We start from the raw sequence: 144,179 nt of genomic DNA, 5'->3' as shown, positions 1-144,179 counted from the left end.
TGAGCTGGGCTTATAATGATCTACAGATGTATACAATGAAGTTCCCGACGTTCGGCAGCAGGAAACATGGCGCGCCATTGATGTGCAGAGTGGACAATTGCAAACATGTTTTACAACGGCATGAAACCGATTTTTGGCCTTCCTGCAATATTGTCCGCTCATGCCCGCCATGACTCCCACCACCAACGGGACAATTTTGGCCATAGTGTTTTAATACAATCTCAATTTGTGTCACAGCCTTGAAATCAAACTTTAAGAATTCAATATGATCACTATTTCTCTGTTTATTTATAGGGGCATTTCTGAATGTCATTCCTCCAAAAGCAAGTTCCATATTTTTCTGGATATTGTCATACAGAGCTGGTTTACAGACCCAGACAGTGTGAGAGAGCTGAATTAGAGCAGCATTATCATCTGCAGATTGTGTCATTAGCCTGGGTTGCTTCAGAGATTTTGTGAGCGTGCGTCTGTTAATTCATCTTCCTTGCACTATCACACATGATAACTCCTCCTAACCAGTTCTCCTGATAATGTTATCAGTCCACAATGTTTACTGCTCATTATTACTTCACTAGGAAGCTTCCTAGCATACTTAGTCCATGGTAAAGTATAATTTGGAAATTCTGCTTATCTCATTGCCCCATTGGCAAATGACAAGTATTCAGTGTACAGAAACAGTATCCACTGCTGTGTGGACCTTTGTTTTAAAAAAACCTCCTAATTTATATTAAATCTATAAGGTTCAAATATAGTTATGTTGTAGAACTAGATGTGCTTGTGATAGCTCAAATCATGGTTTCTCTTATTTCTTATTCCATTTCTCCCCTTCCTCCAAGAGGCCATTTTCACATGAATCTAGATAGTAAGATTTGTCAGGCCATTTGGCAAGGGAGGTGTGAAACATCACAGCGAAGACAATCTTGTCCTCATCTGCTGTTCACATTTGCACACTGTGCATTAGGAGTAATTGGAAAGCAAACGTCAATGGGAATGAGGGACACAAAGACAAGTTGTAGTGACTCATGCCTCCCCAGCTGGGATCCGTTATCTCAGCACGGACCAGGAATTAAATCTGGTTTGTCACAGCAAGCAGTGCATTTAGATTAGATTAGAGTAGAATCACAGAATTTTGTAGTCTCTGAAACAGCTGTTTACTTGGTCTTATTTATGTTCCCTTGCCATATACCCTTTAATTTTTTTATTTTCACATATTTATACGCTTACCTTTTCAAAGCAATTATAGATTTGGTTTTACCACTTTTCACTCCTTTAGTGATGATTTAAGTTTATTTTCACCTACTTACCAATTCATCTTTGTTCTAATGAAAAGAGCTCCGGTTTTTCTCAAGTACAAAAGTAAAATGCTGCACATCTGAAATCAGAACACGATATGCTAGAAATCCTCAGCAGGCCAGGCAGTATCTGTGGCGAGAATCACTGCTTCAGATCAATGATCATTCACCAAAACTGCCACCAACAAACACATCTTCACCTCCTGTTTCCGAATTCCGAGGGAATCATTCACTCCACGACCTTGGTTCACTCCTTAATCACCCCATCATCCTATGCACTTCCCATGTCACCTAGATAGGATAGACAGGAAAGACTTGTTTCCCCTAGCTGAGGGGTAAATTACCAGGAGGCATAGGTTTAAGGTGATTGGTAGAAGGATTAGAGGGGACATGAGGAAAAACTTTTTCACCCAGAGAGTGTTGGGCATCTGGAATTCACTGCCTAATTTGATGGTTGAGGCAGCAGCCCTCAACTCATTTAAAAGGCACCTGGATCTGAATCTGAAATGCTGTAACCTGCAAGGCTACGGACCAGGTGCTGGAAAGTGGGATTAAAATGAGCGGCTAGCTTCTTTTTTCTCTTTTTGTCTGGCACAGGCACGATTGGTTGAATGGCCTCTTTCTGCATGGTAACTTTTCTATGGTTCTATGGCACAGAAGGAGGCCATTCAACCCACTTGTCGTCAGCCAAAAAAGAGCTAACCAGTCTCTGAAATGTGATTAACGTTTCTGCCCCTACCATCAGTTTGGACAGCGAGTTCCAGACTCCCACTACCTTCTGGGTGAAGAAATTAATCTTCAACTTCCGGTTAAGGTTTCTAAAAGTTGCTTTAAATCTACATTTGTATAGTGGGCTTCCCCTTGGTGCAGGGTGCCATCGACTGAGTGCACATGGTTTTGAGGATGTTGCACCTCAATGGCAAGATGTACCACAACTACAAAGGGTACCACTCACCAACTGTGCAGCTGGTGTGTGACCACCCTAGTACATCTTGTTGGTGAACGTCCACTATCCTGCCAGCAGACATAATGCATTCTGCATCAGTGTGCTTTACCAACAATCTTTCAGCCACCACCACAAACCATGCTGGGCAACAGGGGTTATCCACTCTACATCCGGCAAATAACTCCCCTCTGCAACCAAGCACAAATGCCCAGCATTTATATAATGAGAGTCATGCTGCCATGAGAAACATCAGTGAGCAATTGATTGAGGTGTTGAAAAAACTGTTCCACTAACTCAGCTGTTCTGGAGGAGCCCTCCAGTACTCACTGGACTGGGTGACCCAAATTGTGGTGGTCTGCTGCATCCTCCAAAACCTGACGATCATAATGAACAGCACAGATAGTTGGTGAGCACCTGAGGAAGAGCAGCAATTGAGGATGCAGTTGGAACAGCAGTATTCCTGTCCTTGAGCATGTTGTGTGACTCCAGTTCCTGTGAATACAACCCCAGATCCTCATGGAACAACAGTCCCCCACCTTACTATCTTGAACACTGTTATGGCCCATCTTGGCCACAATTTGAAATAAACAAAACCACAAAACAACCATTCCATATTAAATTTAATCAATCATACAGCCACTATTCTATAAAATGTTCAACTTATTGCCTTTGTGCATTCCCTAGATGCCTATACCTAATCGAATGCCCCTATGCTGTGGTTGCAGCATGACTGGTGGAAGGCTTTTGACTTTCAGTGGAGGAGATTTTTGATGGTCTTATGGGATGCACCTGAGCAGCTCAGGGCTGAGAACACCTGGCTTTAGATTGCACCACCTCAATATGGGCAGCAGCAGTCTGGGCTGGTTGGTTGTCAAGTAACAGCAATGACACAGGCAGGGTGGTAGTGGAGGGAGCACAGATGCTGTCATCCTGACAGAGGACAGCATTATCGTGCTCCATGAAGCCACTGCCAGTTCTTTGGGGTGGTGGCTCAGCAATCCTGTTGAAGAACCACTTGCTGGATTGCGAGATCCTGAAAGCTCCTTCGCATACTGATATCCGTCGCCATGTTGGCAACATTCTGAGCCTGCGTGGCAGCAAGCTGGGCTTCCATGGCAATAACCTGAAATTTCATGATCTCAGTCGGAGTTTCCACTGACACACTGACATGTTGGGTGGCTATTCCTTGTGCAGCATTGGAAGTTGAGCCATCAGGCGCTTCATTACGATTGGATCCATTGCATTGGAATTTGCCATCATTATCATGCTGAAAAGGATGGGCTCCAAGCTCTGTGCAAAAAGCCTGTGCCAAGTCGGTACCAGACCTCTCTATATGTCCCATGATAGCGACAACAGGTTCTCTGGCAGACCTTCCAATGCACAAAGCGTTTTGATGTGTATCCCCATCCCTCAGACTTTTCTTATATGTCCCTCCATCGAAGTCTTTATTTGAGCCATCTGTAGCAGAACTCATTTGCAACCTTGTCCTCAGGGCAGCTGGCATCTTTCTCTTGGTTTGGCTGTGGCCCACTCATGCCCAGTGACTCACCACGTGCAGATTTTGACTTTGCTACCCACTAAAGTTTGCACAGTGCCAGTATCTGAGCTGCTGGCTAGAAGTGCGAAATCGACTGACAGTGTTTCATCATCTGTGTCATGTTCCTCAAGGATTTGGGCTACCTGTTCCACTGCCTGGCCAGGTGGCAGTTCTTGTAGATCTGAAAAGAGAAAGGCAGAAAGATAGGATGGGTGAGGGATTTGCAGGGTAGGTGGGGGGTGGTGATGGTGTGTTGTGGGGGGGCTGTTGGTGGGGAATGCAAGAAGTATTTTGTGATACCATCTGTAGCTTGTAAATCAGAAGAGATTGTGGGCTGAGCAAGGAGTGGGATATGAGAAAGTGAATTGGGTAGAAATATGCCGTCATCCTCAAACAATGTATGTAAGCTGTGGGATGTGAATATGTGGCTTTCAGCAGTGCTCAGTTTATGAGGGTAAGGGGAGGCTATGAATGTGAGGTGTGTGGCACGGTTGATGGAGATTGTTGGTAGGTGAATGAAGTGGTGATAGAATCATAGAAAGTTACAGCACAGAAAGAGGCCATTCAGCTCATTGTGTCTTTGCTGGGTCTCTGAAGGAGCAATTTACCTCGTGCCACTTTCCCCCTTCTCCCTGTGGCCCTGCACATTCTTCCTTTTCAGATAATAATCCAATTCCCCTTTGAAAGACTTGATTGAACCTGCCTCCACCCATACTCTCAGGCAAAGCATTCCAGATCCTAATTACTTGCTGTGAAAAAAGTTTGTCCTCATGTCACCATTGCTTCTTTTGTCAATTACCTTAAATTTGTGCCCTCTGATTCTTGATCCATCCACCAATGGAAATAGTTTTGTCCTATCTACACTGCCCAGGCCCCTCATGATTTTCTCCTCTCAACCTTCTCTTCTCCAAGGCAAAAAGTCCCAACTTCTCCAATCTATCTACGTAACTGAAGTTTTTCATTTCTGGAATCATTCTCATGAATCTTTTCTGCATCTGCCTTAACATCATTCCTAAAGTGTGGTGCCCAGAACTGGATGCAACATTCCAGGTGAGGCTGAACCAGTGTTCTCTACAAGTTTAGGATAGCTTGCTTGCTTTTGTACTCTATGCCCTTATTGGTAAAGCCAAGGATTCTGTATGCTTTATTAACCATTCTCTCAACCTATCTTGCCACCTTCAATAATTCATGTACATATACATCCTGGTCCCTCTAATCCTGTACCCACTTTAGAATTGTTCCCTTTAATTTGTATTGTCTCTCCATGTTCTTCCTACCAAAATGAATCACTTCACACTTCTCTGCATTAAATTTCATCTGCTACTTGTCTGCCATTCCACCAACCTATGTTCTTTTGAAGTCCTACACTATCTTCCTCACAGTTTACAATAAATTTTCAAGTTTTGTATCATCTGCAAATTTTGAAATTGTGCCCTGTAGACCAAGGTCTAGGTCATTAATATATTGTGGTGAATGGAGCAGTGTGTGACACCGTAGTGCTCCATTTGGTGGATATTGGCATGCAAAGGTTCTTTCACTGAATTTAACCAATTGAGTGAGATCATTAAATGTCTTGTGGCCAGGTTGTTGGGGCTATACACTGCTTGCATTGACTGCAAAGACTATCTACTCCCACTACTTTCCTACGATCTTGCTTAAGGGCCCCCTGGCCCTATGATGGGACAGAACCTCTCTGCTCATGCCCACCTCCTCCCTAAGACCACCAGCATTGCATCTGAGAATCTCCCTGGCCTTCTGCATCATTTCTCAAGGTCCTCCCTGGTCTCCAATTCCTCCTTCATAACATCCATCCCCATTACAATCAGAATGCACCTTGCCTTTAAGAAGTGCAGTTTGACTTTAAGGGCAGGATTTTCGGGTTGTTGGGCGGGTGCGGCAGGTGGGCCAATTAACGGCCAGCCAGCGTGAAAGGTGTGCTGAGAGGTTCAGTGCTGCCGGGGTGGGGGCAGGAGGAGTGTGAGCACAAAAGTCTGCGCATGTGCGGGGGAGAGCGCACTGAGAACTCCCTGAAGGCAGGGAGCTGTGGAAGTCTCTTGCTTGTATGAGTAACTTCACTCAGGGCTGGGGAAAAAAATCAAATTTTAAAGCTGCTAACATAATGAATAAGTCTGCAAACAAAAATAGTCATTCAGAGACATAGAAATTAATCCCATCAACAATTTCAATACTACTGAATTTTATACATGTCTTTTTCATGCTCGAAATCTGCCTGCTGATGTGACTGGCAAAACAAGATTGCAGCTTAAACAATTTTCCCCTCTACAAAGTCAAGTGATTTCATTGGTTCCCATTCCCCTTTTGTTGGTATTTGCTGACCATCAATTACCACTTGGTAGTTTTATCTCTGCTTGATAGCGATATAGCTCTAGGTGATAGTTTGGCTCACAATGATTCTGAATTTAAGCAATGATTGCAAAATGTACTCAAAAAATGTTCTTTCACTAAGAAAGTGGCATTCAAATTTCAATCTTGATCCTAATTCTATTCTCATAATGTCTTCTGGATCACTGATCCAAAGCTGTGATGGCTGATCACTGCCATTTTTATTCTTATAATGTTCTATTCAAAAGAGTGGTAAGAATAAGGAACAGGCTAGCACAAGGAATAGTTGATGCAAATAGCATAAATGCAATTAAGCAGAAACTAGATAAGCACACAAGGAAAAAGAAATAGAAGGTTATGCTAATAGGGGTAGATGAAGTAGGCTGGGAGGAGGTTTGCATGGAGCTTAAATGATGGCACAGCACTGTTGGGCTGAATGGCCTGTTTCTGTCCTGTTCATTAATGTAACATTGTCAACTTCCTTGAGGAACAAAATTATATGATTGTCTGTATCTAGCTTTGTTGTGCAAGCCTGTGACTGTGTACAAATCTGCCACACAGCCCTGTTTCATGCCACAAATTTAAAGATAATAACTGTTGACAATACTAGCCTTCTCCCACCCAACCAAATTCTGAGTGATTTCTCCACAAAGTTTGAATTAAATGCAGGGTTGAAAAGGTTAACTAGATTCCGTAGTAGTTGATAGTTTGTTACAAGGGTGGCTTTGAATATACAATGAGAAATATGTTGCCTTTTGTTATCATTATGCCAAGTTTCAAGAGTACTCCCTAACAGTAGTCATTATTTATCAGTTTGTGAACATTCCAGTGCATTATGAATGATTCCAGTATTCCTAGAGCCCTTTAACTAAGTACATATTTTCAGAATCATAAATCACATCCATGCCTGCTTCAAAGGTTAGAAATATTTTTTAACTACTTCCTGTTTTTCCCCTTATCCTTTCCAAGCTCTTTTCAGTCATTTACTTTTCTATGTGCTGTTCAGCAGCAATTTCCAATTTTCCAAAGCATTTCTAGCCTGTGGCTTAACCTTGAATTTCTTGGAACTGTCTCTGCAACATCCTATTTTTTACCCTGTATGGCCTCCTCTGCTCCATCTGTGAGCATTTACAGTCCCTTCTCACCTGCAGCCTCCTGTTATGCTCCAGCTCTGCTGTTGCAACTAAAAAAACTAGCCTTACCCTTCTCCCCTCACCAATGATACATCTAGGATATCTTTCACAAAAGCAATCAAGATCACATTTTGCATTTTGAGCAAATAATGGATCAAACTGGCAGTAAATAGTTGATCACCAGCAGGTTCTAACCAGGTTACCCTCAGAAATGGAATGCTTCCTACACTCCACTAGTGTACATGTTTTCTCTTTCAAATTCTGCTGGCAGAATTCCCTCTGTTATCCATGTATGTGTTCATAACCAGAACTGGAATGCACCACTGCATTAGAAATTACTAGTGCCGTAAAATAGATCAAAGGCCCATTGGAATTAATTTCCTTCAGTTATTTGCAATTGTTGATGACAACACATTGATCCTCTGTAAAAGACCACAGACCTGACATTTATATTAAAAAATTCAATATACGCAGAGCTACTGAGATGTTTCAGGTGATAACCAGGCAAATGACCCTCTCAATTATTTTCATATTCTGCACATTTCCACAAACAAGGCATTACCTGGCTTTTGAGTTGTAATCATAAAATTTTACAGCACAGAATTCCCACCAGGATCCTAAGTATATGTTCAGAGTTGAGCACGTATATTTTCAATGATGATCACGGTATTGCAGGTTTAAAAAGAAATATGATACAGAAAACCTTTAATTTTATAACACTGTATCAGGGATTATTCTGAAAATGCTTTATTTCTGGTACAATCCATTATTCATTTACTGCTACCATTTTGAATAATGGGGTCACTGTTTAGTCCTCAGTACATTACATTTGGTGGAAGGAGATGACAAGTAGACAATTTCAGTTACAAAGGGCTTACTAATAAGCTGAAGACCAAAATCCACAAAATCAGTATTTTGATGCACAATTAAAAAATAAGAATATTACCTGGCTTAAAACATAATTTCTGTATTTAGTGCTTTTAGGGCAGGCATGCTGAGACCATATGTTGGAAAATCAAATTTTTGCTCCCGATAATTTTCCATCTGGGTGGACCTCATGGGGGGATGAATGCATAAAGTTCCATGCCGGGAGCATTAATGAAAATTTACTACATAGTCTGAGCCATTGGGTGATGCAAGGGATTAGGATGTTGTATTTTTAGCACTACAATACGGTTTCAATCCAGTCCAGAATAATGGAATGAAAGTCTTCTTTTTCTGCCAGTTCTAAGGATCCCACATAATTTGCCTCAGTTCTGAGCCTTCATCAATAAAGTGCAGAGTACAAACTCCTTATAATGCAACACAATTGCTACTTAAATTGGGAGTCTCGGTCAGAGGCCAAAAAAATGCCAAACACAAAGAAGGTCATACTGGTGTATTTGTGAAAGTTCTTCTGAAATTGATATTAAGACTTTTTCAAATTCATTCTTGAAACATGAGCATCACTGACAAGGCCAGCATTTATTGCACTTGAGAAGGTGGTGGAGGTGAGCAGCTGCAGTCCATATGGTGTAGAAACACCCACAATGCTTTCTGTTGCAGTTTGGTACAACTGAGGGACTTGCTACACCATTTCAGGGGGTGGTTAACAGTCAACCACATTGATATAGATCTGGGGTAATGTGAGCACCAGACCAGGTGAGAATGACAGATTCCTTCCACTAAAGGGTATTAATGAACCAGATGGGTTTTTATAACAATCCAATAGTTCCATGATCATTATAAATGAGACTATCATTTTACTTCAGCTTTATCAATTGAATTTAAATTCTCTATGTTGGGATTTGAACTTTTGTCTCCAGAGTATTAGTCCAAGTCTCTAGACTACTAGTCCAGTAATATTACCACTACTCTACTGTCCCCAATATACATATTGTTTGGAAAGAGCAGGGAGGGTCTTACCTGACTTGTACATGATGTAGGACCAACCTAGGACTGTGTGCAGCCGATAAAATGTCGAAATCCTAACATTGAAATAACCTGTGAAAACACAAATTACAACCATTTGTGACAGTTCTCTGCCTGGTACTTTAACAAAGGCATTATGCTAGGAAGTCTTTTCCACCTGTTTTCAGGTGCAGAATGGAGGTACGCACCAGAAGCCTGAAGATGGGCTGAGATTTGGCATCGACATCAGTAGCATATTTCCAGAAACCTACAGAAATCCAATTGAGCATCCAGAGGCAGTTTGCTGATTTGAGAAGAACCAATTTGAGCTGTTTGCCTCACCAGCAGCAGCCCTGAATTAAGTCTTGGGAGGGTCTCGAAGAGAATAAAAGGGGATTGGGGGTTTAGTGTGGAGCGGCCGCAGTTTGTACCAGAGCTGTGGAACTAGGAGGATCGCTTCTACTCTACCTGGCTCTACTTGAAAGTAAGTTTAAAAGAAAATGAGCATTGTTGATTAAGCTGCTGAAGAACCCATGCATGGCTATGGGAAAGAGTATGTGAGTAGGGCTAATTGGCAAGTCACAGGCATGGTGTGCCGAACAACCTCCTTCTGTGCTATAAGATTCTATGAAAAACTGAGTGGAGTGTGCACAGCACATGCTTCTCTCTTTTCTAATCATTTTCTGGGAGAGGTCCTGATTCAAACTTTTGTCCTTCAATAATATTTGAAAGATGTCTAAAACCTGTTTTAGATGGCCACCAGAGCTGTCTGAATATTGCTTGACCTAAAATGGTATTGCATATAGTTGGAACAGAGGATACCAAAAATCACGCACAAAACAGACACAGTGTGATCAAATTTCTGTCCCATAACACCTAACCCAATTTGGTAGTAATAAAGTAGTGGTGAGGTGTTCAATCACTTAATCATAGGGAAGGTATCCCTTGCAAAAATGGGGCATGAAGCAGAATCCATGAGCAAATAACAGTGGCACAGATCCAATGTTTGATTGCTGGCAAATTGGAGGTGCCGCTCTAATGAGGTGAATGCGAGGAAGGTTGCACCATCCAATACTCCAGGGCAGTTAACTGCCTAAAAGATGAACCCTGCCTGTCAGTGTCAATATACAGTACTGTATATAGATACATGATACATATAATCATAGGATGCACTGAACTCTTGGGAATCTTGCCTCAATTAGAAAAAACCTTCTCTGTCCTCTTCAGTTAGCATCACCTTCCCAGAGAATGATAACCATTCAAAAGCACAGCTGTTTCAACTAGATGTATTTGTGGCAGCTGACTGATCTGGCATGTCGCCTGTCATCTGATGCTGAAAGATGGCATAGCCATTTGGCAGCTTTCATTGTGGGCCAAAGGCATCAAAGGCAAGTGTCCTCTCATATGTTCAGGAAGCGCCAACTGAGTCAATAATTGTGACTCTTGGGGTAAAGGCAGATATGCACATAGCTTGTGCAGTAAAATTGCAGCTGCATTCCCTGTCCTTTCAATGGCTGCTGTTACTTCTGAAAATCTACAAGGGACATTAGAACCCAAAAGATATTCTTATTTAGTCCACTTTGATTGCAGCAAATTAAACTGCAGCCTCTGCAGGAAAAGTGGAGATCCTCAGCCACCTCTAACTCTCTGACTTTTGTGCTCTGTGAATCACCCAAGCTATATCTGCATTACACTATCAAATTCCTCATTGGGTGACAGTTTCCTAGCTGGTGTGCGGGAATAAGAAAGTAAGTGTTGTCATTGGTCACAATGAAGGGGTTATGAAGAATATCGGGCCTGATGTGGTTCCTGGAACTCTGAGTGATCTTTTCTTAGTGTCCTATTCCTCCTCCTCATCATCATCAACGTCATTGTCTTCATCACAGTCAGTAAGGAAACAATTTCTGGGCTCTTCTCCCCCTTCTTCCTTATCATTATCAATTATTTTCTCTTCATTATCTCCGTGTCTTACCCTACCACCTCCTCTGTTACTGTGGCTGGATCTCCAAGAAAGGGGGCCAATAATGCTCTTTGGATTTAATATACTTAGCAGGAGATGGAGGCTTCTAGTTCTGTGTTGCTTTACAGGAGTGTAGTGACGACTGTGCAGATCTGCACCTACCAACTTGCTGCCTGCACTGTTCTGTTGATCTTATCGTCTTCCATGAGTAGAGCAGAACGTCTCCCAGCCATTGAAAGGTCTGTTCCTTGTAATGGATCAGTGCCCTGATGTTACAGTTCTAATGAACTCTGGTTAGCCCAGCTGTGGAATACAGTGTTCATTTCTGGGCAATACACCTCAGAAGGATATATTGACCTTGGATGAGAGCAGTGCAGATCCACAAAATGATACTGGGACTAAAATGATTAAATTATGAGGACACATTGTACAGACTAGGCTTGCATTTCATTGAATGTCAAAGATGAAGGGTGATCTACTTGAGGTGTTTAAGATGATTCAAGCAATTGATAAAGAAGATAGAAACTATTTTTTCTGGTGGGAGAGTCAAAAACAAGGCAGCATAACATTAAAATTAGAGCTAGGCTGTACAAGGGTGATGTCAGGAAGCACTTGTTCGCACAACAGGTAGTGAAAGTCTATAACTCTCTTCCCCAAAAAGCTATTAAGGCTCGATCAATTGGAAATTTCAAACTGAGATTGATATAGTTTTGTTAGGCTTTACAGTCACTCTGCCTACTGCATGCAGGTGTAATGAAAGAAAGACAAAGCCTACATTTATGCAGCACCTTTCATGATGTCCCAAATTGCTTTACAGCCAATTAAGTACTTTTGAGTTGTAATCACTGGTATAATGTAAGCAATTTTATCAATGGTGGAGCAGGCTTGAGGGGCCAAATGGCCTATTGCTGCTCATAATACGTATGTTCATATGTCATTCTGGGATGGGTGAGATGAACTGGGTTAGATGGCTTTGTCATCCATACTAATCTTGCGAATACAGGGTAGAATCATGGCTGGAATTCTGTTTATTTTGTTGCTAATGAAAGTTTACTGTGAGCATGATTTGTGTGGTGAAATTGCCAGGTCAGAAGTGGGTAATGCCTCACAGTGAATCAGAAACCTGTTTTATACTGCACATGATTCCCAAGAGTCTTTTCCATTCCAATCCTGTCTTTTTGTCTACTTACCTATTATCCCACTCTACCTTGGTGCTTTTTATTGGTTTTCTGAGGGATTGAAATATTGTAATAAAGCTGTGTTGCAAAGTAGATATAGAAAATATATTGTAGTGAGAAGCAGCAATCAGCAGAGCCTTAAGACTTGCTGATCAAAAAAACACAGATACAATTGTGAACCATTCAGTCTTTGTCCTCTGGCCCCTTAAATGTTGTGTTGCAGAGGCACCTGAGGGCTCCAATGCTTCTCACTGACAGTGAAGGCCTATGTTGTTCATATTGTTGCTCAGGAGACATTTGATCTCTCTATCCTGTGAAATTACTGATAAAATAGAATCCAATTACACCCCTTGTATAAAATAATTATATTGAATAATATCATGCACCCAGGAAGGAGAAAGTCTTCTGCTTCTACAGAATGGAAAAGATCTTGTGCAGTTTATCTGGGTTGCAAGTATTGAATCTTTCCCCCAAATATGAATTTACTGCCACTGTGTCCATATGGTTAAATGTGCAGAACATGTTAATAAGGGTTGAGGCAGTCACCAAAATCATTGTCATCGTCTGCACAATGTTATAAATAACTAATGAGATATTTTCCTGTCAAGTTAACAATATTGCATGATGCTGTTAAAGTAAAATTTGTACTCTCTGGTTTGTTTAATATATGGTGGGGTCACATATAGGGCACACACAAACTAACACTGCATTATATCATTGCTGCTCTGAGTATTAATGTCCCATGCTACATATATATTGGATGATATTTGTAACCAGATGCCAATAGTGGGCCTCATCATTTTACTAGGACTTTTCTGTGATTGTTTGATGAATTGATTGGTGAATCTTGAAAGGGGAAAAACTATCATGCATGATTAAGGGGGAGGTTTAAAGTGGGGTTAGGGGGATGGAGGAATAAGGTGCCCGGAAACAGGAGAAGCACCGAGGCATGATTTCTCTCCCTGGCCCTGTGCTCGCTTACCTGCATGGGTTCCTGGTCAAGCAATGCCTTAACTTTAAAATTTTCATCCATGTTGTCAAATCCCTAGATGGCCTTGTACCTCCCTATATCTGTAATCTCATCCAGCTCTATAACCCTTCCAGATATCTGCGCTCCTCTAATAATGGATCCAAGCTTTATGCAAAGCCCTGCATGAATTTGGTACTTGACTCCTCTATGCTTCTTGACAATGAAAGGCTTTCTACCAGACCCGTAAAAGCACCAAGCATCATTGTGCATTTCCATTAGTCTTTTCACATACACTATACCACTGAAGTTCTCATCTGAGCCCCCTGCAGAATTTGTGTTACCTTATCCTCTGGTGACCTGGCATTTATGCTACCCTTTTCCTCTGTTCTGACTTCAGCCCACTCGTGCTCAACTACTCTCCACTCGGAGATCCTGTCTCTATGTTACCCTCTAATGTTTGCGCAGTACCAGTATCTGAGCTGGTGGCTGTGAATGCGAATTTGAGCGATGGTGTTCCTTCATCATCACTTTCCTGCTCCTTTTGGACTTCATGCTCTTGCACCAGTGCTTGACCAGGTGATAGTGCCTTGGTATCTGAAAGGAGACGGTTGCAAGGGTAAGGTCGCAGTGAAGAAAAGGGGAAAAGCAGGAAGTGTGTGGTTACACCATCTGCAGCTATATAAGAGGATACTGCTGGATGACGGGAAAGTGGAATGTGAGAACATGGATTAGGTAGGATCATACCATAAACTTCATGGTTTCAGTTCTGTTGCTGGCCAAGACATCAGTTGCGTCTGCTCCAATGATGGCCAGCGCTGTTTCCTCCGTGGTGGGGAGTGGGCATGCAACCTTGCCTGACCCCTGCTAGTTAGATGCTGTCACCTGCAGTTATGTGCCACTTTGTCCTGCAAGACAGAAAGAAGTGGGTCAGTGAATGTGGTGCAATTTGTTTGGGTTATGTGTCATTGTGGAATAGTTGGCAGTGTGTGCAATTTGGATGTTGGTGTGAGGCTTGCAGCAAGGTTGAGGGTGTGAGGGTGTGTGAGGTATGGTTCGGTATGAGTTGTGCTTGGTAGAGAATGTTGGTAGTTGAGTGAAGTGGGGTGGTGAATGGGGAAGTGTGTGGGGCTAGTAGCTTTTTTTAAGGGTATGGCATTTGAAGGTGCAGTCACTGACTTGAATCACTTGAGTGACTTTATTAAACTTCTTCCTGCGCTGCTTCCTGATCCTCAGGACTAGACTGGTTGCACTGATGGCGATGGCGATCTACTCCTACTACCTTCTCCAGTCTGTTTGGAGGTCCTCATGGCTCCCTATGGGTGGAGGACCTCTCTTATCCTGTCCACCTCCTGCACCAAGGTCTCCAGTGTTGCTTCAGAGAATCTTGGAGCACTCTCTCTCTGTTGTACCGTTTGCACTGTCATCCTGTTCAGACACTCTTCCGCAGACACTTCCAGCACCTGCTGCAATAAGTATGTACCTCCTATTTAAGAGGTACAGGCTGCCTATAAGTAGTGCAGGCTAGCTTTAAGTGGGGTCAGCCTTGCATATTCTTGGGCCTCGAGGCATAGAGCCACTCAGCAACTTGTCTACTGCTAGACTGCAAGTTACTATCATAGTGAGCTGGGAGCACTAAGTTTACGTGCTGTCTGTATCACAACGAATGGGCATAGCTTATTCACTCAACACAATTTTTCCTCCATTGAATCATAGAATCTTACAACACAGGAGGCCATTCAGCCCGTGGTACCTGTGCAAACTCTTTGAAAAAGCTATCCAATTGGTGAACTCCATCAACCAAAATGTTTAATACATGTGGCTGCTCTCCAAGCTAGATGAAATCTTCAGCCGTTCAAAGTTCTGGTAAAATTCTGCACCAAGTTTCCTTGCCCCAGAGTACAGTTTTCCCATGCTACAGTGTGGTTGAGCTCAACCAAAGCCAATGGGTATGCAAATGAGTTGACCTCAAGTTACAGCTGCTTCAGTGTTGGAGAGGAGATTGAAGAGGAGAGGAGATTGGATTTTCAAAGCCAGGATGTTTTAGCATTTGCCACTGGTTTCACTTCTTGTTCATTTACTCGGATTGGCCCGCTGGATGGTGGGTGGGGCGGAGGGAAGAGGGTAGTAACAAATTTCAGGAGGTTATAGACAGACTGGTGAAATGGGCAGAAACATGGCAGATGAAAATTAGCAACAGAAATATGAAATGATACATTTTGGAAAGAAGAATGAGGAGAGGAAACATAAGCAAAATGGTACAATAAGAACATGAGAAATAAGAGCAGGAGTAGGTTATTCAGCTCTTCGAGCCCACTCTGCCATTCAATGAGATCATGGCTGATCTCCTACTTCAACACCATTTTCCAGCGCTATCCCAATAACATTAACTACAATAATTTTAAATATGATGCAGGGACAGAGAGACCTGGAGGTTTGCCTGCATAAATCTTTGAAGGTGGCAGTACCAAGTTGGTAAACTGTTTCAAGAAACAGACAAGGTCCTTGGCCTTACTAATGGAGACATTAGATACAGAATCAAGGAGGTTATGCTAAACCTTTATAAAACGGGCCTCAGCTGGAATTTTGGGCTGGATTTTAGCAGGCCCCTGGAGACAATCTGGGAGGTGGGAAGCCTCTCAAAATAGTGTCAGGAAGGGAGCACAGTGTCTTCCTGACACCACAGGAGGGAACGGAGGGAATGACAGTGGCCCAGCCAATTAAACAAACTAACTGGCCAATTAATGGCCACTTCCTGCTGCTGGCATCGGGATGAGCCCCAGTTGCATGGCGACACTGCCATGTAAATCACAGCGGCCTCCCAGCAGGCCCCAGGAGACAGGGGACCTTCTTTAGTCGCCGCTCCATGGCCCACAGAGGGGACTCCCTGGTGGCTTTGGCCGCCACCATGGCTCCGGCTAGCCCCTCCAACCACCAGGGCCAGCCTGTCTAGCCCCAACACAGTAAATAAAAACAAGTTACTTGTCCTTTGAGGATTAGACCACCCTCCAGAAAATTCATCTTAGGTAGCTAGGCCATTGCATCTGTCTGGATGATTACAGAATCCCCAAGCAGATCTTCCATTGGAAACTGTCTCAGGCAAACAACATCAAAGTGGTCAGTACAAATGAAATGATATAAGGAAACTCTAAAAAAGAGCCTTACAAATTTTGCATTGTATAGCACCTCTCCTAGGAAAACACTGCACCCAACTGGTCCACAAGAAGGCAAGCACGAAAATTTGTTTCAGTATGTTTCGAGGACAATCTATGCCAAACTTGCAACATGCTACATGCCCAGAGGAAGGCCAGAGGTGGTGCAGCCGCTGAAGTTCCCCCAAGCGCCAACAATGACAACTGTCAGTTCTGTGGATGTCCATGCCAATCTTGCATCAGAATCTTCAGTCATAAGCAGACCCACAAAAGTGAGTGAAATCATTTAAAGCTTGGACATACTTGAACAATGAACAGCTACCATAACAACCTCTGATATAAACAATGGACCAGGCAAGAACACAATATTTGAAATTCAATTCAGTTAAAATTCAACTGGCATGGCAAGGTGCCAATCAGCTGTCACACAACTTGGTTCAAATATATATCTAGGTAGCTGATTTAATTCAAAAATGAGCTGCTGTATAACTAAGACATTGGTTGACAAAACATAAACTACTGAGTGAGCTAACATAGATCATTCACCTCTGGGCTCATGAAATGTGAAATCCTTCATCTCCAGCATTTTGTATCAGAGAAATACAAAAGTTTGTTGTTTTCTCTTACACAGTTACACACATCATTCTACTTTTTAATAAATTGTTGGGTGAATGAATACTTTGCATCTGTCTTTACCTATGAAGCTCAGCCACTAGAAGGGTTTAAAATTGATAAGGAGGAGATATTGGATAAGCTGTCGGTGCTTAATGTTCATAAGACACTGGGACCAGATGAGATGCATCCAAGAATATTGAAGGAATTAGAGTAGAAATTGCTGAGGCACTGGCAATAATCTTTCAATGTTCCCTGGATTCGGGGGAGGTGCTGGAGGACTGGAGAATTGCAAACATTATGCCCTTGTTCAAAAAAGGTTATGAAGATCTGCCCTGCAATTACAGACTAGCCAGTTTAACAACTGAGCAGGGAGGCTATGATGAACTTATATAAGACACTAGTTAGACCTCAGCTGGAGTATTGTGTACAGTTCTGAGCGCCACACAATAGGAAGGATGTGAACGCATGGGAGAGAGTGCAGAAGAGGTTTACGGGAATGGTTCCAGGGATGAGACACTTCAGTTATGAGGAAAGATTGGAGAAGTTGGGATCGTTTTCCTTGGAGAGGAAAAGGCTGAGAGGAGGCTTGATGGAAGTTTTCAAAATCATGAGGTAGTCTGGACAGAGTAGATAGGGAGAAACTGTTCCCACTCGTAAACAGATCGAGAACCAGAGGGCACAGTTTTAAAGTGTTTTGCAAAAGAAGCAAGGAGAGAAAAAACTTTTTCACACAGAAAGCATTTAGGGTTTGGAATGCACTGACTGGAACTGTACTGGAGGCAGGTTCAATTGAAGCATTCAGGAGGACATTGGATGATTATCTAAATAGAAACAATGTGCAGGGTTATGGGGAATAGGCAGGAGATTGGCACTAAATTAAAATGCTCAGATAGCCGTTGCAGACACGATGGGCCGAATGGCCTCCTTCTACACCATAACAATTCTGTGATTCTGTGATCCGTGCACCTTGAAATATTTCTTATGTTTGTACACCAGTCCTTATTAACCCAGTACTATTTAAATAGAAGGTTAAATGACTGAAGTAATAACAAAAAGCTGGGATATCTAGATTTTGGAAGGTGCAACATTGTTTAATGCTTTGGATAAATCCACTTGTATTAATACATGTTATTGTGTCTTGGTGCCACATGAAAGAGAAAAATGAGAAATCTAATATCTAGGAAACAATTAAGAAATCAGGTCATGTGGTGCAATTAAAAGCACTGCTGGGAAGGTGATTTGATAACACAGAGCACTGCTGGGACAAACAGATTCAAGCTCCTACATTTTTGGGTTGTTGATCTCGTTTAAGTTGCTGTAAGGGAAGGAGAGAGAAAGTTGGAGGGAGCTAAGCAGAGGCCAGATATCTTCCCACATGAGGCAGCCATGAATCAGATAAATAAGATATCCTAATAAAAATAACTTATTAGGAATAACATTGCCAATGCACCCTGCATATCAAGAGTTTATTAGTTTTTGAATTGCAAGTGCAATAATGTTAAACACAAATCTTATTAACTGCAATAACTTGTAAAACGTTTTTGATTTTATTTCCATGGGAAATGAGAAACTATCAGTACGCCTGAATGGTTTATTTTTGGGATCTCATCCATCATTAAACTTCAGGTTTAGTATATAGTAATTAATATTACTAACAGTCAGGTTTTCAGCTGCTCTTTGGCACCATACTTGTCCTGAGAGTTTCATGAAGTCCAAAGTGTGTGCATCTTAGTGTCAGAAAGGTTCATTGTTGGAGGGTGTCATTATAGTTTCAGCCCAAACAGCAACAAGGTTTACCGACCAAACATAAAATGCAGCATTTAAATTTTCTGTGAATCAAGGAAGCTTGTCAATGTAAAAAACTCTCCAAAGTAAGACTTATTGGCTCATAATTTCCTATCTCCGGAGGGTAGTACCTGGGAGCTACCCTAGAAGGTACGATGGGGGACACCCTCCAGAAGTCCCCAGGCAAGGGCTGCACGAGAATTGCCTGGGAAGTTTAAACTTCCAATGGACAATTACCCCGCACTGGGAACAATCCGATACTCCAATTTAACTCAGAGATTTCAGGTTGTTCCAACTGGTGTAGCAGAATAGTTACCCAGGAAAAGTTAGAAGAACTAAACTTCTAACCCCTTTTAGCCTCACTTCTAACTCCTGGGTAACTATGATACTGACCCCCCCAGAACCCCCACAGGACCCCTGACTGTACCCCCTCAGCCCCCAAACAGCCCCCCTTGCCCCCTTCCGACTACCCTCCCGATGCCCAACTACCCCCACCCCCAACAAACCCTGACCTCCAACTACCTCACCAACTACCCACCCCACCCCCCCGACTACCATCGCAACCACCTGACTACCTTCCTGAATCCCCTATGACCCTCTCTCCACCCTGACTACCCTCCTGACCTCTTGACTACACCCCCCCAATACCCCCTGACTGGTCACCTGAACCCCTCACTGACAACCCAGCTCCTCCCACTGACCTCCCAACCACTCTGGCCCATCCTACAACCACCCCCCCCTCCCCCCCCCCACCCAATTACTCATACCTGCCACTGACTGCTTGACCTCCCACACAGACCATCTGACATCCCACTGACCAACAGACCCACTCCACTGACCACCTGACTCCTCCCCAGCTGAGAGCCCGACCCCCTCAACCCACCACTCCACCACCAATCCTACCCACTTACCTTCTCTTTGAGCAGGCAGCTGTCACCTCTCAAGCTGAAAGAACAACACTCAAAGTCACAGATTTAACTGCAAGAACAACATCAATTAATCTGTCATGCTGGCTGCTCGCTAACATGTGCTATCTGAACTTCAGCACCGTTCCCCTCAGGTCAGGTGACCCCATATATATTACAGCGTGTACCATACAGTATATTATCCCAGTACAGCATAGTATCTAATACTCAAGTTTACACATGCACAATCCACTATCATCATGACAGTAGCCAATGATTTATTTAGCGAATGCTAATCCCCAAAGCCAAGCAATAGCTTCCTCATTTTCTGAGTTTAAGGTGATTAGTCTATCACTTAGTCTGTGGAGGGGACATGCCTCAGTTATGCGCAGCATGGTTTGTGCTTTTCCACAAGCGCGTGAGGGATTTGTACTGAGGTCACAACCGTGGAGGTTGGCTGCACATGAGCCCTGGCCTGTTCTGAACCTATTTAGTAAGGAGCATTCTCACCGTAGCAGTTCAAAGCCTGCCATTTGACAGGTAGGATTTGTCACAAGGAACTTGTTAGTGACCTTTCATGTTTCCCATTCCTTGATCTAGAGGATGTCTGCTGATAGATCTTGCTCAGGAACGGTGCTCCATATGGGGCACTGATATGGAAGGTGGGCAGTGAGTGGGTTGAACAGGTCATCATGGAGTGCTAAGTGAGGTGCAGCATGGATGATTCAACCAGCTTGTGGGTTTTCATCAGTCGGTGGATGTGTGACGGAGTGATGTTTCAAGGACAAGAAGCCAGGGGAGGGTAGTTGAGCGGTGAGTCAACGATTGGACCAGAGCCACTGGTGGATGAGAGGTTGGAGGATGACCCTGGGGTGGTGAAATTCCAAGGGTGCATATCTATAATTCCTACAAAAATTGCTGAAGGGTTTGGGGTGGGAGGTAGATAGGGTGTTGGAAACTGGGAAGGCTGTCAGAAAAGTAGCACTGATGGCTTTTCACTTTGGAGGCTTGCAGAATTCGGAGAGGAAGAGGTGTCTCTATATTGAAGGCACTCAGGTTCAGACACTGGCAATCTTCTCCCAATGGTGCTAGTGTGTGCTTTGAGGAAGCATGTCTCTCTGGACTCACCTCAAATGATGTTGGCCGGAATTTTCCGGCCCCTTTGGCGTCGGGTGTCATGGCGGGTGGGAATATGGCGACAAGGCCAAAAATCTGTTTAACGCCAGCATGAAAGCACAGCGGGATCATTCGGTGGTGTCCGCCATGGCAGAATGTGAATCCCACTGGAGGCTGGCGTGAACCTGATTTTCATCCCTGACCAGAGTCGTCCCTCCACGCCAGATTTTCTGTTACACTGGTGGGAAAACACGTCGGCCCAGAACATGTCTAGGCAAGTATGACGTGCAGAAATTGGAACTTACCATAAGGGCCTTGCTCAGATCGCAGACATCCAAGGAGAAAAAGATGCTGGAACCCTAGGGCTACCGGACCCTGGAGGAACACATGCATTGCATGCTGGGTAGATTCTCATGGATAGGGATCTGCTGTGAAGCAGCTCATGGAAGGTGGGAGTTCTCTGTTGATGTCTCAGGTCTGCTTCAGAACATCATGCTCTTGGCCATGGCCTGCTGCAGAAGATTGGCGAGACAGGGAGAGGAACATCTGGCTTTGAGTGGGAGAGGAAGGTGTACCGGGGTGGGTGGGAGAGGAAGGTCTGCATGTGACTGGGAGAGGAAGGTATACCGGGAGGGTGAGGTTGGGCTGGAGGGGGCTGAACGAAGGCGTTAAGGGGCAGTGAGGTTGGATGGGGGTGAGCGAAGGTGTTGGGGGGATGAGGTTGGGAGGGGGGAGGGGGAATACGGGGGGAGGAATGTGCAACGGGGGGAGAATGCAGCAAGTGGGGAGATAGGTGTAAGGGGGGAAGGAAGGTGTAAGGGAGGGAGCTCGAAGGGGGAGAGGAGTTTCGAATGGGGAAGGAGTTTGGAGCGAGGAAGGTCCCCGGGGGGGTGGAAGGTGTCCAGGGGGAAGAGGGAATAAGGGTGAAGCAGGGTGGAAGGGTGGAAGAGGGAGTAAGGGATGGGATGTCCAGATGAACATGCAAAGGAGGGGTCCGTGAAGTCAGTGCCTGCCTCCCGGGGAGCAAACTGAGAGTGGGGCATGGTAGGAGGGAATGGTGAGTATGAGAGGGGGCAGAGGGAGGGTGTGGGAGGGTGAGGGTGCATTGGCAATGATAAAGGGGACGGCAAGGGCAGTTGGTGGGGACTTGAAGACACGGATACACGGATCCTGGGGGGTGAGAAGGAAGAGGTCAAGGGAGGTCAATGTGGAGGGGGGTGGGGTTCTCAGGAAGGTAGGAAAAGTGTATATTCACTTGGACATCCTGGAAAGAAAAGGGTTCTGGTTGGTAGGTGATTGTGGGGAGGTGGAAGGTGATGCCAGGGGGTCGACAATGATGGAGGAAAGAACATGGGTGACTGGGGGAGGGGAAAGGATGGAGAAGCTGATCAAAAACTTAACAACTACAATGGCTTTCAAAATCAAAAGTGAGCAGAGCCTCGTGTTGGACAGGTGCTGCATGGGAGTGTGATCAGTGGGTGGGCGGAGATGCAGGTCAGCTCAGATGGACAACTGAAAGAGAACCCCAGCAGGCAGCATTGAAAAAGATTATACAGTAAGATGAATGTGATGTGATGATCCATGGGAGAATGCTTGCATGAAGCTCGAAAAGGCCCTGCCACACACACGTCTCCCTCTAGAATCACTCGTAGTCTGGCTGCATGCAGCTGAACTACGAGTGAAGCTTGTCAATGAAGCTGATAGACCACATTACACAATATTCAGTGAAAAAGATATTTTCAGATTATGAAGTGTCAAAACGTGTTCACCCATACAACCACTTGTGACCAGAATTTCTTAACTTTTCTAGGCCTACCACTTCTTCTAGGTGCTGCAAAGATACAGCAGGGGTAGAGACAGTCTGTGCAATGGTTCACCCTGTTGCCTCTGATGACTTCGGCGTGCGTCCTCTCGAGAGCCAAGGCCTTCTTGGCCCCAGCTTGCTTTGGCTGTCCTCCTGTGGGTCAGCTGCTCCCTCTGAGGTGACAGAGGTCGAGGTTAAGGGAGTCATAGACAAAGGGAACTCGGAGGGAGTGGACAGCCTCTGAGATTCTTGGAAGGATGATCCAGGGGTGTCCAGCTGCCATTCCTCCTACCTTCGGGTGCCTGAGGACCCTGGCCTGACTCCTTGAGGGGAAGAGGCACCTGGATGGACATCAAGGTGCCCTTTTTCCCTCTTGTATTGCCACTGTAGGAACTCACCCATGGCTACAGCAATGGAGTGTAGGTCTGCGCACATCTCCATGTTCTGCTAGACTGGGGTCTCCATAGTGTTTAACAAAAACAGAATTACCTGGAAAAACTCAGCAGGTCTGGCAGCATCGGTGGAGAAGAAAAGAGTTGACGTTTTGAGTCCTCATGACCCTTCAATAAAAACAAAAAACTACTGCGGATGCTGGAAATCCAAAACAAAAACAGAATAACCTGGAAAAACTCAGCAGGTCTGGCTGCATCGGTGGAGAAGTTTTTTGTTTTTATCTTCATAGTGTTTGCCAACCTTCCCATGGAGACCTCCATGCACGCACATGTGGGCACCACTTTAAGGTCACAGGCATTGGGTGTCCACCTACGCAATTTGACGATATCTCACCAGCCAGCATGTCAGAGATTGATGTTACTGTCTCCCTGGACAGACAGCGTCTTCTCAGGCACTGGAGCTCTGATATTTGTAGGTTAGTCAGCCTGGGCTGGGATACTCCATTGGCAATATAATGCCTTATTCTCCGTCTGTCTGTCTGCTGCTGTTGCCCCACATCCACAGACCCTTGCTCAGCAGCAGGTTGCTCAGCTTCCTGTACCACGGGGTGCACCTGTCCCTGGCCAGTTATTCTCTTCCTTCTTCTCCTCTCCTCCTCACTGGAGGAGGAACCGCCAACAGAATATATGATTCCCATTGGGGACGCTGATGTCCAGTCGTAATGTTATTGTGTTCAATGTTTGCAGCACTTCTTGTTCATCCCCCTCCCCGAGGAAATGCCCTATTGCAGTTTGAAATGTAATCAAATAGAAAATGAACACCAATAGCAAAGTCTCCCAGCCCTGTTCAATAAAGTCAGCCACAGTTCCGTTTATAGCCCTTATACCACCTTTGCAACACTTCCTGATAAAAAACATAACTTCCACTGACCAGGTTTCCCATGCACAACGTATTATGGCATGGGCAATGTATTCTTCAGGTCAATTGCCTTGTTAACAGCTTAAAAGCTTGTTAATTAGTTTTTTAAAAATGGTGGCTGGCTACCAATTTTGGTGCCTGCCCAACTGCCTTAATATGGAGATTGGCATGATGATGTTGGGTTCACGACCCTGCGTCATCGCGTCAGATTTTATCTTGCATGGGGACAGCAGCTGTCCCGATTTCTGCATGGAAAAACCAGCCCTTAGTTTATTCCTGGATAGCAAGTTAGCGGATTGGGACAGATAAAATTTAACGTGGAGAAATGTGGGGTGATAAATACATTTTGGCGAGAGAATGAAAGGAGATACACTAATTGGTAATTTTCTGAAAAAAAAGAGAGGCAGAGAGATTTAGGGGTTCAGGTATGCAATCATTAGAACTGTCAATAAACCTGTAAGAACACGTGATCATCAGCATGGATTTATAAAAGGGAAATCATGCTTGACAAATCTACTGGAATTTTTCGAGGATGTAACTAGTACAGTTGATGAGGGGGAGCAAGTCGATATGGTTTATTTGGGCTTTCAGAAGGCTTTTGACAAAGTCCCACATAAGAGATTGGCGTGTAAAATTAAGGTGCATGGGATTGGGGGTAGTGTATTGAGATGGATAGAAAATTGGTTGGCAGACAGGAAACAAAGAGTCGGAATAAACGGGTCTTTTTCCGAATGGTAGGCAGTGTCTTGTGGGGTACCACAGGGGTCGGTGCTGGGACCCCAGCTATTCACAATATATATTAATGATTTAGATGATGGTCTAAATGTAATATCTCCAAATTTGCAGATGACACAAAGCTAGGTGGGAGGGTGAGCTGTGAGGAGGATGCAGAGATGTTTCAGTATGATTTAGACAAGCTGAGTGAGTGGGCAAATGCATGGCAGATGCAGTATAATGTGGATAAATGTGAGGTTATCCATTTTGGTAGCAAAAACAGGAAGGCAGATTATTATCTGAATGGCCATAAATTGAGAGAGGGGAATGTGCAACGAGACCTGGGTGTTCTCGTACAACAGTCGCTGAAGGTAAGCATGTAGGTGCAACAGGTGGTAAAGAAGGCAAATGGTATGTTGGCCTTCATAGCCAGAGGATTTGGATGTCTTGCTGCAATTGTACAGGGCCTTGGTGAGACCACACCTGGAATATTGTGTGCAGTTTTGGCCTCCTTATCTGAGGAAGGATGTACTTGCTATAGAGGGAGTGCAGCGAAGGTTTACCAGACTCATTCCTGGGATGGCGGGACTGACATGTGAGGAGAGATTGAGTCGATTAGGATTATATTCACTGGAGTTCAGAAGAATGAGGGGGGATCTCATAGAAACCTATAAATTTTAACAGGGCTAGACAGGGTAGATGCTGGAAGGATGTTCCTGATGAAAGCAAAAAACTGCAGATGCTGGAAATCCAAAACAAAAACAAAAATACCTGGAAAAACTCAGCAGGTCTGACAGCATCTGCGAAGAGGAATACAGTTAACGTTTTGAGTCCAAATGACTTCATCAGAACTAAGAAAAATAGAAAAGAGATGAAATATAAGCTGGTTTAAGGTGGTGAGGTGGGACAAGTAGAGCTGGATAGAGAGCCAGTGATAGGTGGAGATTGCCAAAAGATGTCATAGACAAAAGGACAAAGAGGTATTGACGGTGGTGACATTAGCTAAGATATATGCTAATGGTGATATTAAGGGTAGAAAGCAGGACGAGCAAGGTACAGATAGCCCTAGTGGGGGTGGGGTGGGGGTAAGGGATTGAAATAGGCTAAAAGGTAGAGATAAAACAATGGATGGAAATACATTTAAAAATAATGGAAATATGTGGGAAAAGAAAAATATATATAAATTATTGGAAAAAGGGGGATCGGAAAGGGGGTGGGGATGGAGGAGAGAGTTCATGATCTAAAGTTGTTGAACTCAATATTCAGTCTGGAAGGCTGTAAAGTGCCTAGTCGGAAGATGAGGTGCTGTTCCTCCAGTTTGCGTTGAGCTTCACTGGAACATTGCAGCAGGCCAAGGACGGACATGTGGGCATGAGAGCAGATGAGACTGGACCCGGAAACATTTATTAATTTTGCTTCCAATTTCCACCCCTCCATCATTTTCACATGGTTCATCTCTGACACTTCCCTTCCCTTCCTTGACCTCTCTGTCTCAATTTCTGGTGATAAAGTGTCCACCAATATTCATTACAAGCCTACCGACTCCCACAGCTACCTCGACTACAGCTCCTCACACCCCGCTTCCTGTAAGGACTCCATCCCATTCTCTCAGTTCCTTCGCCTCCGTCACATCTGTTCTGATCATGCCACTTTCAAAAACAGTTCCTCTGACATGTCTTCCTTCAGCCTTAACCGAGGTTTTCCACCCACGGTGGTCGACAGGGCCCTCAACTGTGTCCGGCCCATCTCCCGCGCATCCACCTTCACACCTTCCTCTCCCTCCCAGAACCATGATAGGGTCCTCCTTGTCCTCACTCATCACCCCACCAGCCTCCGCATTCAAACGATCATCCTCCGCCATTTCCACCAACTCCAGCATGATGCCACCACCAAACACATCTTCCCTTCACCCCCCCCGGCGGCAATCCGCAGGGATCGTTCCCTCCGGGACACCTTGGTGCACTCCTCCATCACCCCCTACACCTCAACCCCCTCCCACGGCACCTTCCCATGCAACCGCAGAAGGTGCAACACCTGCCCCTTTACTTTCCCCCTCCTCACCGTCCAAGGGCCTAAACACTCCTTTCAAATGAAGCAGCATATCACTTGCACTTCCCTCAATTTAGTCAACTGCATTCGCTGCTCCCAATGCAGTTTCCTCTACATTGGAGAGACCAAACGCAGACTGGGTGACCGCATAGTGGAACACCTTCGGTCTGTCCACAAGCATGACCCAGACCTCCCTGTCGCTTGCCATTTCAACACACCACCCTGCTCTCATGCCCACATGTCCATCCTTGGCCTGCTGCAATGTTCCAGTGAAGCTCAACGCAAACTGGAGGAACAGCACCTCATCTTCTGACTAGGCACTTTATAGCCTTCCGGACTGAATATTGAGTTCAACAACTTTAGATCATGAACTCTCTCCTCCATCCCACCCCCCTTCCGATCCCCTTTTTTCCAATAATTTATATATATTTTTCTTTTCCCACATATTTCCATTATTTTTAAATGTATTTCCATCCATTGTTTTATCTCTACCTTTTAGCCTATTTCAATCCCTTACCCCCACCCCACCCCCACTAGGGCTATCTGTATCTTGCTCATCCTGCTGTCTACCCTTAATGTCACCATTAGCACATATCTTAGCTAATGTCACTACCGTCAACACCTCATTGTCCTTTTGTCTATGACATCTTTTGGCAATCTCCACCTATCACTGGCCCTCTATCCAGCTCTACCTGTCCCGTGTCCCACCTTCCCCCCTCCCGCCCCACTTAAACCAGCTTATATTTCACCTCTTTTCTATTTTTCCTTAGTTCTGATGAAGAATAATTCGGACTCAAAACGTTAACTGTATTCCTCTCCGCAGATGCTGTCGGGCCTGCTGAATTTTTCCAAGGTATTCCCGATGGTGGGGGAGTCCAGAACTGGGGTCACTGTCTGAGGATATGGGGTAGACCATTTAGGACCGAGATGAGGAGAAATTTCTTCACGCAGAGAGTGGTGAGCCCACAGAAGGTGGTTGAGGCCAAAACATTGTATGTTTTCAAGAAGGAGTTGGATATTGTTCTTGGGGCGAAAGGGATCAAAGGATATGGGGAGAAAGTGGGAGCAGACTATTTAGTTGGATGATCAGCCATGATCATAATGAATGGTGGAGCAGGCTCGAAGGGCTGAATGGCCTACTCTTGCTCCTATTTTCTCTCTCTCTCTCTCTGTATCATAGGTTTTAAGAATAAGGACAAAGAATACAAACCTATACAAATACTTGAAACAACTTTAGTTAGAATATTGTTTCTACTTGTGGGCACCTTACGTTAGTAAGGCTGCTAAGGGCATAGGGTTCAGAAGGCATTCACTCATGTTGATAACAGGATTGATAGATATAAGCTTTGAGAAGCATTAGGGGAACTGAAGTGTTGTTTGCAAGAATGCAGGGGATTAAGTGGAAACTTCACAGAGATATTCAAGTCACCAGGGTTTTGGTAAAGAAAACTATTTCCACTGGCTAGTGAGCCAGGAACTCAAGGACATAAATTGGACGTCATCACCATGAGAACAGGCAGTAAAGTTAGAATTTTTTTAAACAGAAGTTTGTGAGAACATGGCATGTCTATGACAAAAAGTGATGGAAACAAAACCTTTGATAAAATTTAAAAGGAAATTGGGTATTTGGAAAAGAAACAAATGGAAAGGATGTGAAGGAAGGATAGAGAAATGGGATCAAATGAAAAGGCCTTTCAAATTACCTGCACAAATATTTTGGGCAGAATGTTTCTTTTCTATGCTGTATTATTTAGAAATTCTGATGGTTTGGCAGGATATAAATCTAACAAATCTAGTGGGGGTAAATGAGGGCACAATTTAGACATTAGAAAAGATACTTTGGTTTTATACCACCTTTAGGTTCTGCGATAAATTATGCTGGAAGTGACGGAGGATGTAAGATACATCCACTTTTGCTCTGGTACAACCATGAAACACATGACCTTATAAATGCTAAACTCCAAGATTTACACTCTCGGATCTATTGATTTAGCTTATGCCACTATAAGACTAACAGCAGCTGAGGAAGGCTGGGCATTTCATATTGTTAAGTAGAGACGCATCTGCTTACTTTGGTTTGGTATTTTGTCAAAAAATGTTTTATTCATCATTTTGGAAGCTCCTAGCACCATCTGGAAGTTTCCCATGAGACTGTTTGTTTCTTATGTGAGGAATTTTCCTAAAATGAAGCACATAGCTTCAATGTATTTTTCCCTTTGGGGAGTCCCATTTTTATGGTGTATTCGTTGAAAAAGGAGAAAGAACAGCAAGCAATTCATGAAGCTAGATTTATAAGGCAGCATCGGAGAAGATCATTCCCTCTAATAGATCACCAGATACCAGATTATATAGCTCCCAAAGATCAATACTCAAAGATCCATATGCAAAATGGATCAAAATCCTGGAATTTCCTCCCTAAGAGCAGTGTGGGTGTACCTACACCACATGGACTGGAGCGACTTAAGAAGGCATCTCACCACCACCTTCTCAAGGGTAGTTAGGGGTGGGCAATAAATGTTGGACCAGCCAACAATGCCCACATCCCATGAATGAATAATAAAAAAAATTGGATACTCTTCATTCATTTTTGTGTTTTTTTCCGTTGCGATATACTAAAGCTTTGAAATGGTTCATTTATTTACAGAATTCCTGTTTAGTTGCAGGTATTTTGTTGAATATTACTGTTAGGCAAGTGGCTTGTATTGACAAAACTCATGGCTGCAAACCACAAAAATTTGAATTACAAAATCTACAATTTCCCACTAATTAGCCATGAGCAAAGTAACACCAACCCACACAATTCCTGATAACAAGGTGAGAAATGCATTAAATTCCAGGTCAGACACAGTCAACATGGTTATATGAAAAGAGGATTTTGTTTGACAAATTTATTCAGTGTTTTTTAGGATGTAGCTAGTAAGGCTGCTAAAGGGGAACCAGTAGATGTAGTATACCTGGATTTGCAAAAGGTATTCAATAAGGTGCCACACAAAAGGTTAATAGGTAAGATAAGGGCATGGATAGAGGAATAGTTAATGGAAGGGCAAAGAGTAGGCATAAATGGGGCATTCTCAAGTTTCTATGACTGGTGGAGTGCTGCAAGGATCAATGCTGAGGTCCCGGGTACTTACAATCTATATCAATGATTTGGATGAAGAGATAGAGAGTAATGTATCTAAATTTTCTGAGATACAAAGCTGGATGAGAATGCAGCTGTGAGGATGACACAGAGGCTGCAAAGAGTTAATAGGCATGTTAAGTGAGTGAGCAGGGAGATGGCAGATGGAGTATAATGTGGGGAAGTGTGAGGTTATTACTTTGACCGCAAGAAAAGGTAAGCAGAATATTTTTTAAAAGGTGTGAAACATGTAAACATTGATGCTCAAAGAGACAAAAACAGAAAATGCTGGAAAAACTCAGCAGGTCTAACAGCATCAGTGGAAAGAAAGACAGAATTAACGTTTCGAGTCCATATCAGACTCGAAACGTTAACTCTGTCTTTCTCTCCACAGATGCTGCTAGACCTGCTGAGTTTTTCCAGCATTTTCTGTTTTTGTTTCAGATTTCCAGCATCCGCAGTATTTTGCTTTTATTTTGATGTTTAAAGAGACTTGGGTGTGCTCGTACAAGGAACACACAAAGTTAGCATGCAGGTACAGAAAACAATTAGGAAGGCAAATGGCATGTTGGCCTTTATTGCAAGAGGATTGGATTACAAGAATAAATAAATTTTACAACACTTGTACAGGGCTTTGGCGAGGCCACACCTGGAGTACTGTATGCAGGTTTGGTTTCCATATTTAAGGAAGGATATACTTGCATTCAAGGCAGTACAGTGAAGATTCATTAGATTGGTCCCTGGAATGAGAGGGTTGCCCAATGATGTGAGGCTGAGTAAATTGGACCTATATTCTCTGGAGTTTAGAAGAATGAGAGGTAATCTCATTGAAACATACAAGATTCTGAAGAGGCTTGACACTAAGGTTGTTTTCGCTGGCTGGGGAATCTAGAACACGGGAGTCTCAGGATAAGGGGTCAATCATTTAGGACTGAGATGGGGAGAAATTTCTCTATACAAAGGGTTGTTAACCTTTGGAATTCTCTATCCTAGAGGGTTGCGGATGCTCCATCATTGAATATATTTAAGGCTGGGATAGACAGATTTTTGGTCTCTTAAGGAATCAAGGGATATGGAGAGCAGGTAGGAGAGTGGAGTTGAAGCCCAAGGTGATCGTATTGAATGGCAGAACAGGCTCAGTGGTCTACTCCTGTTCCAACCTTGTGATTTTATGCCCTTAGCAGGTTAAATAGAAGGTCTGCCAACTCCTACGGTTTTAGTGTATTCTGCTTTTTTTAAGAATAGGCTACTTCTCATGAATGGTGGTCTTGGTGTTCAAACATGAAATTAATCTCTCAGATTTATTATTTGAACATTCAGAGCTCCATATATTCTGTTCAGACCCAAGAGAAGGCACAATCTTTCCTTCATGTACTGATTTAGGTATTTGTTTTTATCCTTTCTTTGATTCTGCAGTAGACGTTTATGTCTGGAATACTATGCTGACTATTTATAGCGCTGCTGCTTAAAACCTATCACTGCCTCCATTTTTAAAAGCCTGAGGTCATTTTGTATTGGTTTGCATCTTGAGGGCATTTAATTATCAGTCAAAACATGTTATTGGAGACTTTTAGAGATCAGTGATGAGGACACATATCTGGAATATTATGTACAATTTTGGGCATCCTACATTAGGCAGGACAGATTCATGGATGCGTGACAAGGATGATTCTTGCATTTAAAGCAACAATCAAATCAGCCATGATCTTATTGAATGGTGGAGCAGGCTCGAGGGGCCAAATGGCCTATTCCTGCACCTAGTTCTTATGTTCTTATATTTAGGGCTTTAAATCAATTTGAGATCTTCCTAACATTGAGCCAGAGATTAAAGTAAATGGTTTCCATATAATGTAGTGAAAATTTGGAAAAGACTCCGTGGAAGGACAATTAAATCTCTGCAGATTAATTTAATCAAAAAAGTCTTGGTGAAATTAGTTTGAAATTAGGATTGGAGCTTTTTAAAGATATTGAGGTAAAAATTTATCTGCCCCATTTTTGGGTGTGGGTGTTGAAATTCCATTGGAGGTGGGCAGTATGCAAATTTGGTGCTCCCACCTCAATAACATGATTGTAGTCTGAGGCTGAGTGGGTTCCTTGTTACTGGACTCCGCTGCACCACTGCCTTTGTACTCAACAGGCAGCTGAGCATATATGTACTGAGAACATATGCGTAGGCAGTACTCTGTTCTTAAAGGCAGTCAGTCCCTTTTAAAGGAAAGCTGCACTGAATAATATTATTGTAATTTAAAAATAGAAAATGGAACACCAAAGCAGAGAGATGGTTCCAGGGTTACAGATGCATAATTGAGGGAATTCTGGTGGAGATGGGGTGGGCAGATGGAGATATATGGTTCCATAGTGGGCCAAGAAGCCCTCAAGGACAGTCCTGAGAAGGGAGCGTGAACAGCTGGCTAGGGAAGTCAACTTGCAGAGTCTGGGCCCAAGAACCTGACAGAGTTGGCCACAAGAAGATTAATGGGCTCATGTGGGTGATCAAGGTCAGTGGGTACATTTGCACATGTCATCTCCTACACACCAACCCCTCAGGCTACTCAATGCACCACACCCTCACCATTCATCCAGCAGCACTCCTTGGTGCTCAGGACTCCTGCCTAACATGCAGATCTAACATACCAATGCTGTTATCCTCAGACCCACCTCTCACTGCCCCCACAAATCTCTAGTTATTCAGTGTGGCACTCACACTATCCAAACACAATGCTATACAGTGAGTAAAATTCCTACCTCTTTCTTGCAGGTCAAGTTAGCACACAGTAGGAGGGAACGAGTGGGGGTCAAGAATGCTTGCATCTTCTGAGCCCTACAGAGGAGATGGCTCACAACATCATGCAGCCAGCTTCAACAGAGCCTGTGGAATCTGGTGTGATGAGAACATTGCAAATGATGGCATGTTCCTGTGTTATCTCTCTTCTCAACTCCAAATACGCCCTCATCCTGCCACTTGACATGATGGGCAAGCTGCTGATGATGTGATCACAGACACCTTGCTGGCTATCCCACCAGCTGCCTTTCCATCACACCAATATTTCTCTTCTGATTTCCTCCTTTCAGATGTCCTAGAACTACTGCCTGCCCAGCCACAGTAGCCCAAGGAGAAAAAGAGAGCACAGCACTGTTGAAGAGACCTTGTCACTTGGCCTGACACTCTCAGTCACCAGCTCAAATATTGGCACTGCACGTGCCTTGCAGGCTAGTATAGAGTTGGGATCAGCATGCGGTGGCTCATTCAGGCACAAGTGGGCTCGAACCAGGTCAAGTGTAAAGGATGGTTCATTTAGGAGGGTGAGGTCGCTGTTGAGTTCTGCTGCAGAGGACTATAGGGGCCTCAATGGAGCAGTATACAGGAGAGCACTGATAGGCATGCCCACCTGAGACAATGGGTGCATTAGCTGGCCTGCGGATAACATCCTGTCACTGTCGAGGAGAATGGAGGACCTGGCTCTAAGTTGGCAGAGCGCATAGCACTGAATTTGTCCTCTCCACAATGTCTTTCTCCATCTCCCTGCTGTTCTGCCGACACAGAGGTATTGCTACTGCTGCCCCCCCCATACCCATTGAAGCCTTTGTATGGAGAGGTCACCTATTCCTCTGCCATCTCTGTGAGGATGCAGCAGCATTCTCTGGCAATCCCAGATGATGACCACAACACCTCCAAAAACTTGCCAAAGCACTTCCTGAAATTCTTAAAAATAACCTCAGTTGCAATTTGGGCGCCTGTCCCTTTAAGTAATGCAACTGCAGGACCTATCTTGCAGCTAAGTGTATCTTATTTGTAGTGTGATATGCAAATTTGTTGCCTGGACCTACATTGTCCAATTAGGTTTTCTGGTTTCACATCACAAGACTTCACAGACTTCTAGTGAACAGTGTGGAAGTCCACATAGGCACCATTCTCCAGTGGGTCCCAGCAAAATGGTGTTCCCTAGTGGACAGTCATATCCATAAACAGAGAAACAATTGTCCAAAGTAAGCAGGACTATAGTAAAACTGTTATGGGACAAAATAATTTGTGATGTGCAAATAGCCAAGGTTGAGTAATGGAGAATGCAATAAAAGGAATTTCACTTGATTGCCTTTTTGGGGTAAAGCCATAGTGTGCTTCAACAAGTGTTCTCTTGGAAGTGCGAAAGGTCCATAATTTATGGGTACTGTAAGGACCACTGATAATGTGAGTTTATCTTCTGTACCTGTTGAATAATTGTGAACATTGTTTGGTTATATGTGATTAGGAATTTGAAACAATTGGTAAACTATTAAAGATAATCCAAGTAAATGTCACTGGCAATCTCTTGTGTATGCATGGAGAGTCATGCTGGCCTGTGCCCAATGGTTAAGTGGTAACTCAGTCAAGAGTATTATTGCTTTTATATTTCACTTGAGTGAATTATCACTCATGTGGGCTATGAAAATACCATACACTCCCAGAGAATAAATATCATTTAATTTAAGAGCTTGAAGATTTCCATCTTCTGTTTCTATGGTATTCAGAGTTATAGATACTGAGTTACATTTTCGCAGAATGTTCATTGTGTTTGCTTGATAGCCTGTGCTCTGCATACCTGGCAACTCCATTCTTCTCAGTGCTGTTTTAACTGCTCCTCGGCGCACACCACAACCCTCTCATGCCCCCACACAAGCCCCTTGCCCTGCCACTTTTACCAAAGACCTACATGTAGCAATAGCATTGTTTGATTAAGTATTGGGAAACCTGAGTATAATTGGCTTGTATCTTTTTCAAAGCAAAAACATAGTGATAATAAGTGGAAAGAGGACACATTCTCTGAAAGACCAGATTCCATTAGATTTTCCTCAGCTTTAATGGTATTTTCTTGTATTTCATGCAGGTCATTTAATTAAGTACAACATTTGTTCTATAAAACCTTTCAGAATGTTATGCTCCTGTTTGCAGAGAAACTACATTAGTAAAGCTGCTGACATGTTACTCTGGCTTTTAAAAATAGCACTATCACGATGTTTATGTGCTTTTTACTGAAGGTTATATCAAAATGAAACTATCACTACTTGAAGCAGCACATGTTGTTTCAGGCTGCTCAAGAGATTGCTGAAATACCCCAAACAGCTGGCAGAATGTTATGTGAATTGTAAAGGCCAACTGAATCAAAACTACTTGAGTGAGTCAGCTGGAGAGATACTGTTCTAATGTAGTCTTTTGTTCTGTGACCAATTGGATAATACTAGTAGTGTTGGAGATGGTACAGATCAGGTTTTGAAATTGCAGTATGCTTCCATAGTAGTTAGTTTGAATGGTGCTGGTACAGCTGAAAACAGAGAGCTCCTATTGAAAGCTATTTGGATCAGAAACAGGGGGCTAAGCTTCCCCTTGATAATTTACACGAGATTCAAGAACTTGTATTTTGCTCCTGTCAATCCCATTACTTGTCAATTAAAATATATTCAAGATATATCGGCTCAAATTTTCATGATTGAGACAGGTATAAGGAGACGGGAGTTTTCCCAACCCTGCGGTCCCACATCTGTCCTGGAGGAGCCTGCCTGCCCTGTTTTCGTGTTGGGGAGGTAGGCATAGGCTTAAGATGAACCCTCCATCTCCAAACGTAGGCCGGAGGCAGAAATAGGCCCAGAGACAGAGGTGAGCCATGCTGTTATGGCCCAGTTTTGAGGCCCACCTTATAGTCATAGAGGTCTACAGCACAGAAAAAGGCCCTTCGGCCCATCGAGTCTGTGCCAATCAAACAAGTACCTAACTATTCTAATCCCATTTTCCAGAACTAGGCCCATAGCCTTGTATGCCATGGCGTTGCAAGTGCACATCCAAATATTTCTTAAATGTTATGAGAGTTTCTGCCTCTACCCCCCTTTCAGGCAGTGAGTTCCAGGTTGTCACCATCCTCTGGGTGAAAAAATTCTTCCTCACATCCCCTCTAAACCTCCTGCCCCTTACCTTAAATCTATGCCCCCTGGTTATTGATCCCTCCACCAAGGGGAGCTGCCAATCTTGCCCCCCTCTCAACCATGTCTCTGTGACAGCAATGACATCATACTTCCATATGTTAATTTGTACCCTCAACTCATCTGCCTTATTCATCAGACTCCTTGCATTAAAATAAATACCATCCAACCTTGCCAAACTCCTTTGTGCCTTAACTGGCCTATAATTTCTATGCCTTCCAGACTCACTTGCTCTCTCTTCTAATTTTGGCTGTGCATCTCCCCCTGCTGAACCTCCTCTCAGGATCTCGTCCCCCTGCCAAGTTAGTTTAAACCCTCCCCAACAGCATCAGCAAACCTCCCCACAAGGATGTTGGTTCCATTCCGGTTCGGGTGCAACCCGCCCACCTTGTACAGGTCCCACCGCCTCCAGAAAAGATCCCAATCTCCCAGAAATCTAAAGCCCTCCCTCCTGCACCATCTCTCCAGCCATGCATTCATCTGGACTAACCTCCTATTTCTATACTCGCTAGCACATGGCACCGGAAGTAATCCAGAGATTACTAGCTTTGAGGTCCTGTTTATTCATCTATTTCCTAGCTCCCTAAATTCTGCTTGTAGGACCTCATCCTTCTTTATACCTATGTCGTTGGTCTCAATATGTACCACGATCTCTGTCTGTTTGCTCTCCCTGTTTAGAATGCCCTGCAGCCATCCAGTGACATCCTTGACCCTGGCACCAGGGATGCAACATACCATCCTGGAGTCATGTCTACATCCACATAAACAACTGTCTGTTCCCCTGTCTCCTACCACTATTGCTCTCCCCCTCTTTTTCCTCCCTCCCTGTGCAGCTGAGCCACTCACGGTGCCATGAGCGTGGCTACACTCCCCAGAGAAACCGTCACTCTCACCATTTTCCAACACAGAGAAATGATTCTTCTTGGATAACAACATCGAAATAATAAATAAAGCAATGCAGATCTGTTTTATGACCCCCCACCATCCTTAAGGATGAGATTTCAGAATACTTGGAAGTGCATGGTAAAATAGGGCAAAGTCAGCATTGTTTCATCAAGGGGAGGTCATGCTTGACAAATCTGTTAGAATTCTTTGAGGAGGTAACGAGCAGGTTAGACAAGGGGAGCCAATGGATGTAATCTACTTGGACTTCCAGATGGCCTTTGACAAGGTGCCGCACAGGAGGCTGCTCAGTAAGATAAGAGCCCATGGTGTTAGAGGCAAGGTACTAGCATGGATAGAAGATTGGCTGTCTGGCAGGAGGCAGAGAGTGGGGATAAGGGGGTCCTTCTCAGGGTGGCGGCCGGTGACTAGTGGAGTTCCGCAAGGGTCAGTGTTGGGGCCACAACTTTTCACTTTATACATTAATTATCTAGATGAAGGAACTGAGGGCATTCTGGCTAAGTTTGCAGATGATACAAAGATAGGTGGAGGGACAGGTAGTATTGAGGAGGCAGGGAGGCTGCAGAAGGATTTGGACAGATTAGGAGAATGGGCAAAGAAGTGGCAGATGGAATACAATGTGGGGAAGTGTGAGGTCATGCACTTTGGTAGGAAGAATAGAGGCATAGGCTATTTTCTAAATGGGGAGAGAATTCAGAAATCTGGAGTGCAAAGGGACTTGGGAGTCCTAGTCCTAGACCAGGATTCTCTTAAGGTTAACTTGCAGGTTGAGTCAGTAGTTAGGAAAGCAAATGCAATGTTGGCATTTATTTCGAGAGGACTAGAATATAAAAGCAGGGATGTGCTGCTGAGGCTTTATAAGGCTCTGGTCAGACCACATTTAGAATATTGTGAGCAATTTTGGGCCCCGTATCTCAGGAAGGATGTGCTGGCCCTGGAGAGGGTCCAGAGGAGGTTCACGAGAATGATCCCAGGAATGAAAGGCTCAACATATGAGGAAACGTCTGAGGACTCTGGGTCTATACTTGATGGAGTTTAGAAGGATATGGGGGGATCTGATTGAAACTTACAGAATACTGAAAGGCCTGGATAGAGTGGATGTGGGGAAGATGTTTCCATTAGTAGGAGAGACTAGTACCTGAGGGCATAGCCCCAGAGTAAAGGGAAGACCTTTTTGAACAGAGATGAGGAGAAACTTCTTTAGCCAGAGAGTAGTGAATCTATGGAATTCATTGCCACAGAAGGCTGTGGAGGCCAGGTCATTGAGTGTTTTTAAGACAGAGATAGATAGGTTCTTGATTGGTAAGGGGATCAAAGGTTATGGGGAGAAGGCGGGAGAATGGGGTTGAGAAACTTATCAGCCATGATTAAATGGCAGAGCAGACACGATGGGCCAAACGGCCTAATTTCTGCTCCTATGTCTTATGGTCTTATGGTCAACCCCTCTCCATCCCCCAATACCCACCCTCACGTCCTCATGCACTCACCCAAGTATTCACTTTTGTCCCTATAATAATACATTGCAATCCCTTCAAATCCCCAAAGAACTGTCAAAATTTGAAAAAAAAAACTGATTAAGCCACTGGGAAAAATAAATCACTCCACCATCCAAAATTCTGCCAGCTATGACTGTCAGGGTGACACAGATACACCTCAGATTGCAGAATTTCCTAATAAACTGTAAAGCGGGAAACAGTTTTCCCACCTCCAGATCACAGTTCACAACCTCACTCAATAGACATAAGTCAAGAGACCTTCCAGACAGTGGCTGCCTCCATGAAAATTATGGGAGATCTCAACTGGCCACCCTTAAAAACAGTGCCAGGAATGGAGGTGGGACTTCCAGATATCCTACCAGACTGCCATTTTTTCCCGGCTCACCTCGATTTCGGTTCCCGTTGGAACCGTAAAAATCTGGCTCCATCTAGGATAATCAGGGTTTATGTTGTTTCATAGTGACCATATTTGAAACAAGGTTTGGTATTTGGCACAAAGTATAGGTTATGTGCCAAAATGACTAGGAACTTGGAAAAAATATAACGTTTTTACTGAAACTTATGCCAAATTAAAAAAATAAGAGTTTATTACTTTATCATTTTAAAAGTCCAAAATTCTGGCTCTGCTTTGCATTAAGGTGTATGTTTCAGCTGGTATCAGTTTCAACAGACTCTTTATATATCTTTGGCCAGCTGGAAGCATTATTGTTTCTGAGTCAGTATGATAATGTGGCTGTAAGAGAGTGAGGACAACTTTCAGGGCACAATTGATTTATTCAGTTCCTGCACACGTACACGTACTATGTTTCATTGTGCATGCAGTAGGTGGTATAGCTCAATATCTATCTCTCTGCTGAGGCAGATATTCAACATGCAGGCAATTGACGATCCAGATGGGCTTTGCCAAGGCCTACAGGTATGGTTGTGGTGACATCTTGACAGGTGTGACAAACAGGCAATGTTGCCCTAGATTACATGCCACGTTTCATTCAGCTCCATGTAAATACTGTGACTGAACTGTTCCTGAAGAAATATCTAGTATAAGAGCTGTTCACATCTCATTGTTGGTGCAATCTTTTTCAGGAAAAGGAACGTTGACCAACAATGCCTGCCAAAGAAAGGAATGCTACCCCTGTCTGCAAATTTTGGAATGATAGCAGAAGGGGATAGAGCATTTCCTGGGCAGCCTGGCCCTTTTGACCTGCTTGACATCCTTCTGCAGCTCTACCTCTTCCTCCAAGCACATCCAGATGATCCCTGCTGGTAATCCACTGGTATCAATAAAGGGAGCTCATGATCATAATTAAAAAGGCTCAAGTGCTGGCTGAAGAAAAACAAAAAAACTAAAAATCACCTTTAAAAGGTCCTGTGCACTTTCTGTTATGATCAATGATCTTTTAAAGGCCGCACCGCCAGGCTGTCAGGCGAGACAGGATGGAAAAAAAAATTAAGGTAAGAAACTAGGGCCAGGATTTTGTGGCCCCACCATTGTCTTTTGGAAGGACTGGAAGATCCCAGTGGCGGGCAGAGCTAGAAATACCAGCCTAGGAGTGGAGTGGCAATTCAACTCTGATTGCCTCTCTGAGGGAGTTCACGCCCAATGTTTCTAGACTTGCTGATGAAACAAAGCTAGGTAGGAATGCAAGCTGTGAGGAGGATACAGATGCTGCAAAGAGATATAGACAGCTTAAGTCAGTGGACAACAAGATGACAAATGAAGTGTAATGTGGGGAAGTGTGAGGTTATTCATTTTGTATTAAAAAAATCAAACTTTTTGAAAGGCAAGGAATGTCTAAATATTGATTACATAGGATGTAATAGCACAAAAATGGGCCATTTGGCCCAACTGGTGTTTATGCTCCACATGCATCTCCTCCCATCTTTCTTCATCTAAATGTACCATCATAACCAACTATTTCTTTCTCCAACAAATGCTTGTCTAGCTTCCCCTTAAATGTATCTCATCCTATTCACTTCAATCACTTATTATGGTAGAGTTCCACATTCTTACCACTCTTTGGATAAAGAAGTTTATTCTGAATTCTTTATTGGATTTCTTAGTGACTATAATATATTGATGGCCTCTAGTTATGTTCTTTCCTACAAGAGGAAACATTCTCTCTGTATCCATTCTATAAAGGCCTTTTGTAATTTTAAAGACCTCTATTAGGTCACCCTTCAGCCTTCTTTTCTCGAGAGAAAAGGGAACCAGAATGTCAATCCTTTCCTGATATGTATACACATGCATTTCTGGTATCATGCCTGTAAATCTTTCCTGCACACTCTCTAGTCCCCTATATTTCTTTTTATAATATAGCAACAAGAACTGCACACAGTACTGTAAGTATAGTTTAACTGTTTGTAACTTTTGTTCGATATGAAGAGGAAGATGTCTGGGTTTTGAAATGTAATCAGTCTGATGTCACATCTCTCTTTCTGTAACCATGTGACTATGCCATGAGGCTGTCTCTCTGGAGGCAAACATGATAACTGGCAGTTCCATAAAGACCTACAATGATATCGCGCTGAAGAAGCACAACAGTCCTTAAACATGAAACATGGTATGCTGAAAAGGACAAAAAAAATAGAAGTTAAGGAAAAGCAAACAAATCGAAGGCTGCGCGTAAAATCCTGAGTGAATAACATGGCTGCAGTAAATTTTCCACTCCCTCCTCCGGTAGAAATTAAAGGAGATACGTGGCAAAAATTGGCAGATTTTCCACGTGCGATGGCAAAACTACGAGATTGCAACAGAGTTAATTAACAAGCCTGAACTGATAAGAGTAGCTACACTCCTAACACTGCTGGGGAGGGACTGCTACAAATTATATACCAGCTTAAGTCTAACTGACAAACAAAGATGAAAGGCGGCAAGGATTTTGAAAGCCTTGAATGAACGCTTTGAACCCCAAGTGAATGTTATATATGAACACTATGTCTTCAACATTGGAGCTCAGGGTGAAAATGAGACCATTGAACAGTGTGTGACAGCAATAACACAGCTTGCAGAATCATGTGGATTTGGGCAGCTTAAAAGATGGCTTGATTAAAAGTAGATTAGTCTTAGGTTTGCTCAGTGAAAGCAAGTTTACTGAAAGTTTACTAAAGAAAGCGATAGGCATGTGTCAAAATGCAATTGTGAAACTTCAGTTAGAGCATATGTATGGCAGAGCAGGCCAGGAGATACATTATTCTGAGAGACATTCCAAACCAAAAGGGTAGAACAACCACAGGCAAAGGGCAGGATGCAAATACTGCGGCGGACAGCATACAAAGGAAAAGAATTACCCAGCATGGGGAAAGCAGTGTTTTAATTGCAAGAAGCAGAATTATTTCGCACACAAGCATTTGGCTAGAAAGAACTCAACAAGCCTATACAACTGGCCACTGGGGAGATATCAGCAGAAGAGCCTGATGAACAACTATACATGATACAACAGGTTGGTTCTGTCAAGTCTATAAGTGACGAATGGTTTGTGACTGTTACAAGGCAGGAGGTGAGTATCAAGCGAACAAGAAAGTCAGATAGACACTGGTGAGTCATGCAACATTATGACCTCCACAGATCTGTGCGAAGTAGCTCAACATGACAATCTGAAAATGAAGCCCTCAAAAGTGAAGTTGAGGCTATATGATGGCACGATACCGAGAGGACAATAAATTGAGAGCCCAATGTAATAGCAAGAAGGAAGGTCTAGAGTTCCAGATCACAGATGGGATGCAACAGCCACTCATCTTAGCTGAAGCAAGTCTAAAGCTTGGGTTGGTAACCCTAAATGTGCCAACAGAGAAAGGGCAGCAAAAGGCCCCAGAGAGAAGGTGACAGAAAACCCCAGAGAGAGGGAAACAAAAGACTCCAAAGCAAGGGAGACAATATTTAAGTAAACCACAAGATGGTTGCCGACCACATCAGTGCAATGAAATGCATGAACCAAAGGTAAATGAAGTAGTTCTACAGGAAAATGCACATATCAGTGCTGAACTGGAAGATTTGAAGGACAAGGCTCCAGCTGCGCAAATACCATTGAAAACGTATGAGAAACTGAAGTTTTCAATGTACCAATCTGTTCAAGATCTGAACAAATTTCAGAGACAACACAAAGGCACCAGAAGAAATAATGACCCTCAATTCTACAGTTGGCAAATCAAAGCAGGAGTTGATAAAGCTCACCCACATGTACAGCTAGACAAAATGACAGGCATAAAAGGCACACAAAGAAGTTGCAACCTTGAAAGGTTACTTAAAGAATCAATATGTAGACATGGAAAAACATGAGGAACCAGTCAAGGTACAAACCCTCAACAGGAGTCAGCCCACCTGTAAACTTGGGACATGTGTAGAGAAATTGTCACCTCAATCGTTCATGGTGGAAGTGAATGATCAAATATACTGGTGCCACCGCAGGCATATACAATAAACTCATGAAGGTGTTCCTTCACAATTTAAAGCTTTCCGTTACTGCAATCGGCTGGTCACAGAGAAGGGATCTCGCCAGCTACAATGAGTACAGAACTACCATCAATCCCAGAGGTTCAAGTGTCCCCAACAACTGCAATAGAACAACAACAGTCACCAAGGCAACAAGTGCCATGGGAATGACACTCCCCGGAGAAGGATCATCATCCAGACACAGTCAATGTCGTCTCATTAAGAGACCTGCACAATTTAAAGGCTATGGGTGGAATCTTCCCAGATTTGCACTAAGTGCGGTACCAGGCAGGCAAAACGACATTTTACCCGCTGGCCTTGATGGCGGGCTTTATCATCTCAAACTCGCCACATTATTTATGCACACCCAGCAAACGCAGTTTCCATGGCAGGCGGGCTCTCATTTGCCACCCGCCATCACCGCACCGCTGCCAAATGTCAGGCACCATATTTAAAGACCAGCAGCAAGCATGCATCTCAGTGCTTCCAGACCACTACTGCTGCATGAAAGACATGACTCTGAAACAGAAGACTGCAGCCCCTGGGTTCAGCGACGTGTCCCTTGAGCACCTTTTGGATGCCGTGGAGGGCCGCCGGGATGTCCTCTACCCTGACTCTGGCCTCAGGATGGGCAGCAACAGCACTAGCCTGGCTTGGGAGGCGGTGGCAGCGGTGGTGAGTGACAACGCCCTTCGAAAGAGGACGGCCATCCAGTGCCACAAGAGGCTGAATGATCTCCTCCATTCCGCCATCTTCTCACACGCTCACAAACCTATCACACATCCACAGAACCCTCACACACTGCCGGTTCAAGGGACATCACCATTCACTCTCTTACACTCGCTGTCATTGTCCTTATCCCATCCATGGGACCATTCACCAACCACACAGGCCAGGCATACTTATCATCTGGCCTGGCAGGTGTCCTGCTCACACTATCTCCATCTCCATTCATGCAAGACAAGCTGGCACACAACAAGAGGGAGAGGTTGCAGACTGGTGGCGGAATGCCCGAAATCAAGGTCCTCACAGACTTTGAAAACAGTCATCCAGCTGGCAGGATCTGGACCGGTCCTGTGCTCATGGTGAGGTCGGTGGTGCTCTACCAAGTGAGGATCCAGCAGTGCAACATCCATCAGACAATTATATTGTGAGTGATATGTCCTGTTTCACAGGCCACTGCCATGCACTAATTATCTCCCCTTGCTTTCGCAGACACATCTGCCAGACAGCCGACAGAGTCCACGACCCAGGGCCTCCAAGCAAGCTCTGAAGAAACCTCTGAAGAGGAATCTGAAGGCACCCTCCCTGAAGTCCAGTCACAGCACTCACCCACACCCTCCACCAGCACAGAGACACATTCACCTCAGTGGGACCTAGCTTTAGAATAGCTCCAGGATCACAATCTGGTGAGCACATTGCACCGTCCGATACACAGCAGGTGGAGGTAGGGACTTCCCAAGTTTCTGGTGCTCGGAGGACTGCTGGAGACCAGAACTAGTCTGAGTCCAAGTCAGATGACGAGCCTCTGGACTCGGTCATGTCACAGTTGCTGGAGCTGCAAAGGCAAACTCAGGAACATCAGGAAGGGATGTCCACTGTACTCCTCAGATTGCAAGGCATGATGGAGGAGTCCGTCTGCCTTCAATCTGAGGTGATAGCGCCAGCATGCCAATGCACTGAGGTCAACACTGGTAAGATGGCAGCTGCCATGGAGACTTTGGTCCAGGACTTGGGTCCTGCACTGCTGCGCGGGCTCAACTCCATCGCTGGTGCCATATTTGGCCTCCAACAGTGTGTACACAAGAGGGGTGCCGGGCAGATCGATCTCACTCCAGCTACCTCTGCTCCTCAAGTAGTCAGCCTGGGGTCCCCGGTCACCCATAGGGAAGAGTATCAACAGGTCCACACTCCAGGCCCATCCATCCAGGTTACTCCAAGAGAGTCCAGCCCATCCAACTCCGCTCTTCCTATGACCTCAGCAGCTCCAGTTCTACAGGCCGAGGAGTGTGCCACTGCCACACAGCAGGACCCCAAAAGCAGGCTGAAGCCCTCTATGTCTCGGCCTTCCAGAGGATGCCCGCCAAGGCCATTACGGACAACGCGTCGCAATCATCAGGCTGTCTCCACCTCCGCTGTGGATGTCGGGGGAGCACCAAGGCGTAGCGGCAGGGTTTGTAAAGTTAAGGAGAATTATTTGCATAGCCTGGGCACGGGTGTTAATCACTTGTACATACTGTTCACTATTATCAATAAACTCCCAAGAATGTCGCCCTGCCTATGGCTCCTTGTTCTGATGAGCAGTGTTCATGTCACTCAGATGTGAAACCTTTCTGCACAAGATAAAGAGAGGTATCTCAGTCCAGGGCCTCTTCCCTGTGCTCTGTGCAGCCTTCAGGCCAAAGCCTGACACTCCCTGGAAACATTACTGATTCCTGCACCTCAGCAGTGCTTGTCATTGATGCCAGAATATAGTGGGTAAGTGCCACAGAGTTCTCTCATTCTCTCGGCGTGCTCTAGGCACCTTTAAGGAGGGGCTGGCCCCCATCTCTTCAGCATCTGTGACCTGTGCTGCTGAAGGGCTCAGGTGCTGAAGACGGAAAAAGGACCAGATGCTTCTAAAGTTTCACGGCTGCATCTCTATGATATGAACCTGATCACAGAGCACAAGCAATCTGCCCTCGACCAGACAGGAGTCAGATGTTCTCGGAGGCTATGTGAAGATCTATGGAGTGTCCTCACTGCATGTCATCATCATCCTCCTGAAATTGAGCCACTATTAGTGCCTCCACTGCATCTCCATGCAGGAGCAGTCTCACAGAGGGTATTCACGTTGCCATAAGTCAGCGATGTGAGAGTCTATGGGGTCGCCTCATTGCATGTTGTCATCATCCTCCACAAATCTAGCAGCTATGAGAGCCTCCCGAGCACACCTGCCTCATCTAGCTAGTCTGAGGGCCTCATCCCCGTCATCGTTGCCTCCGAAGACCTCCTCACCCTCATCCCCATCCGTGTTCCCCTCACTGGAGGAGAAGTGCAGCTCCTCCACCTCCTCCATCAGCTCGTCTCCCCGTTGGAGCGCCAGGTTGTAAAGGGTGGAGAAGACAACGATGATGCATGACACCCTCTGTGGACCATATTGCAGGGCTCCACCGGACTGATCCAGGAGCCCGGAATCTCATCTTCAGCATCCCAATGGTCTGCTCCACCAAGTTGCGAGCTGCAGCATGAGCCTCGTTATTTTTGTCGCTCTGCTGCAGTCTGAGTTCGCTGAACGGGTATCATCAGCCATGGCCTCTGTGGGTAGCTCTTGTCCCCAAGGAGCCATCCCTGCAGCTTCTGTGGACCCTGGAAGACTCCAGAGATCTCTGACTGACTGAGGATGTAGGCATTGTGCACACTCCCCGGAAACCGTGCTCACACTTGCAGGATATGTTTCCGGTGGTCGCACACCAGCTGCACGTTAAACGCATGGAACCCCTTGCAGTTGATGTAGTCCACCGTGTGTTGCGATGGAGATCTGGGTGCAACGTGAGTGCACCCGATTGCACCCTTCACCTATGGGAAACCCGAGACCTGGGCGAATCCAATCGCTCTTACATCCTGGTTGTGCTGGTCCCGGGCGAAATGCACAAAGTTGTGTGCCCTCACAAAGATGGCATCTATGACCTCATGGATGCATCTGCGGGTGGAGGCTTGTGAGGTCCCACAGAGGTTACCTGTGGAGCCCTGAAAGAAGCCACTGGCGTAGAAATTGAGCACCACAGTCACTTTCACTGGCAGTGGATGCCCTCCATGTCCCCGTGGCGCCAAATTCTGCAATAGCTGCAGATGTGACCGACCAGTTCCCTTGATATGCGCAGTCTTCAGTAACACTGGTTCTCAGTCATCTGCAGGAATGAAAGGCGGCGTCTATAGACCCTGGGTGTCGCTAGGTGTCAGCCTGCGATGGCTCGCTGTGGCGCTTGAACGGCATGTGCGGGAGCTTCAGCCGCCCCTTCTTCCTGAGGTTGCTGCTCCTGCCTCTGCACAACCAGGAGCCCCAGTCGCTCTCTTCTCCATTGTCTTCACACTCTGTAGGCCATCAGGCATACAGCTAGTTCACCAAGCTCCATGATCCTGATGTACTCCTTCTTCAAGATGAAAGAGAGAGACACGTGGTTAGCATGGGTGTACTAAGAACCTGTCCTGGTTAAGTGTGAAGGCCCCTTAATGCTTCCCAGAGAGTGCTGGCCACCACTTGGAAGGCGTGGTAATTATGGTTTTATCCAATGTGTAATATACTTTTAAGGAGAATGCTGTTAAGATCACATGATCTTTAGTACCCAATAGGAGACTAGCGCGGGCTACCTCTGTAGTTAGTAGTTAGCAGTGTAGAGATAGAGTTTGAAGTGAAAGCACATGTTCAGTTGCTGCTGAGTAACTTTGTAAATAAACTAAAAGTTTCTACCTAAGAAGTGTCTGCTGATCAACTCTATCACTAGTACCAACTCGGCCACCACTCACATCAAGCTGGCGACGAGGATAAAACAAGTTTAACAGAAGAAATCAAGTGAAACGAAATTGGCACTGTACCTCATCCAATAATTGTAAGTAGAAGCTCCATTCAAATCGACGAAGCAATTCCCTCTCAGAATGCTGCAATTTGGAAGAATTGATCCTTTCAATCCAGCAACAGACGATTGGTCTCATTACATTGAATGTCTCACGTTCTTTTTCCAAGCAAATGAGGTTAGGGGGGAAGAGAAGAGGGACGTGATCCTCTTAAGTGCATGTGGGAATAAAACCTATGGCTTGATTCAAAATTTGTTGGCACCCAGTGCCCCAGATTTGAAAAATTTTGATGAATTGGAGGTCCTTGCGAAGGGTCATTATCAACCAAAGTCCTCAAAGCCTTTTCTCTATAAATCCTCATTACATTTGTGAAGTATTTGGATGTGCACTTGCAATGCCATGGAATACAAGGCTATGGGCCTAGTGCTGGAAAATGGGATTAGAATAGTTAGTTACTTGTTTGACTGGAGCAGACTCGATGAACCAAAGGGCCTTTTTCTGTGCTGTAGACCTCTATGACTCTATGAAGCAAAGGTTCAAGTTTAACTCAAGAAATGGAGCCCCAGGGGGAGACAGTTGCGTGCTATGTGACAAGTTTGAAGAAGTTGACAGAACATTGTGAGTTTAGCACATCTCTAAATGACATGATCAGAGATTATTTAGTGTGCGGTGTGAAGGAGGACATGACTCAGAAGAGATTGTTACCCGAAGCAAATTTGGGTTTCAAGAAGGCGCTAGAGATAACACGGGCCATGGAAAGTGCAGTAAGAGATTCGAAAGCCATACAGGGTGTGCAAAATGGTGCCATCCTCCACATCTAATGGGAAGCCCCAGCCAAAAAGGGCATGAAAATGCAATACTCTACTGAGAGGCGGGAAACAGCTAGCCAGAAAATGAGAAAAAATGACTAAGCAGCGAAAACAAATAATAATTTCAATAGAGGTGGAAACAAGCAGTCTTTTAACAATTGTCAGTTTAAAAAAATCAAATATTTTTATTGTCACAAAAAATAGACACATAATGAGACATTGCAAAGTAAGAGTCAAGCAGGCTTTTAAACAAAAGAAAAATCCCAGTGAGATCTACAATGTAGAAGAGCCTGAAGTAACAAATTCAGATATTGACTCATTGTTTAATTTGAAGGTTGGAAAGACAGAACCAATATATGTAACAGTGAAAGTGACTGGTAGGTGTGTTAGAATGGAAGTGGACACAGGACCTTCCACTACAGTAATTGGGGAACACACCTTCAAATATCTGAATAATGGTGAACATCAATTAAGTTTAGAAGAAACAACCGCCCAATTAAAAACATACACGGGTGAAGACAACCAAGTCAAAGGCATAAGCAGAGTAACTGTCCAATATGGAAGCCAATTGGCTAAGCTACCAGTGTTGGTATTGAGAGGTAGAGGACCAAGCCTTCTAGGGCAAAATTGACTAAGGAAAATCGACCTTGAGTGGCCACTGAGATTCCAAAAGGAAGGTGGAAGTGTTTTTGTTTTGGAAAAGGAATGTGTAAAGACTCAACAACCTGAAGAAACGCAGGCTGTCTTAAACCAAAACATGGAAGAACAGCAGAAGGAACTCGAAGAGACCATGCTTGATGACAGAGTTCGAGACAAGGTGAGCAACCTCCAAAAGAAAAAAGAAAACCTGCTGAAAGACCTTCGCACAATACAAGATTCCCCCACATCTAAGTTTGTACCCCTGGAAAAGTATAAAGAGAAATGGAAAGAATTCAGCACTTCTCAGAATAAACTGGAGAATGAGTTGGCAGCGAAGACACAACAATACTCAATTTTCCAGGAGACAGTAAACAATTACAAAAAAGAGATGGAAGAGCTGAAGAATCAGCTAAATGAAGCCAAAGAGGCTTTGGAGGCAAAAGTCACAGAATTTTCTAAGAAGCAGACAGATGATGAAATTTTGGGAGACTCAACCACTGAGCTCGCTTGAATCAAACTTGCATCTTAGAGAAGTCTGACCAATATTGAAGCCGCAAAGAAGGGTGAGATTAAAGTCAGCGTTAGAAAGAAGAAGACACGTAGAAAGAAAACACAGAAACACAAATGAGGCTTTAATCCTGGCAGCTAACAACTATACTTTCGTACATAGGCCCGGCAGTTAAATCACGAACGCCGATGCACTTAATCATTTGACTTTACAAGAAAATGATGAGAAAGTCCCAGTTCCACAGGAACTTGTTTTATTGTTAAACCTTTTAGATTCCTTGCCGGTATGCGCTCAACAGATCAGAGACTGCACAAGTCGGGACCCAGTCCTATCTCAAGTATGAAAACAAGTGCTACATGTTTGGTCACAGGAGCCTGTATCTGACAAAATGAAACCGTACCTCAACAGAAGACATGAAATAACCAGCCAGGAATGGCATCTTATTGTGGGGAGCACAAATGATAGTTCCTCCAAAGGGAAGGGAGCCACTTTTAATTGAACTACACAGTGCCCATCCAGGAAGTTCCCGAATGTGTGCTATATGCAACTACCTATGGTGGCCTGGGATGGATGGTGAAATAGAGTTTAATGAAGTAATAGTGTGTAATGTCAGCAACTGCAACTTCAGCAGCTCAGTTACATCCTTGAAAGTGGCCAGGAAGGCCATGGGTGCGGTTACACATTGGCTATGTGGGACCTTTCATGGGAACAATGTTTCTGCTCATTGTTGATGCCCACTCAAAATGGAAGGACATATATGAGGTGAAGTCACCAACGTCTTCTGCTACAATTGAGAAGCTACGTCAAAGTTTTGCCATTAACGGACCACCAGAAGTAGTTGTTTCTGATAATGGCAAGGCATTTACAAGTGCTGAGTTTGAGCAGTTTATCAGCCTCAATGGTACCATTCATGTAAAAGCTTAACTGTACCACGCTTCCTCAAATGGACTGGCTGAAAGAGCGGTTCAATCATTCAAGGCTGGCATGAAGAAGCTAACTGGAAATTCCTTAGCAACCAAACCAGCACACTTTCTTTTCCATTATAGGACCACCCATCACACAACAACAGGTGTCAGACCTGCGGAATTATTGATGAAATGCCATCTCAGGATGAGGTTGAGTTTAATAATGCCGAATTTAGGGGGGAGGGTGGAAGGAGTCAGGGAAACCAGAAAACTAGACACTACTGGCACAGTCGTGAGAGGAAACTTACCATGGTAGAGATGGTATACACAAAGAACTTTGGAGAAGGACCAAATTAGTTACTGGGTGAAATAAGTGCAGTGACTGGACGTCTATCTTACCACGTGGAGATGGAAGACCGAGTCATACAGAGACACGTGAATCATTTAAGGATGAGAGAAGCAAATCACCAAGAATTGATTTCACCAGTGTTCACAACTGGGTCAGCGTTTCCTCTTGAGAGTACTCAACCCAGGACAGACATGTCTGATGTTCCTGTAAGAGTTGAGGATACAGAACTGCAGGCGCCCACCTAAGCATCTGATGTTCAGGCAACTCCGGAAAAGGAGATTCCTGACAAGCATCTGAAGCCGAGATGTTCTACATGCATCAGGGAACCACCAGAAAGACTGAATTTGTAAATTACTTACCAGTGTAAATATTCTGCTGTCTTGAAAAAATTGTACTTGTAAATATAAAATGTATACCTGAGTAAAGGAGGAGGGATGTGGTAATTATGGTTTTATCTACTGTGCAATATACCTTTAAGAATGCTGTTAAGGAAGATCACATGATTTTTAGTACCCAATAGGAGAGCAGTGCGGGCTACCTCTGTGGTTAATAGTGTAGAGATAGAGTTTGAAGTGAAAGCACATGTTTAGTTGCTGCTGAGTACCTTTGTAAATAAACTAAAAGTTTCCACCTAAGAAGTGTCTGCTGATCAACTCTATCAATAGTACCAACTCGGCCACCACTCACAACAGATGGCCAGAGATTAGTGTGCTGCATGGCTTCCCTGTTAGTTTGAACCATGGGGGAGACTGGTCCAAACCTGGATGCTGTCTTTGCAAGGGGCTGTGAGCTCCTCCAGCAGTGACTGCTACATGGCCAGCTTTAGAGAGGTGATTGTACAATGTGTGCAATCATCCAACTGTTCTGCAGTCCACTAAAATGCACATGAATTTGCAGTGTGTGCTGGGGAGGGGGTGGGGGGAAAGCTCTGGAGCACTTGGAGGCACTTTGATGCCTCTGCGTTGCTTGAGTGGGCAGATAAGCTAGGAGCCTGACCCCATTCATATCAATGCAGCTGCACCTGAACTGTCTCAATTGCAGAGAAATGGTCACTTTATATGGGTTTCCCTAATGTGTGGCTACTTCGCCCGCCCACCTTATCCACACCCCCCCAACCCCGAATGCTTGTGCGCTATTTTCAACAGCAGGGCTGCCTTTGCCGACCCCCCCCCCCCACAAGTCGGCTCAACGGCAGGGCTGCCCTTAACCACCTTCCCACCATGATTGCCTCAACAGCAGGGCTGCCCTTAACCCTGACCCCCTGAAGCTTGAAGTCCAACAGGCAACCCTTGCGAGCGCTGCACAACATTACCATGTGCTCACCTCCGAGTTCCCCTCAAAATGCAGGCTGCCAAGTGCACACCTTTTATGCACTGTTGTAAACCATGTCAGTGTGCTTTCCCGCCGACATGGGCTGACGATCCAGCTGGGGAGGGTGGGGGAGATGATTCCGGCGGGCTGGACTGATAATGGCACACTGATGCATTATAATGAGGTTCCCGACATTCGATGGCAGGAAACATGGCCCGCCATTGATGGGCTGAGTGGACGATTGCAAACTGGTTTCCCGACACCGTAAAACCGATCAAGCCATATGTCTGCTCACGCCACCGATTCTGCCCAAAGCCAGCGGGCATGGAAAATTCTGCTCTATGTGTGCAACATATATGCAGTGACTGACTAGTAAAACAAACAGTTTTTAAAGCATGAGAACAGTGGGTGTATAGTGGGTAACTTGGGTAACTCACAGTCACATAGAATCGTGCATGCAAATGTAAACAGTTCACTAGGAAAAGGGAAAAGGTCAGCCGTGACCATATTGAATGGCAGAGCAGGCTGAAAGGGCAGCACAGTCTACTCATGCTCCTATTTCTTATCATAGAATGGTTACGGCACAGAAGGAAGCCATTGAGCCCATCGCTTTCCCATTCTCGCACCCTCCTGTTTTCATTGTCGTCCTTTATATAATTATCCAATTCTCTTTTGAAGGCCTTGATTTGAGTCTGACTCCACCACACTCTCAGGCAGAACATTCCAGATCCTAATTACAGGCTGCCTTAACAAAACTTTTCTTTATGCCAACATGCTTCTTTTGCTAATTGCCTTAAATCAGTGTCTTCTATTTCTTGATCCTTCCAACAATGGGAACAGTTTTTCCCTATTTACTCTGACCTGACCCCTCATGATTTTGAATTCCTCTACCAAATTTCTCTCCTATGGCCTTATGTTCTCAACATGAGATTGATCCCAGAATGTGACTTCTCCTAGCATGTCATTGATCTGAGCATGAGTGTTTCTAGAATGCTAAGTATTCTCTCTTGTGAATTATCTTAGCATATGATTGTTTTTAGCATGTGATTGCTCTTATCATGTAATTGATTCTACTATCTGATTGTTCCTAGCATGCGATTGAAAATTAAACCAGTCGGAATCTGGCATAATATCACTGGCTTATTTGACTTCTGCCATAGTGCCCCACATTGGGGTTCAAAGAAGATAAAAATCATTCCCAACAATTGGTCATGCCATGTGATTAATTCTAGTATGTGAGTGTAACTAACATGTCATTTGTTCTTTCTTGTGAATTATCCCATTTGTAATTGACCCTGGCATGTAATTCCCTCACATGTAATTAACATTCACATGTAATTACTCCTCACATGTGATTGTTCCTGGTGAGTGAATATTCTTGCCATGTGATTGATCCTGGCACATGAGTAATCCTAGGACGTGATTGATTCTTGTGTGTAAAAGCAAAAAACTGCAGATGCTGGAAATCCAAGACAAAAATAAAAATAAAAATACCTGGAAAAAGTCAGCAGGTCTGACAGCATCTGCAGAGAGGAACACAGTTAACATTTCGAGTCCGTATGACTCTTCAACAGACTCGAAACATTAACTGTGTTCCTCTCCGCAGATGCTGTCAGACCTGCTAAGTTTTTCCAGCTATTTTTATTTTGATTCTTGCGTGTGTTTGGTCCTATCAAGTGAATCAGCTTAGCAAATGATTGGTCCCAGCGTGTCTTTGTTTATAGAAAGCAACTGATCCTTCTGTGTGATTGGTTTTAGCATGTTTTGGTCTCAGCATGTGATTGATCCTCACATATGATGTATCCTAGCTTGGGATCTGCCTAGCAAGTGATTGGTCCCAGCATTTCATTGTTTATAGCATATGATTGATCTTAGCATGTGATTGGCCTTAGTGTGTTATTAATCCTCATATGTTTCGGTCTTAGCATGTGATTAACTCTACTATGTGATTGACCGTGGCTTGTGATGGATCCTGGCAGGTGAGCCATCTTAGCATGTCATTGTTCCTAGCATGTGACTGTTCCTAGCATGTGACTGTTCCTAGCATGTGATTGGTCTCAGCGTGTGATTGGTCTCAGCGTGTGACTGATCCTAGCATGCGATTGATGCTGACATCTGCTTTGTCACAGCATGTGTTGATATGAGCATTTGACTCTTCCAATGTAATTCCATGGCTTCTCAATGCAGCAATATCCAAACTTTTCAAGGAAAAGTATTAAGAAAGTAATTGGAACTACAGTTGCTGGAAATTTTACCTCTCTGCAGAGCTGATAATTGCACTTCTTAGAGCACAAGCTAACCCAACATGTTGGATTCTAAGTTATGATAATCTCTGCCTTCCCACACATTAAAATATGTATCAACATCCTGAGCTCATTTTATTTCTCAATATTTTTCTGATAAAAAATGATGGATTTAAGATTACTTCCAAATATTTAATATATTACAGATGCTTGTACTTTGGCACACATAACCTTCTATTCTCTTGGGGATCTAGCAGGTACATATAATAACTTGTCTCCTCTCAGTACTTATTTATCATACTTGGCTAAGCCTTTTGAAGCAGCTTGAGTAATTTGGCAAGTGATGCACAATACATTTAACCCTGTGAGCACTGGATCTCTTCCAAAGCATAAAGTATTTGTATGGGTGCACTGCAGTATAATTTCTGAAATGATATTACATAACTGTTTGATGTAGGCCCCTGTCTATTAATACATTAATTTTCTAAACGATTAATTCAGAATTGTGGAAATCTAACTGTGGTAATGTCTGAATCACAAACACAAAATTAGTCGCCTGCTGTTTGTGGACCAGACTGCCAAGGCAGGCTACATATGACTCAGATGCTGCGATTTAGAACCTTGGATAAGAAATTGGGTTTGTTAGCATCATTTCTTGGCACTTCAAGTGCGCTAGGAAGTCTGAAATGGTGTCCACACACTTGTGGGGCGAAAAGCGTCAGACGTCATATTGTTGAGGAAGTTAATGCCCACGCAGTGAACATTCACTGGAAATATGCAGAGCAAGTAGATCATGACGAGAATCAGCTTGCAACCATTATGGAGCTCAAAACCCCAGTTAAAACCCATTCCTTACATCACACAGCTGAGCACTCATCCAATTTAAAGGAATCATCAACTTCTTTGTTTATTTATCATGGGCTGTAAGCAAGGCCAGCATTTATTGCCCATCCCTAATTGCCGTTGAGAAGGTGGTGAGCAGCATCTTCTTGGAATGCTGCAGTCCATGTGGTGTAGAAATGTCATCATTTGCTGACTATCCATTCAAGGATGTTGTCTACTCAGCGTTGTGATGTTCTTCCAAGGGTCTTCATGTGACTGAACAGGCCAATTTTCAACCCACAGGTCTTTGGGCACATGGGGCAGTACATCCCATGAGATAGTGGGATGTGGAATGAAGATTTGCTTCCTTTTCTTTCCTTCTCTGCTGCTGCTCTGCCTTATCATTAAGATGTTGGGACTCAAAGCGTGATGCAGCTTGATGGACAAGTTGTTCCCATTCTGAACGATTGGTCGCAGGCTGCTCCCAGTCATTAAGATCAACGCTGCCATGCTTCAAGGAGAGCTTCAGAGTGTCTTTGAAACATTTTTCTTGTCCTCCCCTGGAATGTTGGCTGTTTAAGAGTTGAGAAAACAGGACCTGGTGAGGCAAGTAATTTTCAGACATCCAAACATACTGTCCGCTCCATTGATGTTGATTTTGCAAATGTTTTGCCTGAATGCTTGTGGACCTGGCTTCAAGAAGCATTTGTTTGATGGTTTTCCCACTTAATATGGAGGATGCAGTGGAGGCATTTCTGATGAAATTTCTCTTAAATGTCACTTATACATAATCCAGTTCTCACTGCAGTACAGAAGTGTGGTGACAACAACTGCTTTGTAAATGAGGACCCTCGTTGACTTGCGAATGTCGTTGTTGTCAAATACTAGCTGTCAGAACTGTCGCAGCTGATCCATTACTGGATCTCCTCGTGGAGAAAATGTGGAAAGTTGGCCTTTTGAGAGAGGTGGCTGCCAATATATGGGGAAGTGCTCAACATATTCCAGATTCTCTCCTTCAACATACATGAGGGTGGGGGGTGTGGGTGGGTGGGGTTGGAATATTTGGCTGACCAGGTGGGGGCTGATATGAGTTTTGTTTTGGCAACATTCAAGGACAGACCAAGCTTCTTGCATTGAAGAGATCAAGTATAGCTTGGACATCCAGCGCAGAGTAGACAGCAATACTGCAGTCATCGCAAATTGTAAATCATCTATGGAGGTCAGTTTAGTTTTGGCATGGAGATGACTGACGTTAGAGTTTTCCATCTAGGTGATATTTAATGCTGACACCAAAGGGCAGTTAATCCTTTGGTGGTTGGAATAGCAACTGTCAGGTAGATTGTAAATAGTATGGGGGCTATCACACGGCCTTACTTGACCCCGGTCTGGATTTTGAAGGTGTTGGTTTCAGGTTTCTTACTGAAGACAGTTGCAGCCATGTCATGATGAAGCAATTGCAGAATTGTGCTGAGGTATTTTGACATCCAAATCATTAGAGCACAAACCATAGAGACTTATGATTTACTGAGTCAAATGATTTGGTCATAGGAACATAGGAACAGGAGTAGGCCATTCAGCTCATTGAGCCTGCTCTGCCATTCAATTAGGTCATGGCTGATCAACTACATCAATGCCACTTTCCCACGCTATCTCCATTTCCCTTGATGTCATTAGTCTCCTGAAATCTATCGATTTCTGTCTTGAACATGCTCAATGATTGAGCTTCCACAGCCCTTTGGGACAGAGAACTCCAAAGAAACACTACCCTCTGTGAAGGAATTCCTCCTCATCTCAGTCTTAAATGGCCTACTCCTTATCCTGAGATTACATCCCCTGGTTTTAGAATCACCAGCCAGGCAAAAAATCTTATCTACATCCACCCTGTCATGCCTTGTAAGGATTTTGTAACTTTCAATGAGATCACCCCTCTTTTTTCAGAACTCTAGGGAATACAGATCCAGTCTCCTCAATCTCTCCTCATAAAGCAATCCCACCATCCCAGGGATTGACCTGGTGAACCTCCATTGTACTCCCTTTATGGCAAGTATATCCCTCCTTAGATATGGGGACCAAAACTGTGCACAATACTCCAGATGAAGTCTCACCAAGGGTCTATACAACTACAGCAAAGACATCTTTACTCCTATACTCAAATCCCCTTTTGATGAAGGCCAACATATTGTTCACCTTCCTAATTGCTTGCAGCACCTGCATGCTAACTTTTAGTGACTCATGAACAAGAACACCCAGGTCCCTATGGACACCCATCCTTCCCAACCTCTCATCATTTAAGAAATATTCTGCCTTTGTTTTTTTTTCTACCAAAGTGAATAACTTCACACTTATTTACATTATATTCCATCTGCCATATTCTAGCCCATTCATTTAGCCTGTCCAAGTCCTCTTGAAGCCTCCTTGCATTCTCCTCACAACTTACATTCTCACCCATTTTGGTTTCATCAGCAAATTTGGTAATATAACAATTGGACCCACACATCCAAATCATTTATATAGATTATGAACAGGTGTGGACCTAGTACTGATCCTTGCAGTACCCCATTAGTAATAGCCTGCCAAGCTGAGAATGATCCATTTATTCCTACTTTCTGTTTTCTGTCTGTAAATCAGTTCTCAATCCATACCAGTATATTCCCCCAATCCCATGTGCTTTAATTTTATTTAGTAACCCCCTGTGTGGGTCCTTATCAAAAACCTTCTGAAAATCCAAATACACCACATCCACTGGTTCTCTTTTATCAATGTGACAAGTAATATCCTCAAAAAACTCCAAGTTTGTCAAACACAATTTCCCTTTCATAAATCCATGTTGACTCTGCCCAATTTTACCATCCTTTTTTTAAATGTCCAGTTATCACATCCTTTCTAATAGATTCTAATATTTTCACTACTACTGACGTCAAACTAACAGGTCTGTAGTTCTCCATTCTCCCTCTTCCTCCCTTGTTAAATGTTTGCTGCTTTCCAGTCCGCAGGAACCTTTCCAGAATCTATAGAATTTTGAAAGATAACCACCAATGCATCTACTATCTCTTTAGCCACCTCCTTCAACACTCTGGGATAAAGCTCATCTGGTCCAGGGAATTTATCAACCTTTAATCCAGTTAACTTTTCAAGTACTACCTCTTTACTAATACAAATTTCTTTCAGTTCCTCAGTTTTACAAGTCACTTCATCACCTATAGGGTATTTCTAGGAGATTTTCTGTACCTCCTTCCATGAAGACAGACGCAACGTAACTGTTTAGTTTCTCCACCATTTCCCTGTTCTCCATGATAAATTCTCCTGTCCCCACCTGCAATGGGCCCACATTTGTCCTAGCTAATCTTTTACTTTTCACATACTTAAAGAAGCTTTCACAGTCCGCCTTTGTGTTCCTTGCTGATTTGCATTCATATTCTCTTTTCCCTTTCTTAATCAGTTTCCCAGTCCTCCTTTGCTGGGTTCTAAATTACTTCCAGTCCTCAGGCTTACCACTTTTCCTGGCATACTTATAAACCACTTCCCTTGATCTAATGCAATCTTTAACTTTTTTCATTAACCACAATTGATTTACCTTTCCCTTTGGGTGTCTGTGCCTTAGAGGAATCTATATCTGTTATAGACTGTGTAGTATTTCTTTAAATACTAGCCATTGCCTGTCTACTGTCAAATCTTTTAGTGTATTTTCCCAATCCACCATAGCCAACTTGCCCCTCATACCTTCATAATTTCCTTTCTTCAGACTTAAGACTCTAGTTTCAGAATGAACTATTTTGGTTTCAAACTAAATGCTAAGTTCTATCATATTATGGTTACTATTTCTCAAAGGCTCCTTTATCACAAGGTTATTAATTAGTTCTTTCTCATTACACAATGCTAAATCCAAAATCGCCCAATCCCTAATTGGTTCCTCAACCTACTGCTCCAGAAACCCATCTCATACACACTCCAGGAATTCCTCCACCATAGTATTAGTGCTGATTTGCATAGCCCAGCCTGTGTGTAAATTGAAATTGTCCATTACTACTGTATTAACTACATTGCATGAATCTCTAATTTCCTGATTTATACCATGCCCGACATTACCACTACAGTTTGGTGGCCTTTAAACAACTCCCACCAATGTTTGCTGCCCCTTGTTATTTCTTAGCTCCACCCAAACTGATTCTATATCTTTATCCTTCAATCTAAGATCCTCTCTCACTGATGTTGTCCCTTATTAAGAGTGCTACCCCATGTCTTTTTCCTTTTTGCCTATCCCTCCTAATACCGAATATCCTTGGATATTCAGTTTCCAGTCTTGGTCACCTGGTAGCCATGTCTCTATAATGGCAATTAATTCATACCCACTTACCTCAATTTGTGCATTCACATCATCAACCTTTTTGCAAATGCTCCATGCATTCAGGTAGAGTACCCTTAATTCTGCTTTTTTCTGATTCTCTATTCTGATCCTATTGATGCCTGCCAATGCTTCATCTGTCTTCTATTTTTACTTTCTACTTTTCTACTTCCTTTTACCAATTTTACTTCCCTTGAATCTGAGCTCTCTCTCAGGTTCCCAACCCCCTGCCAATCTAGTTTAAACCCTCCCTAACAGCACTAGCAAATCTCCCTGGGAGGATGTTCTGCCCGGTCATGCTAAGATGCAGCCCGTCCATTTTGTACAGGTCCCACCTGCCCCAGAACTGGACTCAATGACTTAGAATTCTGATGCCCTCCCTCCTACATCAGTTTTCCAGCCACATGTTCAATCACGCAACATGTCTATGTATGCTCACTAGCATATGGGACTGGCAGGATCCTGAGATTACTGCTTTCGAGGTCCTACTTTACAATCGCCTTCTTAGCTCCCTGAAATCTGCTTTCAGGACCTCATCTCCATTCCATTCTAATGGTCTAAGTCATTGGTACCGACATGGACCATGACCTCTGGCTGTTCACCCTCCCCGGAAGAATGTCCTGCAGCCACTCCATGATATCCTTGACCCTGGCACCAGGGAGGCAACATATCATCCTGGAATCACAGCTATAGCCACAGAAGCACCTGCCTGTTCCCCTAACTAACAAATCCCCTATCACTACTGCTCTTCCCCTCTTCTTCCTCCCGTCCTGTACAGACAAGTGCCCATAGTGCCACAAACTTGGCTCTGACTGCACTCCTCCGAGGAACCAATGCCCTCACCAGTATCCAAAACAGAAAACTGATTGGTGAGTTGGACCTCAAGGCACTCCTGCACTACCTCCTGGTTCTCTTGGACTGCCTGGCAGTCACCCATTTCCTTTCGGCCTCCATGCTCCAAGCCTGAGATGTGACCACCTCTCTGAATATGCGATCCACATAGCTCTCAACCTCACGGATGTGCCACAGTGACTCCAGCTGCCGCTCAAGCTCCAAAATCCAGAGCTCAAGTTTCTTCAGCTGATGATGCTTCCTGCACATATGGTCCAGGTCACCGGTAGCATCCATGACTTCCCACATAATACAGGACACAAATTCCACATGAGCGAGCTGCCCTGCCTTGTCTTAACTTTACTTCGCTGATGTTAACTTTATTTTGCTTCAGTTTACTTATATTAATTTTAGCTGGCCTTAACTTCCTAAACCTTACAACTATTGATAAACCTTAACAGTATTGATAAATCCAACTAATACTTAACACAATTAAATAGTTGCATAAACCTTACTTAAGGAACCTCTTTCCCCTGTGTACCAAATTCCCACATGAACCTAATTCGCTATTCACTCAGTCACAAGATTGTTAGTTCTATGTCAAAGCCTGGCTCCTAACCTATATTTATACCTGAAAACAACATACCAGAACTTCTCACATGAACCTAATTCGCTACTGACCTGGTCTATGTCTCACTCAGGCGTTGTCTCCTGACTGTGCGCCCCCTACTTACCTTGAGGTTTGAAAAGCCTGCCTCCTATATAGAGCCTCTGATGAGTCACTAGCTAGTTCAGCTTCCTGCTACAGTAATTAACACCAATTGAACTAACTACGTTCAGCTGATTGACAGATAACTGCCACTACTATGAAGTTCCCTGTTCAACAAGGTAGTCTAACTTAATTGAAGGTCAATTAATGCAAAGGAGAGTTCCTGGTGTTGTTTTCGATATGTTTCTTGGATTTGTCTGGCAACAAAGACCATGTCAGAGCTTCCTCTGGTAGGCCTAAAGCCACACTATGTCTCTGGGGGGATATCCTCAGCCACAGGAAGTAGGGGCAGAAATCTTCCCTCATCGGGTGGGCGCACGCCCAACCTGAATGGGAGAAAAATAGTGCGCAATATTTTGGTCGGTGGGTATGCATGGGAGTCGGCAGCCAACAACTAAGAAGGCTGTTAAGCCCATTAATTAATAAGAACTTTTCCCTGCCCGTCCAACCTTACAGTTGGCGAGCGGGTGAAAAGGCCAAGTGGCCTTTGGATTTTTGAAGAAACCTCATCCACAGGCAGGAAGAGGTTTCCAATGTTAATTAAAAATAAAATAAAAATTTTTAGAACTCATTTTCAACATGTCCCTGCTCATGTGTCAGAGTCACATGAAGGGACATGTTTTCCTTTTTTTTGAAAACTTTATCTTCAGCGCCTTGAGGCTGCTCTGTGCCTTCAGGGAGCTTTCACTGAGCACACCCACGTGCAGGTGCTGACTTCCGCGCTCACTCTCCTGCCCCCCAACCCCGGCAGCGCTGAGGTTATCAGCATGTATTTCATGCTGGCTGGCCGTTAATTCGCCAGCCAGCATGAAATCACGATCGGGGCCCAATCGCGGGCAGCGGTCCGTTGTGTGGCCGCTCACGGCCCACCCACCACGCCCACCCGACAAGGTAAAAGATCTGCCCATTCAGGAGAATGCATGTCAGGATTTTCCCTGCCATGGACAAGTGGGAAATACCTTGCTAGTTTCCACAGCATGATTTATCTCCCTTCTTATCACATTCCTGAAGTCGGCAAATTAATTATTTTTCCTCTCAAATCCATAGGATGAATGCATGGAGCATTGATGTAAGAAAAAGTACACCAGATTTGAAGACCTCCGCTGGAACATCATTGGGACCACTGGCTTTGTTGTTTCTCACCTGTTTAATTTCTTGTTGCAGCCCTCCAACGGTTCATCCATGGATTCATGAAAAATGGCATAATCCAGGGGATGACAATGCTTTGACCTCGGATGCCTCTGTGTGATTTTGATTTTGTCTTTTTAGCAGAAGAGGGTGTTTGTTATGGTGAGGCCATGCTGAACTTAACTCATCAGCTTTGGCTTTTCACACCCTGTTTCACACCACACAGGTTCTTTCAGTTTTTTTCCTCCTTAATAGACAGCACAGTCTTCTTCCACCAGTTTTGCCATTGAGGACCTTATGACCATATTTGTCTGGTATCTCTCTTGACCCTTGGTGGCCCTACCAGGACCAAGGAGCTCCCAACAGCATCGCTCAAAGGATCATCAAAACGCACAAGTCTCTCCACAACATCAAGGTGTCAATCCATGGAAGAGGGATGTAGGTATACCCACAGTGCTGTTAGGGAGGGAGTTCCAGGATTTTGACCCAGCAACAATGAAGGAATGCAGATATAGTTCCAAACTGGAACAGTGAGTGACCTTGCAGGTGGTGGTGTTCCCATGCATCTGCTCCCCTTGTCCTTCTGGGCAGTAGAGGTCACAGGTTTGGAAAGTGCTGTCAAAGGAGCCTTGACAAGTTTCTGCAGTGCATCTTGTAAATGGTATACACTGCTGCACTGTGCCAGTTGTGGGGGGAGTGAAAACTACTAACTGGGGCTTGAGTACAAAAATCAAAGTTGACACTCCAGTTTAGCATTGAGGGGGCACTGCGCTGTTGGAGGTGCTGTCTTTCTGATGAGACATTAAACCAAGGCCCTATTTAGCTGCCTAGGTGGACACAGAAGATCCCATGGCACTACTTTGAAGAAGAATGAAAGTTTCAGGAGTTATACCCAGTAACCTGACCAATATTTATCCCTTAATCAACATCTCAAAAAAAAATAATTATTGCTGTGCATATATTTGCTGCTGCATTTCCTACATCATAACAATGATTACACTTTGAAAAGTACTCCATTGACTCTAAAGCGCTTTGAGGCATGCGGCAGTCATGAAAACTGCTTTATAAATTCAAGTCTCTTTCTTTCTTTACAGGTTAGTTGTTGGCTGATTTCCTCTGGCTGTTGCTCTGATTCTACAAGTGTCTCGTGCTTTCTATAGATGGTTCAAGCTGTAGAAGTCTATAAGGAGTGGTGTAGTAGGTGCTGAAAAACACTGTGTTGACTTCAACACTTCTGGACAAACCAGCTGCTCTTCAACATGCATTTACTAGTAGGCATTTCCTTTGGAACACAGCAGGACATGGAGAAAGAACAGATGCCACACAAAGCTGACCAGCTGCTGGAAGAGGGAGTGAAAGGGAGAGAAGGGCTCTCAGTAGGATACCATATTCATCAATGGTGTTTAGGGCACATTTCTCCCACCTGAACCTCAACAAAGAGCAATGTCTGAGACATCTGCACCTCACTGAAATCTGTCACCTGCTGCAGCCTCAACTGCAGCTACAAAGACAAGGAACGACCGCTTTGCTGGTGGCTGTGAAGATGATTGTGGTGATGAGTTTTTAAATGTCTGGCTTCTTCTGGAGACATATACAGCATCTAACACAAAGGCAAAATACTGCAGATGGTGGAAATCTGAAATATAAACAGAAAATGCTGGAACTACTCAGCAGCTCAGTGGTATCTGTGAAGAGAAAAACAGAGTTAACGTTTCAGGTCAAAGACCTCTTCAGCATCTTAGAGCTTGCTGTCCACTGTTACGTAAGAGACATTTCATTGAGATTCTCCATTCAGTGAAAGCTAACTACATGTCATTCTCTCTTAGGTGAGACAAGCAGGCAAGAGAAGCCTGTCAACTCTATACTGGAATCAAAAGGGATCCATGCTCTCAGCATCCAGCTGGCTTATGACAATACTGGGTGACAAGGGCTATCTGCTGACAACATGACTGATGACTTCAATGTGCAAGACATACACATAGCTTGCATACAACAAAAGCCATGTTGCCACACAAAATGTGATAAAACAGATCAGTTGAATACTGAAATAGTTCTTCCACTGCTGGACTGCTCTGGAGGATCCATGGCAGAATGGATGTCAAGATTTGTGGTGGACTGCTGCATGTTTTACAACCTTACCACCAGCTAGTGAGCATGCTGTGGAGCATGAGAAGGAGGAGGAGGATGAGGAGGAGGAGGAAGAGGAAAGAACCGAGCCAGTCCCTTTCAGCCTAGGCTGTCCATGAAAAACTCATCTGAGTGTGATACCAGTAACTGCAACCCTAATTCACCATTCACTAACAGTCCCACACCTTGCTTTTCCTCTGCCACCGACCATCACAGCATCCATTTGGAAAAAATGCACAAATGAAAGCCACCACAAAATAATTATTCCCACAGAAATTTATAAATGAAATCTTGCCCTTTGCATCACCCTTGCACATTTCCTTAGTGCTTGTCCTAGTGTGCCTATAAGTGCAAACCCAGTGGCAGCAGCATTTCAGGTAGAAGGTTGCTGACTTTAAGTGCAGGAGATTGCTGATAGCCTAGGAGGATGACCTTAAGCAGCTGTGGGCCTAGACAACCCAGCTGCGGGCTACACCATCTCAACATGGCCATCAGCAATAGCAAGGGAACTGTTGGAGTGAAAGGCATGAGAGGGCAAAAACTGACTTTCAGAAAGAGGATAGCCAGTTTGTGATCCATGGAGCCACTGCCACGTCCTTGGGGTGGTATTTCAGCAATCCTATAATCAGTCAGGGGACAGAGTGCTGAACTGCTGTGATATCCTGCAAACCTCTTCTGCATACTAATCCATAGCCATGATGGCAGCAGACTGACCTTGCACATTAGCAGTCTGAGCTTCCGCTGCAGCATTCAGACATTGAGTGGCTACAACTTATGCTGCAATAGGAGCTGTGACATTGGTTATCAGATGCTGCTTCATAGTTGGAGCCATGACTATGCTCAAATGGTTAGGCTCCAAACTCTGTGCAAAGCCCTTGCCAAGGTGGTGTTGAACTTCCCCGTGCTCCTTTAGGCAGACCCATGACTTTCTAACAGACTTTCCAATATACTTAGTTATGCATAACCATCAGTGTTCTTCTGTAGGCTTCCCCATCCAAGTGCTCACATGAGTCCTCTACAGCAGATACTCCATGCGATCTTAAACTCTGGTGAGCTGGCACATGTGCTTTTGTTTGCAGCTGCTCTGGCTGCAGGCCATTTATGCTTGGTGTCTCACTACATATAGGTCCAGCCTCTAATCTATTCTCTAAGATATGCTCAGTGTCAGGAACCGAGCTTGTGGCTGTGAATGTGAAATCCAGTGAGAGTGCTCTCTCTTCATCATCACTCTCGTGTTGGCGTTCCTCACTGGCTGAGCAGATCGGTCGTGAGTATCAGAAAGGTAAAAGGTACAAAGATAAGATTGAGTGCAGGGGTGGAAAACAATAGGTGTGTGCTTAGACCATCTGCAGTTTGTTAATCAGAAGAGAGAGTGGGATGAAGGGGAACTGCAATGTGAGAAAGAGAACACTGTCGTATTCAATGGTTTTGAACCCATTGCTGACCTTGGTGTCTCAATTTTTGGTCAGCACCAACTTCTTCACAGGGGTTAGGTCATGGAGGCACACCTGTTTCCCTCCAGTTAATTCCTACTGTCTCTGATTGTGCATTACCTGACCTGCATGACAGAGAGAAGTGTGTCAGCGAGTGTCATTTGGGTGATGTGGCAGTCATGTCTGAATAGCTGCAAGTATCTGCAAGCTTTGAAATGTTTAGCATGAGGCTTGTAGCACAGCAATATGTGTGAGGGTGACATGAAGCATATAAATGTTAGTATGAATCTTGATTGACAGAGTTTGTGATAGGGATGTGATAATTTGACCAATATCTGAATCTAGTGGTACAGTTCATGGAATATCATCACAGAATTATTACGGTGTAGAAGGAGGCCATTCAGTCCATCGTGTCTGCACCGGTTCTCTGAGCAGTTTAGCTTAGTGCCAATCTCCTGCTTTTTCCCCATAACCCTGCACGTTGTTTCTATTTAAATAATCATTCAATGCCCTCTTGAATGCCTCAATCAGACCTGCCTCCACCACACTTCCAGGCAGTGCATTCCAAACCCTAACTACTCGCTGTGTAAAAAAGTTTTTTCTCACCTCGCATTTGCTTCTTTTGCAAAACACTTTAAAACTGTCCTCTGGTTCTCGATCAGTTTACGAGCGGGAACAATTTCTTCCTATCTACTCTGTTCAGACCCCTCATGATTTTGAAAACTTCTATCAAGTCTCCTCTTAGCCTTCTCCTCTACAAGGAAAACAGTCCCAACTTCTCCAATCTTTCCTCATAATTGAAGTGTCTCATCCCTGAAACCGTTTTGTAAATCTCTTCTGCATTCTCTCCAAAGCATTCACATCCTTCCTATAGTGTGGTGCCCAGAACTGTACACAATACTCCAGCTGAGGTCTAACCAGTGTCTTATATAAGTTCATCAAAACCTCCCTGCTCTTGTACTCTATGCCCCTATTAATGAAGCCTAAAATACTGTATGCTTTAGAAACAGCTCTCTCTATCTGTCCTGCCATCTTTAATGACTTATGTACATATGCACCCAGGTCTCTCTGCTCTTGTACACCCTTTATTTTGTCCTTTATTTTGTACTGTCTCTCCATGTTCTTTGTACCAAAGTGCATCACCTCACACTTCTCTGCATTGAACTTCATCTGCCACCTATCTGCCCACTCACCAATGTGTCAATGTCCTTTTGAAGTTCTAAACTGTCCTCCTCACAGTTTGCAATTCTCCCAAGTTTTGTGTCATCTGCAAACTTTGAAATTGTCCCCTGAACACCAAGATCTAGATTAGGAAAAGCAAGGGCCCCAATAGCAACCCGTGGGGAACTCCACAACAAACCTTCTTTCAGCCCGAAAAATACCCATTAATTGTTACTCTCTGTTTCCTATCTCTCCGCCAATTTTGTATCCATGTTGCTACTGTCCCTTTTATTCCATGATCTATAACTTTCCTCACAAATCTGTTATGCGGCACTGTATCAAACGACTTTTCGAAGTCCATATACACCACATCAACGGCCTTGCCCTCATCAACCATTTGTTACCTCTTTAAAAAACTCCAACAAGTTAGTAAGACACAATTTTCCTTTAACAAATCCATGCTGACTCTTCCAAATCAACCCATATTTTTCCATGTGACTATTAATTCTATCCAGAATAATTGTTTCTAGACTTTTCCCCACTACAGAAGTTAAACTGACTGGTCTGTAATTGCAGGGCGTAATGTTTGCAATTCTCCAGTCCTCCAGCACCTCCCACGAATCCAGGGAACATTGAAAGATTATTGCCAGTGTCTCTGCAATTTCCACTCTCACTTCCTTCAATATTCTTGGATGCATCTTATCAAGTCCCAGTGCCTTATCAACTTTAAGTACCGACATCTTATCCAATACCTCCTTATCAATTTTAAGTGACTGGGTTTCCTCCTCAGTCACCATGCTCTGGGCAGCATGTACCTTGTCGGTAAATGCAACGTATTCATTAAAGATCTTAGCCATGCCTCTATGTGTAGATCCCCTTTTAGGTCCCTAATCAGCCCTACTCCTCCTTTTACCACCCTTTTACTATTGATGCGCTTATAGAATACTTTGGGATTTCCTTTTATGTTAGTTGCCAGTCTTTTTTCATAATCCCTCTTTGCTTCTTGTATTTGCTTTTTCACATCCCTTCTGAACCTTCTGTATTCAGCTTGGTTCTCAATTGTATTTGCTGCCTGACACCTGTCATTAGCACGCTTTTTCTTCTTTAACTTAATTTCTATCTCCTTTGTCATCCAGGGAGCTCTGGGTTTGTTTGTCCTACCCTTCCCTTTTGAGGGAACATACCTTGACTACACCCAAACCATCTCCCCTTTGAAGGTAGCCCATTGTTCAGCTACTGTTTTTCCCGCCAACCCTTGGTTCCAATCTATCCGGCCCAGCTCCGTTCTTGCTCCATTGAAGTCCACTCTCCCTCAGTTGATTATTCTTTGATTGATATTTGATTGATCAATATCCTTTTCCACTGTCATCGTAAACCTTATGATGCAATGATCACTGTCCCCTAAATGTTCCCCCATTGTCACTTGATCTTCTTGACCCACCTCATTCCCAAGAACCAGGTCTAGCAGTGTCCCCTCTCTTGTTGGACTGGACACATACTGCTGTAGGAAATTCTCCTGAACACAATCTAGGAACACTTGTCCCTCACTGCCCCTTTCATTGCCGCTACCCCAGTCTATATAATTAATCTAGGTAATTAAAGTCCCCCATTATAACTAATCTACGATGTTTACATCTCTCTGTAATTTCCTTGCAGATTTGTTCCTCTATTTCCTTCCCACTAGCTGGTGGTCTATATATTACACCAATCAATGTAATCCCCTTCTTGTTCCTTAGCTCTAGCCAAATCGATTCTGCCCTTGAATCCTCTGACGCATCCTCTTTCTCCATACTGCAATACGCTCAACCAAAAACACTGCCCCTCCTCCTTTTTTCCCTTTCCTATCTTTTCTGAACCCTTTGTAACCAGGAATGTTTAGATCCAGAACTGCCCTTCCTTAAGCCAGGCCTTCGTTATCGCCACAACATCATAATCCCACAAGGCTATCTGTGCCTGTAACTGCCCAATTTTATTAACTATACTCCGTGCATTCACATACATGCAGTGTAACCCTGATTTAGACTTCAATACTTGCTCCCTTACTCCAAATCTATCTCTTAACTTGCTATTCTCTATTTTAGTGCTACCTGCTTCTCCCAACATTCTGTGCGCACTGGTATTACTTTCTAACATTCTCTCCTGGTTCCCACACCCCTGCTGAGTTAGTTTAAACCCTCCCCAACAGCACTAGCAAAACAACCCACAGGAACTCAGTCCTGGCTCTGTTCAGATGCAACCCATCCGGCTTATACAGGTGCTATCTCCCCCAGAGCCAGTCCCAGTATCCAAGGAATCTAAAGCCCTCCCTCCTACACCATCTTTCCAGCCACGCATTCACCTGTCTTATCTTCCTATTTCTGTACTCCCTTGCACGTGGCACACAGAGTAATCCAGAGATTACTACCTTAGAGGTCCTGCTTACTAATTTTCCACCTAGCTCCCTAAATTCCGATTGGAGGGCCACATCCCCCTTTCTACCTTTGTCATTAGGACCACGACCTCTGGCTGTTCGCCCTCCCCGATAAGAACGTCCTGCAGCCGCTCTGTGACATTCTTGACCTGAGCACTAGGGAGGCAACAAACCATCCTGGAGTCACATTGACGGCTGCAGAAACGCCTGTTTACTCTCCTAACTAAAGAATCCCCAATCAGTACTGCCCTTCTGCTCTTCTTCCTCCCCTTCTGTACAACTGGGCCACCAGTGGTGACACGAACTTGCCTCTTGCTGCACTCCTCCAAGGATCCATTGCCCTCACCGATATCCAGAATGGAAAATGGTTAGTGAGCGGGACCTCTGGGGACTCCTGTACTGCCTGCCTGTTTCTCTTGGACTGCCTGGTGGTCACCCATTCCCTATCTGCCTGCTTGCCCCTAACTTGTGGTGTGAACACCTCTCTGAACGTGCTATCCACCTAGTTCTCTACCTCATGGATGCACCTCAGTGACTCCAGCCGCTGTTCAAGCTCTGATACGCGGAGCTCAAGCTTGTGCAGCTGGTGACACTTCCTGCACATGGGCTCATCTGGGTCACAAGGAGTGTCCATGCCTCTCCACATTCCACAGGACGGGCATTCAGCTTGGCTGAGCTGTCCTGCCATGCCTTAACCTTAAACCTTTAAATTGCTTTTTTTGCTTAAACTTTAGTCACTTTTACTTATTTTAACCTTACTCTTGTACTATTAACTATTAGCTAGAGATTAGTAGAAAGTAGAAATTCTTCACCCTTACTCACAAATCAGCTCCCTCTCCTGTACCTATAAATTCTTACCTTCCGTGTGCTTGTTTAGAAATTTATGTTTCTGTACTCGTGCTGTTTTCAATTCCCAACTGTCTCTCCACTCGGCTGTTTTATCTCCCAAACTGCCGCTGTTTTATCCCCTGAACTCTCACTGTTTTATCTCGTGAACTCTCGCTGTTTTATCTCCTGAACTCTCTCTGTTTTATCTCCTGAACTCGCTGTTTTATCTCCTGAACTCTCGCTGTTTTATCCCCTAAACTCTCGCTGTTTTATCTCCTGAACTCTCGCTATTTTATCTCCTGAACTCTCACTGTTTAATCTCCTGAACTCGCTGTTTTATCTCCTGAACTCTCTCTGTTTTATCTCCTGAACTCGCTGTTTTATCTCCTGAACTCTCGCTGTTTTATCTCCTGAACTCTCACTGTTTTATCTCCTGAACTCTCTCTGTTTTATCTCCTGAATTCTCACTGTTTTATCTCCTGAACACTCACTGTTTTATCTCCAGAACTCTCACTGTTTTATCTCCTGAACACTCACTGTTTTATCTCCAGAACTCTCACTGTTTTATCTCCTGAACCCTCGCTGTTTTATCCAAGTAGAAAATTATTTTAGTTGGCCCTACTTAATAAACCTTACCAAAAAGTACAATTTCTACTTTATTCTAAACCTTATTAACAGAATAAACCTTAAACACTTACTAGCTACTCACCAGAAAGTTGGTTTCTTCTCCAACAATCAAATTGCTTCTTTCCTGTGATGTCATAATTTTTTTTTCACTCTCTTTTTGAGCTCTGTGCAGGCCGGCTCCAAGCAGCTGGCAGGTCCGCCTCTCCAACTGCTCTTCCCACAGGTCCGCTTTCCGACTGTTCTTCCTGCAGGTGAGTGATCCTGGCGTTTGAATATGGCATTTGAAGATGCATTCACTGACTTTGATCACTAGTGAGGTCATTGAACTTCTTGCAGCGCTGTGTCCAAGTCCTTGACACTTTAATCCTGGCACTGCCTTCCATGGCTGTCTGCCCCGCTGCCTTTTTAACATGTATCTGGAGGGCCTCCTGAATTCCTGTGAATATAGATTATCTCTCCCACTACTTAGCTCTTTCCCCAAGGCCTCCAGTGCAGCATCCAGAAATCTTGGAGCCTGTTCTCTCCCATGTTGTGCCATCCTTCACTGTTTCCTAGGTCACATTCACTCCCTTCCATTCGTGACTCCTCAGATACTGAAACAGTCTGTGCCTATATGCAGCAAGACCTGGACAACATTCAGGTTTGGGCTGATGAGTGGCAAGTAACATCTGCGCCACACAAATGCCAGGCAATGACTATTTCCAACAAGAGAGAATCTAACCATTTCTCCTTGACATTGAATGGTATTAGCATCGCTGAAACCCCCTCTATCAACATCCTGGGGGATTACCATTGACCAGAAACTGAACTAGACCATCCATATAAATACTGTTGGTTCAAGGGCAGGTCTTGTGATGCAGTGTCCCTATCTCTGGGCCAGAAGCTCTGGATTCAAGTCCCACTTCAGGACTTGATGACCACACAATGTGGCCAAACTGGTTGATTATCAACCAATAAATCCCTCTAATATGCCTAATGGCAGGAAGTAAGAGCAGGAAAGTTTCTTGGTTAGCCAAACTGCAGAAGGCAATGGCAAACCACTGCAGCACTGTGGGTGTACCTACACCACATGATCTGCAGTGGTTCAAGAAGGCAGCTCACCACCACCTTTTCAAGGGAAACTAGGGATGAGCAATAAATGCTGACCTAGCCAACAATGCCCACGCCTGTGAAAGAATGAAAAAAAGACTACCCACCACAGTGGACCTTCCCTTTAAGAGATGCAAGCTAATTTAAGTGGTGCTGGGAAGTTACAATTTTGGACCCCATGCTGATACATGCAGCCAATGAACAGTGTGGTTAGAGCTAGCTGCATGCATCAATCATTCAAATGAGCCGACAGCAGCATGTTGGCATGCTGCCTACATTACACTGAATGGGCGTGGGTCAATCATGTATCATGAGCCTGCGCCTGTTTTTTGGGGACTTTCTAATTTAGTCCCTAAACCCCAAAGATTAAAGTGTTTGAATAGTTATGAGTATAGTCACTAAAAAAACTGTTCCTGGAGTTCTAGCTTAACATCAAAAAGAGCCAAGAATATATATACACTTCAGTTTGAAGTAGTGAATTGCTTTGTGAGGAAAGTGAAAATTTGCTAACAGATTCTGGGTGTGCAGTTAGAATCTCTCAGGGATCAAGTTCCCTTATCTTTAACATGACATTTTTACTTTACTAAATGTGAGTTATTAGATTAAGTAAGCCAGTTGAAGTAATGATTAACGAGGGAGGTTACTGCACTTAATGAATTTTCCATGAAACATATTTTCAGGGTAAGATCTCCAGTCTGTTTCCCATGACTTCCACCCACTCTCTTCTAGGAATTAGAGTTCTAGCTTTTTAATGACATGAGAACAGTGGGATCTATGATGATTTTAAATATTTGGGTAACCACAATGGCATTGCTATAAATATTAGATTATTAAAGGCCTTGAAATATTAACCATGTGCTTCAGTAACAGTGGATATTTAATCCTATTGTGAGGAGCATGGTTTGCAAAAAGAATTATGGAACTGCTTAATAATTTACTCAGGAAGTACCATTATTATTTTTGGTCCTTTCCATACTAATATTTTTCATAATTATGGCTGAAGGATTTTCTGACATATGCTTACAAGATGAAAGTGTGAACAAAAAGGACAGGCCAAATCTACAATATGTTGCACGTTTGTGACCTCTGCAGACAAACAACTTTAGGAGGTGTTGATACTGGGTCAGGACGATACACCTATTTGAAGTATTTGTGTTTAGCCCACATCTTTGCCTCCTACCAGTTATACAGACATGAAGGGAAATCATTTCTACTTGAGCTATTAATTGACCAGTAATGACTTGATGACTTAAAATCATAGAATTATAGAATGATATAGCACAGAAGGAGGCCATTCAGCCCAAGGTGCCTGTGCTGGCTCTTTGATAAAGGTATCCAGTTAATCTCGCTACCCTGCTCTTTCTCAGTCATTTTATAATTTGTTTCTCTTTTTGTATTTATCTGATTCTCTTTTGGATGTTACTATTGAATCTGGTTCCACCAGCCATTCAGGCAGTACATTCAAGATCACAACTCACTGTGTAAAAAAAATTGTTTCTTCATTCCATCTCTGGTTCTTTTTCAAATCTGTGTCCTCTCATTACCAACCCTTCTCTCAGTGGTAACAGTTTGTCCTTATTCATTCATTGTAGATCGGGAGAAATTGTTTCCATCGGTGGAAGGATCGAGAACCAAAAGACATTGATTTAAGGTGAATGGCAAAAGAAACAAAGGTGACATGAGGAAAATTCTTTTCACACATGCGTTCATGTGTTTAGAATATAAGAGCATAAGATATAGGAGCAGGAGTAGACCATACAGTCTATTGAGCCTGCTCCACCATTCAATATGATCACAGCTGACCTTGGGCTTCAACTCCACTTTCCCACCTACTCCCCATATTCCTCAATTCCCTGAGAGACCAAAAATCTGTCTATCTCAGCCTTAAATATATTCAATGATGGTGCATCCATAACCCTCTTGGGTGGAGAATAGCAAAGCTTCACAATCCTTTAAAATGAAGAAATTTCTCCTCATCTCAGTCCTAAATGATCTGCCTGAAACTGTGCCCTTTTGTTCTTCGTCAGCTCAGGGGAAACAATCTTAGAATCTACCTCGTAAAGCCCCTTCATAACCTTGAAGTTTCAATGAGATCACCTCTCATTCTTTTAAACTCCAGAGAACATAAGTCCAATTTACTCAGCTTCTCCATCATAGGACAACCCTCTGATCCCAGGAACCAATCTAGTGAAACTTTACTGTATTGCTTCCAATGCAAGTATTAGACTTAGGGCAGAATTTTCCGTGCCCACTGGCGTTGGGTGCACTCGGCGGCATAAGCGGATAATATGGCGAGAAGGCCAGAAGTTGGTTTTATGAAGTCATGAAACTAGTTTGCGATCGTCTGCTCAGCCCATTGATGGCGGGCGGGGTTTCCCACCATCGGATGACAGGAACCTCATTGTAATACATCTGCATAACATAATAAGGTCAGCCCCCCTGCCCTCTGCTGGATCGTCCGCCCTTGTCAGCATGATTGCACGCCAATGTGTTTCACAACAGCAGAAATAAGGCCTGCACTTTGTGGGCTGCACTTTGAGGGGAACTCAGGTGAGTGCACAGTTAGGAAATAGAGAGTTTAAGTAAGTTATATTTGTATTTGTGGGTGTTAGGAATGAGTTTTCACTTTAAAGTTTAAGTTTGATTTGTATTTCTGTATTTGTGTGTTGAGAAAAGGTCAAGTTATGTTTTAGTTTCACTTTAAAAAGTGCCTGAATTTCTAATGAGAGTTTTATGACTGTTGCAGCTAAGCTAAACAAACAACAGTTGAGAAACTGGGCATTGCCTAGCAACAGGGGTCCAGAGAGTCAGGTCCCTCCCGCAGACACACACAAGAAACTAAAAACAGAAGTTTGATTTGGAACCTGTTTGAGTTCAGTTGGTTTTGAAGATAGTTGCCTGGAGGGACTGTAGCAAAGCCAGTCCCCAGCTAAAGAAAAAAAAACCAAAATCCAGTTGAGTGGAACAGGAGAAAGTCTCAAGCAGACCTTCTAGTCAAAAGAAGGACAAGAACCTGGAAAAGTTTCTGTTAAGTGAAGTTAATGGTGAGGGGTAGAGAGAAAGGCTTCAGATTTAAAGAAACAAAAGCTGCAGAATACGGATTTAAGGGGAGAACAGCTTGCAAGAAGATAGAAGGTCCAAAGAGACAACTAAATGTCTGTAACTCTTTGCTATGGAAATGTGGTGGTACTGTTGATGGCTGATTCAGTGAGAGACAGTGCGTAGAAGACATCGTGAATATATGTGGTGACCCAGGGAAGAGGAACATTGGAGGGAGAGTTCAAAACCCTGGAGGTGAACCCTTTCGGAAGGTGTCTGAGAGAAAGCATCAGTTTAGGAAAAGGTTCCAAAGTGAATTCTTGGAGAGTGGAGATTGGAAATCCTCATGAGAAAGATGGAGTGCAGTGAGACTGGTTGGCTCGTGGTAGGACAAGCATTTGGGGGGAGTTGATGAGAGATCCATAGCATCTGTTTGAGGTGGCATCTGTCACTTGATTTCAGAGTTTGGTGTGTCTGACCACAGGTTGCCTTACTTACGGTGTACTTACTGTGAACGTTAGAGTATAAGATAGTTTTTGTAACTTGTGTTATCCTTACAAACCTATATAGAGGTACAGTAGTGGGTAAAGGAGTATTGTGATATAGTTCATCTTTTCTTGTTAAATAAATGTTTTATTCTTTTGTTAAAAGTTCATTAGCTGACTCCAGTGACTCTATTCTGTAGTTACTTCCATGTATCTAAACAAACAAATAAAAGTTAGGATCCATCAAGCTGGGTTCCTCTCTGGCATCAGGCTTGTCCAGTGCTAACCTCAGCTGGGAGAGTAACAACAGTAACATTGCACACCGCTCTTGAGGGTCGCCTGTTGGTCTTCAAAGTTGAGGCACGTTGCGGGGGAAAAGGGCTGCCCTGCAGTTGAGGGGCATTGTGGGGGGTGCAAGGGCTGCCCTGTGGTTAAGGTGCGCTGTGGAGGGGGTCAAGGTCTGCCCTGCGGTTGAAGGTAGTGCACAAGCACGTGCGGGGTTGGGGAGAGGTAAGCAGCCTCGCATTAGGGAAACCTTGTATTAAGTGATCATTCCTCTACAGCTAAGCCAGTTCAGACGCAGCCACATTGACATGCGTGGAGTCGGGTCTCTTGCTTATCTGCCCAGTCAAGCAACGCAGAGGCATGAAAGTGCCACCAAGTGCTCCAGAGCTTTCTACCCCTCCAGCACAGACTGCAAACTGATAAGTGTTTTAGTGGACTGCAGAACAGTTGGACGACTGGGCACATTGTACAATCTCCTTGCTAAAGCTGGCCGTGCAGCAGTCACTGGCGGAGATGCTCACAGCCCCTTGTAATTTCATCATCCCGGTTTGGACCAGTCTCCCCCATGGTTCAAGTCAACAGTGCAGCCTTGCAGTGCGGGTTAGGAGAATGCCTTTGCCTGAGCTGAGAGCACAGGATACAGTCCAATGGGCAAAGCTGCCACCAGGTGGAGTGGAGCTGAGGTGGGTGGGGCTTTGGACGGTCATGCAGAGCACTAAACTCTGGCCATCAAAGTAGTCAGCAACATCCAGGATGCGTTAAGGGGCCTTTGGACTTAGCTAAGAGAGGTTCTTAGGACACCCACGCTAACCACGCTTCTCTCTCTTTCATCCTGCAGGAGGACTACATCAGGACCATGGAGTCTGGTGAACTAGCTGTATGCCACGTGGCTTACAGAGAGCAAAGACAACAGAGAAGAGAGCGACTGAGGCACCTGGTTGCACAGAGGGAGGAGCAGCAACCTCAGGAGGAAGAGGCAACTGGGGCTTCCACACACACCGCTGAAGAGCCACAGTGAGCCGTCACTGGTCAGTGCCTAGCTAGACCCAGGGTCTATGGATGCCGCCTTTCATTCTTCTAGATAACCAAGAACCAGTGTTGCTGAAGACTGCGCATGTCTAGGGAACTGGTCGCTACATCTGCCAGCTACTGTAGGATTTGGAACCACGGGGACATGATGGGCATCCACTGCTAGTGGCCATGAAAGTGACCACAGAGCTCAATTATTTTGCCAGTGGCTCATTTCAGGGCTCCACAGATGACCTCTGTGGGATATCACAAGCCTCCACCCACAAATGCATCCATGAGGTCACGGATGCCATTTTCACGAGGGCACACATTTGGCCCAGGACCAGGAGAGTCAGGATGCAAGAACGATTGGATTTGACCAGATCTCGGGTATCCCACAGGTGCAGGGTGCAAGCAACTGCACTCACATGGCACTCAGATCTCCATTGCAACAAGCTGTCAACTATGTCAACCACAAGGGGTTCCATTCATTGAATGTGCAGCTGGTGTGTGACCACCACAAACACATCCTGCAGGCCTGCGCACAGTTTCCAGGGTGTGTCCACAACATTCTCAGTCGGTCACAGATCCCTGAAATCTTCAAGGGCCCACAGAGGCTGCAGGGTTGGCTCCTTGAGGACAAGGGCTATCCGCAGAGGATGTGCCCTGTGCGACAGCCTCAGACTGAGTAAAGACAAGGTATAACGAGGTTCGTGCTGCAACTCGCAACTTGGTGGAACAAACCATTGGGATGCTGAAAATGAGGTTCTGGTGCCTGGACCAGTCTGATGGAGCCCTGCAATATAGTCCACAAAGCATGCCATACATTGTCATCACCTGCTGCGCCCTTTACAATCTGGCGCTGCAGGGGAGAGGGGCTGCTTGGGAGGAGATGGAGGTCTCCTCTGATGAGGAGGACATTGATGGTGATGAGGGCGTGGAGGTCCCTGAAGGCGACGATGATGGCAATGAAGCCCTCAAACTGGCCAGATAAGGCAGGTGCACTTGCGAGGCCCTCATAGTTGCTAGATTTGTAGAGGACGATGATGACATGCAGTGAGGAGACACCATAAATCCTCACATTGCATCTGTGAATGTTTGGCTCCAGTCTGCCTTATGGTGATGCATATATCCTCTGTGATAATACTTCTGTCAAGGAGACACAGTGGAGGTCCCAATAGTCACTGGATTACAGGACGATGATGACAACATGCAGTAAGGACACTCCATAGATCTTCACATAGCCTCTGAGAATGTCTGACTCCTGTCTGGCTGAGGGCAGCTCGCTTGAGCTCTGTGATCAGGGTCACATCATGGCGATGCAGCCATGAAACTTTAAAAGCACTTGATCTTTTGTCCGCCTTCACCACCTGATCCCTTCAGGAGCATAGCGTCACTTGCCATGGATGCTGATCGGGGCCAGCCCCACCTTAAAGGTGCTGAGAGTACACAGACAGAATGATGGAACTCTGTGACGCTTGCCCATGACATTTTGGCAGCAATGACAAGCACCATCAAGGTACAGGCATTGTTAATGTGTCCAGAGAATATGAGGTCGGACCATCAATTTGGTCTGAAGGCTGCACAAAGCACAGGGAAGAGGCTCTCGATTGACACACCTGCCTTTAACTGTGCAGGAAGGTTTCACGTCTGAGTGACATGAACATTGCTCATTAGAACAAGGAGCCATAGGAAGGGGCACATTGTTGAGAGTTTACTTACAATAGCGAACATTAGGTACAAGTGGCTAACACCCATGTCCAGGCTGTGCATCTATATCTTCCTAACCCTGCCATTATGTCTTGGTGCTCCTCTGGACATTCACAGCGGAGGTGGAGGCAGCCCGCTGACTGCTACATCCTGTCTGTGATGACCTTGATGGGCATCCTCTGGGGGCCAAGACTTGGAGGGCCCCAGCCTGCTTTCAGGGTCCTGCTGTGTGGCAGTGGCACCCTCCTCGAGCTGTGGAGCTGGAGCTGCTGGGGTCATTGGATTTGGATGGGCTGGACACTCCCAGAGTCACCTGGCTGGATGGCCCTGGGGTCTGCACCTGCTGATCCTCCTCACTATGGGTGCCCAAGGGCCCCTGGCTGACTCCTTGAAAGAAAGGGGCTGAAGTGAGATAGAGCTGCCCCCCACCCCTGCCGCATACACACTGTTGGAGGGCAACTATGGCATCAGCAATGGAGTGCAGCCCGCGCTGCAGTGCAGGAACGGCGTCCTGGACCAAAGTCTCCATGAAGGCTTCCATCCTTCCAGTGTTGACCTCAGTGCATTGGCATGCTGGCACTATCGCTTCAGACTGAAGGCAGACAGACTCCTCCATTGTGCCTTGAAAACTGAGGAGGGCAGCGGATATCCCTTCCTGGTGTTCCTGAGCTGCTTTTGCAATTCCAGCAACTGAGACATGACCGGGTCCAGAGGCTCGTCATCTGACTCGGGCTCAGCAAATTTCCCGCCTCCAGCAGTCCTCTGGGTGCTGGGGGCCTGGGAGGTCCCTGCCTCTGCTTGCTGTGGATCAGAAAGTGCAATGTTCTCACTAGGTTGTGATCCCAAGGCTACTCTCAAGCCAGGTCCCACCGAGGCGTGAGTCTCTGTGCTGGTGGATGGTGTGGGTGAGCGTTATGATGGGACTTCAGGGAGGGTGCCTTCAGTTTCCTCCAGAGATTTCTTCAGGGCTTGATTGGAGGCCCTGGGTCGTGGACTCCATCGGCTGTGCCTGCGGAAGCAAGGACAGATAATTAGTGTATGGCAATGGCCTGCGAAACAGGACACATCACCCACAGCATGGTTGTCTGATGATGTTGCACTGCTGGATCCTCTCTTGGTAGAGCACTGCTGACCTCACCATCAGCACAGGAACAGTCTAGATCCTCGCCAGCCAGCTGGATGGCTCTGTTTTCAAAGTCCGTGAGGACCTTGATTTCAGGTATTCCTCCACCAGTCTGCGACCTCTCCCTCTTGTTGTGTGCCAGCTTGTCCTGCATGAATAGAGATGGAGACAGTGTAAGCAGGTGTCCTGCCAGGCCAGATGATAATTATGCCTGGCTTGTGTGGGTGATGAGTGGTCCCATGGGCGTGATGAGGACAATGAAGGCGTGTGTGAGAGAGAGAATGGCAATGTTCCTTGAACTGGCAGTGAGTGAGAGCCCTGTGGATGTGTGATAGGTTTGTAAGTTTGTGAGTTGAGAGTGATAAGAAGAGTGACTTACCCTGGCACAATGGAGGACATCATTCATTCTCTTGTGGCACTGGGTGGCTGTCCTCTTTTGCAGGGCATTGGCGCTGACTGGTGTTGGCGTTGACCACCGCTGCTACCGCCTCCCAAGCCAGATTGGTGATGTTGTTGCCCATCCTCTGGCCAGGGCAGGATTAGAGAACATCATGGCGGGCCTCCATGATGTCCAAAAGGTGCTCAAGGGATGTGTCATTAAACCTGGGGGCTGCAGTCTTTTTGCCTTTTGGAGCCATGTCTTCCATGCAGCAGTTCTGGGCTGGAAGAACTGAGAGGTGTGCATGCCATTGAGAACCCGTCCGCCATCGAAACGGCATGTTTCCTGGAATGCATAATTAATGTGGCGGGTTTGGGATGCTTGAGAAGCCGTCATTGCAGCCAATGGGTAAAACGTCATTTCCCCACCTGCTACCGCACTTAGTGCAAATCTGGGACAATTCCACTCTTAGACTTAGTTCCTCTGGTCCCATGCAGAACAATGGGCAGCGAGACTCCACCACCAGCCCTGGTCCATCACAGTCTCTTTCGCTCCAGCCCAGGTGGTGTCCTGCTCTCGGAGGTCCTCCTTAAATGTACTTTGCCCAGTCTTCTTTGTCTGACCCTGTCTCCTTCCACCTGCTGTGCCCACTCTAATGTCACTCTGGTTGACATTCATTTGCTGAGGTGTGGTGTTGTCATCAAACTCGAACATGGAATTTGGGTTGGACTAGTTGAGAATCTCCAGAAGTGTTCCACCCTCCTCTCCTCCTGCTTCTCGTCTATCATTGTCCTTTCCTTTGACTGGTACAGTGGTGTTGTTTCTTGCATCAGTCAGCTCCTGTACAAGGTAGGTAGGTCAGGTGTTTCTCACGTGTCGGTGCAGACTTGATGGGTCGAAGGGCCTCTTCTGCACTGTGATATTCTGTGATTCTGTGAATTCTGCACAGTGTTTTGGAGTCATTCTGATACGCTGCTTCTTGTGCCTCTCTGCCTTTTGACTCTATCCATCCTCGTTTGTCTCTCCTGCAGCTCTTCTTCACAGCTTTATCCAGTCTTCTGTACTTCTCATTGTTTTCTTGTCTTTGCTCAATGTTCTTTTCCTGGTCTCTCTTGATCTTCGCCAGCTTTCGTTCAGTGATCCATCGTTCTTTGTTGGTTCCTCTCCTCCACTCAACGGTGTTGTCCGCACCCTCCTTAATCCCTTATTTCAGCATTTCCCACTGTTCCTCAACCTCAGTAGTATCTTGAATCTGTTGAGGAAGGCTAGCTGGAAAGTGTCTGCCTTGTCCTTGTCCTTCAGTTTCTCCATTGCAAATGGTCTTTGTGACATTGTGGTTGTTGTCCTCTCTAGCTTCAGGTGAATCTTACCCAACACAGGTAGTGGTCCGATCCTACATCAGCACCTCAACAAGTCTGGACATCTTGTCGTGATGCCCTCCATCTGCCACTAATGTACATACAGTCAACCTCATTCAGGGTGTCACCATCTGGAGACCCCGATGTCTTTTTGTGGATGTCCTTGTGTTTGAAGATGGCATCCCCAAAGCTGAGCCCATTGCTGTTGCAGAAGGCCAGCAGATGCTCACTATTTCCATTGAGCATGCTTGCTGACCCATAGGTCCTGATCTTACTGGTCTCTTCGAGCTTAGCATTGAGGTCGTTGATCAGTAGCTTGATATCATAGCTGGGTGCCTCATCCAGCACATTCTGCAATTGGTGGTAGAATTAATCTTTCTCTTCCTTTGTGTCTGCCTCTGTTGGTGCGTAAACTTGCATGACCGTGACTTTGGTGTGGAATCTGAAGGGGATGATTACTGGCTTCCATCCAACTAACACTTTTGTTGAGCACCTGTTGAGTATGAGATCAACTCCATGGGTGTGGTGTTCTTCTGGTTCAGAGTATAGAATCGTCATGCCCTCACTGCTGACTCATCCTTGGACTGTTCACTGTATCCTGCTGATGTCTGAGCTGGCAAGTCAATAGGTTCTCATTTCTCACAACACCTGGGCCTGAATTTTGCGCTCATTGGGTGCACACAATCGGCGGGCCCGGAAGCAGATGCGAAATGCGCTTCCGCCTGCAATCGGCCTCTGACTGCGATCTTACACTGGCTGACCAAATAACGGCCAGCTAGAGTGAAACGTGTCTGGAGAAAGGCTCAGCACTGCCGTTGGGGTGAGGGCAGGCACCAATGTCACTGCAGGTGCTGGTGAGTGCTTCCAGTGAGTTCCCTGAAGGCAGACAGATGCCTGAGGGAGCTGCAGACATCCAAATAATTAAAGAAAGCCCAAAAATGCTGCAGAAAATGCCCATGTGGCACAATCAAGCACCTGAAAGCTGATTTCATTAAAAAAAAGTCCCCAGATATTTCCTTTTATTTTAAATCCTAATGGAAATTTCATCCCGCCCTTGGAAGAGGTTTCATAAAAAATGTAAAGCCCGTCTGGCCAATTGGCCCATCTGCCTACCTTGAGGTTGGATGGGCCACAAAAAGCCTGCCTGCGGGATGTAAAATTCTGGCCCAGGAATATCTTCTCACGTTGGAAAAACGTTTGGACATTCCAAGTGCTGATTCTGTTGATGGTTTTGATGTTGAAGATTGGGCTTGTCAAGGAGCAGACTTCCTTCCGACTTTCATCCAGTTCCATTGTACACACAAACAATGCAAGTATATCTTTCCTTAAATATGGAGTCCAAAATTGGACACAATAATTGCACAAATATGGAATACAGTGCCTAAGAATGTGGTGGAGGTACAGTCAATTGTGACTTTCAAAAGAAATTGGATAATTATCTGAAGAGAAAATATTTTCAGGGCTACAGAGAAAAGGCGGGGGAGTGGAACTAGCTGTAAGCATTCTATGATTTTATGATTGGCCCCTGTGTGCATAACGCCAGCCAGCAGTGAGGATCATATTGGGCTACCCACTGAAATCATGCACATAGGGGTACATCATGAAGTTTGCATGCTGCCTGCATCAACAGCAATGGGTAGGTTGTGAATCTCAATCTCCGGGCTCAAAGATAGGAGTGTCATGAAGCTATTAATGTATATAATATTTTGGAAAATATTTTTCTTTTAAAATAGAGGTTTAATCTGTGGATATGTCTTAACTGGATTAAAGACAGCTAGTCTGGGTGGTTTGATATGTACTAGTTTTCATATATAAGAGAGATAGCGTGCATTCACATTTTTTGAACAGAGCATTCAAGAAGTGGGGTGAAAACTTGATGCCTATCTAGCAGATACCAATCCATATGTTTATATTACTAATAAAATTGGTATCATGAAAGGGGTTTCATTGTTAAAAGGTGAAGTTCAAAGAGGTTATTGATACAATGAGAATTAACATTCAATGGGGCTGGTAGGCATAACTTCAGTAGTTTTCAGGTGTGCAGAGCAGAGGCAATGTAAGATCAAAAGGCAGCTGCAAGCCTCCAACTGGCTTCACAGTGAAAAGAACCTCATTTTGAACTCGTAAGGTGAAAATACTTTGCCTGGTGTTTGGCTAAGTCTATGGGTTGCTGTTGCCTTAATGGAGATTAGTTTGGGAATTTAGGTTATGATAGTAGTAATTTGTAGCCATGTGCACATATATTTTAGCCTGTGCAAAATAATAAAATGTTTCATTTAGTTGAACGTAAAACCTCGAGAACTAGCGGTCTGATTCCTGAGTTTAGAGTCGCATCTCAATAATAACACTTAAAATTATTGGTTAAGACAGTTGTTTAAAATTTCCCTCTGGAATTTTTAAAATAACTCCTCTTTACCAACTGCATCAGTCATAACAAGGAGCAGCTTTTGCTCTAACATCCACCTAATCCACCTATTGTGGGCTGAAACCCAAATATAGTAGTTGTCTGATTATAAACTAGTGGCTGTTTATTTAGTGGATTTTCTTTGAATTTGTTTCTAAAGAAACCTAGGGATGAGAACTCTGTACCAAATTAAAGCTCTTGGGCAAACATGGTAACTTGGGTCAGAATTTTTAGCTTGATGGGTGAGCGTGCGCCCGACCTGACCAAGCGTGAAATGGCGCTTGATGATGTCGGCCAAGTGTGCCAACATCATCACGTAGTCGTGCGATAGTTCGGTCGGTGGGCGTGCGCCAGAACCAGCAGCGCGCCTGCTGACAATTAAAAGGCCTATTAAGGCCATTAAGTTATCAATTGAGTTTAATTTTTCACTGCCCGTTCAACCTAATGGTTGGCGGGCAGGCGAAAAGGCCAAGCGGCCTTTGCGTTTTTTTGGAAACCTCATCCATGGGCAAGATGAGGTTTCCAAAAACAAATACAAATAAAATAAAAACTTTATTTTTTAATTAAAAACATGTCCCTGGTATGACAGAGTCACATGAGAGGACATGTTTTATTAAATTTTTGATAATTTCTTCAATAATTTGTTCAATATATTCTTCATCTTCCTGAGGCAGCTCTGTGCCTCAGGGAGATTATTCTGCGCTCTCTTGTGCACATGTACGAAGTTCGCGCTAGGCCTGCTCACACTTCCCCTCTCCCGCCCCCCTGCCCGCCCGCACAGGCAGCGCTCAGCATTGCTGCTTGCGTATCATGCTGGTCTTAATTGTCCCGCCCGCATAAAATCACGGTGTGCTGCCAATCGCGGGCAGCGGTTGGCTTCCCAACTGCCCTCGCCCGCCCCCGCCGATCTCGTATGCCAAGGGCAAAATTCTGCCCTTGGTGTTCTGATATTGCGTCCTTCTGTCTTGGACTCTAGGCATGGGACTTGGTTCTTAGACACGCTTAGACACACACTGTAGACATACTCTAGTACATGCTTAACACTTGTTTATTAGTACTACATCTAAACAGGTTACAGAGTAGGCATGTTGGCCCTCGGCATGACTCCAACCTCTCTCTCGAGTCTAACACATGACTGATTGATGTCAGTAGTACATCATCACTATGTCATATATTAGCATATCTCATCTGTTAAACCTTTACACTACACCTCCCCCCCGCAAGTATACTATCCTACTCTTTAACACCAAATTAAACTGTGAGTAGTATTTTCCGGCCACGCCTGCCGCCGGGATCGTGCGGTCCAACCAAAAGTAAATGGACTTTTGGCTGGGCCACCGAATCTCTTGTGATGTGTTCTGCCACAACTGGGCGGGAAAATCCCGGCCTATGTCTTTAACTATTTACATTACATTTCTATAACTCCTTTTTTACAACTACAGATTCTACTCAACTCCTACTCTTCCCCTCCCAAGTCACAGTCCCGGGGAATTCAATCTCCCACAGCATTTTGGCCTCTCAGGGGAGGTGTCTTGGAGACATGAGAGATTTCTTCTGCATCTGGTAGGACATCATCATCTGCAGAATAGAACAACACTTTAGCATTATTGCTGTCAGCATAGCTGGGAAACTGAGTGTAGGTTTCAGGATAACTGACTGCAAGGACAACAAAGACTTTTCAATGAAGGGCTGATGGAAAAGAGAAGGCTGAAGAGAATCGCCCTTTGGACCCTTTGGGACTAGATGAGAAAAACTTAGGTTATTCTGAGGACCTTGTTGCTCCCTTGAAGGACTCTGGGAAGAAGCTTCAGAAGAGGAATGATCTTCACCTCCCAAGAAGACTGTCACAGCTCTATCATCCACTGCAGCATCAAAGGCTAAAAAGGCCTTGAAGATCTGAGATTTCCATGAACTTAGACGATGAACAAAAGAGCAATCAACTTCCTGTAAGACTGTCAGGAAAAGAAGACAAGATGATTTCCCAATGATTTTTTGAGAGGGCCATCTACTTTCTGTAGGCAGTGGTAAGAGAGCCACACTTTGCTCTGTATGAGGTTGCTCCACTATGAGAAATGGGAAGAATTGATGAGAATATGGAGACAAGACATCCTCATCTTCTGCAATGAAACAAATTTCCTGTAGACAATCAACTCAGGGGCAAGATTGCTGTACAGGATCTGCAGCTTCAGGAGTGGTAAAGATTCTGCCAAAGCTTTTGTGCTGACCTTCAGCTCTGAAGAGAAGACTTTCAGCTGGGAGTGAAGTATGCATGGCAACTGACTTTCACACTGGGAAGGTACTCTGACATGGCCTCAGGCAACGCACTCCCTCTGGAAGACTCTTCATGGACAACAGGAAGTAAAGTAGGCAATACATCGGTAGAGTCAGTGGAACTAAGATCTGTTCAGCCACTAAAAGCAAATAAAAAGGTGCATCCATCAACGGGAAAGATGATTCATTTTCTAGAACCTCAATCTCCAAGAGATCATTCAGTACCAAGAGGAATTCTTCCTCATCACGCACTAGGAAGAACCAATTCAGGTCCAGCAGGTTTCATGAGGATGGTCTCCGTCTGCTGCAGAGCCTTCTGTATCTGCCACCTCCGATCCACCCCGTGAAGAACTGAGACATTCACAACTTCCAGATCCACCCTGGATCTAGTGGATGGTGTCTCTGTGAAAGAAAGGAACTTACTGCTGAGTATATAAACTTCCTTAGCTTCTGAGGGCTGAATTTCCACTGCTTCTAAATAAAAGGTTGAAGGCATGAAAGACAGTGAGTTGTTCAAATGATAAGCATCAGCTGGTTTTCCTAGGATTCCTAGAAGTGTATCAACATCACCACTCAAAAAGGATGTACATTGTTGTGAAGAACATAGAGAGGATCAATGATCTGTGGCTCTTTGAGCTGAGAGAAGGAATAATCCTTCTATTGATTGGAAGGTCTATACTGTCTGGACTTTGTAACTTGATGTCTAATGGATGAAAGATCATTGACTGAAGTTAGCTGAGGTCACCTGCTAAAATGTTAGCAGTTCCAGTATCAATTTTAAAAGTGATATCGAAGCCTTGGACTTGGACTATAATTGGCCAATAGTCTGGTTTAAGACTATCTACTTCCCCTAGAAGCTCAGTAATTTTGTCCTTTTTTTGACTTTCCATTTCTTGGAAGGAATGTGTTTCATAAATACTTGTTAGTCTGTGACTTTGATTAAAATTGCTGGATTTGCAGAAACACTTGAAATATCCAGTTTTTGCCGCACTGGAAGCATTCCACGCCCCCTACTGGGCAGTGTTGGCATTCATTCTGGGTTTTCACGCCACCATGCAAGTATCTCAAAATGGCTGCCGGTGAGGAATTTCCCACCCTTTCGTTTGGTTTGGCAGGCTTTCATATGGTGGGGTCACTGCCCTTGGGCTATCCAATCCACGGAGTCATGTGACGCCTCAGAGTCGTTCTTAGTTCTAGCCTAATTCAGTACTTGGAATTGAGGCCCCAACATCCACTGAACCGCCCGCTTGATATCCGGGTTGCATGGTGGATTAAAAAGGGTCTCAAATGCTTTAAGAATGGACTCAAAGTCTGCGGTGGACTCCTGCACACCGTGCCTTGGGAGAGTGTTGTCTGCTACTGGACCTATTGCATAAAGAATGGAACTAACTTGAAGCTTTGGCTCCTTTTCATGAAGACCTGATACTGCTTGGCACCGGAGAAAAATGGTATTTCCATTACTCCCACTCCTGGCTTCTCTGCGGGCCCTGGAGGCAGTCAAATGGGCGGGGCAAGGGCAGGGACTGCTCACTAGGTACTGTCATCGTTACCTCTCTCAAATGTGCCTCCTTCCAACGAAATTTTTGGAGCTACTTTCAAAAGTTGCTTTGGTCTGTGGCTCTTTTGTTAACACCAGCATGACTTTTATATCAATGTCTCCACGGTTACCACCGTGGAGTAAGACTTGGTTCTTAGACACGCTGCAGACATACTCTGCCACCAGCTTAACACTCATTTATTAGCATGACATCTAAATAGGTTACAGAGTAGGCGCGTTGCTCCTAGACATGATTCCAACTTCTCTCTCTTGAGTCTAATACATTACTGACTGATGTCAGTCATACATCATTCTCTGCATCATACATTAGCATATCCCATCTGTTAACCCTTTATACTACATTTGATACCTACTCAGCCACTTCTTGGCAGTCTAGGCAAAATAGCCAGCCCAGCTCACTACTGGAACCTGGGATTCTTGCTGCTGAGTTCCAAATTACACTGAAAGCCAATATTGTAATTGAACAAATAGGAAGGTAACAGGTGCTTTTTGATGGTTGTGGGCTGTATGTCTGCAGTTGGTTTAATGTCAGCAGGACACCTTGGGGAACCTATGGCTTGACTGTGCTAATCTACGCAAGCTTTCTAAATGTGGTTAAGTGGATGTGTTTCTACAGAAAGACAGTTTGTGCACTCCACGGAATTGTCCAAGATTTGCACTAAATGCGGTAGCAAATGGGAAAAACAACATTTTACCCGCTGGCTGCAATGGCAGCTTTTCACGCCATATCATCCCATCCCGCCTCATTAATCATAGGTTCCCAGGAAACATGTCGTTTCGATAACGGCCAGGCTCTGATTCGCCTGCCACGCCGTCACCTCGCATCTTCATCATGCCGAGTGCCAACTTTAAAGTGCAGCCACGTGCACACCTTTCAGTGCTTCTAGCCCAGGACTGCTGCAAAGAAGACGTGGCCCTGAAAGGCAAGAAGACTGCAGCCTCCCGTGTCCCTTGAGCACCTTTTGGACACTGTGGAGGCCCGCCATGTTGTCTTCTACACCCGCTTTAGCCGCAGGAAGTGCAGCAACATTGCCACTCTGGCTTGGTAGATGATGGTAGTTGTGTTCAGTGCCAATGCTGCACAGAAGAAGTTGGTCATCCAATGCAGATAGAGGATGAATGATCTCATCCATGCCTCCAGGGTAAGCCAACTTTCTCATCACTCTGACCTCACACTCTCAAGCCCATCAAACATCCGCTGGCACCTCACTCACTGCCAGCTCAGGTGACATCACCACTCACTTTCTCACAAACACCTTCACATCTCCATCTAGCCTGATCTCCTCTGAAGACTGCCTCCTCAGCCCTCATCATCTTGATGCCACTTGCACAGATCAAATTGTGCCTCCACACACACCCTGGGGATAGACCCTTCCCCAGTACAGCCCTCGTCCTGCAGTCTCTTCTCTTGCTTGAGCCAACTTCTCCCCCTCCCCAAGCAAGCCCTAGTTTTGCAGCCATTGAGAAGCCACCCCTGCCTTATGGCTGGTCTGATAGGTAGAGGCCGGCGCCAGGGACCCCTAAAAGCGATGTAGTGTTGTCTGCGAAGCCTGGTGCTGATGACTGGGAGTGCTGCCCGAAGCAAGGTAGGCAAACAAACCTCCAAGTCCCGAGCGAATTGCAACCTGCCAGGTGCACGTCGCTTATGTACAGTTGTGAAACACGTTGGTACGTTTTCCCGCCCACCTGAGCGGACGATCCAGCATGGGTGGGCAGGTCTTCTAATGGTATGCAGATGTATTACAATGAGGTTCCGTATCTGACGGTGGGAAACATAGCCTGCCATTGACAGGCAGAACTGATGATTGAAAACTGGTTTCACAAAGTCAGGAAAACGCCATATTGTCCGCTCACACTGCTGAGCACGCCTGATGCCTTCGAGCACGGAAAATTTTGCCCATGTCAAGTAGACAAAAACTCTACCTGTGCAGATTTTTCAGTGATTTGACTTGAGCATTACAGATGACTTTCCATGGGTCCAACACCCAGCTGATCCAAAAGAGTGAAAATGAATACTAAAATGAATACCGAATAATGAATACCAAAGCTTGTAAGATAATTAAGAGGAACATAATTGGTAAACTGGACAAGAGAGAATAAAAGCCAATGTCTGGATGGATTGCATCCACTAATGCTTGTAAAAGCTAAGACCTTTGATAAGGTAGGATAAGATAATAGTGGACTCATAAGTAAGGTCAGAGCATGTAGAGTCAGGAGACAAGTAGCAGAATATATAGCAAACCAGCTACAAAACAAAAAATAGAAAGGATTAAGATAATACTGAAAGCCAATGTTTTAATTTAGGTTACCCAGGCTGGTGGAAGGTGGGAAGTAGTGTGCCACAGAGAAAAGTGTTGGGACCTTTTCAACATTTAGATAGATTATTTGGATTGGAAATCAGGCATACAATATCAAAATTTGTGATTACATCAAATGATGGATTATAAGTTAATATTGAGGAAAGTTACGGCAAAATCAAGAAGAGATTAACACATTTGAAGAATGGCAAGTCAATTCCAATATGGGAAGGAGTAAGGTGGTACTGTTTAGTAAAAGGAATAAGAGATCATCTATTCCTTGGAAAATAAGAGTCCAAAGCGGATAGAGGCACAAAAATAAATCTAGGAGTACAGATTCACAAATCATTCAAAGTAGCAACACAAGTTAACAAATCCATAAAATGTGCAAACTGAATACTGAGGTTCATTTCCAGACGAATATAATTCAAAAGCAGGGAAGTTATGTTAAATTTATATAGAACTTATATAGATCACACTTAAGACACATTCCTGGTCACCATATTACATAACGTAATAATATAGAAGCAGTGGTGAAAGTGCATAAAAGATTTACAAAGATGATACCAGAGTTAAGCTAACAGGAAAGTCTGTCTAGGCCAGGGCATTTTTTCTCTAGAAAAGAAAAGTCTGAAGGGTGACCTGATAGAGGTCTTTAAAATTATAAAGGGTTCAATAGGGTGGACTTAGGGGAGGTGTTTTCCTTGTAGGGGAATCGATAAACTAGGGGCCATAAGTATAAGATAGGGCAGAATTTTTCACTGAGCGGACGAGCGCGCGTCTGACTCGCTCGAGTGTAAAATAGCGTATGATGATGTCGGGTGAACGTCTCGACGTCGTCAGGCACACACGGGAGTCAGAGTCATGCCCACCACCAATTACGAGGCCAGTTAAGGCCATTAAAAAGGCAATTAAGCTGGATTTTACATTACCCATGCAATTTCGCACTCGTCGCATGGGCAAAATGGGCAGGCGGGCAGCTGACAATTTGCTAAGCCTCATCCAAGTGTGGGATAAAAAGAGTCAGCAGCATTGCCAGTGTGGGTAGTGAGGAGTTTTGGACATAGTTTGCTGCTGGTTGCTTACTGGTACTTGGCAGCTTCACCTCTGTTCGGGGCTTCATTGTCAGCATTTCCAGGCTTCATTTCAGGAATTATTGGTGTCTCCGAGGCCTCTGGAGGATTCAGACCATGTGGACCCTTCCAGGTATCAGGCAGCCTTCTATAATCCTGGTAATGGGGACTGTGGGCTCCGCAGGTGGCACCTCCTCTGAGTAGGAAGAGAGGGGCAGAAGGGAGCAGAAGTGAGTGGCTGGATACTTGATTGCACAAGCACTGAGTGGACTTTGGTGAAAATGAAAGGGTTATTTCAGTCCTCCATGATGTCCCAATGCAGCTTCCAGGGGAGGGACCTGTGGGAGGAGAGGTGCAGGTACAAGAGTGGAAGTCCAAGGCGGAAGGGCCACTATCCTGCTGCCAGGTTTTACAGGTGGCGATGCAGCTACCTCAATATGTCTGAGGTGCAATGACGAAGGAGGCCCCACCTCTCATGGGAGATCGTGACCTCTATTTGTCAGATGATTGGGCCTGAGATCAGCTCTGACTGTGTGGGTGGACACCCCATGCCAGTGGCTCTGGTCACAGTGGCCCTCAACTTCTATTCCGCCGGCTCTTTCCAGGGGTCAGTGGGGGATCTTTGTGGAGTGTTCCAATCAGCTGTCCACAGTTGCGTGAAGCTGGTGACAGAAGCTTTGTTCAGGTGGGTACTGAGCTTTATTCTTTACCATAAGGACAAGGCCAGCCAGGCTGAGCGAGCCAGAGGCTTTGCAGTGGTTGCTGGGTTCCCCTGCGTCCTGGGTGCCATCGACTGCACACATGTCGCCATCAAGGTGCCAGCGGGTCAGCCAGGTGCCTTTGTCAGCAAGAAGGAATTCCACTCCATGAATGTGCAGATAGTGTGTGACAACAGGATGCAGATTCTGCAAGTCTGTGCAAGGTACCCTGGCAGTTCCCATGACGCTTACATCCTGAAACACTCCCAGGTGCGAAGACTTTTCAGTGCTCCAGCCCGGCTGGATGGATGGCTGCTGGGTGACAAGGGCTATCTGACGCTTATGATGCCTCTCCGCCACTGAAGAACATAGGCAGAGCAGGGTTACAATAGGAGTCATGCCTCCACAAGGACGGTGCTCTAGAGGACCATAGGTCTTCTGAAGATGCGCTTCCGATGCCTGGACCGTTCAGGGGGAGCACTACAATAACCCCCACAGTGGGTGTCACTGATAGTGGTTGTATGCTGTGCTCTCCACAATCTTGCACTGGCAAGGGGGGTACACACTGGAGGAAGAGAATCTTGAGGCAGTTGCACAGGCCACAGAGGATGAATCCAGTAGTGAGTCAGAAGAGGAGCACAGTGAGGAGAACACTGAGGGCATGGAGGCAGACCTTGGTAACCTCCAGGGAGGCAGGGAAGCCAGGGACGCCTTAATCCAACGTTCCTTCAGCCAGACTGCCAAAGATCTGCTTCCACCTCATGCCAGGACTGCTGCCTCCATCATGGATGTCTGAAATAACCCTTTCATTTGCACCCAAAGTCCACTCGATGCCTGTGCAATAAAGTATCCAGCCACTCACATCGAGCATTACAGACTGGCGTGCCCTGCACCAAATAGAAAAAATGGTGAAGCATACTCGGCCATCAGAACCAAAGCAAATTCAATGTTATTGTCACATTGAATGCATAATAACGTTACCATTACTGGTGTTGATGTCCACATCAGCAGACATATAAACCAAAAATAAATAAACAGAAAATCACCTGTGAACTGTCGCTCATGTGCCTTTAACTTAAGTTTCCAAGTGCTACGACTTGGTGCCTGCCCCCTTGCTGGCACTGGCATTGGAGGCAGCCTGCTGACTCTGCTGTCCTGTTGGCCTTGATGACCTTGGCGGTCGTCCTCTCACCAGTGGAGCCTGTGCTGGCTCCGCCTGGGAGGGAACAGCCAGTGCCACAGCTGGCATCTCCCCAGTCATTGCAGCCTGATCATATGCCAGGTCAATGGCGGAGGGGCGGAGGAGCTGCTGCCGTCATCCATAGTGCCCTGAGAGGAGCCCGCAGAGACGAAAAACAGCTCGTGCACCAACGTGAGGTTGCTCTGGACCTCCCTGCTCACCATTGAGCCACCTCCTCCAGGGGTACAGTGAGGCACACATCCAAAAAGCGGGGGGCTGAGTGCCCACCTGACTTGCTCTCCCGTCTGCCATGTCCAGCTGCACTCGACTCCATAACTTAATTATTGACAACGCAAAGGGGATGATCTTAAACCGGCCGCCATTGGGCCAGGGGAGTCCTGACCACTGGGGAGTTGCGTTTCACGACGGGTGGGCCTCAATTGGCCCGCCAGCATGAAATCGCGATTGTGCGGCAATCACAGATGGTGGCCCGTTTCCTGGCCGATCCCAGGCCCACCAATCGCACCCGCCCGCCGACCCGAAAATTCTGCCCATAGTTACTGGTAAGTAAAATAAGGAATTCAGGAGAAACTGCTTTACTCAAGTGTGTTAGGAATGAGGAACTTGCTACCACATAGAGTAGTGTGGCCAATAGCACAGATGCATTTAAGAAGAAGCTAGATGTACATGAAAGAGAACGGGTTTGGATACGTTGATAGGGTGAATTGTGATGTTGGAGGAAGCTCAGGTGGAGCATAAACATTGACGTAGATTTGTTGAGCCAAATGGCCTGCTTCTGTGCTGTAAAATGCAATGCAATTCTATGTTTTAGTCTCTAGGCTTAATTGACTAATTAAAGGACAGGCATGATTCCTGAATAAAGGCCTCTAATTCATCTGATGATTGTCAACTGAATCAATTATATGGAAACTTTATTAATTCAACAGCTACTCTTGTAGAATAACAATTAATTACTTGTAGAATTTCATGCATTGAGAACATTTCATTGCATAATAAATGTTTCTGATCGATGATACATTTATATTTAAGGTAAATGCTGCTTGATGTTGCATATCCAGGCATAGGGATATTATCATTCATTTAAGTTTTTGATATGTTTCTTTTAAAAAATGAAGCATGTATCAAGCCCAGCTTAAGGTGTAAAATTTTCTTCTGTAAACTTATCAAAGTTCATTTTCAGAGTATAGCTGAATAAGATTCATTTCATTTTTTACAAAAAACTACTGTGGATGCTGGAAATCCAAAACAAAAACAGAATTACCTGGAAAAACTCAGCAAGTCTGGCAGCATCGGCGGAGAAGAAAAGAGTTGACATTTCGAGTCCTCATGACCCTTCGGCAGAACTGAGTAAAGTTAGGAGAGGGGTGAAATATAAGCTGGTTTAAGGTTGGGTGGGGGGGGGGGGGAGGGGGGGATGAGGGGAGAGAAGTTTGGCGGGGGGTGGTTGTAGGGACAAGCAAGGAGTGATAGGATCAGATAATCAAAAGATGTCACAGACAAAAGGAACAAAGGGGTGTTAAAGGTGGTGATATTATCTAAGAGAATGTGCTAATTAAGAATGGATGGCAGGACACTCAAGGTACAGCTCTAGTGGAGGTGGGGTGGAAAGACTGACGACAGGGTATTACAGTTATAGATTTAAAAATAATGGAATTAGGTGGGAAAAGAAAAATCTATATAAATTATTGGAAAAAACAAAAGGGAGGGGGAAGAAACGGGAAGGGGGTGGGGATGGGGGAGGGAGTTTAAGATCAAAAGTTGTTGAATTCAATATTCAGCCTGGAAGGCTGTAAAGTGCCTAGTCGGAAGATGAGGTGCTGTTCCTCCAGTTTGCGTTGGGCTTCACTGGAACAATGCAGCAAGCCAAGGACAGACATGTGGGCAAGAGAGCAGGGTGGCGTGTTAAAATGGCAAGCGACAGGGAGGTTTGGGTCTTTCTTGCAGACAGACCGCAGGTGTTCTGCAAAGCGGTCACCCAGTTTGTGTTTGGTCTCTCCAATGTAGAGGAGACCGCATTGGGAGCAATGAATGCAGTAGACTAAGTTAGGGGAAATGCAAGTGAAATGTTGCTTCACTTGAAAGGAGTATTTGGGCCCTTGGACGGTGAGGAGAGAGGAAGTGAAGGGGCAGGTGTTGCATCTTCTGCATGGGCATGGGGAGGTGCCATAGGTGGGGGTTGAGGAGTAGGGGGTGATGGAGGAGTGGACCAGGGTGTCCCGGAGGGACCGATCCCTACGGAATGCCACCGGGGGGGTGAAGAGAAGATGTGTTTGGTGGTGGCATCATGCTGGAGTTGGCGGAAATGGCGGAGGATGATCCTGTGAATGCGGAGGCTGGTGGGGTGATAAGTGAGGACAAGGGGGACCCTATCATGTTTCTGGGAGGGAGGAGAAGGCGTGAGGGCGGATGCGCGAGAGATGGGCTGGACACGGTTGAGGGCCCTGTCAACGACCGTGGGTGGAAAACCTCGGTTAAGGAAGAAGGAGGACATGTCAGAGGAACTGTTTTTGAAGGTAGCATCATCAGAACAGATGCGACGGAGGCGAAGGAACTGAGAGAATGGGATGGAGTCCTTACAGGAAGCGGGGTGTGAGGAGCTGTAGCCGAGGTAGCTGTGGGAGTCGGTAGGCTTGTAATGGATATTGGATATAATTGGATATAAAAAATTTCATTTTTTAGTTTGTTGATGAAGTTATGGCCACAGAGCATCATTGCTTGACCCCTGTACAGTGTATTTAATGTGAATTGTTTATTTATTATTGAAGATTCTACCCCATACATAATAAGGTTGTCCATCTAATATGTACATTTCAATTCAAACATACATACACCTTGGTGGTGGAATTGGTCTATGGTAGCAAGGCTGTCGTAAATCGGCAGCCGATTTTGCACTCCACCCAATCTCCTTTCCACTGAAGTTCACAAAATGCCCGTTCAAACTCTTTTTGGAGGCTTGTTTTCTTGTCTCACCGGTGCTTTTCCTTGGCTTGAAATTAATAATCTTGGCAATATTTATCAAAACAATGGGAGAATGTAGCAGGTTGGTAATTCACTATGAGCCCACTTTGTGCAACTGGCTTAAGACCAATTTCGGCCCATTTGTGTTTAGGCATTCATAATTTTATTATCTGAAACATACTTGACCATAGAAAAAGTAGTTAAAGTTTGTAATTTCACACAACCCAAAACTTGCCTTACTGCCTAACCAAAAAATGTATTTCCACTGCAACCAGAGATAACCCAGACCAGTTATTTAAGACTTTGTCACAGTTCTCTATAGTTCTCACACAATGGACTGACATTCTCACGGGGGCCACAAGTCCCAGCAGCAGCACCAGAATGCTTCTGTTTGAGCATTAGGCTGCTGGCCGAATGTGATCACATAATGGCCAGTCAATAAATTCACAGGATCTATGGGGCCCTCCAATTAAACAGCAGAGGTGAGAAGCAAGGCACTGACTGAATGGCAGGCCCTGCTGCCTTGTTTTAAAGGGTTGCCTGATGCTCTGTGAAAAGGCCTCTCCTTCTGACTACTGTGCAGAGCATCCCACCATGCTGCCAGACTGTGTCAAAGGAACTGAACTGGAGCCTGCTGCAAGCATGGCAGAAGAAAGATATTGGTGGTTCCATGGTTTAATGATGCCTCCTTGCAGGTTCTCCTCTAGGCTGCAAGGCAGGAAGTCCTCTTCCCAGGGAAGGGAAAAGGAACCATCTAGCCTGACCCAGTGAGCCTGGACAGAGACTGTGGGAGGAGGTCAGCAGTTATGGGGTCACCCTGAACCTGAGTGAAGTGCTGCAAATGAGTCAGTGACCTTGTTTGCTATGAGCTCTCCATACTGCTTTCCTTTTTGGGACTTGCGTGTGGCAGCATAACAGGGGGCGCTGCATTGGGAGGGAGTGACAACACAGGTGGTGGCAAGGGGGTCAGACAGCAGCATATCCTGTCAGAGGTATGGCTGCATCTCAGTCTTTGCTGACCCACACCAAGCCCTGCAAAGAGGACGTAAGGAAGAGGCATTTGTGTGTTCTCATTATGGACTAACGGGCTGCCACCTGCATAGGTGTTGCACTAGCCTGCATGGGGAAACTAACAGTGTTCCTCCTTCTGCTTGCAGGGCAAATATGCACACAAGAACAAAGAGCTCTCTCTGACCAATACTGATGGAGGCCTCCCAGACCTGTGTTTCCTGACCCGGGCAGAGGAGGATGGCCTGGAACTGGCTGGGTTGTGGGGCAGCAAAGCAATTACTGATGGAAAAACAGGATTGTCTTCAGAGCAGAATGAGTGAACAAGTACAGGGACACAAGGGTGCATCTGGGACACACGTGAGGTGTGGTGCTCATGTGTCCACCACTGGACACATGAAGATCCACATCAGGTATGGTTAGGAAGAGCTGATGGGAAGCCCTTAACCCTGAAATGTTTGTGTCTCTCATGCAGGTCTGAGTAATCCCAAAGGACTGGAGAGATCAGGGGGCAACAATCCACATCTGAGGAGAAGGAATCCTTGGAGGATGCAGTGTCATATGTTTACCTCTGCACAGCGCAGCTACTTTTACATTGGTGGGTATGTGCTCACAAATAGACCTAGGGTCATAAGTTGGTAAGCACATCACTTATGCACCAGAGCAGCTGACAGAGGCTGAGGCAACTGACAGTTGGATGCCTGTGGGAGTCCAGGCCGAGGCTTAACTCCAGGCTAATGATATGCCTCTGGAGTTATCGGCAACAGGCCAAATGCCAAATGCTGCAACTGCAGCGTGAAGTAAGGGAACAGCTGGCAGAGCTGCCAGAGCCTATGCCTACCCAAACACGGTTGATGGAGGAGTCCATCCAGGCCATGAGTGCAGCTATTTAACAGGTATGTGAGCACATGGCTTCCTCCATCAAGAGATTGGTAACCTTCATGGAAAGCCAGATAGAGCAGACCAGGTGGATGCTGGAGATCTGCATACCATCACCTTGTTCACCTGAGTTCTATGCAGCAGTGGCAATAGGCAAGAGGGGGATGAGGAACCTGGAGTCTCCCCTAGTTACTCATCCTTCTCAGGTGAGCAGGGAGGTACAAGTGTGCCTCGCAAGAGAGGAGAAATGGCTGCCTTGTGTTGCTTGAGGCTACTCTAAGGGTGCTTCTGGTGTGAATAGTGGCTGCTCAGCCCCCCTGCCTACTGGGGCAGTGCCTCCAGTAGCCACAACCACAGAGCAGGGTCCTGCATCTATTTAGGAGCCCCGCGGCATGCTGGGGCTCTCCAGGCCTCAGGCAGCCAGAGAACAGCCACAACTGTCATCCCAGTCTATGGGGCAGCATGATCAGTAGCCTGCCTCCACCTCAGCTGCAAGCACAGGAGTGGTACTTCATAAGAGCACACATTAGTGAGTTAAGGGGATCATCTATATGCACATGGGGTTCATGGTTTTTAGATTTTGTATATGTTAAGACTTTATTATGTAGTACCTCTTCATTAAAGGTTCGACTCACTGCCGTTGGTCATCCCTTATATTCTTATTGCCTTGTCAGATGTCATCTACATCCTTGCTCCCTCAATGGGTGCCACTGTTACAGCAGCCATGTCTGGTCAGCTCCTCAGCTTTGTCAGTGAACCTGGTGAATGTGGGTGCTAAGTGAGAGAGTGGAAAATGAGGAAGGTGACAGCAGATTCATTTAGAGTCTTTATTGCACTGACAATGAAAGTGCATCAGTGTCATGAGAAAATGAGTATGTATGAAATTGTCCCCTGTCTCCATTGTGCATCTCTCAATGCCTCTCACCTCTTGTGCTGCCTGCTCACCAGCCTCCTCCACATTCTCCTCTCCATCTGTCTGTCTGGATCAATGCAGTAGCACACATAGTCAACAGCTCTCTTGAACAGGGCACTGTCATCTCCTTGATGCATTGACAGGTTGCAGACTGGAAGATCCCACACATATTCCCTGTGGTGAATATTCCTGGGACAATGCATGGTTGGGATCCACATTTGATCCCGATATCAGGATCCTACCCAAAACATAAAATCCTCCCCTATATATCTAGAGAATATAAGAGTTGGCCTATCTATAGTATAATACTCTAACTCATGGAAGACCTACGCATGTTTATTATAGATGCATAATGTCTTTAGATGAACAAGTTCACCTTGTGACCAAACAGATTTACCAGTAGCATGAATGTCTTTGCTTTTTTAATACGGAATTAGTTACCCCTCTTTCCCCAGACTGTAGTCTATCAGCCTGAAGCATGATCTGATGGGAATGCATAATGCCCTTGTGAAACCTTACAATCACGTACTTATTACAGAATTGTCCCAATGAAATCAGTCGGTCATGCAGCCTTTTTCCCTCTCATTTGGTGGAGGAAATGCTAATGCAGTTTATGAGAAACGCAATTTGCATAAGCCGACACTGCCTTTATAACGCATGTGATGCAGTGACTAGTGCTGACTACTTCATTAGCAGCTGGGCGACTTGCCAAGACATTCCAGTGCAGAGTGTTTGCCCTCAGGACTTCCTTTGTTTCCCAGTTAAGAAGCCGTATAATGTCATTTTTCACACAGGAGTGCACCCTTTCTGTTGATAGTGCATGAATAGAAAACACAATATCCCAAAATTTAGCCAGATTTACTTCATACTTGTTCACCATGTTGGTGTAATTTATTCTAATTTGATTCTATGAATTTTGTCCAATCTCTCATGGTAGTTGCAGACAATTCTGACAGCTGTATTAGGGAACGGGTACTCATTAAGTAGACGCAAAGGGATTCGATTAACAAGAAAATTCCCCGCTAAACCCAGTGAACATAATTTTTCCCACAACAGAATGCCTCCAGGACTTGACAAGTTCGTGTTGGGTTTCTTGTTTGGTGCAGGTGTGCAGAGGACCTCCTCGGTGCTGTTGCTTGGCAACCCGTCTGTTTAATCCCTGTGACAAGACTGGTGAATAATGAAGAGAAAAAGCATCCCTTCTGCTCTATCCAGAAGCCTGAATGAGTGATACGGTTTCCAAGCATTCCATATAATCCATGTGCTGTCACCTGGCAACAGCTAGTATTTGGCAGGCCATGGAGCGAAAGCATCCTGTCTCAAGTTCATCTCCGACACAGCAGGTCACAGACAGTGAGTGCACTCCATCACTTTTAACTCATGACACCTCCCTCAGAAAGGTGAAAGAGCAAATCCATAAAGAAAGCAACACCTCCTGTCCCTTCCAGCTGAGCAAAGCACTGTTTGCCTCTTGTGTAGTTTAGTAATTTTTGGGGGTGTTGGTGGGATGGGAGAGTGGGTGGAGGCGGGTGGGGGGGGGGGGGGGGGGGGGAGTTCATTGCATTTCAGTTATTACAGCTGTTTCTGTAATACTGTGGAGTGTTTCAGTATTTGAGACTGCGTATCCACTCTCCAACAGTGAAAGCAATCATTTGTCTTTGCTTATTCGTGTTGTTGCAGCTGGATTTTGACATTGCTTGCTTCAGCATTTTCATAAAAAAGACAAAAAGCTTCCTTGTGAGCTGACCTTTTCCTATCAAATGACAGCTACACAGCACTGTTTGTAACTTATTTACTGCCACTAGGCCTGTAAAAACTAAATTTAATGTTAGCAACTTTTGATTGGCATAAGTTATTAAAAAATCCTACTCCCAACTGGGCAAGAACGATATCTCGGTCCGAGTGTTATGAGGGGTCCTTTCATATCACAATACAAAACTAATCATCACAACCATGACTTCAAAAAAACTAGCTTTGACATTTTAATATCATATAGTTTATAGCCACATAATATACCAGAAAGTGGCGTGCCTGCCTACAACTTTGGCCAGCATTCAAACTGAGCACAAGAGATGTATAACTTACATTCTTTGATTCTTTACTTGAAAAAGGTTTAAATTGAAGCTGGGTTGTGAAGCGAGCGTTTTCAGAAAATGATTAATAAATATCACTGAATGTTATTTCTGGCTGATTTTCAACTGACGAGGGACATAAGTTTATAGACCACTGTTTCAATCTTCTCTAAAATGACATTTGTATTGCTATTCGTAACGGTCCTTAGTTTAACATGAAATGACAATTGATATGGAAGATCTCTGATTCGGAAATATATTAAAAGTTGGTCTATTTGACAGCTTACTGCTTAGCAATTATAAGTTCTTTAGAATACCCTCGAATTAAAAACGTCCATACACAGAGCAATTTTAGTGCAAATCTGTGCTGAGATCTGCTCCTCTCCGTTTGTGCTACAGCTATTATTTTATGTTTTTATGACAGTTTTTTTGACAGTTCGCAAAGTCAGCATTGACTGAATTCAAATTTAGAATGTTTCCTTGTCTTGATCTAACACTTTAATGACCTTAGACAGACAGGACCCATGCACTGATGACTGCAGCATATAACCTCACTAAAAAGACAATTTTTATGGCCTGAGTCTTCTGGTCGGTTTGCGGCAGCGGGCCCCGCTTGCCGATGCGTAAAATGATGCGCAGTGACGTTGGCCTGACGCATCATTCCAATCATCAGTTCGGCGGGCACGCATCGGAGCCGGCTGCGCACCCGCTGACCTGTCAAAGGCCTGTTAAGGCCAGTAATTAACTAATTAAACTGATTCTCAGAGCTGCCCGTCCAACCTTAAGGCAGGTGAAGAGCCCAGGCGGCTTTCACATTTTTCATGAAACCTCATCCACGGGCGGGATGAGGTTTCATGAAGTCTTTAGTAATTTAATAAAATGTGTTCTGAAAATTCATAAACATGTCCCAGCTCATGTGACAATGTCACATGAGGGGACATGTCTGAGTAATTTTATTTTTTATTTTTTGCGATGTTTCATTATTAAACCAATTTCCCTGAGGCAGCTCCGAGCTTCAAGGGGATTTCTGTGCTCTTTCACGCACATGCGACTCGCCCTCCTCCCCCCGCCCGCACAGGTAGCGCTAAGTGCTTCCGGGTGCACGTCATGCTGGGCAGGCCTTAATTGGGAATTTATTACTGTTACTAATATAACCGCAATTAGCAGCATATCTGAAGCTCAGCACAGCCATGACTCATAGGAAAAGCTAGTTGTCCATATTTTATCATCTAGAGGGCCAAATTGTTTTAACCTCTCCCAACTGTCTGAATTATACTTGTATAAATTCTGCTTTACAACACGAGGAAAACTATTACACAATAAATAACAATTTGTACAAAGTATTTACATGTGGATGCAATAAGAAATATTATTAAAAATGTTCAGTCCACTTTATTAATCTATCATATTATGAAGTGAAAAATGTTCATCATCATTACTCTGTGAAACTGACAGTAACCTCTGCCATCAACACATGCACTCTTAATTGCAAAAAATCCAGAATTTGCTGTCACTGATTCCTCACTCTTCCACTGGGTGCACTGTTAAAGTCCTCACAGATGGAAAGCAATTAGATCACCGATTTTGCATGAATTTTCACTTTTTACACAATTATTCTTGCTGTAAGAACACTTGAAAAAGTTACACCTTGTTGAATGAGGTGTCACTGGGATTTTACTGGTGTATGAAATCATAATTACTATTGGACAAACCCTCTGGCCCCAAAAGCCTAATTTTACATGTGTGAAATGTCAAATGTCACCATTCTATGCTAAAAATTCCATAGATTTTTAAAAACATTGAAAAATTTGTTAATGATATTTCAGATTCTACCTTATTCTATGGGCAGAATTTCTCCAATGTCAGGCGGGCTTGGCGGGGGTGGTTGGGAAGCCAATTAAGGCCCACCCAGCGTGAAACGCGAGCGACAGCACTGAGCGCTACCTGTACGGGTGGTGGGTGGAGTGCAAGTGGGGCGAGCGTGACCTTCATGCATGCGCGTGAGTGCCATTTGCAAATCTCCCTGAGGCACAAATCTGCCTCAGGGGGATGAACGGATTTTTTTAAAAAATAAAGATTTAATAAATGTAATAAAACATGACCCCTCATGTGATTCTGCCACATGAGCAGGGACATGTTATTAATGAAAAATTAAAGTTTTATTTTTATTTTTATTTGCTTTTGGAAACCTCATCCCGCCTGTGGATGAGGTTTCCAAAAAATGCAAAGGCTGCTTGGCCTTTTTGCCTGCCTGCCAACCGTAAGGTTGGATGGACAGCAAAAATTTTCTTTTAATTAACTTTTTAATGGCCTTAATAGGCCTTTTATTTGTTGGCGGGCACGCTGCCAACTCCAGCATGCACCCGCCGACCGAAATATCGCTCGCCCAGCGACATCGCGCGTCATTTTATGCTTGGTCAGGTCGGGCACATGCCCGCCCACCAAGCTAAAAGTTTTACCCTATGTGTATGTTGTAATCTTTATTTCACTTTACGTAAGATTATAAAAAGTGAATGCTTGTTACTTCCTGGTTTGCTGTACATGAGAATTCTTCAATGTAATTGGCTGCTTATCATGCTTGATAGCATCACTGATGCTGTACACCAGAGATCCCCTACATTTAACACACAAATTGAATTAATATCATAAACTTTCATATTTTGAATACACACCTGAAATATCTTAAATATCTTTTGTCTTTATAGATTTACTGGGGTACATTTTTGGCTCCGTTGGTTAATTCATAATCTGGTTGAGTAGGTTGCATGCTCTATGTAGAACCACTTGATCATTACTTCATCAATTTCAATATGCCGGCAACAAATTGAAGAAGTGGGACCAACTGTGTCGGTCAGTGCTGGGGGAAGGGCAAAGAATACCAGTTTGGTTCAGAGCGAGGGTAAGGAGAAGTGTTCTACAATGAAATGACCAGAAGTAGGAGACAGTGCCACCTTAAATGAGAGTAAGGGGAAGATAGTACCGCCTGGAATGGCAGTAACAAGAAAAACAATAGAAGAGGGAGGCAGTATGACCTGGATTGTGCATGAGGAAGGGAAGTGAACTACCTTGGATGGAATTCAAGGGGGGAAAATTACCACCTTGAATAGGAGTAAGGGAGAGCAGTACCACCTTAAATGGGAGTAAGGAGAAGGGAGTAACACCTTGAATAGGAGTAAACGGGAGAAGAGTGCCACTTTGAATAGGGGTAATGAAGAACCTCTTTACTGTTGATTTGAGCATGGTGATAACCCAATTTTCTCAAGGCATTCTTCTTCCTTCTCCTGCTTGAAAACAAAATAGGGCGGAAAAAGAACTAAATCTTAGCTCAGTCTGCATTCCACAACGGGTCATAAATGTAAACATATTGGATAGCAAGTATACTGAGAGCGATATGTGTAGGAAATGTGGCTTGCAAGTCGCTTCCAGGCTGTAATATGATTACCACTTGTCTAATGCATCTGAGCCATCAAGCATAAAAGTACAGGGGGTTTTGACAGTGTTGTACTTCAACACTGGGGTCAAGTGAAGATCAGCAGATTCTGCCCAATGTTCACACCAGGAATCATTATGTGGGAAGTAGAATGGAGGAGATAGAAATGAAAATAAAGAGTCAAGAGACAAAAATGAGAGAACAATTCTGGAAATGATGAGAGGGAAACAAGAAGAAAAAGAACACAAAAATATGAGTGACAACTTTGAATAGAAAAAAATAGCGCCAAGTCAGATAGGAAGAGTTGGTGAACAAAGGAACAGAAAGGGATTGCATTAGACCAATTTGGAAGCGAGATCAGGATGAGTGAGAAAATGAATCACAGATGTTAAAAAGTAGTTCCAGCAGTGTCGCTTGAGACTAATAAACCCTCAGTCATAAAATGCTGCTGGAAAACACACATAACTTCATTAACTAAGGAGTCATAAAGAATGTGTTTGGTAACTGAGCCTGCAGTGTATTGAGAAAACATTAATGAGAAGTTATTGCATTAATAATATTATGATATATATATTTCATCTCTATGGCATAGATAGGACTTTTGACTTCCTTGCGCCTGATCAATAAGAGCTGACAATCCATGTGCAGTTACATATTCCTTTGAACCTGCAGTATGTGTGACAACTTCAATTAACCAGTTCACACACTGGGATACTGTGGCAGGAAACAAGACTCTGGGCAGAGGAAAGGTTAAGAATTTTAGCTCAGATTCTAAGGGCAGAATTTTGCCCTTGGCGTGAGGGATCGGCAGTGGTGGGCGGGGGCAGTCGGGAAGCCAACCGTCACCTGCTATTGTCAGTGCACTGCGATTTTACGTGGGCGGGCCAATTAAGGCCCACCTAGCGTGATACACAAACGACAGTGCTGAGCGCTGCCTGTACGAGCGGGGTGAGGAGGGCAAGCAGGTCTAGCACGCAATTTGCGCATGCACACAAAAGAGCGCTGAATAATCTCCATGAGGCACGGAGCTGCCTCAGAGAGATGAAGAATATATTGAAAAAATTAATAAACAGCAGAAAAAAATAATGAAAAGTCCCCTCATGTGACTCTGTCACATGAAGAAGGACATGCTTTTAATAAAAAATTAAAGTTTTTATTTCATTTGTATTTGATTTTGGAAACCTCATCCCGCCCCTGCATAAGGTTTCCAAAAAAGTGCAAAGGCCGCTTGGTCTTTTCACCTGCCCGTCAACCATTAGCGAAAAATCCTGCCCAAAGGCTTGACACACATAAAATAAAATGATAACAGGATGTTTCAAATAAAAACTAAAAAATGCTGGAAAAACTCAGCAGGTACCATTTCTATTGTTGAGGTTGTCTGTAGACAGAGAAACAGAGTTAACATTTTGAGCATGTATGACTGTTCTTCAGAGCTTAGAAGTCTATATTTGAGAAATCAAAAACATCTTTATTTTATTTTTACTTGTCTACTTGCCTCTTGGTAGGACTTTGCATTCTAGGATGTATGACCAGGCTATGTGGCCAGACAGTTCACCTGCTCCTGGACCACAATCAGTGCCATTTCTGTTGTTAAGGTGTCTGTTGGCAAATTGATATTCATGAACCAGGGTGACTCAGTCTCCAAAGTCATTGCAATGTTTGGAAAAATAATGTCTTATTTTGCTTTGGTTTTTCTGATACTCCTTTTAGGATCATGATTTAGAGAATTTTTAAATTTGTTCTTAGGATGTGGTTGCCTATTCTTAATTGCCTTTGAGGAGGTGGTGATGAGCCACGTTCTTGAACTGCCGCAGTCCATGTGGTGTATGCACACCAATAGTGCTGTTAAGAAGGGAGTTCCATGATTTTGACGCAGCAACAGTGCAGGGATGCTGATATTTCTAAGTCAGGATGGTGTGTGACTTGAAGGTGATGGTGATCCCATGCACCTGCTATGCTTGTTCTTCTAGGTGGTAGAGGTTGCGGGTCTGGAAGGTGCTGTCGAAGAAGTCTTGGTGAGTTGCTGCAGTGCATCTTGTAGATGGTACACATTGCAACTACTGTGTACCAGTGTATACTAATCCCTAGGTGGGTATTTGTCCTGTGCCCTTCTCAGTATGCCTTTGAAAGTGATCAATTTGCTTATAATTGAGTTGTCAATAAGCAATTTCACCAATCAATTTGATTTAGCCCTTCTCACAGTTTTGAAGTTGTCTTTTCTAAAATTGTATAGCTGGATTTTTGTCCTCAGATCATGGTGAATCCCAAATCATGTCAAATATAATTATACTGTGGTTGGATTCAACTGAGGTGCCACACCTTAGCTTTCCTGTCTGCTAACAGGATCACTTACCATTATTAAGTTGCGTTCATGGCCTTGCTGAGCCACAGGATCATGAAACAATCACATAAAATCCCGCCTTTTGCAACTTCTTCTTTCATGAATTTCTTTATCCGCGCAAAAGTCTATGCAAAGACTATCGCCCATTGCAGCCCCAAATCTTCACCTATCTATGATTTACACATTGAAAGTTTGCACTTGAACATACACTGGTCTTGAAATAAAGAAAAACTGACATTTCGAAGATGGAAAAACCAAGGTTTTTGTGGTGTTCCCAGTAGGAAGTGCGCACAGTGCATGTGTCATCTGTAAATGCATGTGGGTTCCTGTGATTTACAGGATACAGTAACTCCTGACAAGTATTTTACAGCACAAGTACAGTACAGCATTTAATTAAAAATGAGTGAGCCAGAGCCAAGCAAACGTCCCAGAAAAGTGATGACATTTGCACAAAAAGTCACAATCTTAGGTAGACTGAAAAACGGTGCAAGTGCTACCATGTTGGCCAGGGGAATTATCTTTAATTTACTCAAAAACATAGTCTGGACTGAATTTTGCCTTTGATGGGCGGGCGGGCGGGCCCGACCGACTTGGCGGCTGGCGGGCAGCCGATTGGCGCCGCCAAAATGGGCGGCGCTGCCATTTTGTGCAGGCGGACCAATTAAGGGCCGCCCAGTGGGTTTGCGACTCCCATGTACAATGGGAAAATTGAATCGGCGGCGGGGGTGTTCAGATTGCCGGTTCCAATGGGGAACCGGCAGTCTGTATAAAGAGTGGCCAGGCAGCCTCCTTGAGGCAGCTCACCATCGCCACTCATTGGGAAGGACATGGTTTGAGGGCAGAGGAGGAGGAGGGGGGCAGGCTGCAGGATAGGCCAGCGGGGGGCCACTGTGCCCCTCGGTTCTCAGATGCCTGCCTTGCTGTCCTCCTCCAATAGGTGTCCAACCATCGGGATGTTTTGTTTCCAGAGGATGGGAGAAGGAGGGTCCTCCACGTCACCAGGCAGGCGTGGCAGGAGGTGGTGGAGGCTATGAGCTCCCATGATGCTGTGTGGCGCACTGGAACACAGTGCCGCAAGTGCTTCAATGATTTGTTGCGCTCTGGAAGGATGAATACCATGTCAGCCTTGGCCATTTTATCCAGCAGGTAGCCTTAGCCTTTGAGCACCCCCCCCCCCCCCCCCCCCGCCCCCCACAAGTCTTAGTGTCGTTAGATGCATTGGGCATTTGGCGCATGCTGGGTGGGCAAACAGATAGTGACCATGCTTACATCAGCCTTAGTAGTTGGGGAGGAGATGGGTTCTCTCTGCAGCATATGTTGGTGTTTGTCACATTTGAGTAGTCTGGGGGCAACCTGCAGGGGAGGCAGCTAGACACATACTCAGAACTCCAACACATGTCTTATTGATAGTGATGAGATAGTGGAAGGGGTGCCTCAAGGTGTCGTAGCCAAGAGCCATCTGCTGGCCTCGGTGCCGCACCTAGTTGTGCCTCCTTGCCATGGGCGCTAAGACCCGTGTGTTATTCAAAGTGATGGACGCCGAATGTGTCCAAGGTGTCTGTTGGGGGAGGGGGTTGGGACCAGTCGTACTATCTTCTGGGGACTGATCACCAGTAGTGTGAGCAGGAGCCGCTGGAGGCCTCAGATGGGCCACTGTGGTTGGGGTGTGGCATGCGCGTGCAGTGTACATGAGCGATCAGCCCCAATAAATGCTCTTCTCTGTTCTGCAGGCAAAAACAAAGCACAATATGAGGGAGCGCCAGCGGACTGGTGGTGGGCACGCTGTGCTGCAGTGCCACACCACCTATGAGGAGCAGGCCATGGAGCTGGAGAGGAGGCAGGTGGCCAGGTTGGCAGGTGTCAGCGAGGCTGGGTGCAGTGGCCAGGTATTTGAGATCCACAGTCCCATCCACTCTGTCTCCCCACCATCCAAAGCACTGATTGTTGCTGCAATCGTTAATGCTGCAACACTGCTCATTCACAGACTGATACAGTCAGACGTGTGGGTCATACACAAAGGTCCCTCGGCCCCTTGAGGATGTGCATCTTTAGCACCTTTCAAAGTCGCCTTATCCCATTTGTGACCACTATCCCTATGGCCTAACATGCCATGGCATCGCTGCTGCACATCCAAAGATGTTTTGCACCTTAGGACGGTTTGTACCTCCACCACCCTTTCAGCCAGTGCGTCCCACATTACTCTGTCCAAAAGGTCCTCAGCACCTCACCTGTCAACCTCATGGCACTCAACCTAAATAAATGCCACCATGTTAGTCATCCCTGCGCCAAGGGGAAATGTTGCCTTCTGTCCATGTGTTCTATGTCCCTCATAACAGTATGAAGGTCAATAATGTGACCTGTCATTCTCCTGTGCTCCATGGCAAATGTCGCAAGTGTATGCAATGTTTCCTCATCACTCCAACTCTCCAGGCCAGCATGCATCCAGGTCAGAAACCTCTGCACTCTCCCGACTCCAATGCCATCCCTCCCATGAAGCGCAGGTCACAACTGAACGCAGAAGTGTAGATGTGGCCACGACAGCGTTTTCTGCACTTGCAACATGACCTCCCTTTTCCTACATTCTATTCCTCGTCTAATGAAGGCATGTCTGACTTCGACATTGTTAAACACCTTATGTTCCTGTTCTGCTACCTTAACGGGTCTGCCCAGCAAGGTCCCTATAATCATCGTGACTTCCCACGGTCCTACCATTACTCATGTATTCCCATACCTTGCTTGTCTTGCCCAAGTGCTTAACCGAACACTTATCCACATAACATTCCATGTGGCATTCCTTAGGCCATCTGACCAGCCTGTCTGTATGCACGTGTAATGTTTGGGCCTCCTCTTGACTATTTACCGCCCCACCAATGTTCATCTCCTTAGGTTCTTGAAGGGTGAGCGACTTATGAGGCTGGGGAGGAAAGAGATGAATGGTGTTACTGACTGAACGCTAACTGATGCACTGTCCTAGTTGTTATTTTCAGCATCACCACCGCATGGCCACCCCCAATACGTCTGGAGCCCCCTCTCCACACCTGAGGGCCAAGACTTGCAACTTGCGGCACATAATTTCAGAAATCCAGGCACCAGCCCAGCGACAAACACTTCAGTGGGGAGTATGACATTGGCCAGTGTCCCTGGGCACAGTGGAGAGGGCACTTCACAATTTCTGGAGGAGATGGCACGGACAGAGAATGCCGATGGCACCAGCAGCCGGAGGACTGCAGGGGACCAGGCACATGCTGAGTCCGGCAGTGATGATGTGCCTCTGGAGATGTCAGCAATGCAGCAGCTGCAGGAGAAGCAGCAGGATGCACGGGAGCATCTGGCAGGGTTGCATGAAGGTGTGCTTCAGTTGGTCTCTGTGGTGGAGGAGTCCAGGCAGAATGTCATTGAAGGCATGAACCTCAGGACAGAGCTTCAGGCTTCCTCCACTGAGAGATTGGCGACTCTCATGGAGAGGGGGCTTCAATCGGATTGAGAGTCTTCTGATTGGGTTACGCTCTGACCTGCAAGCCCTCACAGCGCTAATGGCCACAGGTGGTCATTCCCAATGTTGGAGATGTTCTGGGCACCAAGTGGCGTCGCTCGGTGCCCATGCATCTGTGGTGAGCAGGGAGTTCCAATGTGACCTCACTTCAGCGCAGCAGCTGCCTGTCGTCGCTGCAAGCTCCTCTCAGGGCGCTCCGGATGAGGGCGGCAGCTCCTCCGCCCTTCTGCCAGTGACCGTTGCATCCGTTGAGGCTGCAACAACTGGGGAGGTGCCAGTTCTGGAACTGGCCACTCCCACCCAGGCGTGGCCAGCACAGGCTCCACGGGCCAGAGGATAGCCGCCAAGGTCATTGAGGCCAACAGGACAGCAGAGTCAGCAGGCTGTCTCACAAGCCACTCCAAGCGATGGGGCGGGACCTAGATGTAGCACCCGCAAACGATAGCATAAGGCACGTTAGGCACTCCACGGGTATGTCACTAGTGATTTTGTATTGGCCCTAGATTAGGGAAAAAATAGTTATGTACGTTTGAGCGACATTTGTGTTTTATTTTGAACTGAACAAAGAATAAAGTCCACTTTTCTGACCATGGCTGAGGGTGTTTCCTTTGTGCTGCATTTGTATGTTTCACAGACATCTCATGAGTGTTTGAGTGGACATTGATGTTTCTGTACTGAGCCCTTAGTTGCAGCTGATGAGGTGGAAGATGTAGCACCTAAGTGCCACGTGTGGAAGTGCCAGGCAATGCTGGTCCTGCTGATTGATGTGTGTGGAGCGAGCTGAAGGTTCGTTGGATTAAATTGTCCCGGGTGTCCCTGCCTCCTTGGTGTAGTAGCGGGTCGGTGTGCTGCCCCTCATCATTGCCCTGTGCTTCCTCATCCTCTGAGCCACTGCTGGATTCATTATGTGCAGCCTCATCCAGTGCGTCAAGGTCTTCATCATGATCTCCCTTTTCCAGCACAAGATTGTGCAGAGCGCAGCATGCTACCACTATCACAGAGACGTGATCTGGGGGGTACTGGAGTGCGCCACCTGAGTGGTCCAGGCAACGGAAGCGCATCTTGAGAAAACCGATGGCTTTCGCAACCATAGCCCTTGTGGTGCCATGGCTCCTATTGTAGCGCTCCTCAGCTTCTGTTCTTGGATGGCGGAGAGGTGTCATGAGCCACCTTCTGAGGGGATAGCCCTTGTCACCCACCAGCCAACCATCCAGCCAAGCCGGAGCACTGAAGAGCCCCGGCACCTGGGAGTGTCTGAGGATGTAGGCGTCGTGGGAGCTGCCTGGGTACCTTGCACAGACTTGCAGAATCTGCATCCTGTGATCACACACTATCTGCACGTTCATGGAGTGGAAGCCCTTCCTGTTGACGATGGCCACATGTGTGCAGTCTATAGCACCCCGGACGCCGGGGAAGCCAGCAATGGCCGCGAAGCCTCTGGCTCGCTGTGCCTGACTTGCCTGGTCGCAGCGGAAGTGGATGAAGGTCAATGCCCGTCTGAACAGAGCGTCTGTAACCTGATTGACACAAGTGTGGACAGCTGATTGGGGGACACTGCAAAGATCACCCACCGAGCCCTGGAAGGAGCCAGATGCATAGAAGTGGAGGGCAACTGTGACCTTGAGAGCCGCTGGCATGGGGTGTCCACCTACACAGTCAGGACCAATCATCTGACAGATATAGTTGACTGTTTCCCTTGACAGACGGAGCCTCCTTCGGCACTGTACCTCAGTCATATTGAGGTAGCTGTTTCGCCACCTGTATACCCTGGCAGCAGGATAGTGGCTTCTTCTGCAGCCCCTTCCACCTTGGACAACTTCTTGGCCCTGTGCCCCTTGTGCCTGCGCCTGGCCTCCCAAAGGTGGCTTCCCTGGAGGCTGATTGTCCACTCCTGGCCTCCTTATTCTATCCCTCCCTTCCTCCTCAGAGGAGCTGCCTCCAGTGGAGATGTCAGAACCCATACCCAGGCTAAATGGAGGCCTCCGGAAAGCTGCAGGCCCGATAAAGATTACTGTCTGCAGACTGGTGAGCTGAAGCTTCAAAGTACAGAGAAAGCTATTGGAAATCAATCGGAACTGGTAACAACCACACAGGCAAGTTTAAAACACTTTCTGCATTAAATACTTCAGAAAAAACATGAACAACCCCTCTGAGCCTACATATCCTGGCAGTGGATGAGGTTTGTTAAAAAATCAGTTACCCGCCTGCCCGTTGGGCCCGTGCGCCGAGCCGAAGTTCGCACGGGCTCCTCAAAATCGGCGTCAATTGCCGAGTTAAGGGCCTTAACAAGGCCTTTAATTAATGGCGGGCGCGTGTCACACTGCATAGCGTGCCCGCCCACCTAAATATCATGATGCTGCACGCTGACGTTGGGACGCTCGCCGATATTTTAAGCGCTGATGTGTGGGCTCCGCCACCTGTGTGTCAGCCATAAAATTCAGCCCATAGTTTTTATTGCCTCTGTGCTTTTAGAAAGTCAAATTTTGGGATCGCTGGAACCTATCTCATTCAGTCCCATGATAAAGTATGTCCGCTGTCCGTGATTTCATCCTTTGCAAGAATTCGCAGGAATGTAACCCCCACGGACAGCGGGACTTTACTGCCTTACTAGTTTTGACTCTTAACCACTTGCCTGTTCCCTATTTATGTCTGGTGCTTAAAAATCCCATTCATCCTCATTAATATAATATTCCTATTTTCAGATATAACACTGACCTGAATTTTTCCCACGTCAGACAGGGACGGTTGGGAACCCGACCGTCGCTTGCGATCGGGTCCGCACTGCCATTTTACGTGGGCGGGCCAATTAGGGCCCGCGCAGCGTAATGCGTAACTCCGGCATCAGCGTGAAGGGGCGGGCGGGGGTGGGAGCTCAATGTCCAACGGGTCCAATGGCAACCCGGAGGCCTACTCAAAAGCGGTGCAGGCAGCCATGCGAAGGCTGCCATTGACTTGGAGTACCGTTGCCATGCAGAAAGTCTTAGCAGAACAGGACAGCCGGAAGGGCAGGTTGGCAGGGCAGTAGGCCCTGCGGTTTCCTGATGAGTGTCTCGCTGCCTTCCTGGAGAGCATGGCAGCACGTTGGGATATCCTTGTCCCAAGGGACGGGACGAGGAGGCCCCCCCACCTCACCAAGAATGCCCAGGAGGGGATGGCATCCAGGGTCAGCTCCTGTGATGTGGTGAAGTGCACATGGCTGCAGTGCCGCAAGTGCTTCAATGACCTCCTGTGATTGGGAAGGATGAGTACCTCGTTGGATTGGGTCACTTAGTACAGCAGTTAGGAACGGTCCCCCCCAACCCTGGACCTCAGAGTTCTTAGAGTGTGAGTAGCAAATGTCAATGAGGCAGCATCTGGGCAAGGGGGTGAGCCCTGGCTGCTTGAAATGAGTGTCTTGTGGCTTCAGGGTCATGAATCGGCTGGGCCCTGCGAGGTATTCCTGGGGTTGGCCAGGCTGCACTGGCAATGCAGGTACAGGGTGAACTAATGAATGCTCTTTTCTCCTTTCAAGAGAAGACAGCCCACAATAACGCAGAGAGGCTGCGGACTGGCGGAGGAGCTCCCCACCTTCTAATCCTGTCCAGATACGAGCAGGAGGCACTGGAGCTGGAGAGGCGCCATGTGCCTAGGTCAACCGGCTGCAGTGAGGTTGGGGTGCCACAGGAAGGTAACAGTACAGTGCACTGAGGTCAGACTGTCTGTCATAGCAACCATTCCACTGTTGTCTGTAAATTGATGTGAGCCTCGAACATGGAATCCCCATTGATAATGGAAAGACGAGGGCACCCTGATCCGGGTGCCATGATTACACAGTAACAGTGTAACTACTTCAACTAATCACATGTCCTTGTTCTTTCTTTCAGGCTCACCAGAAGACGGTCAGGGTCAGGAGCTTGAAGGACCGCCGCTCACCTCAGAGGACTCAGAGGATATAAATGCGCCAGCATCACACCCTCTCAGCCAAGCAGACAACAGCGCAGATACCAGCACTTTGGTGGGCATTAGATTGTCAGCTAGTATCTTGGTGCACAGCGGTGGGGCCACTTCAAACTCACTTGAGGTGCAGGTGGAGGCAGAGAGTGCCCAGGGCGCTGGCAATCAGAGGATTGCTGGGGACCCAGAACATGCTCAGTCGGTGGCTGATGATGTGCCTCTGGAGTCATCCCTGAGGCAGCAGATGCTGGAAGTCCAGCAGGGTGTGCGGGAAGATCTTGCGGAGATACATGAGGGAATGCATGTCATGGTCTCCATTGTGGAGGAGTCCATGCAGAGCATGAGCAATGCAATGACGCTCATGGCGAAGCACAGTGCCTCCTTCATGGAGAGAGTGGCAACTCTCATAGAGAGGCTCCTCCAGGAGCTCAATCAGGGCTTCCTGAGGATGCGCTCGGACCTGCAAGCCCTCACACCGGCAATGACCTCAGGTAGTCACTGTCAGTGTGGGAGATAGATTGGGCACTCAGTATCCTAGCTCGGTGCCCATCCATCAATGGTGAGCAAGGAGATCCAAAACGACCTGACGTTGGCGCACAAGCTGCTTGTCAGCTCTGCAGGCTCCTCTCAGGGCACTCCGGATGAGGGCAGCAGCTCCTCCTCCCCTCTGCCAGTGGCCGTGGCATCCGATGAGGCTGCAGCAACCAGGGAGATGACAGCCATGCCACTGGCCGTTCCCTCCCAGACGGGGCCAGCACAGGCGCTAAGGTCATCAAGGACAGCAGTGAGCAGGCTGTCTCCAATGCCGGTGCTTGCGAGGGGTGAGCACCTAGACATAGCACCCTTAAACGCAAAGCATCTTAGACACAACATGGGCTTATCACTGGTGTTATTTTTTTGCTCCACTTTTAAGTTATTTATACATAGGTGTGATGTTGAATACCTTTCCATCTAATTTGTTTATGTATGCCAGGCACTACACCAGTAAATGTGTTTGTTTTCAACAAGCCTCTGGGTGCTTCATTACTTCTGCAGGTGAAAGGTAACCCATGATGTTATGAGTGACTTGTTTGTCATTGAGCTTTATTGAAATGGCACATAGTGCATGTTGTTCACCAAGCAAATGTTCCTGTCAGGTATTGAGTATGGAGCCTGCAGCCCTGGCATGTGGTGGTGGTTCATCTTTGGTAGGCTAGCAGAAGGAGCATTGGATCAAAGCCTCTCGAGTGTCTCTGCCTCCCTGGAGGTTGCCCAAGTCAGCGTCTCTCCCCTCAGCATTCTCCTGAGCGTGCCCGTCCTCGGACTCACTACTGGACTCATCATCTGCTGCCAGAGCAGCTGCGTCAACATCTTCTTCCTCCACTGTGTCCCCGCTTTCCAGCGCCAGATTGTAGAGAGCACAGCATGCAACCGCTATCAGTGACACATGATCTGGGGGGGTACTGCAGATACCTGAACAGTCCAGGCATTGGAAGTGCATCTTGAGAAGACTGATGGTTCTCTCTACCACCGCCCTTTTGGAGACATGGCTCCTATTGTACCGCTGCTCAGCCTCTGTTCTTGGATGGCAGAGAAGCGCCATGAGCCACCTTTTGATGAGTTAGCCCCTGTCGCCCAGCAGCCATCCATCCAGCCAGGCTGGAGCACTGAAGAGCCTCGGCACCTGGGAGTGTCTCAGGATGGATGCGTCATGGGAGCTGCCTGAGTACCTTGCACAGACTTGTAGAATCAGCATCCTGTGGTCACACACTATCTGCACGTTCATGGAGTGGAATCCTTTCCTGTTGACGAAGGCACCCGGCTCACCCGCTGGTGCCTTGATGGCCACGTTTGTGCAGTCGATTGCACCCTGGATGCGGAGGAACCCAGCAATCATTGCAAAGCCTCTGGCTCACTCTGCCTGGCTGGCCTCGTCTGTGCGGTAGCGAATGAAAGTCAATCCACTCTTGAATACAGCGTCTGTCACCAGCTTGACACAACTGTGGACAGCTGATTGGGACACTCCACAAAGATCACCCACCAACACCTGGAAAGAGCCGGAGGCATAGAAGTTGAGTGCCATTGTGACCTTCAGCGCTACTAGCATGGGGTATCCACCCACACAGTTGGAGCTGATCTCAGGGCCGATCATCTGACAGATGGAGGTCACTGTTTCCCTTGAGAGGCAGAGCCTCCTTCGGCATTGCACCTCAGACATATTGAGGTAGCTGCATCGCCGTCTGTAAACCCTGGCAGCAGGATAGAGGCATCGTCTGCGGCCCCTTCCGCCTTGGTCATCCTGTTGGCCCTGCGCCTCTTGTGCCTTCACTTCTCCTCCACAGGTGGTAGGGACACCTAGCCTCCTCCCCCTTCTGGCCCTCTCTTCCTCCTCAGAGGAGGTGCCTCCAACGGAGACCACAATCCCCATTCCCAGGGTAAGGGAAGGCTGCCTGATACCTGGAAGGCCCCAAGTGTTATGACTCCTCCAGATTCCTGAACGGAAGCCTGTTATTTCTGTCAAAGCAGCTCTGAAGCGAAATGAAGTTGTCCTGTTCACACAAGCAAGTAGCAGTTAGTTATAATCTAAAGTACTAACAACTCGCATTAGTGAGCCCACTCACCCTTTTATCCTGCCCATGGATGAGGTTTTTGAAAATGTGGCCTACCCGCCTGCCCGTGCGATGCCCTGAAAATCGTACAGGCTGTGCAAAATCACATTCAATTGGTGCCTTAAGGGCCTTAACTTGCCCGTTAATTAATGGTGGGCATGCCTCCATCCTCATAGTGCGCCCACCTACTGAAATATCACGATGGTGCACGGTGACGTCAGGACACATGACTGACGTCATCGTACCTCATTTTACGTTTCGGCGTGTCAGGCCCATCCCCTCACACCGAATGCAAAATTCTGGCCACTGTTTCTTTGGGGCTGGCAGAATATTGTCAAAAGTCTCAGGATTTCAGGCAAGTATGAGGATGTCAATTCACACCCTCATCCGGAACTCTTAATATCAACAACACAGTCATGGAGAAGCTCCAAGGAGGTCAAGCATTTTTCCACAATGATTGAGGGAGTATCGCAAGCAAAAAAAAAATATGCCAGGGATAACATTTGGCCATGTCTTAATAGTAATTTGTAGAGTGGTACTGACCTGGGGGATTGGCACTCTGCCCACTCAGCAGGGACAGAGGGAAATCCAAGAAAGGAAAAGGAAGGAAAATATCATGGAAAAGGGAGTTGAGCCAGACCAAAAAAAAAGCTCTTAATATTCTTAGGGAGCTGTGTTTTTGATGTAATTGCACTCATAAAAATTCAGCGATTTTAAAAACCCACTTGTAGATTTGGTCAGAAACTCTTTGCCAAATAAGCATCAACTTTGATGTGATCAAATTGAAATGCAAACTGTCATCGTTCAGGCATAAAAAACATGGTGTGACCTACATAACTGATAGCATCAGGACAAAACTCCATTGGAAATTATGGATAGGAGGAAATGTAATTGCTTTAATCTATCTTTCAGAGGAAAATATAGTCAACTTTTACTTGGAAGCACTTATGAACTTTTACCATATTAAGGAGAGTTGGACTATTTTATGAATTTTATGTCCTAGTGATATTGTAATATTGCTGTAAAGTTTAGCCAAGTTGTGTTTGCAGTTGATGTTGTGTGTAAATTATGATATATTAATTTCTGCTGAACTTGTACAAATATTTTAAAATCATTTTTTAAAGTTTTGTGCCTTGTATGATATATACTGGTAACAGCATTGTCTGGACTGAGTAATTAGGCCCCAGGGGTTCACATGATATCATAAACTGTGATAGCAAAACCTCTCAACTGGTATAGGCATTAAATTACCTTCCAATAGATTTAATTATAGTCTTATATTCACTGAATTGCCATTTATAAATTTTCTACAATATATACTTTCTTCTGAATCAGATGAAATCAATACCAAAAGCAGAACTTAAATGATACTGACTGTACTTTGAGAAAGCTTACTTTGATTTCTTCTTTGCAGAATAATAGTCAGATGATTGGCAGGAACATAAAACAAAGAGAGTAAGGGATACTAGGAGTGATTAAAAGGCAATAATGCCATCCAAAGGTTCAAATGACATCATAAATCACAACAGCAAACTTTGAGACCTAGGCTTAGAAATTACTCTCATATGAGTTTTTTTTAAAATAATATATGTTGTGGAGTTGGTAGTGGAGTTTATTGTTTCTATTGCATTTTAATGTAATTTCCCTTCTGGCAAGTTATTCCCTATTTCCCAGTCTCCCAACTGGTCTTGACATCTCTGCTGCCAAGCGCACTGGTGGATAGCTTGCTTCTTCCAGACTACAGCGCATGTTTATGTACCCCACCACCAGAAGGCACCAGGGGTTACCCAAGCTTGATGCTTTAATTTTCTTTCTCCCTGCCAAGAAAGTCCACAGCAGCCACTTGATTTCTGCCCAATCAAATTGGGAGTTGATGGAAGGGCAGTTAGCGAGGGTGAGAGACTAAACCTATAGTCGTGCTATTTTGTAATTATAAGTATTGTCATATAACATTAAGTCTCAAAATATGTCCCATCTAATGCCCTCCACTGCACTAAATGTTTTCTTCCTTTTACTTCTCACTAGCAGCATTTGACACAGTGGTCAGGACTTTCTGTGCCTCTTGCTGTGCCTGTTCACTCCAAGTTTATCAAATGACAATTTTCCGATTCATCAGCAGAAAATAACAGTCAATATGTGTTACTGGAATTATTTGCAAATAAAAAGCATTATTATAGACACCTGTCTAATTCCCCTCCAGAAAGTGTGAGAGACTCATTCATTCAGCTCCCTTTTCTGCTTCTCTCACCTCCCCAGCCCACCAAGTCAAATCTCCTCCAAGATTACCCTGTCCTCAGCTTGAACTTGCATCTTTCTCTAATATCACTCCCATCTCTCCTCATGCACTCTTGAGCTCATCTTGCCCACCTCCTGCTCTCCTATTCCTACTAAATTGCTGACAGCCCAACTTACATTTATGGCCTCCATGCTAACTGATATTGTAAACAATTCCCTCTCCTCAGGTACTGTTACACTCCCTTTCAAATCTGCTGTCATTACCTCCTCCTCACACTACCCACCTTTGATCCCAAGACCCCAAGCCTTTTGAGCCATGCATCATGGTTCTTGCATCAGTAGGGGCTATTGTTGGGTTAAATTCAGAAGTGTAAGTACTTGAAGGTGTCCAATACTCTTCCTTAAATGCCTTATCAACTTTCTGGTTGATAAGGCATTTAAGGAAGGGTATCGGATACTTGGCTTTGTAAAAAGAGGTATTGAAATCAAATTATGCTCAACCTTTACAAATCACTGGTTAGACTTCAGTTGGAGTATATTTCCGGGCAGCACACTTTAGAAAGGATGTCAAGGTCTTGGAAAGGGTCCAGAGGAGGTTTACCAGAATGAGAACAGGCATGAAGTACTTCAGTTATGTGAAGACAGTGGAGAAGCTAGACTTGTTCCCCTTTGGGCAGCAAAGATTAAGGGAAAATCTAATAGATTTATCGAAAATTATGAGAGTTTTGATAGAGCAAGTAGGAAGAATCTTTTTCCCTTGGTAAATGGATTGGCAGCCAGAGGTCATAGGTTTAAAATAATTGGTTAAAGAACTGATGGGGAAATGAAGAGAATATTTTCTTGATGAGGATTAATTCGTAGGATTATGGGGAAAAACTCGGTTGTGTGATTAAATTGCACAGCTCTTTCACAGGCATGATGGGCTGTAAGATTCTATACTTCTATATTATAAGTGTACTTCAAATATACATGTTGCAGGATAAATTATCAGACCTTTTCACTCATCTGGCATCACTCAGCAGTGACTCATGATTTGGAGAAAATTGTACAAATCATGTAAATTAATCATGTTTTTAACTGTGAACGATCTTATCTGTAGTAGGAGTAGGGGGTGGTGTTTTCACATGTGTGCGCAACATCATTTTTATTTTCAGTGCTGTAAAATGTCCTTGGTGGGAACTCCAAAAGTGATATTAAGGTCCAGGGGACTGAATTTCCATGGAAATTATTCTTGCTATCTATCATAATATGACTGACAACCCCAAAGAAGCATCATTTCACTGTGGCTTCCGCCAAGGTTACACAGCAATCAGGAGGATCTCTGCAGAAATTCAACCCCAATTTTTCTTTTAGTCTTGGGTTGTGGGCAACACTGACAAAGCAGTATTTGTTGTACATTCCCAATTGCCCTGAGGGAACTCAGTCAACCACACAGAGTGGGACTGGAGCCACATGTATGTTGGACCAAGCTGAGACGACAGCCTTTTTTATAACAACAATCCAGCAACTTTCATGGCTGTTTTCTGGTAACAGATTTATTGAATTCAATTACACAATTTAGCATTTAAATTCATGACCTCTGGGTTACTGGGCTAGCCCTATTGCCATTGAGCTACCACTTCCTACATACCACATATGTATGTAATTATACAGAATCTATGATCATATTTTGAGGCTTCTGTTGTAGGACTATATGTCATTAATGGTGCAAATAAAGGGGTCCACATGCACTGCAGATCACTGGGCTATATTACAGTGAAGAAAATCTAACTTACTTGCAAGGTTCACACTTTCAGACTAGGAGCTTTTTACTGCTGTGTACACACATGGGAAAACAGATCGGAATGAACAGGAAAGCTTCTTGTCTACACTGTTGCAGTGGGAGATAGCAGAAACTCCCAAAAAGAGTAGCAACATGACAGAAGATTAGTACTGCAGAGTTTCACAACCTGTGTGGATGAAGGACTGGTGTGATGAGAAAAGATACTGAACACAGAAGCGATAAAAAGGAGTTGGATAATCAGCTGGTAAATTTTACAAATAGGTTCTTGGTTTTCTCCAAGCATGCTATATACAGTTAGGTAAATTCACCAGTTTCATGCAATTACAGGGAGCATAACTTCAAAATAGGCTGACAATACTGTAGTGCTAATTCTCTAACCTACATGCCCTTTTCCTGTGAGAGAAAAGGGCTGTTGAATTATGTACAAATCATTTTATATGTATAAGTCTCAAAAATCAATTGTTTACAATGTGGTAGTTTTATAATCAGTTTTTTCTAAAGTGCAAAAGTAACCAGAATATCAAAATAAGTGAGAAATTTTTACTTAATGTATGCAACTAATTGAGAGGAACTTTATGGAGTCGACAGGGATCTTGGCTAGGGAGCCAGTGCGAGACCCACACTGCCTCCTTTGAAAAGGCCCACTGGTATTACGTGACAATTAGGCAGTTGAAAGGTCATAGGAGGGCATTCCACGGAATCAGGGACACCAGGGGGGGCAGCAAGTCCTGCCTGCCGAGTGCTGCTGGCAATCAGAGACGGGCAACTCTATTGAAAGCAAGGCCATCGGGAAGGCGGAAGCTGCTGCTGGAACGATACCCACCAGGGCTAAGTAATGGCGGAAAGTGCTTCAGGAGGTGAGGGTCACAGGATGAGGGGTATGTGGGGGTCAGCAGCAAGGCTGGGGTTGGCTCTCAGCAGGCCCCCACCTCCGATTCCCGATTGCGGCGACAAGCCGGCCACAGCTGGGTTCTCATCAGCGCCGGCAGGAAGTGGCCCTTGATTGGACATTAATTGCCTCTTAAAGGCCTCAATTGACGGTGTGGAAAGCCATTCCCAGGCCTTCCACCCAGACTTAATCAGGGTGGAGGCAGGGTCCCCATTCCCCCACCATCCTGACCAATGAAATGCCCTCCCCACCACCAAACTTGCAACAGGGGAGAGCATAAAATATCGCCCATTATATTTGAGTTTTTTTCACAAATGTCTCTGATGATTGCCTGTCAAACTATGGGAGCGCCTATAACTCAGATAGGGGAGTACGCAGGTTTAGGACATAAACATGAGGACTAAGTGAAGGAAGTCAGTGCTGCTCCCAAACTGTGACAGAAAAGGCTTTTGTGTTGAAAGTATCTTTGAAGAAAGCCCCTGTAACTTCATGAAAGAAGCCTGCTGGATTTTGGCTATTATCGTGTGTCAATTGAGCCAAGTCAAAATGCAGAATGATGGTATCTGTACTATTCACCTCACTAACTGACGTAGACTGTTTGAAATCTCCTTTCTTCATTAACTTCACTAGTTCCAGGTCTGAACTGGAGTAAAAATCCACTTTTTATTTTGGTTCTGCAGTTGCAGAATGCTGTGCATCAATAGTGACCCTTAATAATTCCCCAACGAGCAGAAAATCACACTTTTCCCCCAATTTAGCCAGCCTATTTTCCTTAGTTTTTGGAGTTCAGTGCTAAGCACCCATTATTACCCATTGGAGCTTTTTCCCAACATTTTATTTCATTGACATTTATCACTTTCCCTAACTCAGCAATTATCAAGGGATCTTGGTCCTGCTGTACATGAACTCCAGAAAAGGGATAATCTTTTCAAAAAAGGTCAGTATGGAGTCAGGAAAGGAAGACAATGTTTAAATAAACTGGAGCCCTGGAAGAGATGACTAACACGATGGGAGGTGAAGTGCGGTTGATAAATTAGGATTATGTGCATAAACAGGGTTTCCACGGCAAAGTAATGATGACCAAGCAGGAGCAGCTGGAAGCAATTTTCCAGCTAATCTGTTAATTAGAACAGTGCACTGATTTAAAAAGAGATCTAGGGGTTTTATCATTTGTTCTTTGGATTTGCGTGATGCTGGGAATACCAGGTTTATTGCCTTGAGAGGGTGGTGGTAAGTCTTCTTAAACCCTAATGCTAACGGTGCTCCCTCAGTTGTATTACATTGTGAATTCATGATTCTGACCCACTTGCTATGATGGAACAGCTGTATGTGTTGAAATGATATCAAACAGATCTTTTCTTATGCCATTTTCTCATCTGAATCTTCTCAAGAGGTTATTAGGATAAATGTCACAGGGTCACTCACAGGCAACTAGTGCACATCCAAAAAGCACAATTGATAGGCATTTTCTGAGGGTGAGGTCCTACAATGATGTGGTGACCCCAAAAAATTTACTCTATTGACTCCTGATGGTGTACAGTTTCACAAGAACACAGCGCCACCCAGTGCCTCAGGAAATGTGCTCTCTACAAATTGAGTGTCCCGATGGTGGGACCAGAAGTGAATGGGACTTCCGCTTGGAGGCAGGATGGCTGGCCACATGCCATTTTGCGGCAGCCAGCCAATTAGCTATAGTTGGAGGGCCTGGCCAATGGAGTAGTAGGGGTGGGCAGGAAATCACCAACCGCACTGTCACCTCACGGGGTCGAAGGCCTGGGAGCCATAATTAAACGGCATCCACTGAAGCATCTGCTCCCTGCAAGTCAGCAGCATCAGTTTGGCTGTCTGGGGGGGGAGGTTTGTTAACTCCAACTGCTGCCGCTCCCTCCTCAACTGCCAGATTTAGATCCCTAGAGCTGCTGCCATCCTCTCTCCACCTGCCAGCCTTGGATCCCTGAAACTGCTGCCATCCCCTCTCTCCACCTGGTGATCCCTATCACCTGCTCTCACCCTATACAAAAATGGACAGAAGTCTCAGCGTAGAGAATGTGTGGACCCGCAGTTTAGCAATGCCTTCCTGAAGGTTCTCCTCCAGGCCACCGGGGGAACAGCGGAAGGTCCTGTTTCCTCGCAATGGTGGCAGGAGGCCCTCACATCTGAATAAGGCAGCCTGGACCAAGATCACTAGTTGCCTGTGAGCCCCTGTGAGTGACCCTGTGACATTTATCCTAATAACTTCTTGAGAAGATTCAGATGGGAAAATGGCATAAGAAAAGATCTGTTTGATATCATTTCAACACATACAGCTGTTCCATCATAGCAAGTGGGTCAGAATCATGAATTCACAATGTAATACAACTGAGGGAGCACCAAGAGGAGGTGGGCAACCATTGGTCCTACAAGTGAAACTCATACAATGCTGAAAAAAGGTCAATGGGTAAGTGTATGTTCCTGTATGGGTAAGTGGCTCATTGCAGTTTATGAAAAGTGGCTGTCATAAGGGCATTAAGCAATGCATATGTGTGAGTGGAGAGGTATGCCAGGAGGGAGTTTGTGTTTAAGGCCTCAGTACCAGATGTAACATGAGGACTGAATGTGTGGGAGACAATTCATGCTGAGAAAGTTGTACCAGTTGCAGGACAGTGCATGAGTACAGCACTTAGCAAAGAGTTGCCATTAGCTGTCATTAGGCTGCTTGCTCATAAAGGAGTAGATGCCCATTGGGATGACACTCAATCCTTCTGCCTGCCTGCAAAACAAAAGAGTGCATAACACCAAGAAGCACTCAAAGATGGATGGCAGTGTCCCTGACACCCATATGTTGACACCTGCAGAGGAGGAGGCGGTCAAACTGGCCGGGAGCAGGGTGGACACTCAGTTGTGGATGGCAAGGCTACAATGTCAATACAACAGAGTGAGGACATCTCCAACCTGATTTTGAGAACTGGACATGCAGGAGACATGTGGGACACAGCACCGGGAAGTAGGGTTACCATTTGCCCTAAACTAATTTTTTGTGTTCGCCGCTGCATGTCCTCAAATTCAGGAGGGACATCAGCCACAGTCAGCAGCAACATGGAATAACATAATAACATGCAATGCTCAGAGGATGCATCATCATGTCATTCCCCCACACCCTCCACCGTGTAGGCAGTCACCTCGGTGACACATTTGCGAGTAGGCTTGGGGTTACGTTCTAGTGAGCACATCACAGACATATTGCAGCAGCTGATGGAAGATGTGACAGCTGAGGCCCCTGACATCTGGAGGGCTGTTGGAGACCAGGCCCATGCTGAGTTCCATACTGATGATGGGCATCTGAGAATGACCGCAAGAAACCTCCTGGAGATGAAGAGACAGGCAGGGGAACATCTGGTGGGGCAATGCACAGCCTTGCGCGAATAGTGAAGGAGTCCATCCAAGCCTGATTGCTGCCATGTCTCCGGCATGAGTGGATGGCTTCCTCAATGGAGAGGCTGGTGACCACCATGGAGAGCTAGGTCTAGCAGAACATTCAGTGGCTGCCGGATATGTGCTCAGACCTGCATTCCTTCATTATGGCCATGGGCTCTATACAGCGGTGGTTAGGTGAGACAGGGGCAAGGTACCTTGACCTCCCTCCAGGTGCCCCTTCCCCTCTGAGAGTCAGGGAGGTGCCATTGTACAGCAAAAGGGAAGAGGCCCATCAGACAGCCGACTCAGGGATGTCATCCCTGGGCGCTCCTAGGGTGTGCTGCCACTCTTCTTCCCCTCTGCCAGTGACTCCAGCACCTCCAGTAGGTGAGGCTGAGAAGGGTGCCTTCTCTAGACCTCAGACCGCCAGAGAATGGCCGTCAATGTATTCTCAGGCAATGGGGCCTAGCACTATACAGGCTGGCTCAACCTCAGCTGCAGATGTTGCGGTCGTACCAAGGTGCAGTGGTAGTAAACATAAGCACAAACCATTCTAATGACACAAAGGTGGAACAGGTGTCCAATCAATCAATGGCATTGTACTATAATCTGTAAATATATATAGTTTTGATCACTTTATTTATGTGTTAAATGGTCATGTTGTTGGGACATTTCCAGACAAATGGTAGCATGTAAGCGCTTGACAATTCACTGACAATCAACGATAGCTGAGGTGGGGATTATGGACACACCGTTTTTCTTGTGCTTTGGAAGCAGTGGAATGTCCGCGTATATTATGTGATGGATGTTTTTCTGTTTGTCAATCTTTACTAGGTCTGGGATTGTAAATTTGGTGGCAAGTGAGCATATGGTGCACACACACCCTTATCACCCCTCAGGAGGTATTGTCTGAACCCCTGAGGCATTCCATCTTTTGCAGATGCACGCATGTAGTTCTTAGCGAGGCCAGGATTTGGAGCTTGTGTAACTGAAGCATTTGTGACCTCCTTCCAAGTCAGAAGCGTGTGTAGCTTTGATGGGGCTATGGATGAGGGCTTGTTCACGCCAAAGGCCTGCAACTGTTTCCCTTCTAGGTGCCAGAGGTGACAGGCTTCTAAGTTGGTCTGGAGGGAATGTGCCCGATCTGGTGGCATTTCAACTGTGACATTTCTTGAGCCGAAGAACAAGAGATTCTGCAGCAGCTTTATTCTAGCTGAGATCAGGATGCAGTGGAGGGGTGGGATTATATGGACTCTGCAAAAGCAGGAAATGTGGCAGGCAGGGTGACTGAATTAGGCAGGATGTAAAATTTTGATTTCCCAATCGCGGGTTGAGATACAGAGATAAAGTCAGCGGCATGTCGGGCTGTGGGTTCATACTTGTAATATATTTGCATGTCATGAATACTCATTAGTTTAAAACCTTTTTTAACAAAGTCCTACTTTCAAGATAAAGTCAGCAATACATATGGATCTTGTAGCATTCGGTTCACATTCGTTTAAAGGTGATGGCAGCAGTCAGCTTTGTGCAGCTGAATGTGAGGTCAGCGGTTTTCCATGTTTAACATTATTGCACAAGGGAGGGAGCAGGGGAATGGCAGCTTGTATGAAGGCTCGGGATCAGCAAGAGGGTGTGGTATGGGGTTGGGGGCATGGAGGAGTGGAACAGGGATCCAAAGGAGGACAGATGGTGGGATTGGGGGCATGGAGGCGTAAAGGAATAAAGTCTGGCATCCTGGGTGTGATGGGGAAAGTCAGTCAAGGTAACAAAATGAGGGGCCAAAGGGCAGTGTAATTACTGTCCAATATGTGTCCATCTCAGGGTGTTGGCTGGCAGAGTCCTTACAGGGCTTTGGGTTCACCTACAACATTTCAATTCTCACCGCTGAGGGTGGCCTCAGATAATGTCCTTTACAATGCACAGAAGAGAGGGCCACATGAGCTTGCAAGTTCGCCCATGTCCCACAAATTGGCAAGAATAACACTGGACACTAACATCAACATTCAATAAAGAGTCAACAAAAAACAAAACATTGTTTCTTCCAGAAAAAGGAAATGTCCCTAACTCTCTTGTAACCATCAATGCGTGCCAACCATGAGGCATGCCAGTACATGGAGATCCCTAACTAAGCTAACTTCAACAAATAACGATGACGTACGCATGGATAAAGTGAAACCAATGTAATGTGAAATATTTACAAGTGAAATTTAAATTTGAAAAAGCATCCATGCCACTTTCGTGCTCTCAGGTTATATGTTAATGGCAATGGTGTTGGGCAGGAAAGTTTTGGTCACGATGTAGAGCCTTCATGTTTGGTCAGGTGGTTCTTTTATAGCCTGCCCATAGCTGATGGCAGATTTCATCACTGAAATGCTTACCCACTGTGGAATTGCATGTGTTTCCCATGCACGTCACTGGCACTCTGAATTTTAATTATAATTGTGCAGGAAACAAGAAAAGCAAAAGCGTGGAAGTGGCACACACTTCCCGTTCCACTGTTCGAAATGGCAAGCTACTGACAAAATTCCACCGATTGAGTGTGTCATGGGCTTCTCTCACTTGTTGCTCCATCACCCTGGCACCTGCAGCTGGAACTGCACTGTGCATCAATTCAGGGTCTTCTGATTCTTCCTTTTCATCCTTGTTGGAGGATGAATCCAGCTCTCCCATTTCCCCGGCTGGCAATTCCTCATCTCTTTGCTGAGAAAGATTGTGCAGGACACAGCAGACTCTCTGTGGCAAGTACTGCAATGCTCTGCCTCAGCAGTCAAGGCAGCGGAACTTCTTCTTCAACATTCCAATGGTCTGTTCTATTGCTACCCTTGTTGAGGAATAAGAGACATTATACCTCTCCTCCACTGGGCTTTGTGGGTTCTACACAGTTGTCATGAGCCAGGTCTTCTGAGGATAACCCATGGGCAGAATTTTGCCGTTGGCGTGCGGGGGCGGGCCCGACACACTGGGTAAAATGAAGCACAATGACGTCGGGCATGCATCCTGACGTCATTGTGCATCATTTCGATATTTCATTCGGCGGGCGCACGCCAGAGGCGACTGCGCGTCCGCCAAACTGTCAACAGCCGATTAAGGCCATTAAAAAAGCAATTAACCTTGTTAAGAATGCTGCCCGTCCAACTTTAAGTTTGGCGGGCAGGCGAAGAGCCCCAGCGGCCTTCGCGTTTTTCAGGAAACCTCATCTACGGGCGGAATGAGGTTTCCTGAAGGTTTTATAAAATAATTAAATAAATTTTGCAAACTTCACAAACATGTCGCAGCTCATGTGACACTTAGTTGGCCCGCCCGCATAAAATGGTGGCGCACAGCCAATTGCGGGCAGCGATCAGCTCCGCGTCCGCCCCAGCTTGCTCCCACCCAGCCCGCCCAACAAAGGAAAAATCCTCCCCCATATCACGGTGGATCAAACGGCTCTGGCTAGGAATCTATGAGTCATGAGCACTTCCTGGGAAATGAGCTCATATCTACTGCAGGATTCATTTTCGGTGGTCACAAACCCACTGCAATTAATGAAATGGAAGCCTTTTTGGTTTATGAATGTTGATGGATGGTCCCAGACAGCACTCAGTGCCACATGTGCAATCAGTTGACCCTTATACTTGTGGAAATCCAGCTATGGAGCCAAATCCAACAGATCTGGTTGCCTGGCTCTCTGGGTCTGTGGTGAATCTCACAAAATCATCGCCCCTTTTGAACCTGGCAACGGTGAATGCCTTATGCATCTGTGTGGCTGATGGGGGGGATGCCACTCATGTTCCCCATGGAACCTGGTGTAGAAATACAAGGCGGCAGTGGCGACTTATTAAGGCTAATGGCAAAGGATCGCCTCCCACTCTATTGGCCATAGGTCGTCTGGCATGACATAGATCAGTGACTGACAGCTGTGACATCTTCAGCCATCTCTGACATTGCCTCATCAATATTTGCAGGTAGTTACTCTGCATGTGATATATACGATTACACACTGCTGCTCAGTGTCACAATGGCCCCAGGTTACCAGCATCCTGAGCTGCTTGATCCTCTGCTGCCACACTTTATTGTCCTGGCCATTGCTTTGTCTGAACCTAGGCCATCCTCAGTTGGTTGCTCTCCTCCTCCGACAGAGTATCAAAAAGCACTGAATGCACGAGACCTTATCTTATCTTTACTTTATTCTTTCACAGGATGTGGGCATCACTGGATAGGCTAGCATTTGTTGCCCATCTCTAATTACGATTGAGAAGATGTTAGTGAGCCACCTTCTTGAACCGCTGCAGTCCATGTAGTGTAGTTACACCCACATTGCTGTTAGAAAGGGAGTTTCCAGGACCTTGACACAGCAACGGTGAAAGAATGGCAATATAGTTCCAAGTCAGGGTGGTATGTAGCTTGGAGGGGATCTTGCAGGTGGTGGTGTTCCCATGCATCTGCTTCCTTTGTCTTCCTAGGTGGTAGAGGTTGCGGGTTTGGAAGATGCTGTCGAAGGAGACTTGGTGAGTTGCTGCAGTGCATCTTGTAGATGGTTGTAATGGGGCTAAGATCTCACATTATATTTTTATGAACTATATAATATATATATATATATACACACATCATCATCATGGTTAATTCCTAAACTTTTAAAATTGCACAATGACCTTTTTAAATAACTGAAGCCATGTCTGGCTGTGACCTTCAAACAATAGGAACTAATCCGGCAGTGTCGATGAAATTTGCACCTCGTTATCTCTGAAGAGGCACTAATGACCCCTGTGGGCTGCAGAGACTAAATTCAAAGGGAATTATACAAAGGCCATCCATATTTCATTAGTCAGGCCTGGGCAACTGGAGACTACTAGTCTGCTAGGACAAAGAGCCCTGCAACCTTCCTTTCAAATTCCTAATGATTAGAACATTTAACAATCTCAGGAATCCAAACAAAGGAATATACATCCTTTATCAAAGCTAAAGTGGAGAGGTGGGAGTCACTGTGACATGAACTCCCCCATCCCCACCACCCCCCTGTTTGGGAGAACCAGTTATACTGTCTTGCTGTACTGCAAATCAGTCTATCATCTTTCATCTACCAAGAGCAGCACCAAAAAGGGCTCTGTCCCACTATGAATGCCTGCCCCCCATTAACACTATTTGTCCTGGAACTTCTGAACTTCTATACCATTGTCTACAAGACTAATTCATCTCTGCGTGCCTATCGCATCATGGAAGTCATCTCTACTGGAGAAGTGAATTATCCAGCGTCAGTTTTTAACCTGCTGAGCTCTGTGAAGGAACATCCCATTGGACTTTGACACTGGACTCTGGACTCACATGAAACAATAAGTCTTTGCTCTGTAGTCTTTGACTTGTAAATCTTTCTTTCTCTTGTTTATGGTATGAATGTACAGGGCACTACATCGTGATTACCTCCCCCCCCACCCCCCCACCACCCCCCAAACTGCGTTTTGAGTGTGCACGAATAAATTAACCCTCTGAGTTAACCCTAACGAGTTTATGTGGGGTAATTAATAGAAATTAGATCACACCAAAACTGAGGAGTTGGGAAATATGCCACCGCTTATAAAACGGGGAAATCAAAATCTGTTTGCGGACAGGTGGTAAGAGGATAAATCAGGGCTGTTTAAATTAAACTCCCTCTTGTCAGTAACATTGTATACACTGGTGCTACTGTGCATTGGTAATGGAGGGTGTGAATGTTTAAGGTGGTGATTGGGTTGCCAATCAAGTGTGCCTTTTTGCCCTGGATGATGTCAAGCTTCCTAAGTGTTGTCGGAGCAGCAGTCATCCAGACAAGTGTAAAGTATTCCATCACACTCCTGACTTGTGCCTTGTAGATGCTGGACAGGCTTTAGGGAGTCAGGGGGTAAGTTATTTGCTGCAGATTTCCCAGCCTCTGACTTGCTCTTGCAACCACAGTATTCATATGGCTGCTCCAGTATAGTTTCTGGTCAATGGTAATCCCCAGGATGCTGATGGTGGTGGTTTCAACAATGGTAATGACATTGAATGTCAGGGGGAGAAGGTTGGATTCTCTCTTGTTGGAGATGGTCATTGCCTGGCACTTGTGTGGCGTGAATGTTGCTTGCCATTTATCAGCCCATGGTTTAACGTTGTCCAGGTCTTGCAGCATATGGACAAGGACTGCTTCAGTGTCTGAGGAGTCACGAATGGTGCTGAACATTGTGCAATCATCAGTGAACATCCCCATATCTGACCTTATGATGGAAGGAAGGTCATTGATGAAGCAGCTGAAGATGGTTGGGCCTAGGGCATTACCCTGAGGAACTCCTGTAGCTATGTCCTGGGACTGAGATGATTGACCTCGAACAACCACAACCATCTTCCTTTGTGTAAGGTATCACTCCAACCAGGAGAGAGTTTTCCCCCTGATTCCCATTGACTTCAGCTTTGCTAGGGCTCCTTGATGCCACACTTAGTCAAATGCTGCCTTGATGTTAAAGGCAGTCACTATGACCTCATCTCTTCAGTTTAGCCCTTTTGTCCATGTTTGGACCAAGGCTGTAATGAGTTCAGGAGCTGAGTGGCTCTTGTGGAACCCAAAATGAGCGTCAGTGAGGAGGTTATTACTGAGCAAATGCCACTTGATAGCACTGTCGATGACACCTTCCATCACTGTGCTGATGATCAAGAGTAGACTGATGGGGTAGTCATTAGCCTGGTTGGCTTTTTCCTACTTTTTGTGGTCTGGACATACCTGGGCAATTCTCCACACTGGTGGGTAGAGCCAGCTGTGTAGCTGTACTGGAACAGCTTGGCTGAATTGCAATATTTAAACCAGATGGATTTCAGCACAGTCTATACAGTCCACCTTTCTGACTTGAGGACTGTGGACCAATGGGGAGCCCACTGCTTTGCCTTGATCACACCCTGGTCTCCACGCACCCTGCCGTCCAAACTCTCTCCCTCCTTGAGCTGGGGTCCGGCCACCTCTTCTAGCTGTCACAGCTATGTCCCTGTCCGCTCCCTCTTACACTGGAACTGCAACTCATCACCCTGCATCCTTTCTCAGTCACCTTTGACCTTCCCTCCATCACCCTCAAACCTCACTTCATCACTCTAACCCTGCCGTTGAACATCGAGCGACCTTTGATCAACTGTCTGTCAACCTAGAGCTGCTCCCATTACCATCGAGCTTCCCCTGGCAGCCACTGACCTGCAATCCCTCCCCCCACCAACCAACCATCATCCTCGACCCTCCCTCTATCACCCTTGACCTGCCCTCGGTTACCCTCAACTCTCCGAACCTCACCATGAACCTGCCCTCAATCATCTTTGATCTCCCCTCTATCCTGCTTGATCTGATATCGGTAGAGATTGACCTTCCCTGTGACATCCAGCTACCTCCCATTGTCCCCCATGATCTTTCTTATACCAGCCACCACCCAGCCTTCCTTCCATATATAGCCATGCCTCAACTTGCCTGGGCAGCTGGCACCCGAGCTCACTGTGACAGCTCCACTTTCTTTCCCTTTGTCCAACAAAGTTCCTCTATTCATTCCAAATCTACCAGGAAGAATAAATTACAAGTATGAGAGAGACAATCCATAAGTCTTTGTTGCTGAGTTTGCTTGTGAGCGACTGGTGCGGCATTATCAGTGTAGAGGAGTTCTCTGATCAAGATGAGTTATATTTTTGTCTTTGCTTTCAGTTTGGACAGATTGTAGAGCTTATCATCTGATCTAATATGCAGGTAAACATCTTCCATATCTGCTGGGAAGTCAGGAGCACGGACAAAAAAATACCAAAGTGGGGGCTAGGACACAGTCTCGTTTCACATACGTACACCAAATCATGGTGAATAGTGACCAAAAGAAGGCTAGTTGTGAAACAGACACTGAAAAAAAATCAGTCTTTAAAGAGGAGGGTTATTCATATTCATGCTTTATGGGGAGTTAGAAATGAAGGCAGGTGGAAAAAAATGAGGAGTTGAAGCATCCATGTTATTTGAGACTTTGTAAAGCAGCAATTTAATGATGTGGAAAACATGACTGACTTATCCAAAGCAGCAAGAGCTAGACCTGAATTTTCATCCAAGAGGTGGGGAGCGGGAGTTGGGAAAATTTCTGCTCACATCAGGAGAACAGGAGACCCACAGAGCCGGGGTCTTCGTTGCCAAAGATTGGGTGCAGGCTGGAGCGCAAAGACAGCCACAGAGGCTGCTGGGTACTGGGGTGGTCTGATAAAAAGACCCACCACAGTGTTGAGGGAGTTCATGCCAATTAAACTAAAAACACAAAGGCCCTGACCCCTCACACCCTCTCACCCCACGCGCTTTGCATGTCCCATCCATGCTACCTCATGTCCCTGTGCCAGGCTATGTCTCCCTATCCACCCCCATGGGCCCTCATGCCTCTATGACAAGGTACGGCCCCCAACCACCTCCTATTGTCCCTCATGCCCCCCCAATGCCAAGCAATGGCTCTTCCATGCCCATCGACCCATTATACACTCTATATATCTACTGAACCATATAGTGACAGTAAGATGTATAAAAAAAAGCTTTAAAAAAGTCATTCATTCATTTATTACTTTCCATTTGTTAAAAAAAGTCATTTCACCAAAAGGATTGGAAGTGTCAATCATCCAGGCCCTTTAAAGTATCAATTACAGAAACCACAAACCCTTGAAACCACTTAACCTTGCGAACATAAGCATTGTGAAATCGACTGTAGAGATCAGACAGCCAGAGCCGTTAACCAGAGCCAAGAGTAGGGGATGTCTGGGCTCTCAGCCAAGCTTCATCATGTATGAGGGGCAAGGAGGATGGGTGAGGGGCCATGGAGGATGGGTATGGGGCCTTATCTTGGCATAGAAGTTATAAGGGACCATGGTGGGTGGGTGGGGGGCCTTACCTTGGCATAGGGAGCGTGAGGAAGACCTTTGGAACTCACCATTTAAAAGGTCCCCTCATGCAGGCTAGGGTTCACGACACCTCTAAGGGGCCATGAACCACGACTCTTTGAAAACCTGGCCCGCCTCCATGAAAATTGCAGAGGAGTAGGACATGCCTAACTTCACAGTGGAGCCAGCCAGGTCGGGAGTGTTGGATGTGGGCTTTGACAAAAACCAGCCCACACCATTTAAAGGCTCTCCAGAAAATCAGACAACCCAGAAATTGGGTCAGGAATCCTGGAATCAGATCCCACCCACCATTTTTAAAGGGCTCCTGAGTCATCCTGACTTGGGAAAAATTCAGCCCCTAGTGCCATAGAAAGAAACAATCCAACACAGAATCAGCACGATCAGCTGCTGCAGATGCTGACAACTATGTACAGAGCAGAGCCCTGCCAACATGAAGGGAATCAAGTAGCTTGTTCATTTACAGCCCAGGATCATTCTGCTATAATCCTGAACAAAGCAAAGACATGCAGTGAATCACTTAGAGTGATTTCCGCTGGTTGGAGTCATACCTAGCACAAAGGAAGATGGTTGTGGTTGTTGGAGGTCAATCATCTCAGCTCCAGGACATCACTGCAGGAGTTGACAAAAGCTGCAGGACCTCAACAACATATTAATGTGAAGCAAAATCAGAAAATGCTGGAAATCTTCAGCAGCTCAGGCGTCATCTGTGGAGAGAAACTGTATTAACGTTTCAGGTAGATGACCCTGACCTGCTGAGTTTTTCCAGCATTTTATGTTTTTATTTCATGTTTCCAGCATCTGCAGTATTTTGCTTATATATTAACGTGATGTTTGTTTTCAAAGGATAACATTAGCTTAAGGAAGGTGATGCATTTGCCAGGTCTGCACATTTCTGAAGCTGGACCTGAGGAGCCCCAGTTATTTCTCACACATTTGTTACAGCACTGATAGGAGCCTCAGGCTATCTAAAACTTATCTGGAAATATGCCACAAGGCTTCAAAATATAAAACAGGAATTTAACTGCTCAATTAATATAAATCATATTGCAGCTTATTAATATCATAAATCTTCAAAACAAAACTGAACTTCGCTTGATTATTTCTCAGGAGCACCTCATTTTAAACATTAATTCTGAAATAAGTCAATAATAGGGTCATGCAGCTTAATTGGAGCAGCCTGTATCAGACACAGTTGAAAATAATTGTGCCATGCATAAGATGTCAAAGTTTGTTACAATTACTTTGCAGAGTTCTTTTTATTAGACAATCAGCCATTTCCTTGTTGTCTCTTGTACTGCACATGAGACAGAATTGAGAATATGGGGTCGACTTTTTTTGGGTGACACCAAAGGAAGGCTCACCAGGAAGATGGTAAGTTATGAGGAAATATTTTCAATACAGCTTTGCTCCCCCTGGCCCCACAAAGAAAAAAATTCCAATTAACTGGAAGGGCTTCCAAGCCACTCACCATTCCAACTTGGAAATATATAGTCATTCCTTCATTGTCTCTGGGTCAAAATCCTGGAACTCCCTCCCTGACAGCACTGTGGGTGTACCTACACCAAAGGGACTGCAGTGGTTCAAGAAGGCAGCTCACCACCACCTTCTCAAACGCAACTAGGGATGGACAATAAATGCTGGCCTAGCCAGCGAAGCTCACATCCCGTGAATGAATAATAAAATAAAATCCATCTAACAGCTTTTGAACTGCCTTCACCTAGTGGGAAAGCCACAGCAGCAGGGCTTCCTGACGAGAGTCCTGATCGAACATGTAGCACCCGAAAAGCTCTCTGTGATAAAGTTTATCTGTTTCTGGTTGAAACCTGTGCACTCCGTCGAGTCATTACATTTGGTGACAAGGGTAAAATAGCTCTGACGCTGCGCCTCGGTTTGTTACCGTGAGTACATTGAATCTTAAGAAAAAGAAAAGACTACTCACCAGTCATGCAACTCTTGGGCAGAATTGATCCTTATGATGCAACTACTGAAGACTGGAGCCAGTATTTAGAGCGCCTCAGATTTTATTTCATAGCAAACGAAATTACCATGGAGGAAAAGCAAAAAGCCATCCTTTTGAGTGTATGTGGCAGTAAGACATACAATCTCATTTGCAATCTGGCAGCCCCGAGCGTGCCCCATTCCAAGTCCTATAATGAATTAGCGGACCTCGTGAAAATGCATTACCAGCCGAAGCCATCCGTAATAATACAGCATTTTAAATTTAATTCCAGAGTTAGGGCCTGGAGAGAGTACATCGCAACCTATGTAGTGAACCTTAAGCAAGTGGCAGAGCACTGCGACTTCGGGGACACATTAAATGATATGCTGTGGGATCGATTAGTTTGTGGAGCTCAGGACGACGCCATACAGTGCCATTTACTCATCAAGGTCAATATTGGCTTTAAGCATGCCCTAGAAATTTCCTTCATCATGGAAAGTGCTGTGAGAGACTCGCAGGCTTTGCAACACACACAACATGGCATCGTTCTTCATGTGGGGTAGGAACCTACCGCCGAGCGTGGAGCGAAAACCAGACCCACAGCATCGAAGCAAGGTGCAATGTCCACTGTTAGAAACATGAAAAGGCCAAGTTGAAACACTTCAGTAGTGATTCCTAGATTAAGTTGTTCTGGATGTGGAGATAACCATGGAGCGGACAGCTGTAAATTCCAAGGAGGCAGAATGCCATTACTGCCATAAGAAAGGTCATGTAGTAAGGCAATGCAGGGCAAAGACAAAACAGCCTGTAAAGCAGCAAAATCAACATGATTGAATTTAAAAACTACAGCAGAACCTGAAGGTGCTGACACCGACGTTTATTCTCTATATAATGTAGCCGCTGTAAAAACCAAACTTATCACTGTCACAATCCAAGTAAACGGAAGCCACTAATAATGGAAGTGGATACAGGTGCCTCAACTACAGTGGTGGGAAAGCACACTTTCAAATGCCTTAATGAAGGTAGACAGCCTATAAACCTGGAACGGACAACCGCTAAATTAGAGACATACATTGAAGAATCTATTCAGTTAAAGGGCATTGCCGCAGTACCAGTATCTTATAGGCAACATTTAGCCCAGCTGCCTGTGATAATAGTGAAAGGAGAAGGACCCAGTCTTTTAGGCCGAGACTGGTTACAGAAGATCAAGTTTGACTGGTTTGAGATTTTTCACCTGAAAACAGGTGGAGTTCCTGAACTGCTAAGGAAATACAACATGGTTTTCTGGGATGAATTAGGGAAGTTAAAAGGCTTGCAAGTAAAAATATATGTGGATCCTCAGGAAACACCACATTTCTTTAAGGCCAGCCCTGTGCCTTATGCATTCAAGGAGAAGGTGGATGCAGAACTGTGCCGTTGGAAAAGCTGGGCATCATCCAACCTGTCCAATTCTTGGAATGGGCAGCACCCATAGTTCCAGTTGTTAAGCCTGACCAAACCATATGCATTTTTGGGAACTATAAACTGATCGTAAATAAAGCAGGAAAACCAGACAAGTATCCCATTCCAAGAATAGATAACTTATATGCAAAGCTGGCTGGAGGCAAGTCCTATACAAAATTGGATATGAGCCATGCCTGCCAACAATTAGAACTGGATAGCACGTCGAGAGAATACACGACTATTAACATACACAAGGGTCTTTATCAGTACATTCTCCTACCCTGTGGGATATCATCTGCATGTGCTATCTTCCAGAGAAAAATGGAGGGTCCTTTGCAAGCACCTCCCAGGTGGTAGTATACCTAGATGATGTTATGATCACAGGGTCAACCGAGACCAAACACTTGCCCAACCTGGAGGAGGTGCTGAGAAGGTTCATGGAAGCCAGCGTATGGTTAAAGAAAGAAAAATGCACATTTCAAGTGCCAGAAGTTACTTAACCTGGGCCACAGAGTGGATGCCATGGGTTTGCATCTGGTAGAAGAGAAAGTTTGGCCAATAAAAGATGTACCATCACCATCCAGTGTACTGAAACTCAAAGTCCTTCCTGAGTGTGATCAACTACTATATCCACATCCTGCCTAATTCATCAACTGTGTTGACAACATTGCACTAGTTGTAAAAAATGAATCACCATTGGTCGTGGAATTCACAACAAGAAGAAGCCTTTGTGAAAGTAAAGAGACTGCTACATTGGTCGTGCTTATTGGTACACTACGACCCATCAAAAGAGTTGGTATTAACATGTGATGCCTCTCCTTATGGTGTAGGAGCCATGTGATCACGTAGAATGTAAAATGGATTAGAAAGGCCCATTGGCTATGTCTCGAGAACCCTCTCCACAGCCGAGAAGGGTCATTCCCAGCTGGAAAAGGAAGGTTTATTGGAGGTATTCGAAGTGAAGAAATTTCACCAGTACCTACATGGACAACATTTCATTGTGTCGGACCGTAAGATAAGGCCATTCCGCCAATAGCATCAGCAAGGAAGGATATAATGTTGGGCTCTGATATTATCTGCGTATGACTATACTTTTATATACCATCCCGGCTTACCAATTGCAAATATGTACACACTCAGTCGTCTCCCATTACCAGATAGCATTATACATGCTCCTGTTCCAAAAGAAGTTGTGCTGTTACTGAATTTCTTGGATTCTTCATCTGTTTGTGTGAAGCAAATTAGAAATTGGTCAAACAGCAATCCAATATTGTCAAAAATCAAAGTCTTTGTTTTGCAAGGATGGTCAAATTCACCTGTATCTGAAGAAATAAGACCATTCCATGCTAGAAACACAGAGTAAAGCTTGTTGTGAGGATAAGGGTCATCGTCCCATCATAAAGTAGAGAACAACTCTTGATAGAGCTTCACAGTGCACATCCAGGCATATCAAAGATGAAGATGCTTGCGCGAAGTTATGTCTGGTGCCCAGGCATTGACAGTGACATCGAAAGCATGGTCAAGCACTGTCTCCGTTGTCAGTAACACCAGAAGTTGCCTGTTTCAGCTCCCCTGCATCCGTGTAGTGTTCTGGGTTGACCCTGGGTTAGACCACATATTGATTATGTAGGATCATTCTTTGATACCATGTTTTTATTGATTGTAGATGCACATTCTAAATGGATGGGTGTGTATGAAGTCAGGTCACCAACATCGAGCGCAACTATCGAGAAGCTGCGTCATTATTTTAGTATACATGGCCTACTAGAAGTCATCGTTTCTGATAACAGTACAGCCTTTACCAGCACAGAGTTTCAGAAATTCATGAATCTGAATGGAAGCAGACATATTAAAACAGTCCCTTACCATCCCACATCGAATGGTTTCGCTGAGAGAGCTGTACAAACTTTCAAGTCTGGTATGAAGAGGTTATCATAAGGTGCTCTGGAATCTCAACTTCCCAGCTTTCTTCTCAGTTATTGTACATCACCACATTCGACCATGGGTTTGACACCATCTGAATTATTGATGAAACACCGCCTACATACATGGTTAAGCCTGATGTTTTCAAATTTAGAGGGGAAGGCAGAGCGGAATCAGAGTAATCAAAAATTGAATCAAGACATACATAGCAAAACTCGCACATTCCATGTAGGTGACACGGTATTTACGCAAAATTTCGGAAGTGGACCTTGTTGGGTTCCTGGAACTATTGTCTCAGAGACTGGTCTATTATCTTTCCAAATACAAGTGGAAGATAGAATCGTTTGTAAGCACGTAGATCATATTCATGGTAGAGAGACTTTCCAGCAACCAACTATTCTGCCTGTGATTAACGTTGAACTTTCAATTCCTGAGGTAACAGATTGATTTAGAATAGACATGCCCGATGTCTCTGTAAAGTTTCCAAACCCAGAACTGCCACTTTGCAATGATGTGTCTCATGCCGCAGTTCAAAATCCTGTCGATCCTGTTAAAGAATCTCAAGTGTTAGAGCTATGCCGCTCTAGCTATATAAGGAGAGCACCTCAGGGACTTGATCTTTAATTACATGAAGTTGTACATATGTATGTGTTGGGTATTCAAATGTTTCCCTGTAAATAGAAATTGTAAAATGCTACAGGGGGAGGAAATGTAGTAACTGAAGGTGTAGCCTCTCCTGCTGTCTATCAGGGGTCACGTGATGTCCTGGGAGGCTCCAACCAATGAGCCCTAAGCGCAAGCAATCAGGGGAGTGGGGCTTCCTGACAAGTGTCCTGGTCGAGCACACAGCACCTGAAAAGCTCTCTGTAATAAAGTGTGTCTGTTTCTCATTGAAACCTGTCCGCTCCGTCGAGTCATTACAGATAATATTCCCTCCTACATGTCAGACAAGAATGAATTTCAAGGAGGAGTTTTTTGTTCAAAGTAATCATGTGGGAATGCCTCAGTTCCCTCTGAGCAGGTAAAATAATTCCGTGGCAAAGTTTAGAGAAGCAATGATAATAAGACGTGGACGCCATTCTTAAAAAGCTGGAAATAAGCTTCTCAATTCAAAAGTGCCACCAATACAATTATGTCAGCAATGTGGCTCAGGCCTCATTAAGGAGGACTAGTTTTAAGAACAATGAGATGTACTTATTATTAATGCAGTGTTAGGAAATAGAGATAGTTTAAGTAATATTTGTATTTGTGGGTGTTAGGAATGAGTTTTAGTTTTACTTTTTAAGTTTGATTTATATTTCTGTATCTGTGTGTTAAGCAAAGGTCAAATTGAGTTTTAATTTCACTTTGAAAGATGCCTGCATTTCTAATGAGAGTTTAACAACTGTGGCAGCTAAGTTAAACTAACAGGAGTAGAGAAACTGGGGTGTTGCCTAGCAAAAGGGGTCCAGAGAGGCAGGTCCCTTCCACAGACACACACACAAGAAACTAGAAACAGCAGTTTGAGTTTGGAAGCTGTTTGAGTTCAGTTAGTTTTGAAAGTAGCTGCCAGGAGAGACTGGAGCAAAGGGGACAGATAGCCAGACCCAAGCTAAAGAAAAGACCCCAACATCCAGAGGAATGGAACAGGAAAAGTCCCAAGAAGACCCTCTAGTCAAAGGGAAGGACAGGAAACTGTAAAAGGTTCTGTTAAGTGAAGTTAAGAGTGAGTGGTAGAGAGAAAGACTCCAAGCTTCAAATTTAAAGAGACAAAAGCTATAGAAAGCAGATTTAAAGCAACAACAGCTTGCAAGAGGCCAGAAGGTCCAAAGAGACGGCTGAAGGTCTGTAGCCTTTTGCTATGGTTTTTGATATGGGCATGTGAAGTAGTGATATACTGTTCATGGCTGAGTTAGTGAGAGTGTATGGAAGACAGCTTGAATGCATGTAGTGACCCAGGGGAGAGGAACATCAGAAGGAGAGTTCAAAACCCTGGAGGTGAACCCTTGTGGAAGGCATCTGAGAGAATGCATTGGTTTGAGAGAAGATTCCAAAGTGAGTTCTTGGAGAGTGGAGATTGTAGATCCTCCTGTGAAAGACGGAGTTCGGTGAGACCGGTTGGCTCACAGTATGACAAGTGTCTACGGGGGGGGTTGAGGAAAGTTCCATAGCATCTGGTGGCATCTGTCACTTCGTTTCAGAGCATGGTATGTCTGAACACAGGTCGCCAATTGGTTTACATGGACTGTACTTACTGTGAACATTAAAGTATAAGATAACTTTTGTAATTTGCGTTATTGTAGTAATCAGAGATGTAATATACATTTAAGACAAGCATTGTAATGTAAGGTCATGTGATCTTATTGTCAAATAGTAGAGTAGCACAGGCTACCTCTATTTGAGAGAGTCTTAACTTAGTCACTGATGAGTGAAGACAGAGTTTTATGTTGTGAGCACACAAGTATAGTTAGAGAGTTTAGTTTGTAAATAAACAGCATGTGTTTATTCTAACAATGATCTCCTGATGTTCTCTGTCTCTGTACCGACTCAGCCACCCCAAACAAAGCATGCAACCCAGATCCTTTAGCCCCAACAAACCAAGGGCACTGGATCCAACAAAGTGGCAACAAGAGTAAAAGCACAAAAAATCATGAAAAAATACAAGGTAAAAAGTGAGAAAAAGGAAACCAGAAGAACCAAAATTGGGCCATACCTCGTATGGTAGCTGTAAGTAAAAGAAAATTTCCAATTTCCTTCTGAGCGTCGAAGTAATCCCCTCAGAGCATGCCACAATTTGGAAGAGTGGAGCCATTTGATCCAACTGGGACGACTGGTCTCACTATGTTGAATGCCTCTTCTTCCAGGTGAACAACATTGCAGGGGAGGAGAAGAGGCGCATGATCCTTCTGTCCATGTGTGGGAGTAAGACTACAGGTTAATTTGAAATCTGTTGACGCCCAGTGCCCCAGACTCCAAAAGTTTTGATGATTTAGTGAACTCTGTAAAGAATCATTACCAGCCCAAGCCGCCGGTGACCATACAAAGGTTTAAATGCAACTCAAGAATTAAAGCTGCGGGGGAGAAAGTTGCTTCTTATGTGGCATGTCTGAAGCAATTAACTGAATAATGCGAGTTCGGTACTTCTATCAATAGTAGGCTTAGAGATCGTTTGGTGTGAGGTATAAACAAAAATGCAATTCCGAGGAGATTGGTGGCTGAAATGAATCTAGATTTTCCGAAGGCATTGGAAATCGCTCTGGCAATGGAAGGTGCGGTGCGAGACTCAGAAGCCATTCGAGGAGCACAAAATGGCGCCATCCTCCATGTTGGGTGGGAGTCTCAACCAAAAAGAACGCGAAAGTGCATGGCTTTGTTCTGAAGTGGGAAGCAGCCACCACTAGCAGACAAATTAAAAAGGAAAACTTAGCAGCAAAAGCAGGCATCATAGCAACAAAGGTGGAAGTAGACAGCCCTGTAATGAAACACAATTTTAAAAGTTTGAATGTTTCTTCTGCAATCGATATGGACACCTCATGAGAAATTGTAAAGATAAAATCAGGCAGACTGTCAGACAAAGGCAAAAACCCAATGAGATAAACAGCATTGAATAGCCTGAAGTAACAGTTGCTGATATCTATTGCTATATAATTTAAAGGTAGGAAGAACGGAGCCTATCTGTGTAACTATGAGAGTGAATGAGAAACCTATCAGAATGGAGGTGGATACTGGTGCAGCTATGACGGCAATTGGAGAGAATATTTTTAAATACCTGAATCATGGAGAACGTAAGCTGAATTTAGAAGCAACTGTTGAAAAATTAAAGACTTATATAGGAGAAGACATACAAGTCAAGGACGTATGTAAAGTCACAGTAAACTATGGAGGTCAAACAATGAGATTACCCTTGATGGTAGTAGCAGGCGAGTGACTTAGCCTCCTCAGACGAAACTAGCTGAAAGAAATTAAATTGGAATGGAATGAAATGTTCCAACTAAGAACTAATGGACATTCACAGCTACTACAGAAATATGCCTCAGTTTTCAAGGAAGAACTTGGGAAAATTGAAGGGCTACAAGCAAAAATTCATGTAGATTTACAGGCAACACCAAGATTCATGAAAGCATGACCAGTACCTTATGCAATGTGGGATAAGGCAGACGCAGAACTGGACAGATTAGAAAAGCTGGGAGTGATACAACCAGTACAATTTTCAGAGTGGGCAGCTCTAATTACCTGTTCTCAAACCTGACCAAAGCATTAGAATATGTGGGGACTATAAATTAACAGTCAATCAAGTTGCAAAATTGGATAGACACTCCATACCTAAAATTGAAGATTTATACACTAAACTGGCAGGTGGAAAGGCTTACACAAAGTTAGATTTGAGTCATGCCTATCAGCAATTGGAATTAGAGAAGGCATCCCGGAAGTTGTCACTATAAATACACGTAAGGGATTGTATCAATACACCTGTTTACCATTTGGTGTATCTTCTGCTTGCACCATATTCCAAAGAACCATGGAAAGTTTGTTACAGGGATTGATATATGTTGTAGTTTATTTGGATGACGTTCTCTTGACTGGACTTACAGAAAATGAACATTTGATGAACCTGGAAAATGTTCTGAAACGTTTTTCACAGGGTTGGAGTGAGATTGAGAAAAGAAAAATGCACATTCCAGGCAAAAGACTTACCTATGTCACAAGGTCGATTCACAAGGCCTACATCCAATTGAAGAAAAAGTGAAAGCTATTAGAGAAGCCCCAGCACCAAAGAATATATCTGAATTAAATTACTATGGACGTTTCTTGCCTAATTTATCAACAGAACTGGCACCATTGTATTGTTTGCTCAAGAAAAACCAGAGATGGTCATGGCAAACACCACAAGAAGGAGCTTTCACAAAAGTTAAAAAGTTGTTAGTCATCTACACTTCTAGTACATTTTTATCCAAAGAAAGAGCTGACATTAATGTGTGATGCATTAGCTTATGGAGTGGGAGCGGTGCTTTCCCATTGAATGCACGATGGATCAGGGCAGTGATCCATAGGTTATGTGTTGAGAACACTTAGAGAAAAAGTACTCACAAATTGAAAAAAAACGTCTAGTGACCATTTTCAGTGTTAAAAAGTTTCATCAATATGTGCAGGGTCCTCACTTTTCTATCATAACGTACCATTAGCCATTATTGAGACTATTCAGTGAAGACAAGGCTATACCACCTACAGCCTCAGCAAGAGTATAAACATGCGCGTTGATCTTGGCAGCATATGAGTACACTTTTCTTCATAGACCCGGAAGTCAATTTACAAATGCAGATGCACTCGGTTGTTTACCCTTGCAGGTAAAAGATGAGGATGTTCCAATTCCTCAGGAATATGTCTTGTTATTGAACTTTCTGGACTCATCACCGATACGTGCTAAACAAATTAAAGACTGGACAAACCGAGACCCAGCCTCATCCAAAGTGAGGATTCAAGGTTTTTCTGGTTGGTCACAAACATAAGAACCCGATGAAATGAAACTGTATTTCCAGAGAAGATACAAGAAAACTAACCAAGAAGGTATTTTATTGTGGGGAGCTTGTGTAATTGTTGCTTCGAAAGGACAAAAACCATTGTTATCTGAACTTCACAGTGCACATCCCGGAATTTCTAAAATGAAGGCAACAGCACGTTGTGGTGGCTGGGAGTGGATGGAGAAATAGAAAATGTAGTAGAAGTGGTATTCAGTGTC

Source organism: Cetorhinus maximus, chromosome 2, assembly GCF_964194155.1.
Source record: "Cetorhinus maximus chromosome 2, sCetMax3.hap1.1, whole genome shotgun sequence".
In the NCBI taxonomy this organism is placed as follows: Eukaryota; Metazoa; Chordata; class Chondrichthyes; order Lamniformes; family Cetorhinidae; genus Cetorhinus; species Cetorhinus maximus.
Note: the sequence above shows the minus strand (reverse complement) of the source record.